Here is a 144179-nt window from a genome sequence, read left to right as displayed (position 1 = left end):
CCAGGGTGATCTCCTACTGTATCATAGGTCTATAGACCAGGGTGATCTCCTACTGTATCATAGGTCTATAGACCAGGGTGATCTCCTACTGTATCATAGGTCTATAGACCAGGGTGATCTCCTACTGTATCATAGGTCTATAGACCAGGGTGATCTCCTACTGTATCATAGGTCTATAGACCAGGGTGATCTCCTACTGTATCATAGGTCTATAGACCAGGGTCTCCTACTGTATCATAGACCAGGGTGATCTCCTACTGTATCATAGGTCTATAGACCAGGGTGATCTCCTACTGTATCATAGGTCTATAGACCAGGGTGATCTACTGTATCATAGGTCTATAGACCAGGGTGATCTCCTACTGTATCATAGGTCTATAGACAAGGGTGATCTCCTACTATCATAGGTCTATAGACCAGGGTGATCTCCTACTGTATCATAGGTCTATAGACCAGGGTGATCTCCTACTGTATCATAGGTCTATAGACCATGTTGATCTCCTACTGTATCATAGGTCTATAGACCAGGGTGATCTCCTACTGTATCATAGGTCTATAGACCAGGGTGATCTCCTACTGTATCATAGGTCTATAGACCAGGGTGATCTCCTACTGTATCATAGGTCTATAGACCAGGGTGATCTCCTACTGTATCATAGGTCTATAGACCAGGGTGATCTCCTACTGTATCATAGGTCTATAGACCAGGGTGATCTCCTACTGTATCATAGGTCTATAGACCAGGGTGATCTCCTACTGTATCATAGGTCTATAGACCAGGGTGATCTCCTACTGTATCATAGGTCTATAGACCAGGGTGATCTCCTACTGTATCATAGGTCTATAGACCAGGGTGATCTCCTACTGTATCATAGGTCTATAGACCAGGGTGATCTCCTACTGTATCATAGGTCTATAGACCATGTTGATCTCCTACTGTATCATAGGTCTATAGACCAGGGTGATCTCCTACTGTATCATAGGTCTATAGACCAGGGTGATCTCCTACTGTATCATAGGTCTATAGACCATGTTGATCTCCTACTGTATCATAGGTCTATAGACCATATCTCCTACTGTATCATAGGTCTATAGACCAGGGTGATCTCCTACTGTATCATAGGTCTATAGACCAGGGTGATCTCCTACTGTATCATAGGTCTATAGACCAGGGTGATCTCCTACTGTATCATAGGTCTATAGACCAGGGTGATCTCCTACTGTATCATAGGTCTATAGACCAGGGTGATCTCCTACTGTATCATAGGTCTATAGACCAGGGTGATCTCCTCATAGGTCTATAGACCAGGGTGATCTCCTACTGTATCATAGGTCTATAGACCAGGGTGATCTCCTACTGTATCATAGGTCTATAGACCAGGGTGATCTCCTACTGTATCATAGGTCTATAGACCAGGGTGATCTCCTACTGTATCATAGGTCTATAGACCATGTGATCTCCCTACTGTATCATAGGTCTATAGACCAGGGTGATCTCCTACTGTATCATAGGTCTATAGACCAGGGTGATCTCCTACTGTATCATAGGTCTATAGACCAGGGTGATCTCCTACTGTATCATAGGTCTATAGACCAGGGTGATCTCCTACTGTATCATAGGTCTATAGACCAGGTGATCTACTGTATCATAGGTCTATAGACCAGGGTGATCTCCTACTGTATCATAGGTCTATAGACCAGGGTGATCTCCTACTGTATCATAGGTCTATAGACCAGGGTGATCTCCTACTGTATCATAGGTCTATAGACCAGGGTGATCTCCTACTGTATCATAGGTCTATAGACCAGGGTGATCTCCTACTGTATCATAGGTCTATAGACCAGGGTGATCTCCTACTGTATCATAGGTCTATAGACCAGGGTGATCTCCTACTGTATCATAGGTCTATAGACCAGGGTGATCTCCTACTGTATCATAGGTCTATAGACCAGGGTGATCTCCTACTGTATCATAGGTCTATAGACCAGGTGATCTACTGTATCATAGGTCTATAGACCAGGGTGATCTCCTACTGTATCATAGGTCTATAGACCAGGGTGATCTCCTACTGTATCATAGGTCTATAGACCAGGGTGATCTCCTACTGTATCATAGGTCTATAGACCAGGGTGATCTCCTACTGTATCATAGGTCTATAGACCAGGGTGATCTCCTACTGTATCATCTCCAGGGTGATCTGTATCATAGGTCTATAGACCAGGGTGATCTCCTACTGTATCATAGGTCTATAGACCAGGGTGATCTCCTACTGTATCATAGGTCTATAGACCAGGGTGATCTCCTACTGTATCATAGGTCTATAGACCAGGGTGATCTCCTACTGTATCATAGGTCTATAGACCAGGGTGATCTCCTACTGTATCATAGGTCTATAGACCAGGTGATGATCATAGGTCTACTGTATCATAGGTCTATAGACCAGGGTGATCTCCTACTGTATCATAGGTCTATAGACCAGGGTGATCTCCTACTGTATCATAGGTCTATAGACCAGGGTGATCTCCTGTATCATAGGTCTATAGACCAGGGTGATCTCCTACTGTATCATAGGTCTCCAGACCAGGGTGATCTCCTACTGTATCATAGGTCTATAGACCAGGGTGATCTCCTACTGTATCATAGGTCTATAGACCAGGTGATCTCCTGTATCATAGGTCTATAGACCAGGGTGATCTCCTACTGTATCATAGGTCTATAGACCAGGGTGATCTCCTACTGTATCATAGGTCTATAGACCAGGGTGATCTCCTACTGTATCATAGGTCTATAGACCAGGGTGATCTCCTACTGTATCATAGGTCTATAGACCAGGGTGATCTCCTACTGTATCATAGGTCTATAGACCAGGGTGATCTCCTACTGTATCATAGGTCTATAGACCAGGGTGATCTCCTACTGTATCATAGGTCTATAGACCAGGGTGATCTCCTACTGTATCATAGGTCTATAGACCAGGGTGATCTCCTACTGTATCATAGGTCTATAGACCAGGGTGATCTCCTACTGTATCATAGGTCTATAGACCAGGGTGATCTCCTACTGTATCATAGGTCTATAGACCAGGGTGATCTCCTACTGTATCATAGGTCTATAGACCAGGGTGATCTCCTACTGTATCATAGGTCTATAGACCAGGGTGATCTCCTACTGTATCATAGGTCTATAGACCAGGTGATCTCCTATCTGTATCATAGGTCTATAGACCAGGGTGATCTCCTACTGTATCATAGGTCTATAGACCAGGGTGATCTCCTACTGTATCATAGGTCTATAGACCAGGGTGATCTCCTACTGTATCATAGGTCTATAGACCAGGGATCTCCTACTGTATCATAGGTCTATAGACCAGGGTGATCTCCTACTGTATCATAGGTCTATAGACCAGGGTGATCTCCTACTGTATCATAGGTCTATAGACCAGGGTGATCTCCTACTGTATCATAGGTCTATAGACCAGGGTGATCTCCTACTGTATCATAGGTCTATAGACCAGGGTGATCTCTACTGTATCATAGGTCTATAGACCAGGGTGATCTCCTACTGTATCATAGGTCTATAGACCAGGGTGATCTCCTACTGTATCATAGGTCTATAGACCAGGGTGATCTCCTACTGTATCATAGGTCTATAGACCAGGGTGATCTCCTACTGTATCATAGGTCTATAGACCAGGGTGATCTCCTACTGTATCATAGGTCTATAGACCAGGGTGATCTCCTACTGTATCATAGGTCTATAGACCAGGGTGATCTCCTACTGTATCATAGGTCTATAGACCATGTTGATCTCCTACTGTATCATAGGTCTATAGACCAGGGTGATCTCCTACTGTATCATAGGTCTATAGACCAGGGTGATCTCCTACTGTATCATAGGTCTATAGACCAGGGTGATCTCCTACTGTATCATAGGTCTATAGACCAGGGTGATCTCCTACTGTATCATAGGTCTATAGACCAGGGTGATCTCCTACTGTATCATAGGTCTATAGACCAGGGTGATCTCCTACTGTATCATAGGTCTATAGACCAGGGTGATCTCCTACTGTATCATAGGTCTATAGACCAGGGTGATCTCCTACTGTATCATAGGTCTATAGACCAGGGTGATCTCCTACTGTATCATAGGTCTATAGACCAGGGTGATCTCCTACTGTATCATAGGTCTATAGACCAGGGTGATCTCCTACTGTATCATAGGTCTATAGACCAGGGTGATCTCCTACTGTATCATAGGTCTATAGACCAGGGTGATCTCCTACTGTATCATAGGTCTATAGACCAGGGTGATCTCCTACTGTATCATAGGTCTATAGACCAGGGTGATCTCCTACTGTATCATAGGTCTATAGACCAGGGTGATCTCCTACTGTATCATAGGTCTATAGACCAGGGTGATCTCCTACTGTATCATAGGTCTATAGACCAGGGTGATCTCCTACTGTATCATAGGTCTATAGGTCTATCATAGGTCTAGACCAGGGTGATCTCCTACTGTATCATAGGTCTATAGACCAGGGTGATCTCCTACTGCATCATAGGTCTATAGACCAGGGTGATCTCCTACTGTATCACAGGTCTATAGAACAGGGTGATCTCCTACTGTATCATAGGTCTATAGACCAGGGTGATCTCCTACTGATTCACAGGTCTATAGACCAGGGTGATCGCCTACTGTATCATAGGCCTATAGACCAGAGTGATCTCCTACTGTATCATATGTCTATAGACCAGGGTGATCTCCTACTGTATCATAGGTCTATAGACCAGGGTGATCTCCTACTGTATCATAGGTCTATAGACCAGGGTGATCTCCTACTGTATCATAGGTCTATAGACCAGGGTGATCTCCTACTGTATCATAGGTCTATAGACCAGGGTGATCTCCTACTGTATCATAGGTCTATAGACCAGGGTGATCTCCTACTGTATCATAGGTCTATAGACTAAGGGTGATGTCCTACTGTATCATAGGTCTATAGTCCAGGGTGATCTCCTACTGTATCATAGGCCTATGGACAAGGGTGATCTCCTACTGTATCATAGGCCTATAGACCTGTGTTATCTCCTACTGTATCATAGGTCTATAGACCAGGGTGATCTCCTACTGTATCATAGGTCTATAGACCAGGGTGATCTCCTACTGTATCATAGGTCTATAGACCAGGGTGATCTCCTACTGTATCATAGGTCTATAGACCAGGGTGATCTCCTACTGTATCATAGGTCTATAGACCAGGGTGATCTCCTACTGTATCATAGGTCTATAGACCAGGGTGATCTCCTACTGTATCATAGGTCTATAGACCAGGGTGATCTCCTACTGTATCATAGGTCTATAGACCAGGGTGATCTCCTACTGTATCATAGGTCTATAGACCAGGGTGATCTCCTACTGTATCATAGGTCTATAGACCAGGGTGATCTCCTACTGTATCATAGGTCTATAGACCAGGGTGATCTCCTACTGTATCATAGGTCTATAGACCAGGGTGATCTCCTACTGTATCATAGGTCTATAGACCAGGGTGATCTCCTACTGTATCATAGGTCTATAGACCAGGGTGATCTCCTACTGTATCATAGGTCTATAGACCAGGGTGATCTCCTACTGTATCATAGGTCTATAGACCAGGGTGATCTCCTACTGTATCATAGGTCTATAGACCAGGGTGATCTCCTACTGTATCATAGGTCTATAGACCAGGTTGATCTCCTACTGTATCATAGGTCTATAGACCAGTTTGATCTCCTACTGTATCATAGGTCTATAGACCAGGGTGATCTCCTACTATCATAGGTCTATAGACCATGTTGATCTCCTACTGTATCATAGGTCTATAGACCATGTGATCTCCTACTGTATCATAGGTCTATAGACCAGGGTGATCTCCTACTGTATCATAGGTCTATAGACCAGGGTGATCTCTACTGTATCATAGGTCTATAGACCAGGGTGATCTCCTACTGTATCATAGGTCTATAGACCAGGGTGATCTCCTACTGTATCATAGGTCTATAGACCAGGGTGATCTCCTACTGTATCATAGGTCTATAGACCAGGGTGATCTCCTACTGTATCATAGGTCTATAGACCATATCTCTACTGTATCATAGGTCTATAGACCAGGGTGATCTCCTACTGTATCATAGGTCTATAGACCAGGGTGATCTCCTACTGTATCATAATTCTATAGACCAGGGTGATCTCCTACTGTATCATAGGTCTATAGACCAGGGTGATCTCCTACTGTATCATAGGTCTATAGACCAGGTTGATCTGTATCATAGGTCTATAGACCAGGGTGATCTCCTACTGTATCATAGGTCTATAGACCAGGGTGATCTCCTACTGTATCATAGGTCTATAGACCAGGGTGATCTCCTACTGTATCATAGGTCTATAGACCAGGGTGATCTCCTACTGTATCATAGGTCTATAGACCAGTGTGATCTCCTACTGTATCATAGGTCTATAGACCAGGGTGATCTCCTACTGTATCATAGGTCTATAGACCAGGGTGATCTCCTACTGTATCATAGGTCTATAGACCAGGGTGATCTCCTACTGTATCATAGGTCTATAGACCAGGGTGATCTCCTACTGTATCATAGGTCTATAGACCATGTTGATCTCCTACTGTATCATAGGTCTATAGACCAGGGTGATCTCCTACTGTATCATAGGTCTATAGACCAGGGTGATCTCCTACTGTATCATAGGTCTATAGACCAGGGTGATCTCCTACTGTATCATAGGTCTATAGACCAGGGTGATCTCCTACTGTATCATAGGTCTATAGACCAGGGTGATCTCCTACTGTATCATAGGTCTATAGACCAGGTGATCTCCTACTGTATCATAGGTCTATAGACCAGGGTGATCTCCTACTGTATCATAGGTCTATAGACCAGGGTGATCTCCTACTGTATCATAGGTCTATAGACCAGGGTGATCTCCTACTGTATCATAGGTCTATAGACCAGGGTGATCTCCTACTGTATCATAGGTCTATAGACCAGGGTGATCTCCTACTGTATCATAGGTCTATAGACCAGGGTGATCTCCTACTGTATCATAGGTCTATAGACCAGGGTGATCTCCTACTGTATCATAGGTCTATAGACCAGGGTGATCTCCTACTGTATCATAGGTCTATAGACCAGGGTGATCTCCTACTGTATCATAGGTCTATAGACCAGGGTGATCTCCTACTGTATCATAGGTCTATAGACCAGGGTGATCTCCTACTGTATCATAGGTCTATAGACCATGTTGATCTCCTACTGTATCATAGGTCTATAGACCAGGGTGATCTCCTACTGCATCATAGGTCTATAGACCAGGGTGATCTCCTACTGTATCATAGGTCTATAGACCAGGGTGATCTCCTACTGTATCATAGGTCTATAGACCAGGGTGATCTCCTACTGTATCATAGGTCTATAGACCAGGTGATCTCCTACTGTATCATAGGTCTATAGACCAGGGTGATCTCCTACTGTATCATAGGTCTATAGACCAGGGTGATCTCCTACTGTATCATAGGTCTATAGACCAGGGTGATCTCCTACTGTATCATAGGTCTATAGACCAGGGTGATCTCCTACTGTATCATAGGTCTATAGACCAGGGTGATCTCCTACTGTATCATAGGTCTATAGACCAGGGTGATCTCCTACTGTATCATAGGTCTATAGACCAGGGTGATCTCCTACTGTATCATAGGTCTATAGACCAGGGTGATCTCCTACTGTATCATAGGTCTATAGACCAGGGTGATCTCCTACTGTATCATAGGTCTATAGACCAGGGTGATCTCCTACTGTATCATAGGTCTATAGACCAGGGTGATCTCCTACTGTATCATAGGTCTATAGACCAGGGTGATCTCCTACTGTATCATAGGTCTATAGACCAGGGTGATCTCCTACTGTATCATAGGTCTATAGACCAGGGTGATCTCCTACTGTATCATAGGTCTATAGACCAGGGTGATCTCCTACTGTATCATAGGTCTATAGACCAGGGTGATCTCCTACTGTATCATAGGTCTATAGACCAGGGTGATCTCCTACTGTATCATAGGTCTATAGACCAGGGTGATCTCCTACTGTATCATAGGTCTATAGACCAGGGTGATCTCCTACTGTATCATAGGTCTATAGACCAGGGTGATCTCCTACTGTATCATAGGTCTATAGACCAGGGTGATCTCCTACTGTATCATAGGTCTATAGACCAGGGTGATCTCCTACTGTATCATAGGTCTATAGACCAGGGTGATCTCCTACTGTATCATAGGTCTATAGACCAGGGTGATCTACTGTATCATAGGTCTATAGACCAGGGTGATCTCCTACTGTATCATAGGTCTATAGACCAGGGTGATCTCCTACTGTATCATAGGTCTATAGACCAGGGTGATCTCCTACTGTATCATAGGTCTATAGACCAGGGTGATCTACTGTATCATAGGTCTATAGACCAGGGTGATCTCCTACTGTATCATAGGTCTATAGACCAGGGTGATCTCCTACTGTATCATAGGTCTATAGACCAGGGTGATCTCCTACTGTATCATAGGTCTATAGACCAGGGTGATCTCCTACTGTATCATAGGTCTATAGACCAGGGTGATCTCCTACTGTATCATAGGTCTATAGACCAGGGTGATCTCCTACTGTATCATAGGTCTATAGACCAGGGTGATCTCCTACTGTATCATAGGTCTATAGACCAGGGTGATCTCCTACTGTATCATAGGTCTATAGACCAGGGTGATCTCCTACTGTATCATAGGTCTATAGACCAGGTTGATCTACTGTATCATAGGTCTATAGACCAGGGTGATCTCCTACTGTATCATAGGTCTATAGACAAGGGTGATCTCCTACTGTATCATAGGTCTATAGACCAGGGTGATCTCCTACTGTATCATAGGTCTATAGACCAGGGTGATCTCCTACTGTATCATAGGTCTATAGACCAGGTGATCTCCTACTGTATCATAGGTCTATAGACCAGGGTGATCTCCTACTGCATCATAGGTCTATAGACCAGGGTGATCTCCTACTGTATCATAGGTCTATAGACCAGGGTGATCTCCTACTGTATCATAGGTCTATAGACCAGGGTGATCTCCTACTGTATCATAGGTCTATAGACCAGGGTGATCTCCTACTGTATCATAGGTCTATAGACCAGGGTGATCTCCTACTGTATCATAGGTCTATAGACCAGGGTGATCTCCTACTGTATCATAGGTCTATAGACCAGGGTGATCTCCTACTGTATCATAGGTCTATAGACCAGGGTGATCTCCTACTGTATCATAGGTCTATAGACCAGGGTGATCTCCTACTGTATCATAGGTCTATAGACCAGGGTGATCTCCTACTGTATCATAGGTCTATAGACCAGGGTGATCTCCTACTGTATCATAGGTCTATAGACCAGGGTGATCTCCTACTGTATCATAGGTCTATAGACCAGGGTGATCTCCTACTGTATCATAGGTCTATAGACCAGGGTGATCTCCTACTGTATCATAGGTCTATAGACCAGGGTGATCTCCTACTGTATCATAGGTCTATAGACCAGGGTGATCTCCTACTGTATCATAGGTCTATAGACCAGGGTGATCTCCTACTGTATCATAGGTCTATAGACCAGGGTGATCTCCTACTGTATCATAGGTCTATAGACCAGGGTGATCTCCTACTGTATCATAGGTCTATAGACCAGGGTGATCTCCTACTGTATCATAGGTCTATAGACCAGGGTGATCTCCTACTGTATCATAGGTCTATAGACCAGGGTGATCTCCTACTGTATCATAGGTCTATAGACCAGGGTGATCTCCTACTGTATCATAGGTCTATAGACCAGGGTGATCTCCTACTGTATCATAGGTCTATAGACCAGGGTGATCTCCTACTGTATCATAGGTCTATAGACCAGGGTGATCTCCTACTGTATCATAGGTCTATAGACCAGGGTGATATGTATCATAGGTCTATAGACCAGGGTGATCTCCTACTGTATCATAGGTCTATAGACCAGGGTGATCTCCTACTGTATCATAGGTCTATAGACCAGGGTGATCTCCTACTGTATCATAGGTCTATAGACCAGGGTGATCTCCTACTGTATCATAGGTCTATAGACCAGGGTGATCTCCTACTGTATCATAGGTCTATAGACCAGGGTGATCTCCTACTGTATCATAGGTCTATAGACCAGGGTGATCTCCTACTGTATCATAGGTCTATAGACCAGGGTGATCTCCTACTGTATCATAGGTCTATAGACCAGGGTGATCTCCTACTGTATCATAGGTCTATAGACCAGGGTGATCTCCTACTGTATCATAGGTCTATAGACCAGGGTGATCTCCTACTGTATCATAGGTCTATAGACCAGGGTGATCTCCTACTGTATCATAGGTCTATAGACCAGGGTGATCTCCTACTGTATCATAGGTCTATAGACCAGGGTGATCTCCTACTGTATCATAGGTCTATAGACCAGGGTGATCTCCTACTGTATCATAGGTCTATAGACCAGGGTGATCTCCTACTGTATCATAGGTCTATAGACCAGGGTGATCTCCTACTGTATCATAGGTCTATAGACCAGGGTGATCTCCTACTGTATCATAGGTCTATAGACCAGGGTGATCTCCTACTGTATCATAGGTCTATAGACCAGGGTGATCTCCTACTGTATCATAGGTCTATAGACCAGGGTGATCTCCTACTGTATCATAGGTCTATAGACCAGGGTGATCTCCTACTGTATCATAGGTCTATAGACCAGGGTGATCTCCTACTGTATATCTAGGTCTATAGACCAGGGTGATCTCCTACTGTATCATAGGTCTATAGACCAGGGTGATCTCCTACTGTATCATAGGTCTATAGACCAGGGTGATCTCCTACTGTATCATAGGTCTATAGACCAGGGTGATCTCCTACTGTATCATAGGTCTATAGACCAGGGTGATCTCTACTGTATCATAGGTCTATAGACCAGGGTGATCTCCTACTGTATCATAGGTCTATAGACCAGGGTGATCTCCTACTGTATCATAGGTCTATAGACCAGGGTGATCTCCTACTGTATCATAGGTCTATAGACCAGGGTGATCTCCTACTGTATCATAGGTCTATAGACCAGGGTGATCTCCTACTGTATCATAGGTCTATAGACCAGGGTGATCTCCTACTGTATCATAGGTCTATAGACCAGGGTGATCTCCTACTGTATCATAGGTCTATAGACCAGGGTGATCTCCTACTGTATCATAGGTCTATAGACCAGGGTGATCTCCTACTGTATCATAGGTCTATAGACCAGGGTGATCTCCTACTGTATCATAGGTCTATAGACCAGGGTGATCTCCTACTGTATCATAGGTCTATAGACCAGGTGATCTCCTACTGTATCATAGGTCTATAGACCAGGGTGATCTCCTACTGTATCATAGGTCTATAGACCAGGGTGATCTCCTACTGTATCATAGGTCTATAGACCAGGGTGATCTCCTACTGTATCATAGGTCTATAGACCAGGGTGATCTCCTACTGTATCATAGGTCTATAGACCAGGGTGATCTCCTACTGTATCATAGGTCTATAGACCAGGGTGATCTCCTACTGTATCATAGGTCTATAGACCAGGGTGATCTCCTACTGTATCATAGGTCTATAGACCAGGGTGATCTCCTACTGTATCATAGGTCTATAGACCAGGGTGATCTCCTACTGTATCATAGGTCTATAGACCAGGGTGATCTCCTACTGTATCATAGGTCTATAGACCAGGGTGATCTCCTACTGTATCATAGGTCTATAGACCAGGGTGATCTCCTACTGTATCATAGGTCTATAGACCAGGGTGATCTCCTACTGTATCATAGGTCTATAGACCAGGGTGATCTCCTACTGTATCATAGGTCTATAGACCAGGGTGATCTCCTACTGTATCATAGGTCTATAGACCAGGGTGATCTCCTACTGTATCATAGGTCTATAGACCAGGTGATCTCCTACTGTATCATAGGTCTATAGACCAGGGTGATCTCCTACTGTATCATAGGTCTATAGACCAGGGTGATCTCCTACTGTATCATAGGTCTATAGACCAGGGTGATCTCCTACTGTATCATAGGTCTATAGACCAGGGTGATCTCCTACTGTATCATAGGTCTATAGACCAGGGTGATCTCCTACTGTATCATAGGTCTATAGACCAGGGTGATCTCCTACTGTATCATAGGTCTATAGACCAGGGTGATCTCCTACTGTATCATAGGTCTATAGACCAGGGTGATCTCCTACTGTATCATAGGTCTATAGACCAGGGTGATCTCCTACTGTATCATAGGTCTATAGACCAGGGTGATCTCCTACTGTATCATAGGTCTATAGACCAGGGTGATCTCCTACTGTATCATAGGTCTATAGACCAGGGTGATCTCCTACTGTATCATAGGTCTATAGACCAGGGTGATCTCCTACTGTATCATAGGTCTATAGACCAGGGTGATCTCCTACTGTATCATAGGTCTATAGACCAGGGTGATCTCCTACTGTATCATAGGTCTATAGACCAGGGTGATCTCCTACTGTATCATAGGTCTATAGACCAGGGTGATCTCCTACTGTATCATAGGTCTATAGACCAGGGTGATCTCCTACTGTATCATAGGTCTATAGACCAGGGTGATCTCCTACTGTATCATAGGTCTATAGACCAGGGTGATCTCCTACTGTATCATAGGTCTATAGACCAGGGTGATCTCCTACTGTATCATAGGTCTATAGACCATGTGATCTCCTACTGTATCATAGGTCTATAGACCAGGGTGATCTCCTACTGTATCATAGGTCTATAGACCAGGGTGATCTCCTACTGTATCATAGGTCTATAGACCAGGGTGATCTCCTACTGTATCATAGGTCTATAGACCAGGGTGATCTCCTACTGTATCATAGGTCTATAGACCAGGGTGATCTCCTACTGTATCATAGGTCTATAGACCAGGGTGATCTCCTACTGTATCATAGGTCTATAGACCAGGGTGATCTCCTACTGTATCATAGGTCTATAGACCAGGGTGATCTCCTACTGTATCATAGGTCTATAGACCAGGGTGATCTCCTACTGTATCATAGGTCTATAGACCAGGGTGATCTCCTACTGTATCATAGGTCTATAGACCAGGGTGATCTCCTACTGTATCATAGGTCTATAGACCAGGGTGATCTCCTACTGTATCATAGGTCTATAGACCAGGGTGATCTCCTACTGTATCATAGGTCTATAGACCAGGGTGATCTCCTACTGTATCATAGGTCTATAGACCAGGGTGATCTCCTACTGTATCATAGGTCTATAGACCAGGGTGATCTCCTACTGTATCATAGGTCTATAGACCAGGGTGATCTCCTACTGTATCATAGGTCTATAGACCAGGGTGATCTCCTACTGTATCATAGGTCTATAGACCAGGGTGATCTCCTACTGTATCATAGGTCTATAGACCAGGGTGATCTCCTACTGTATCATAGGTCTATAGACCAGGGTGATCTCCTACTGTATCATAGGTCTATAGACCAGGGTGATCTCCTACTGTATCATAGGTCTATAGACCAGGGTGATCTCCTACTGTATCATAGGTCTATAGACCAGGGTGATCTCCTACTGTATCATAGGTCTATGTATCATAGGTCTATAGACCAGGGTGATCTCCTACTGTATCATAGGTCTATAGACCAGGTTGATCTCCTACTGTATCATAGGTCTATAGACCAGGGTGATCTCCTACTGTATCATAGGTCTATAGACCAGGGTGATCTCCTACTGTATCATAGGTCTATAGACCAGGGTGATCTCCTACTGTATCATAGGTCTATAGACCAGGGTGATCTCCTACTGTATCATAGGTCTATAGACCAGGGTGATCTCCTACTGTATCATAGGTCTATAGACCAGGGTGATCTCCTACTGTATCATAGGTCTATAGACCAGGGTGATCTCCTACTGTATCATAGGTCTATAGACCAGGGTGATCTCTACTGTATCATAGGTCTATAGACCAGGGTGATCTCCTACTGTATCATAGGTCTATAGACCAGGGTGATCTCCTACTGTATCATAGGTCTATAGACCAGGGTGATCTCCTACTGTATCATAGGTCTATAGACCAGGGTGATCTCCTACTGTATCATAGGTCTATAGACCAGGGTGATCTCCTACTGTATCATAGGTCTATAGACCAGGGTGATCTCCTACTGTATCATAGGTCTATAGACCATGTTGATCTCCTACTGTATCATAGGTCTATAGACCAGGGTGATCTCCTACTGTATCATAGGTCTATAGACCAGGGTGATCTCCTACTGTATCATAGGTCTATAGACCAGGGTGATCTCCTACTGTATCATAGGTCTATAGACCAGGGTGATCTCCTACTGTATCATAGGTCTATAGACCAGGGTGATCTCCTACTGTATCATAGGTCTATAGACCAGGGTGATCTCCTACTGTATCATAGGTCTATAGACCAGGGTGATCTCCTACTGTATCATAGGTCTATAGACCAGGGTGATCTCCTACTGTATCATAGGTCTATAGACCAGGGTGATCTCCTACTGTATCATAGGTCTATAGACCAGGGTGATCTCCTACTGTATCATAGGTCTATAGACCAGGGTGATCTCCTACTGTATCATAGGTCTATAGACCAGGGTGATCTCCTACTGTATCATAGGTCTATAGACCAGGGTGATCTCCTACTGTATCATAGGTCTATAGACCAGGGTGATCTACTGTATCATAGGTCTATAGACCAGGGTGATCTCCTACTGTATCATAGGTCTATAGACCAGGGTGATCTCCTACTGTATCATAGGTCTATAGACCAGGGTGATCTCCTACTGTATCATAGGCCTATAGACCAGGGTGATCTCCTAATGTATCATAGGTCTATAGACCAGGTTGATCTCCTACTGTATCATAGGTCTATAGACCAGGGTGATCTCCTACTGTATCATAGGTCTATAGACCAGGGTGATCTCCTACTGTATCATAGGTCTATAGACTAAGGGTGATGTCCTACTGTATCATAGGTCTATAGTCCAGGGTGATCTCCTACTGTATCATAGGCCTATGGACAAGGTAATCTCCTACTGTATCATAGGTCTATGGACCAGGGTTATCTTCTAGTGGAGCATAGGTCTATAGACCAGGGTGATCTCCTACTATATCATAGGTGTATAGACCAGGGTGATCTGCTAGTGTAGCATATGTCTATAGCCCAGGGTGATCTCCTACTGTATCATAGGTCTATAGACCATGTTGATCTCCTACTGTATCATAGGTCTATAGACCAGGGTGATCTCCTACTGTATCATAGGTCTATAGACCAGGGTGATCTCCTACTGTATCATAGGTCTATAGACCAGGGTGATCTCCTACTGTATCATAGGTCTATAGACCAGGGTGATCTCCTACTGTATCATAGGTCTATAGACCAGGGTGATCTCCTACTGTATCATAGGTCTATAGACCAGGGTGATCTCCTACTGTATCATAGGTCTATAGACCAGGGTGATCTCCTACTGTATCATAGGTCTATAGACCAGGGTGATCTCCTACTGGTCATAGACCAGGGTGATCTCCTACTGTATCATAGGTCTATAGACAGGGTGATCTCCTACTGTATCATAGGTCTATAGACCAGGGTGATCTCCTACTGTATCATAGGTCTATAGACCAGGGTGATCTCCTACTGTATCATAGGTCTATAGACCAGGTGATCTCCTACTGTATCATAGGTCTATAGACCAGGGTGATCTCCTACTGTATCATAGGTCTATAGAACAGGGTGATCTCCTACTGTATCATAGGTCTATAGACCAGGGTGATCTCCTACTGTATCATAGGTCTATAGACCAGCGTGATCTATACTGTATCATAGGTCTATAGACCAGGGTGATCTCCTACTGTATCATAGGTCTATAGACCAGGGTGATCTCCTACTGTATCATAGGTCTATAGACCAGGGTGATCTCCTACTGTATCATAGGTCTATAGACCAGGGTGATCTCCTACTGTATCATAGGTCTATAGACCAGGGTGATCTCCTACTGTATCATAGGTCTATAGACCAGGGTGATCTCCTACTGTATCATAGGTCTATAGACCAGGGTGATCTCCTACTGTATCATAGGTCTATAGACCAGGGTGATCTCCTACTGTATCATAGGTCTATAGACCAGGGTGATCTCCTACTGTATCATAGGTCTATAGACCAGGTGATCTCTACTGTATCATAGGTCTATAGACCAGGGTGATCTCCTACTGTATCATAGGTCTATAGACCAGGGTGATCTCCTACTGTATCATAGGTCTATAGACCAGGGTGATCTCCTATGTATCATAGGTCTATAGACCAGGGTGATCTCCTACTGTATCATAGGTCTATAGACCAGGGTGATCTCCTACTGTATCATAGGTCTATAGACCAGGGTGATCTCCTACTGTATCATAGGTCTATAGACCAGGGTGATCTCCTACTGTATCATAGGTCTATAGACCAGGGTGATCTCCTACTGTATCATAGGTCTATAGACCAGGGTGATCTCCTACTGTATCATAGGTCTATAGACCAGGGTGATCTCCTACTGTATCATAGGTCTATAGACCAGGGTGATCTCCTACTGTATCATAGGTCTATAGACCAGGGTGATCTCCTACTGTATCATAGGTCTATAGACCAGGGTGATCTCCTACTGTATCATAGGTCTATAGACCAGGGTGATCTCCTACTGTATCATAGGTCTATAGACCAGGGTGATCTCCTACTGTATCATAGGTCTATAGACCAGGGTGATCTCCTACTGTATCATAGGTCTATAGACCAGGGTGATCTCCTACTGTATCATAGGTCTATAGACCAGGGTGATCTCCTACTGTATCATAGGTCTATAGACCAGGGTGATCTCCTACTGTATCATAGGTCTATAGACCAGGTGATCTCCTACTGTATCATAGGTCTATAGACCAGGGTGATCTCCTACTGTATCATAGGTCTATAGACCAGGGTGATCTCCTACTGTATCATAGGTCTATAGACCAGGGTGATCTCCTACTGTATCATAGGTCTATAGACCAGGGTGATCTCCTACTGTATCATAGGTCTATAGACCAGGGTGATCTCCTACTGTATCATAGGTCTATAGACCAGGGTGATCTCCTACTGTATCATAGGTCTATAGACCAGGGTGATCTCCTACTGTATCATAGGTCTATAGACCAGGGTGATCTCCTACTGTATCATAGGTCTATAGACCAGGGTGATCTCCTACTGTATCATAGGTCTATAGACCAGGGTGATCTCCTACTGTATCATAGGTCTATAGACCAGGGTGATCTCCTACTGTATCATAGGTCTATAGACCAGGGTGATCTCCTACTGTATCATAGGTCTATAGACCAGGGTGATCTCCTACTGTATCATAGGTCTATAGACCAGGGTGATCTCCTACTGTATCATAGGTCTATAGACCAGGGTGATCTCCTACTGTATCATAGGTCTATAGACCAGGGTGATCTACTGTATCATAGGTCTATAGACCAGGGTGATCTCCTACTGTATCATAGGTCTATAGACCAGGGTGATCTCCTACTGTATCATAGGTCTATAGACCAGGGTGATCTCCTACTGTATCATAGGTCTATAGACCAGGGTGATCTCCTACTATCATAGGTCTATAGACCATGTTGATCTCCTACTGTATCATAGGTCTATAGACCAGGGTGATCTCCTACTGTATCATAGGTCTATAGACCAGGGTGATCTCCTACTGTATCATAGGTCTATAGACCAGGGTGATCTCCTACTGTATCATAGGTCTATAGACCAGGGTGATCTCCTACTGTATCATAGGTCTATAGACCAGGGTGATCTCCTACTGTATCATAGGTCTATAGACCAGGGTGATCTCCTACTGTATCATAGGTCTATAGACCAGGGTGATCTCCTACTGTCATATATAGACCAGGGTGATCTCCTACTGTATCATAGGTCTATAGACCAGGGTGATCTCCTACTGTATCATAGGTCTATAGACCAGGGTGATCTCCTACTGTATCATAGGTCTATAGACCAGTATCTCCTACTGTATCATAGGTCTATAGACCAGGGTGATCTCCTACTGTATCATAGGTCTATAGACCAGGGTGATCTCCTACTGTATCATAGGTCTATAGACCAGGGTGATCTCCTACTGTATCATAGGTCTATAGACCAGGGTGATCTCCTACTGTATCATAGGTCTATAGACCAGGGTGATCTCCTACTGTATCATAGGTCTATAGACCAGGGTGATCTCCTACTGTATCATAGGTCTATAGACCAGGGTGATCTCCTACTGTATCATAGGTCTATAGACCAGGGTGATCTCCTACTGTATCATAGGTCTATAGACCAGGGTGATCTCCTACTGTATCATAGGTCTATAGACCAGGGTGATCTCCTACTGTATCATAGGTCTATAGACCAGGGTGATCTCCTACTGTATCATAGGTCTATAGACCAGGGTGATCTCCTACTGTATCATAGGTCTATAGACCAGGGTGATCTCCTACTGTATCATAGGTCTATAGACCAGGGTGATCTCCTACTGTATCATAGGTCTATAGACCAGGGTGATCTCCTACTGTATCATAGGTCTATAGACCAGGGTGATCTCCTACTGTATCATAGGTCTATAGACCAGGGTGATCTCCTACTGTATCATAGGTCTATAGACCAGGGTGATCTCCTACTGTATCATAGGTCTATAGACCAGGGTGATCTCCTACTGTATCATAGGTCTATAGACCAGGGTGATCTCCTACTGTATCATAGGTCTATAGACCAGGGTGATCTCCTACTGTATCATAGGTCTATAGACCAGGGTGATCTCCTACTGTATCATAGGTCTATAGACCAGGGTGATCTCCTACTGTATCATAGGTCTATAGACCAGGGTGATCTCCTACTGTATCATAGGTCTATAGACCAGGGTGATCTCCTACTGTATCATAGGTCTATAGACCAGGGTGATCTCCTACTGTATCATAGGTCTATAGACCAGGGTGATCTCCTACTGTATCATAGGTCTATAGACCAGGGTGATCTCCTACTGTATCATAGGTCTATAGACCAGGGTGATCTCCTACTGTATCATAGGTCTATAGACCAGGGTGATCTCCTACTGTATCATAGGTCTATAGACCAGGGTGATCTCCTACTGTATCATAGGTCTATAGACCAGGGTGATCTCCTACTGTATCATAGGTCTATAGACCAGGGTGATCTCCTACTGTATCATAGGTCTATAGACCAGGGTGATCTCCTACTGTATCATAGGTCTATAGACCAGGGTGATCTCCTACTGTATCATAGGTCTATAGACCAGGGTGATCTCCTACTGTATCATAGGTCTATAGACCAGGGTGATCTCCTACTGTATCATAGGTCTATAGACCAGGGTGATCTCCTACTGTATCATAGGTCTATAGACCAGGGTGATCTCCTACTGTATCATAGGTCTATAGACCAGGGTGATCTCCTACTGTATCATAGGTCTATAGACCAGGGTGATCTCCTACTGTATCATAGGTCTATAGACCAGGGTGATCTACTGTATCATAGGTCTATAGACCAGGGTGATCTCCTACTGTATCATAGGTCTATAGACCAGGGTGATCTCCTACTGTATCATAGGTCTATAGACCAGGGTGATCTCCTACTGTATCATAGGTCTATAGACCAGGGTGATCTCCTACTGTATCATAGGTCTATAGACCATGTTGATCTCCTACTGTATCATAGGTCTATAGACCAGGGTGATCTCCTACTGTATCATAGGTCTATAGACCAGGGTGATCTCCTACTGTATCATAGGTCTATAGACCAGGGTGATCTCCTACTGTATCATAGGTCTATAGACCAGGGTGATCTCCTACTGTATCATAGGTCTATAGACCAGGGTGATCTCCTACTGTATCATAGGTCTATAGACCAGGGTGATCTCCTACTGTATCATAGGTCTATAGACCAGGGTGATCTCCTACTGTATCATAGGTCTATAGACCAGGGTGATCTCCTACTGTATCATAGGTCTATAGACCAGGGTGATCTCCTACTGTATCATAGGTCTATAGACCAGGGTGATCTACTGTATCATAGGTCTATAGACCAGGGTGATCTCCTACTGTATCATAGGTCTATAGACCAGGGTGATCTCCTACTGTATCATAGGTCTATAGACCATGTTGATCTCCTACTGTATCATAGGTCTATAGACCAGGGTGATCTCCTACTGTATCATAGGTCTATAGACCAGGGTGATCTCCTACTGTATCATAGGTCTATAGACCAGGGTGATCTCCTACTGTATCATAGGTCTATAGACCAGGGTGATCTCCTACTGTATCATAGGTCTATAGACCAGGGTGATCTCCTACTGTATCATAGGTCTATAGACCAGGGTGATCTCCTACTGTATCATAGGTCTATAGACCAGGGTGATCTCCTACTGTATCATAGGTCTATAGACCAGGGTGATCTCCTACTGTATCATAGGTCTATAGACCAGGGTGATCTCCTACTGTATCATAGGTCTATAGACCAGGGTGATCTCCTACTGTATCATAGGTCTATAGACCAGGGTGATCTTCTACTGTATCATAGGTCTATAGACCAGGGTGATCTCCTACTGTATCATAGGTCTATAGACCAGGGTGATCTCCTACTGTGTCATAAGTCTATAGACCAGGGTGATCTCCTACTGTATCATAGGTCTATAGACCAGGGTGATCTACTGTATCATAGGTCTATAGACCAGGGTGATCTCCTACTGTATCATAGGTCTATAGACCAGGGTGATCTCCTACTGTATCATAGGTCTATAGACCAGGGTGATCTCCTACTGTATCATAGGTCTATAGACCAGGGTGATCTCCTACTGTATCATAGGTCTATAGACCAGGGTGATCTCCTACTGTATCATAGGTCTATAGACCAGGGTGATCTCCTACTGTATCATAGGTCTATAGACCAGGGTGATCTCCTACTGTATCATAGGTCTATAGACCATGGTGATCTCCTACTGTATCATAGGTCTATAGACCAGGGTGATCTCCTACTGTATCATAGGTCTATAGACCAGGGTGATCTCCTACTGTATCATAGGTCTATAGACCAGGGTGATCTCCTACTGTATCATAGGTCTATAGACCAGGGTGATCTCCTACTGTATCATAGGTCTATAGACCAGGTGATCTCCTACTGTATCATAGGTCTATAGACCAGGGTGATCTCCTACTGTATCATAGGTCTATAGACCAGGGTGATCTCCTACTGTATCATAGGTCTATAGACCAGGGTGATCTCTGTATCATAGGTCTATAGACCATCATACTGTATCATAGGTCTATAGACCAGGGTGATCTCCTACTGTATCATAGGTCTATAGACCAGGGTGATCTCCTACTGTATCATAGGTCTATAGACCAGGGTGATCTCCTACTGTATCATAGGTCTATAGACCAGGGTGATCTCCTACTGTATCATAGGTCTATAGACCAGGGTGATCTCCTACTGTATCATAGGTCTATAGACCAGGGTGATCTCCTACTGTATCATAGGTCTATAGACCAGGGTGATCTCCTACTGTATCATAGGTCTATAGACCAGGGTGATCTCCTACTGTATCATAGGTCTATAGACCAGGGTGATCTCCTACTGTATCATAGGTCTATAGACCAGGGTGATCTACTGTATCATAGGTCTATAGACCAGGGTGATCTCCTACTGTATCATAGGTCTATAGACCAGGGTGATCTCCTACTGTATCATAGGTCTATAGACCAGGGTGATCTCCTACTGTATCATAGGTCTATAGACCAGGGTGATCTCCTACTGTATCATAGGTCTATAGACCAGGGTGATCTCCTACTGTATCATAGGTCTATAGACCAGGTGATCTCCTACTGTATCATAGGTCTATAGACCAGGGTGATCTCCTACTGTATCATAGGTCTATAGACCAGGGTGATCTCCTACTGTATCATAGGTCTATAGACCAGGGTGATCTCCTACTGTATCATAGGTCTATAGACCAGGGTGATCTCCTACTGTATCATAGGTCTATAGACCAGGGTGATCTCCTACTGTATCATAGGTCTATAGACCAGGGTGATCTCCTACTGTATCATAGGTCTATAGACCAGGGTGATCTCCTACTGTATCTAGGTCTATAGACCAGGGTGATCTCCTACTGTATCATAGGTCTATAGACCAGGGTGATCTCCTACTGTATCATAGGTCTATAGACCAGGGTGATCTCCTACTGTATCATAGGTCTATAGACCAGGGTGATCTCCTACTGTATCATAGGTCTATAGACCAGGGTGATCTCCTACTGTATCATAGGTCTATAGACCAGGGTGATCTCCTACTGTATCATAGGTCTATAGACCAGGGTGATCTCCTACTGTATCATAGGTCTATAGACCAGGGTGATCTCCTACTGTATCATAGGTCTATAGACCAGGGTGATCTCCTACTGTATCATAGGTCTATAGACCAGGGTGATCTCCTACTGTATCATAGGTCTATAGACCAGGGTGATCTCCTACTGTATCATAGGTCTATAGACCAGGGTGATCTCCTACTGTATCATAGGTCTATAGACCAGGGTGATCTCCTACTGTATCATAGGTCTATAGACCAGGTGATCTCCTACTGTATCATAGGTCTATAGACCAGGGTGATCTCCTACTGTATCATAGGTCTATAGACCAGGGTGATCTCCTACTGTATCATAGGTATATAGGTGATCTATAGACCATAGGTCTATAGACCAGGGTGATCTCCTACTGTATCATAGGTCTATAGACCAGGGTGATCTCCTACTGTATCATAGGTCTATAGACCAGGGTGATCTCCTACTGTATCATAGGTCTATAGACCAGGTGATCTCCTACTGTATCATAGGTCTATAGACCATGGTGATCTCCTACTGTATCATAGGTCTATAGACCAGGGTGATCTCCTACTGTATCATAGGTCTATAGACCAGGGTGATCTCCTACTGTATCATAGGTCTATAGACCAGGGTGATCCTACTGTATCATAGGTCTATAGACCAGGGTGATCTCCTACTGTATCATAGGTCTATAGACCAGGGTGATCTCCTACTGTATCATAGGTCTATAGACCAGGGTGATCTCCTACTGTATCATAGGTCTATAGACCAGGGTGATCTCCTACTGTATCATAGGTCTATAGACCAGGTGATCTCCTACTGTATCATAGGTCTATAGACCAGGTGATCTCCTACTGTATCATAGGTCTATAGACCAGGGTGATCTCCTACTGTATCATAGGTCTATAGACCAGGGTGATCTCCTACTGTATCATAGGTCTATAGACCAGGGTGATCTCCTACTGTATCATAGGTCTATAGACCAGGGTGATCTCCTACTGTATCATAGGTCTATAGACCAGGGTGATCTCCTACTGTATCATAGGTCTATAGACCAGGGTGATCTCCTACTGTATCATAGGTCTATAGACCAGGGTGATCTCCTACTGTATCATAGGTCTATAGACCAGGGTGATCTCCTACTGTATCATAGGTCTATAGACCAGGGTGATCTCCTACTGTATCATAGGTCTATAGACCAGGGTGATCTCCTACTGTATCATAGGTCTATAGACCAGGGTGATCTCCTACTGTATCATAGGTCTATAGACCAGGGTGATCTCCTACTGTATCATAGGTCTATAGACCAGGGTGATCTCCTACTGTATCATAGGTCTATAGACCAGGGTGATCTCCTACTGTATCATAGGTCTATAGACCAGGGTGATCTCCTACTGTATCATAGGTCTATAGACCAGGTGATCTCCTACTGTATCATAGGTCTATAGACCAGGGTGATCTCCTACTGTATCATAGGTCTATAGACCAGGGTGATCTCCTACTGTATCATAGGTCTATAGACCAGGGTGATCTCCTACTGTATCATAGGTCTATAGACCAGGGTGATCTCCTACTGTATCATAGGTCTATAGACCAGGGTGATCTCCTACTGTATCATAGGTCTATAGACCAGGGTGATCTCCTACTGTATCATAGGTCTATAGACCAGGGTGATCTCCTACTGTATCATAGGTCTATAGACCAGGGTGATCTCTACTGTATCATAGGTCTATAGACCAGGGTGATCTCCTACTGTATCATAGGTCTATAGACCAGGGTGATCTCCTACTGTATCATAGGTCTATAGACCAGGGTGATCTCCTACTGTATCATAGGTCTATAGACCAGGGTGATCTCCTACTGTATCATAGGTCTATAGACCAGGGTGATCTCCTACTGTATCATAGGTCTATAGACCAGGGTGATCTCCTACTGTATCATAGGTCTATAGACCAGGGTGATCTCCTACTGTATCATAGGTCTATAGACCAGGGTGATCTCCTACTGTATCATAGGTCTATAGACCAGGGTGATCTCCTACTGTATCATAGGTCTATAGACCAGGGTGATCTCCTACTGTATCATAGGTCTATAGACCAGGGTGATCTCCTACTGTATCATAGGTCTATAGACCAGGGTGATCTCCTACTGTATCATAGGTCTATAGACCAGGGTGATCTCCTACTGTATCATAGGTCTATAGACCAGGGTGATCTCCTACTGTATCATAGGTCTATAGACCAGGGTGATCTCCTACTGTATCATAGGTCTATAGACCAGGGTGATCTCCTACTGTATCATAGGTCTATAGACCAGGGTGATCTCCTACTGTATCATAGGTCTATAGACCAGGGTGATCTCCTACTGTATCATAGGTCTATAGACCAGGGTGATCTCCTACTGTATCATAGGTCTATAGACCAGGGTGATCTCCTACTGTATCATAGGTCTATAGACCAGGGTGATCTCCTACTGTATCATAGGTCTATAGACCAGGGTGATCTCCTACTGTATCATAGGTCTATAGACCAGGGTGATCTCCTACTGTATCATAGGTCTATAGACCAGGGTGATCTCCTACTGTATCATAGGTCTATAGACCAGGGTGATCTCCTACTGTATCATAGGTCTATAGACCAGGGTGATCTCCTACTGTATCATAGGTCTATAGACCAGGGTGATCTCCTACTGTATCATAGGTCTATAGACCAGGGTGATCTCCTACTGTATCATAGGTCTATAGACCAGGGTGATCTCCTACTGTATCATAGGTCTATAGACCAGGGTGATCTCCTACTGTATCATAGGTCTATAGACCAGGGTGATCTCCTACTGTATCATAGGTCTATAGACCAGGGTGATCTCCTACTGTATCATAGGTCTATAGACCAGGGTGATCTCCTACTGTATCATAGGTCTATAGACCAGGGTGATCTCCTACTGTATCATAGGTCTATAGACCAGGGTGATCTCCTACTGTATCATAGGTCTATAGACCAGGGTGATCTCCTACTGTATCATAGGTCTATAGACCAGGGTGATCTCCTACTGTATCATAGGTCTATAGACCAGGGTGATCTCCTACTGTATCATAGGTCTATAGACCAGGGTGATCTCCTACTGTATCATAGGTCTATAGACCAGGGTGATCTCCTACTGTATCATAGGTCTATAGACCAGGGTGATCTCCTACTGTATCATAGGTCTATAGACCAGGGTGATCTCCTACTGTATCATAGGTCTATAGACCAGGGTGATCTCCTACTGTATCATAGGTCTATAGACCAGGGTGATCTCCTACTGTATCATAGGTCTATAGACCAGGGTGATCTCCTACTGTATCATAGGTCTATAGACCAGGGTGATCTCCTACTGTATCATAGGTCTATAGACCAGGGTGATCTCCTACTGTATCATAGGTCTATAGACCAGGGTGATCTCCTACTGTATCATAGGTCTATAGACCAGGGTGATCTCCTACTGTATCATAGGTCTATAGACCAGGGTGATCTCCTACTGTATCATAGGTCTATAGACCAGGGTGATCTCCTACTGTATCATAGGTCTATAGACCAGGGTGATCTCCTACTGTATCATAGGTCTATAGACCAGGGTGATCTCCTACTGTATCATAGGTCTATAGACCAGGGTGATCTCCTACTGTATCATAGGTCTATAGACCAGGGTGATCACTGTATCATAGGTCTATAGACCAGAGTGATCTCCTACTGTATCATAGGTCTATAGACCAGGGTGATCTCCTACTATATCATAGGTGTATAGACCAGGGTGATCTCCTACTGTATCATAGGTCTATAGACCAGGGTGATCTCCTACTGTATCATAGGTCTATAGACCAGGTTGATCTCCTACTGTATCATAGGTCTATAGACCAGGGTGATCTCCTACTGTATCATAGGTCTATAGACCAGGGTGATCTCCTACTGTATCATAGGTCTATAGACCAGGGTGATCTCCTACTGTATCATAGGTCTATAGACCAGGGTGATCTCCTACTGTATCATAGGTCTATAGACCAGGGTGATCTCCTACTGTATCATAGGTCTATAGACCAGGGTGATCTCCTAATGTATCATAGGTCTATAGACCAGGGTGATCTCCTACTGTATCATGGGTCTATAGACCAGGGTGATCTCCTAATGTATCATAGGTCTATAGACTAAGGGTGATGTCCTACTGTATCATAGGTCTATAGTCCAGGGTGATCTCCTACTGTATCATAGGCCTATGGACAAGGGTGATCTCCTACTGTATCATAGGCCTATAGACCTGTGTGATCTCCTACTGTATCATAGGTCTATAGACCAGGGTGATCTCCTACTGTATCATAGGTCTATAGACCAGGGTGATCTCCTACTGTATCATAGGTCTATAGACCAGGGTGATCTCCTACTGTATCATAGGTCTATAGACCAGGGTGATCTCCTACTGTATCATAGGTCTATAGACCAGGGTGATCTCCTACTGTATCATAGGTCTATAGACCAGGGTGATCTCCTACTGTATCATAGGTCTATAGACCAGGGTGATCTCCTACTGTATCATAGGTCTATAGACAAGGGTGATCTCCTACTGTATCATAGGTCTATAGACCAGGGTGATCTCCTACTGTATCATAGGTCTATAGACCAGGGTGATCTCCTACAGTATCATAGGTCTATAGACCATGTTGATCTCCTACTGTATCATAGGTCTATAGACCAGGCTGATCTCCTACTGTATCATAGGTCTATAGACCAGGGTGATCTACTGTATCATAGGTCTATAGACCAGGGTGATCTACTGTATCATAGGTCTATAGACCAGGGTGATCTCCTACTGTATCATAGGTCTATAGACAAGGGTGATCTCCTACTTTATCATAGGTCTATAGACCAGGGTGATCTCCTACTGTATCATAGGTCTATAGACCAGGGTGATCTCCTACTGTATCATAGGTCTATAGACCAGGGTGATCTCCTACTGTATCATAGGTCTATAGACCAGGGTGATCTCCTACTGTATCATAGGTCTATAGACCAGGGTGATCTCCTACTGTATCATAGGTCTATAGACCAGGGTGATCTCCTACTGTATCATAGGTCTATAGACCAGGGTGATCTCCTACTGTATCATAGGTCTATAGACCAGGGTGATCTCCTACTGTATCATAGGTCTATAGACCAGGGTGATCTCCTACTGTATCATAGGTCTATAGACCAGGGTGATCTCCTACTGTATCATAGGTCTATAGACCAGGGTGATCTCTACTGTATCATAGGTCTATAGACCAGGGTGATCTCCTACTGTATCATAGGTCTATAGACCAGGGTGATCTCCTACTGTATCATAGGTCTATAGACCAGGGTGATCTCCTACTGTATCATAGGTCTATAGACCAGGGTGATCTCCTACTGTATCATAGGTCTATAGACCAGGGTGATCTCCTACTGTATCATAGGTCTATAGACCAGGGTGATCTCCTACTGTATCATAGGTCTATAGACCAGGGTGATCTCCTACTGTATCATAGGTCTATAGACCAGGGTGATCTCCTACTGTATCATAGGTCTATAGACCAGGGTGATCTCCTACTGTATCATAGGTCTATAGACCAGGGTGATCTCCTACTGTATCATAGGTCTATAGACCAGGGTGATCTCCTACTGTATCATAGGTCTATAGACCAGGTTGATCTCCTACTGTATCATAGGTCTATAGACCAGGGTGATCTCCTACTGTATCATAGGTCTATAGACCAGGGTGATCTCCTACTGTATCATAGGTCTATAGACCAGGGTGATCTCCTACTGTATCATAGGTCTATAGACCAGGGTGATCTCCTACTGTATCATAGGTCTATAGACCAGGGTGATCTCTACTGTATCATAGGTCTATAGACCAGGGTGATCTCCTACTGTATCATAGGTCTATAGACCAGGGTGATCTCCTACTGTATCATAGGTCTATAGACCAGGGTGATCTCCTACTGTATCATAGGTCTATAGACCAGGGTGATCTCCTACTGTATCATAGGTCTATAGACCAGGGTGATCTCCTACTGTATCATAGGTCTATAGACCAGGGTGATCTCCTACTGTATCATAGGTCTATAGACCAGGGTGATCTCCTACTGTATCATAGGTCTATAGACCAGGGTGATCTCCTACTGTATCATAGGTCTATAGACCAGGGTGATCTCCTACTGTATCATAGGTCTATAGACCAGGGTGATCTCCTACTGTATCATAGGTCTATAGACCAGGGTGATCTCCTACTGTATCATAGGTCTATAGACCAGGGTGATCTACTGTATCATAGGTCTATAGACCAGGGTGATCTCCTACTGTATCATAGGTCTATAGACCAGGGTGATCTCCTACTGTATCATAGGTCTATAGACCAGGGTGATCTCCTACTGTATCATAGGTCTATAGACCAGGGTGATCTCCTACTGTATCATAGGTCTATGGACAATGTGATCTCCTACTGTATCATAGGTCTATAGACCATGGTGATCTCCTACTGTATCATAGGTCTATAGACCAGGGTGATCTCCTACTGTATCATAGGTCTATAGACCAGGGTGATCTCCTACTGTATCATAGGTCTATAGACCAGGGTGATCTCCTACTGTATCATAGGTCTATAGACCAGGGTGATCTCCTACTGTATCATAGGTCTATAGACCAGGGTGATCTCCTACTGTATCATAGGTCTATAGACCAGGGTGATCTCCTACTGTATCATAGGTCTATAGACCAGGGTGATCTCCTACTGTATCATAGGTCTATAGACCAGGGTGATCTCCTACTGTATCATAGGTCTATAGACCAGGGTGATCTCCTACTGTATCATAGGTCTATAGACCAGGGTGATCTCCTACTGTATCATAGGTCTATAGACCAGGGTGATCTCCTACTGTATCATAGGTCTATAGACCAGGGTGATCTCCTACTGTATCATAGGTCTATAGACCAGGGTGATCTCCTACTGTATCATAGGTCTATAGACCAGGGTGATCTCCTACTGTATCATAGGTCTATAGACCAGGGTGATCTCCTACTGTATCATAGGTCTATAGACCAGGGTGATCTCCTACTGTATCATAGGTCTATAGACCAGGGTGATCTCCTACTGTATCATAGGTCTATAGACCAGGGTGATCTCCTACTGTATCATAGGTCTATAGACCAGGGTGATCTCCTACTGTATCATAGGTCTATAGACCAGGTTGATCTCCTACTGTATCATAGGTCTATAGACCAGGGTGATCTCCTACTGTATCATAGGTCTATAGACCAGGGTGATCTCCTACTGTATCATAGGTCTATAGACCAGGGTGATCTCCTACTGTATCATAGGTCTATAGACCAGGGTGATCTCCTACTGTATCATAGGTCTATAGACCAGGGTGATCTCCTACTGTATCATAGGTCTATAGACCAGGGTGATCTCCTACTGTATCATAGGTCTATAGACCAGGGTGATCTCCTACTGTATCATAGGTCTATAGACCAGGGTGATCTCCTACTGTATCATAGGTCTATAGACCAGGGTGATCTCCTACTGTATCATAGGTCTATAGACCAGGGTGATCTCCTACTGTATCATAGGTCTATAGACCAGGGTGATCTCCTACTGTATCATAGGTCTATAGACCAGGGTGATCTCCTACTGTATCATAGGTCTATAGACCAGGGTGATCTCCTACTGTATCATAGGTCTATAGACCAGGGTGATCTCCTACTGTATCATAGGTCTATAGACCAGGGTGATCTCCTACTGTATCATAGGTCTATAGACCAGGGTGATCTCCTACTGTATCATAGGTCTATAGACCAGGGTGATCTCCTACTGTATCATAGGTCTATAGACCAGGGTGATCCTACTGTATCATAGGTCTATAGACCAGGGTGATCTCCTACTGTATCATAGGTCTATAGACCAGGGTGATCTCCTACTGTATCATAGGTCTATAGACCAGGGTGATCTCCTACTGTATCATAGGTCTATAGACCAGGGTGATCTCCTACTGTATCATAGGTCTATAGACCAGGGTGATCTCCTACTGTATCATAGGTCTATAGACCAGGGTGATCTCCTACTGTATCATAGGTCTATAGACCAGGGTGATCTCCTACTGTATCATAGGTCTATAGACCAGGGTGATCTCCTACTGTATCATAGGTCTATAGACCAGGGTGATCTCCTACTGTATCATAGGTCTATAGACCAGGGTGATCTCCTACTGTATCATAGGTCTATAGACCAGGGTGATCTCCTACTGTATCATAGGTCTATAGACCAGGGTGATCTCCTACTGTATCATAGGTCTATAGACAAGGGTGATCTCCTACTGTATCATAGGTCTATAGACCAGGGTGATCTCCTACTGTATCATAGGTCTATAGACCAGGGTGATCTCCTACTGTATCATAGGTCTATAGACCAGGGTGATCTCCTACTGTATCATAGGTCTATAGACCAGGGTGATCTCCTACTGTATCATAGGTCTATAGACCAGGGTGATCTCCTACTGTATCATAGGTCTATAGACCAGGGTGATCTCCTACTGTATCATAGGTCTATAGACCAGGGTGATCTCCTACTGTATCATAGGTCTATAGACCAGGTGATCTCTACTGTATCATAGGTCTATAGACCAGGGTGATCTCCTACTGTATCATAGGTCTATAGACCAGGGTGATCTCCTACTGTATCATAGGTCTATAGACCAGGGTGATCTCCTACTGTATCATAGGTATAGACCAGGGTGATCTCCTACTGTATCATAGGTCTATAGACCAGGGTGATCTCCTACTGTATCATAGGTCTATAGACCAGGGTGATCTCCTACTGTATCATAGGTCTATAGACCAGGGTGATCTCCTACTGTATCATAGGTCTATAGACCAGGGTGATCTCCTACTGTATCATAGGTCTATAGACCAGGGTGATCTCCTACTGTATCATAGGTCTATAGACCAGGGTGATCTCCTACTGTATCATAGGTCTATAGACCAGGGTGATCTCCTACTGTATCATAGGTCTATAGACCAGGGTGATCTACTGTATCATAGGTCTATAGACCAGGGTGATCTCCTACTGTATCATAGGTCTATAGACCAGGGTGATCTCCTACTGTATCATAGGTCTATAGACCAGGGTGATCTCCTACTGTATCATAGGTCTATAGACCAGGGTGATCTCCTACTGTATCATAGGTCTATAGACCATGTTGATCTCCTACTGTATCATAGGTCTATAGACCATGTTGATCTCCTACTGTATCATAGGTCTATAGACCAGGGTGATCTCCTACTGCATCATAGGTCTATAGACCAGGGTGATCTCCTACTGTATCATAGGTCTATAGACCAGGGTGATCTCCTACTGTATCATAGGTCTATAGACCAGGGTGATCTCCTACTGTATCATAGGTCTATAGACCAGGGTGATCTCCTACTGTATCATAGGTCTATAGACCAGGGTGATCTCCTACTGTATCATAGGTCTATAGACCAGGGTGATCTCCTACTGTATCATAGGTCTATAGACCAGGGTGATCTCCTACTGTATCATAGGTCTATAGACCAGGGTGATCTCCTACTGTATCATAGGTCTATAGACCAGGGTGATCTCTACTGTATCATAGGTCTATAGACCAGGGTGATCTCCTACTGTATCATAGGTCTATAGACCAGGGTGATCTCCTACTGTATCATAGGTCTATAGACCAGGGTGATCTCCTACTGTATCATAGGTCTATAGACCAGGGTGATCTCCTACTGTATCATAGGTCTATAGACCATGTTGATCTCCTACTGTATCATAGGTCTATAGACCAGGGTGATCTCCTACTGTATCATAGGTCTATAGACCAGGGTGATCTCCTACTGTATCATAGGTCTATAGACCAGGGTGATCTCCTACTGTATCATAGGTCTATAGACCAGGGTGATCTCCTACTGTATCATAGGTCTATAGACCAGGGTGATCTCCTACTGTATCATAGGTCTATAGACCAGGGTGATCTCCTACTGTATCATAGGTCTATAGACCAGGGTGATCTCCTACTGTATCATAGGTCTATAGACCAGGGTGATCTACTATATCATAGGTCTATAGACTAGGGTGATCTCCTACTGTATCATAGGTCTATAGACCAGGGTGATCTCCTACTGCATCATAGGTCTATAGACCAGGGTTATCTCCTACTGTATCATAGGTCTATAGACCAGGGTGATCTCCTACTGTATCATAGGTCTATAGACCAGGGTGATCTCCTACTGTATCATAGGTCTATAGACCAGGGTGATCTCCTACTGTATCATAGGTCTATAGACCAGGGTGATCTCCTACTGTATCATAGGTCTATAGACCAGGTTGATCTCCTACTGTATCATAGGTCTATAGACCAGGGTGATCTCCTACTGTATCATAGGTCTATAGACCAGGGTGATCTCCTACTGTATCATAGGTCTATAGACCAGGGTGATCTCCTACTGTATCATAGGTCTATAGACCAGGGTGATCTCCTACTGTATCATAGGTCTATAGACCAGGGTGATCTCCTACTGTATCATAGGTCTATAGACCAGGGTGATCTCCTACTGTATCATAGGTCTATAGACCAGGGTGATCTCCTACTGCATCATAGGTCTATAGACCAGGGTGATCTCCTACTGTATCATAGGTCTATAGACCAGGGTGATCTCCTACTGTATCATAGGTCTATAGACCAGGGTGATCTCCTACTGTATCATAGGTCTATAGACCAGGGTGATCTCCTACTGTATCATAGGTCTATAGACCAGGGTGATCTCCTACTGTATCATAGGTCTATAGACCAGGGTGATCTCCTACTGTATCATAGGTCTATAGACCAGGGTGATCTCCTACTGTATCATAGGTCTATAGACCAGGGTGATCTCCTACTGTATCATAGGTCTATAGACCAGGGTGATCTCCTACTGTATCATAGGTCTATAGACCAGGGTGATCTCCTACTGTATCATAGGTCTATAGACCAGGGTGATCTCCTACTGTATCATAGGTCTATAGACCAGGGTGATCTCCTACTGGGTCTATAGACCAGGGTGATCTCCTACTGTATCATAGGTCTATAGACCAGGGTGATCTCCTACTGTATCATAGGTCTATAGACCAGGGTGATCTCCTACTGTATCATAGGTCTATAGACCAGGGTGATCTCCTACTGTATCATAGGTCTATAGACCAGGGTGATCTCCTACTATATCATAGGTCTATAGACCAGGGTGATCTCCTAGTGTATCATAGGTCTATAGACTAAGGGTGATGTCCTACTGTATCATAGGTCTATAGACCAGGGTGATCTCCTACTGTATCATAGGCCTATGGACAAGGGTGATCTCCTACTGTATCATAGGTCTATAGACCAGGGTGATCTCCTACTGTATCATAGGTCTATAGACCAGGGTGATCTCCTACTGTATCATAGGTCTATAGACCAGGGTGATCTCCTACTGTATCATAGGTCTATAGACCAGGGTGATCTCCTACTGTATCATAGGTCTATAGACCAGGGTGATCTCCTACTGTATCATAGGTCTATAGACCAGGGTGATCTCCTACTGTATCATAGGTCTATAGACCAGGGTGATCTCCTACTGTATCATAGGTCTATAGACCAGGTTGATCTCCTACTGTATCATAGGTCTATAGACCAGGGTGATCTCCTACTGTATCATAGGTCTATAGACCATGTTGATCTCCTACTGTATCATAGGTCTATAGACCAGGGTGATCTCCTACTGTATCATAGGTCTATAGACCAGGGTGATCTCCTACTGTATCATAGGTCTATAGACCAGGGTGATCTCCTACTGTATCATAGGTCTATAGACCAGGGTGATCTCCTACTGTATCATAGGTCTATAGACCAGGGTGATCTCCTACTGTATCATAGGTCTATAGACCAGGGTGATCTCCTACTGTATCATAGGTCTATAGACCAGGGTGATCTCCTACTTTATCATAGGTCTATAGACCAGGGTGATCTCCTACTGTATCATAGGTCTATAGACCAGGGTGATCTCCTACTGTATCATAGGTCTATAGACCATGTTGATCTCCTACTGTATCATAGGTCTATAGACCATGTTGATCTCCTACTGTATCATAGGTCTATAGACCAGGGTGATCTCCTACTGTATCATAGGTCTATAGACCAGGGTGATCTCCTACTGTATCATAGGTCTATAGACCAGGGTGATCTCCTACTGTATCATAGGTCTATAGACCAGGGTGATCTCCTACTGTATCATAGGTCTATAGACCAGGGTGATCTCCTACTGTATCATAGGTCTATAGACCAGGGTGATCTCCTACTGTATCATAGGTCTATAGACCAGGGTGATCTCCTACTGTATCATAGGTCTATAGACCAGGGTGATCTCCTACTGTATCATAGGTCTATAGACCAGGGTGATCTCCTACTGTATCATAGGTCTATAGACCAGGGTGATCTACTGTATCATAGGTCTATAGACCAGGGTGATCTCCTACTGTATCATAGGTCTATAGACAGGGTGATCTCCAACTTTATCATAGGTCTATAGACCAGGGTGATCTCCTACTGTATCATAGGTCTATAGACCAGGGTGATCTCCTACTGTATCATAGGTCTATAGACCATGTTGATCTCCTACTGTATCATAGGTCTATAGACCAGGGTGATCTCCTACTGCATCATAGGTCTATAGACCAGGGTGATCTCCTACTGTATCATAGGTCTATAGACCAGGGTGATCTCCTACTGTATCATAGGTCTATAGACCAGGGTGATCTCCTACTGTATCATAGGTCTATAGACCAGGCTGATCTCCTACTGTATCATAGGTCTATAGACCAGGGTGATCTCCTACTGTATCATAGGTCTATAGACCAGGGTGATCTCCTACTGTATCATAGGTCTATAGACCAGGGTGATCTACTATATCATAGGTCTATAGACCAGGGTGATCTCCTACTGTATCATAGGTCTATAGACCAGGGTGATCTCCTACTGTATCATAGGTCTATAGACCAGGGTGATCTCCTACTGTATCATAGGTCTATAGACCAAGGTGATCTCCTACTGTATCATAGGTCTATAGACCAGGGTGATCTCCTACTGTATCATAGGTCTATAGACCAGGGTGATCTCCTACTGTATCATAGGTCTATAGACCAGGTGATCTCCTACTGTATCATAGGTCTATAGACCAGGGTGATCTCCTACTGTATCATAGGTCTATAGACCAGGGTGATCTCCTACTGTATCATAGGTCTATAGACCAGGGTGATCTCCTACTGTATCATAGGTCTATAGACCAGGGTGATCTCCTACTGTATCATAGGTCTATAGACCAGGGTGATCTCCTACTGTATCATAGGTCTATAGACCAGGTTGATCTCCTACTGTATCATAGGTCTATAGACCATGTTGATCTCCTACTGTATCATAGGTCTATAGACCAGGGTGATCTCCTACTGTATCATAGGTCTATAGACCAGGGTGATCTCCTACTGTATCATAGGTCTATAGACCAGGGTGATCTCCTACTGTATCATAGGTCTATAGACCAGGGTGATCTCTACTGTATCATAGGTCTATAGACCAGGGTGATCTCCTACTGTATCATAGGTCTATAGACCAGGGTGATCTCCTACTGTATCATAGGTCTATAGACCAGGGTGATCTCCTACTGTATCATAGGTCTATAGACCAGGGTGATCTCCTACTGTATCATAATTCTATAGACCAGGGTGATCTCCTACTGTATCATAGGTCTATAGACCAGGGTGATCTCCTACTGTATCATAGGTCTATAGACCAGGGTGATCTACTGTATCATAGGTCTATAGACCAGGGTGATCTCCTACTGTATCATAGGTCTATAGACAAGGGTGATCTCCTACTTTATCATAGGTCTATAGACCAGGGTGATCTCCTACTGTATCATAGGTCTATAGACCAGGGTGATCTCCTACTGTATCATAGGTCTATAGACCATGTTGATCTCCTACTTTATCATAGGTCTATAGACCAGGGTGATCTCCTACTGCATCATAGGTCTATAGACCAGGGTGATCTCCTACTGTATCATAGGTCTATAGACCAGGGTGATCTCCTACTGTATCATAGGTCTATAGACCAGGGTGATCTCCTACTGTATCATAGGTCTATAGACCAAGGTGATCTCCTACTGTATCATAGGTCTATAGACCAGGGTGATCTCCTACTGTATCATAGGTCTATAGACCAGGGTGATCTCCTACTGTATCATAGGTCTATAGACCAGGGTGATCTACTATATCATAGGTCTATAGACTAGGGTGATCTCCTACTGTATCATAGGTCTATAGACAAGGGTGATCTCCTACTGTATCATAGGTCTATAGACCAGGGTGATCTCCTACTGTATCATAGGTCTATAGACCAGGGTGATCTCCTACTGTATCATAGGTCTATAGACCAGGGTGATCTCCTTCTGTATCATAGGTCTATAGACCAGGGTGATCTCCTACTGTATCATAGGTCTATAGACCAGGGTGATCTCCTACTGTATCATAGGTCTATAGACCAGGGTGATCTACTGTATCATAGGTCTATAGACCAGGGTGATCTCCTAGTGTATCATAGGTCTATAGACTAAGGGTGATGTCCTACTGTATCATAGGTCTATAGACCAGGGTGATCTCCTACTGTATCATAGGCCTATGGACAAGGGTGATCTCCTACTGTATCATAGGTCTATAGACCAGGGTGATCTCCTACTGTATCATAGGTCTATAGACCAGGGTGATCTCCTACTGCATCATAGGTCTATAGACCAGGGTGATCTCCTACTGTATCATAGGTCTATAGACCAGGGTGATCTCCTACTGTATCATAGGTCTATAGACCAGGGTGATCTCCTACTGTATCATAGGTCTATAGACCAGGGTGATGTCCTACTGTATAATAGGTCTATAGACCAAGGTGATCTCCTACTGTATCATAGGTCTATAGACCAGGGTGATCTCCTACTGTATCATAGGTCTATAGACCAGGGTGATCTCCTACTGTATCATAGGTCTATAGACCAGGGTGATCTCCTACTGTATCATAGGTCTATAGACCAGGGTGATCTCCTACTGTATCATAGGTCTATAGACCAGGGTGATCTCCTACTGTATCATAGGTCTATAGACCAGGGTGATCTACTGTATCATAGGTCTATAGACCATGGTGATCTCCTACTGTATCATAGGTCTATAGACAAGGGTGATCTCCAACTTTATCATTGGTCTATAGACCAGGGTGATCTCCTACTGTATCATAGGTCTATAGACCAGGGTGATCTACTGTATCATAGGTCTATAGACCAGGGTGATCTCCTACTGTATCAGAGGTCTATAGACAAGGGTGATCTCCAACTTTATCATAGGTCTATAGACCAGGGTGATCTCCTACTGTATCATAGGTCTATAGACCAGGGTGATCTCCTACTGTATCATAGGTCTATAGACCATGTTGATCTCCTACTTTATCATAGGTCTATAGACCAGGGTGATCTCCTACTGTATCATAGGTCTATAGACCAGGGTTATCTCCTACTGTATCATAGGTCTATAGACCAGGGTGATCTCCTACTGTATCATAGGTCTATAGACCAGGGTGATCTCCTACTGTATCATAGGTCTATAGACCAGGGTGATCTCCTACTGTATCATAGGTCTATAGACCAGGGTGATCTCCTACTGTATCATAGGTCTATAGACCAGGGTGATCTCCTACTGTATCATAGGTCTATAGACCAGGGTGATCTCCTACAGTATCATAGGTCTATAGACCATGTTGATCTCCTACTGTATCATAGGTCTATAGACCAGGGTGATCTCCTACTGTATCATAGGTCTATAGACCATGTTGATCTCCTACTGTATCATAGGTCTATAGACCAGGGTGATCTCCTACTGTATCATAGGTCTATAGTCCAGGGTGATCTTCTACTGTATCATAGGTCTATAGACCAGGGTGATCTCCTACTGTATCATAGGTCTATAGACCAGGGTGATCTCCTACTGTATCATAGGTCTATAGACCAGGGTGATCTCCTACTGTATCATAGGTCTATAGTCCAGGGTGATCTTCTACTGTATCATAGGTCTATAGACCAGGGTGATCTTCTACTGTATCATAGGTCTATAGACCAGGGTGATCTCCTACTGTATCATAGGTCTATAGACCAGGGTGATCTCCTACTGTATCATAGGTCTATAGACCAGTGTGATCTACTACTGTATAATAGGTCTATAGACCAGGGTGATCTCCTACTGTATCATAGGTCTATAGATCAGGGTGATCTCCTACTGTATCATAGGTCTATAGACCAGGGTGATCTCCTACTGTATCATAGGTCTATAGACAAGGGTGATCTCCAACTTTATCATTGGTCTATAGACCAGGGTGATCTCCTACTGTATCATATGTCTATAGACCAGGGTGATCTACTGTATCATAGGTCTATAGACCAGGGTGATCTCCTACTGTATCATAGGTCTATAGACAAGGGTGATCTCCAACTTTATCATAGGTCTATAGACCAGGGTGATCTCCTGCTGTATCATAGGTCTATAGACCAGGGTGATCTCCTACTGTATCATAGGTCTATAGACCATGTTGATCTCCTACTTTATCATAGGTCTATAGACCAGGGTGATCTCCTACTGCATCATAGGTCTATAGACCAGGGTTATCTCCTACTGTATCATAGGTCTATAGACCAGGGTGATCTCCTACTGTATCATAGGTCTATAGACCAGGGTGATCTCCTACTGTATCATAGGTCTATAGACCAAGGTGATCTCCTACTGTATCATAGGTCTATAGACCAGGGTGATCTCCTTCTGTATCATAGGTCTATAGACCAGGGTGATCTCCTACTGTATCATAGGTCTATAGACCAGGGTGATCTCCTACTGTATCATAGGTCTATAGACCAGGGTGATCTCCTACTGTATCATAGGTCTATAGACCATGTTGATCTCCTACTGTATCATAGGTCTATAGACCAGGGTGATCTCCTACTGTATCATAGGTATATAGACCATGTTGATCTCCTACTGTATCATAGGTCTATAGACCAGGGTGATCTCCTACTGTATCATAGGTCTATAGTCCAGGGTGATCTTCTACTGTATCATAGGTCTATAGACCAGGGTGATCTGCTACTGTATCATAGGTCTATAGACCAGGGTGATCTCCTACTGTATCATAGGTCTATAGACCAGGGTGATCTCCTACTGTATCATAGGTCTATAGTCCAGGGTGATCTTCTACTGTATCATAGGTCTATAGACCAGGGTGATCTCCTACTGTATCATAATTCTATAGACCAGGGTGATCTCCTACTGTATCATAGGTCTATAGACCAGGGTGATCTCCTACTGTATCATAGGTCTATAGACCAGGGTGATCTACTGTATCATAGGTCTATAGACCAGGGTGATCTCCTACTGTATCATAGGTCTATAGACAAGGGTGATCTCCTACTTTATCATAGGTCTATAGACCAGGGTGATCTCCTACTGTATCATAGGTCTATAGACCAGGGTGATCTCCTACTGTATCATAGGTCTATAGACCATGTTGATCTCCTACTGTATCATAGGTCTATAGACCAGGGTGAACTCCTACTGCATCATAGGTCTATAGACCAGGGTTATCTCCTACTGTATCATAGGTCTATAGACCAGGGTGATCTCCTACTGTATCATAGGTCTATAGACCAGGGTGATCTACTGTATCATAGGTCTATAGACCAGGGTGATCTCCTACTGTATCATAGGTCTATAGACAAGGGTGATCTCCAACGTTATCATAGGTCTATAGACCAGGGTGATCTCCTACTGTATCATAGGTCTATAGACCAGGGTGATCTCCTACTGTATCATAGGTCTATAGACCAGGGTGATCTCCTACTTTATCATAGGTCTATAGAGCAGGGAGATCTCCTACTGCATCATAGGTCTATAGACCAGGGTTATCTCCTACTGTATCATAGGTCTATAGACCAGGGTGATCTCCTACTGTATCATAGGTCTATAGACCAGGGTGATCTCCTACTGTATCATAGGTATATAGACCATGTTGATCTCCTACTGTATCATAGGTCTATAGACCAGGGTGATCTCCTACTGTATCATAGGTCTATAGTCCAGGGTGATCTTCTACTGTATCATAGGTCTATAGACCAGGGTGATCTGCTACTGTATCATAGGTCTATAGACCAGGGTGATCTCCTACTGTATCATAGGTCTATAGACCAGGGTGATCTCCTACTGTATCATATGTCTATAGACGAGGGTGATCTACTACTGTATCATAGGTCTATATACCAGGGTGATCTCCTACTGTATCATAGGTCTATAGACCAGGGTGATCTCCTACTGTATCATAGGTCTATAGACCAGGGTGATCTCCTACTGTATCATATGTCTATAGACGAGGGTGATCTACTACTGTATCATAGGTCTATATACCAGGGTGATCTCCTACTGTATCATAGGTCTATAGACCAGGGTGATCTTCTACTGTATCATAGGTCTATAGACCAGGGTGATCTCCTACTGTATCATAGGTCTATAGACGAGGGTGATCTACTATTGTATCATAGGTCTATAGACCAGGGTGATCTCCTACTGTATCATAGGTCTATAGACCAGGGTGATCTCCTACTGTATCATAGGTCTATAGACCAGGGTGATCTCCTACTGTATCATAGGTCTATAGACCAGGGTGATCTACTGTATCATAGGTCTATAGACTAGGGTGATCTCCTATTGTATCATAGGTCTATAGACCAGGGTGATCTCCTACTGTATCATAGGTCTATAGACCAGGGTGATCTCCTACTGTATCATAGGTCTATAGACCAGGGTGATCTCCTACTGTATCATATGTCTATAGACCAGGGTGATCTACTACTGTATCATAGGTCTATATACCAGGGTGATCTCCTACTGTATCATAGGTCTATAGACCAGGGTGATCTTCTACTGTATCATAGGTCTATAGACCAGGGTGATCTCCTACTGTATCATAGGTCTATAGACCAGGGTGATCTACTACTGTATCATAGGTCTATAGACCAGGGTGATCTCCTACTGTATCATAGGTCTATAGACCAGGGTGATCTCCTACTGTATCATAGGTCTATAGACCAGGGTGATCTCCTACTGTATCATAGGTCTATAGACCAGGGTGATCTACTGTATCATAGGTCTATAGACTAGGGTGATCTCCTATTGTATCATAGGTCTATAGACCAGGGTGATCTCCTACTGTATCATAGGTCTATAGACCAGGGTGATCTCCTACTGTATCATAGGTCTGTAGTCCATGGTGATCTTCTACTGTATCATAGGTCTATAGACCAGGGTGATCTCCTACTGTATCATAGATCTATATACCAGGGTGATCTCCTACTGTATCATAGGTCTATAGACATTTACATTACATTTACATTTAAGTCATTTAGCAGACGCTCTTATCCAGAGCGACTTACAAATTGGTGAATTCACCTTCTGACATCCAGTGGAACAGCAACTTTACAATAGTGCATCTAAATCATTTAAGGGGGGGGGTGAGAAGGATTACTTATCCTATCCTAGGTATTCCTTGAAGAGGTGGGGTTTCAGGTGTCTCCGGAAGGTGGTGATTGACTCCGCTGTCCTGGCGTCGTGAGGGAGTTTGTTCCACCATTGGGGGGCCAGAGCAGCGAACAGTTTTGACTGGGCTGAGCGGGAACTGTACTTCCTCAGTGGTAGGGAGGCGAGCAGGCCAGAGGTGGATGAACGCAGTGCCCTTGTTTGGGTGTAGGGCCTGATCAGAGCCTGGAGGTACTGCTGTGCCGTTCCCCTCACAGCTCCGTAGGCAAGCACCATGGTCTTGTAGCGGATGCGAGCTTCAACTGGAAGCCAGTGGAGAGAGCGGAGGAGCGGGGTGACGTGAGAGAACTTGGGAAGGTTGAACACCAGACGGGCTGCGGCGTTCTGGATGAGTTGTAGGGGTTTAATGGCACAGGCAGGGAGCCCAGCCAACAGCGAGTTGCAGTAATCCAGACGGGAGATGACAAGTGCCTGGATTAGGACCTGCGCCGCTTCCTGTGTGAGGCAGGGTCGTACTCTGCGGATGTTGTAGAGCATGAACCTACAGGAACGGGCCACCGCCATGATGTTGGTTGAGAACGACAGGGTGTTGTCCAGGATCACGCCAAGGTTCTTAGCGCTCTGGGAGGAGGACACAATGGAGTTGTCAACTGTGATGGCGAGATCATGGAACGGGCAGTCCTTCCCCGGGAGGAAGAGCAGCTCCGTCTTGCCGAGGTTCAGCTTGAGGTGGTGATCCGTCATCCACACTGATATGTCTGCCAGACATGCAGAGATGCGATTCGCCACCTGGTCATCAGAAGGGGGAAAGGAGAAGATTAATTGTGTGTCGTCTGCATAGCAATGATAGGAGAGACCATGTGAGGTTATGACAGAGCCAAGTGACTTGGTGTATAGCGAGAATAGGAGAGGGCCTAGAACAGAGCCCTGGGGGACACCAGTGGTGAGAGCGCGTGGCGAGGAGACAGATTCTCACCACGCCACCTGGTAGGAGCGACCTGTCAGGTAGGACGCAATCCAAGCGTGGGCCGCACCGGAGATGCCCAACTCGGAGAGGGTGGAGAGGAGGATCTGATGGTTCACAGTATCGAAGGCAGCCGATAGGTCTAGAAGGATGAGAGCAGAGGAGAGAGAGTTAGCTTTAGCAGTGCGGAGCGCCTCCGTGATACAGAGAAGAGCAGTCTCAGTTGAATGACTAGTCTTGAAACCTGACTGATTTGGATCAAGAAGGTCATTCTGAGAGAGATAGCGGGAGAGCTGGCCAAGGACTGCACGTTCAAGAGTTTTGGAGAGAAAAGAAAGAAGGGATACTGGTCTGTAGTTGTTGACATCAGAGGGATCGAGGGTAGGTTTTTTCAGAAGGGGTGCAACTCTCGCTCTCTTGAAGACGGAAGGGACGTAGCCAGCGGTCAGGAATGAGTTGATGAGCGAGGTGAGGTAAGGGAGAAGGTCTCCGGAAATGGTCTGGAGAAGAGAGGAGGGGATAGGGTCAAGCGGGCAGGTTGTTAGGCGGCCGGCCGTCACAAGAAGCGAGATTTCATCTGGAGAGAGAGGGGAGAAAGAGGTCAGAGCACAGGGTAGGGCAGTGTGAGCAGAACCAGCGGTGTCGTTTGACTTAGCAAACGAGGATCGGATGTCGTCGACCTTCTTTTCAAAATGGTTGACGAAGTCATCTGCAGAGAGGGAGGAGGGGGGAGGGGGAGGAGGATTCAGGAGGGAGGAGAAGGTGGCAAAGAGCTTCCTAGGGTTAGAGGCAGATGCTTGGAACTTAGAGTGGTAGAAAGTGGCTTTAGCAGCAGAGACAGAGGAGGAAAATGTAGAGAGGAGGGAGTGAAAGGATGCCAGGTCCGCAGAGAGGCGAGTTTTCCTCCATTTCCGCTCGGCTGCCCGGAGCTCTGTTCTGTGAGCTCGCAATGAGTCGTCGAGCCAAGGAGCGGGAGGGGAGGACCGAGCCGGCCTGGAGGATAGGGGACATAGAGAGTCAAAGGATGCAGAAAGGGAAGAGAGGAGGGTTGAGGAGGCAGAATCAGGAGATAGGTTGGAGAAGGTATGAGCAGAGGGAAGAGATGATAGGATGGAAGAGGAGAGAGTAGCGGGGGAGAGAGAGCGAAGGTTGGGACGGCGCGATACCATCCGATTAGGGGCAGTGTGGGAAGTGTTGGATGAGAGCGAGAGGGAAAAGGATACAAGGTAGTGGTCGGAGACTTGGAGGGGAGTTGCAATGAGGTTAGTGGAAGAACAGCATCTAGTAAAGATGAGGTCGAGCATATTGCCTGCCTTGTGAGTAGGGGGGGAAGGTGAGAGGGTGAGGTCAAAAGAGGAGAGGAGTGGAAAGAAGGAGGCAGAGAGGAATGAGTCAAAGGTAGACGTGGGGAGGTTAAAGTCGCCCAGGACTGTGAGAGGTGAGCCGTCCTCAGGAAAGGAGCTTATCAAGGCATCAAGCTCATTGATGAACTCTCCAAGGGAACCTGGAGGGCGATAAATGATAAGGATGTTAAGCTTGAAAGGGCTGGTAACTGTGACAGCATGGAATTCAAAGGAGGCGATAGACAGATGTGTAAGGGGAGAAAGAGAGAATGACCACTTGGGAGAGAGAACACGTGGGCGGACGAAGAGAGAGCAGTAGGAGTAGCAGTGTTATCTGTGGTGATCCATGTTTCCGTCAGTGCCAAGAAGTCGAGGGACTGGAGGGAGGCATAGGCTGAGATGAACTCTGCCTTGTTGGCCGCAGATCGGCAGTTCCAGAGGCTACCGGAGACCTGGAACTCCACGTGGGTCGTGCGCGCTGGGACCACCAGATTAGGGTGGCCGCGGCCACGCGGTGTGGAGCGTTTGTATGGTCTGTGCAGAGAGGAGAGAACAGGGATAGATAGACACATAGTTGACAGGCTACAGAAGAGGCTACGCTAATGCAAAGGAGATTGGAATGACAAGTGGACTACACGTCTCGAATGTTCAGAAAGTTAAGCTTACGTAGCAAGAATCTTATTGACTAAAATGATTGAAATGATACAGTACTGCTGGAGTAGGCTAGCTGGCAGTGGCTGCGTTGTTGACTATGTAGGCTAGCTGGCAGTGGCTGCGATGTAGACACTACACTAATCAAGTCGTTCCGTCGAGTGTAATAGTTTCTACAGTGCTGCTATTCGGGGGCTAGCTGGCTAGCTAGCAGTGTTGATTGCGTTACGTTACGTTAAAAGAACGACAATAGCTGGCTAGCTAACCTAGAAAATCGCTCTAGACTACACAATTGTCTTAGATACAAAGACGGCTATGTAGCTAGTTAGCTACGATCAAACAAATCAAACCGTTGTACTGTAATGAAGTGAAATGAAAATGTGATACTACCTGTGGAGCGAAGCGGAAGTTAGTTGAAGTTCAATTCGGTAGAGGTTGGCTAGCTGTTGGCTAGCTAGCTAGCAGCATCTCCTACGTTAAGGACGACAAATAGCTGGCTAGCTAACCTCGGTAAATTAAGATAATCACTCTAAGTCTACACACTCTAAACTACACAATTATCTTGGAAATGAAGACAGCAAAGACAACTATGTAGCTAGCTAACACTTCACTAATCGAGTCGTTCAGTTGAGTGTAATAGTTACTACAGTGCTGGTGGACAGTGGACGTTAGCTAGCTGCTTAGCTAGCTGCTGGGCAGATAGCAGTGAAGACTACGTTAGGACGACGAAATACGATAATTACGCAATTATCTTTGATACAAAGACGGCTATGTAGCTAGCTAAGAAGAAATTGCTAAGATTAGACAAATCAAACCGTTGTACTATAATGAAATGTAAGGGAATTTACCCCCGTAGTGGACAAAAATGAATGGCAAATTATTGGCATAGGACAAACCATGTACACATTGGCCAATACCACCCAAATCGGCGTTGATTCATGCAAAGTTTACTTCAAATGCCATATGGCTATTGCCAGTTGTAACACTTCAAAAATCCAACAGGTGGCGTGTGCGCTCCACCATGGTTTTTCATATTGATATTGGACTCCAAGTCAACATCCAAAAGCCAAATTTTGAAAAAATGGATTTTTTGTCAAAAACTTATCACCCCTTAAAAAAGTGCTTTCTGGACCGTTTTTCGAAATTCTTTCGCTTTTTTTGTCAATTACAAATGTGTAAGAACTGTATGAATATACTTTTATCCAATTTTATTATCATTATTTTTTTATTTTTTTTACTTGCGCATTATTGCATATGTTTTGTCCATCTGCAATATGATTTCATAGGAAGTCAGAAGTCAAAAGTAAAAAATTATTAAATTTCATAAAAAACTTCACACACCCCTAAAAAAGTGCTTTCTGGACCGTTTTTCGAAAAAATTTCGAATTTTGTGTCAGTTACACACGTATAAGAACTGTATCAACATACTTTAGTCATATTTTATCATGTTTTTTTTTTTGCTTGCGCATAAGGCATATGTTTTGTGGGGGCCAAATGTCATAAGAAATTTGACATGCTCAAAAATTCTTCAGAAATGCAAAATTGACTGGCCTGATGAACTCGGGATGGCCGGGCAGTGATTGTTGTTCCTTTCAATCACTCGTGGTGTTGATTTCATCATGTCCATTTGTTTATGTTTTCTCACTTGTGCAAAGTCACTGTGCATTTGCCATATGGTTAACTGGGCATTCACCATCACCAATTTGTCATGCTATAAAAATCATGCAGGAATGCCAAATTGACTGGCCCGATGAAGTCGGGATGGCTTGGCAGTGATTCTGGTACCTCTCCATCGCTCGTTAGGGTTGATTCCAGAATGTCCATTTGGTGATTTTTCTCACTCTTTCAAAGTCACTGTGCATTTGCCATATGGTTAACTGGGCATTCACCATCACCAATTTGTCATGCTATAAAAATCATGCAGGAATGCCAAATTGACTGGCCCGATGAACTCGGGATGGCTGGGCAGTGATTCTGGTACCTCTCTATCGCTCGTTTGGGTTGATTTCAGAATGTCGCTTTTGGTGATGGTACCTCACTGTTAAAACATATTGCAAATGTTTTCTCACTTTTGCAAAGTCACTGAAAATTTGTGCAGGAATGCCAAATTGACTGGCCCGATGAACTCGGGATGGCTTGGCAGTGATTCTGGTACCTCTCCATCGCTCGTTAGGGTTGATTCCAGAATGTCACTTTTGGTGATGGTACCTCACTGTTAAAAGTTTTCTCACTTTTGCAAAGTCACTGTGCATTTGCCATATGGTTAACTGGGCAGTCACCATTACCAATTTGTCATGCTATAAAAATCATGCAGGAATGCCAAATTGACTGAACCGATGAACTCGGGATGGCTGGGCAGTGATTCTGGTACCTCTCCATCGCTCGTTTGGGTTGATTTCAGAATGTCACTTTTGGTGATGGTACCTCACTGTTAAAACATATTGCAAATGTTGTCTCACTTTTGCAAAGTCACTGTGCATTTGCCATATGGTTAACTGGGCAGTCACCATCACCAATTTGTCATGCTATAAAAATCATGCAGGAATGCCAAATTGACTGGCCCGATGAACTCAGGATGGCTGGGCAGTGATACTGGTACCTCTCCATCGCTCGTTAGGGTTGATTTCAGAATGTCGCTTTTGGTGATGGTACCTCACCGCTTAAACATATTGCAAATGGACAAGAGTCACCTGCAAGTCACTGTCCATCAGTCAATTTGATATCATTCAAAGCTAACTATTGGAGGCACTGTCAGTCTCTACGCACCCCAATAATACGTCCCTCCATCCAAGTTGTGTATCTGTGTGATTTAGTTTTCCTTTGAATTTTTATGGGAAGAATGACTGATTTACAGTTCATGGGGGTTGCCTAATCATATATATGAAGTTTTGGAAAGATCTGATTTTTTTAACCCCTCCAAACAGCCCATGAGACACCAATTATGGCACTTCCGGTTGGCACAGGAAGCTGTAACTCAACATACATCCTCATTGGGGTATTCCATTAGAGAATCCTGAGTTTTAAGTCTTTACGATGAAAACTGACTGATTTACACAGGGTTGAATGCACTATGTCCATCAAATTGCAGGCAGTGTATGGGTATACACTTTTAGGGCGATTTGAACCACTTCCGGTTGGTCCAGGAAGCTTAGAATCGACACAGGTAGACCTTATAGTGGCCTGATGGACTGGTACCAAAGACAGGGTCATACAGCATTCATAACCCATATAGACTCCAGGTTGTATTTAGTGGAGCAGCCAATGTATTCCTATGGGGAGAGAAGTCAATGAACACTGTTTTTATGTAAACACCTTCTTTTGACTGTGAAGGGTTAATGTCACACGGTCAAGGATAGGCTTGGACAGATCAAGAGGACCTTAGGAACATTCCTGTGGTTGAATTGTCTTTCTAAACCTAACGGTTCCGCCGCTGTCACCCAAAATCAAATGACGTACTGGTGCAGGCTTCATATTGGGCCTATTTTTCTCATGGTCGCCGCGCTCAGACCGAGCGAGCTACGGTCAAGCGGGGCACCTCGTTGGACTCGGCACAGTCTGGACACTATGGTCATGCCATTGTTTGTGTTGATTTCAGAATGTCCATTTGGTCATGTTTTCTCACTTTTGCAAAGTCACTGTGCATTTGCCATATGGTTAACTGGGCATTCACCATCACCAATTTGTCATGCTATAAAAATCATGCAGGAATGCCAAATTGACTGGCCCGATGAACTCGGGATGGCTTGGCAGTGATTCTGGTACCTCTCCATCGCTCGTTAGGGTTGATTCCAGAATGTCCATTTGGTGATTTTTCTCACTCTTTCAAAGTCACTGTGCATTTGCCATATGGTTAACTGGGCATTCACCATCACCAATTTGTCATGCTATAAAAATCATGCAGGAATGCCAAATTGACTGGCCCGATGAACTCGGGATGGCTGGGCAGTGATTCTGGTACCTCTCTATCGCTCGTTTGGGTTGATTTCAGAATGTCGCTTTTGGTGATGGTACCTCACTGTTAAAACATATTGCAAATGTTTTCTCACTTTTGCAAAGTCACTGAAAATTTGCGCAGGAATGCCAAATTGACTGGCCCGATGAACTCGGGATGGCTTGGCAGTGATTCTGGTACCTCTCCATCGCTCGTTAGGGTTGATTCCAGAATGTCCATTGGGTGATGTTTCTCACTCTTTCAAAGTCACTGTGCATTTGCCATATGGTTAACTGGGCAGTCACCATCACCAATTTGTCATGCTATAAAAATCATGCAGGAATGCCAAATTGACTGAACCGATGAACTCGGGATGGCTGGGCAGTGATTCTGGTACCTCTCCATCGCTCGTTTGGGTTGATTTCAGAATGTCACTTTTGGTGATGGTACCTCACTGTTAAAACATATTGCAAATGTTGTCTCACTTTTGCAAAGTCACTGTGCATTTGCCATATTGTTAACTGGGCAGTCACCATCACCAATTTGTCATGCTATAAAAATCATGCAGGAATGCCAAATTGACTGGCCCGATGAACTCAGGATGGCTGGGCAGTGATACTGGTACCTCTCCATCGCTCGTTAGGGTTGATTTCAGAATGTCGCTTTTGGTGATGGTACCTCACCGCTTAAACATATTGCAAATGGACAAGAGTCACCTGCAAGTCACTGTCCATCAGTCAATTTGATATCATTCAAAGCTAACTATTGGAGGCACTGTCAGTCTCTACGCACCCCAATAATACGTCCCTCCATCCAAGTTGTGTATCTGTGTGATTTAGTTTTCCTTTGAATTTTTATGGGAAGAATGACTGATTTACAGTTCATGGGGGTTGCCTAATCATATATATGAAGTTTTGGAAAGATCTGATTTTTTTAACCCCTCCAAACAGCCCATGAGACACCAATTATGGCACTTCCGGTTGGCACAGGAAGCTGTAACTCAACATACATCCTCATTGGGGTATTCCATTAGAGAATCCTGAGTTTTAAGTCTTTACCATGAAAACTGACTGATTTACACAGGGTTGAATGCACTATGTCTATCAAACTGCAGGCAGGTTATGGGTATACACTTTTAGGGCGATTTGAACCACTTTCGGTTGGTCCAGGAAGCTTAGAATCGACACAGGTAGACCTTATAGTGGCCTGATGGACTGGTACCAAAGACAGGGTCATACAGCATTCATAACCCATATAGACTCCAGGTTGTATTTAGTGGAGCAGCCAATGTATTCCTATGGGGAGAGAAGTCAATGAACACTGTTTTTATGTAAACACCTTCTTTTGACTGTGAAGGGTTAATGTCACACGGTCAAGGATAGGCTTGGACAGATCAAGAGGACCTTAGGAACATTCCTGTGGTTGAATTGTCTTTCTAAACCTAACGGTTCCGCCGCTGTCACCCAAAATCAAATGACGTACTGGTGCAGGCTTCATATTGGGCCTATTTTTCTCATGGTCGCCGCGCTCAGACCGAGCGAGCTACGGTCAAGCGGGGCACCTCGTTGGACTCGGCACAGTCTGGACACTATGGTCATGCCATTGTTTGTGTTGATTTCAGAATGTCCATTTGGTCATGTTTTCTCACTTTTGCAAAGTCACTGTGCATTTGCCATATGGTTAACTGGGCAGTCACCATCACCAATTTGTCATGCCATAAAAATCATGCAGGAATGCCAAATTGACTGGCCCGATGACCTCGGGATGGCTGGGCAGTGATTCTGGTACCTCTCCATCGCTCGTTTGAGTTGATGTCAGAATGTCGCTTTTGGTGATGGTACCTCACCGCTTAAACATATTGCTAATGGACAAGAGTCACCTGCAAGTCACCGTCCATCAGTCAAATTGATATCATTCTGACACCAAACTGATACAAACTGACACCAAACCCACTTTTCCCAACTTGTTTAGGAGCCAAGTATAACATACTTCAGAGCTGGCCCAAAATTCACAACGCCTTCGGTACAAAACATAAAAAAAACATAAAACACATAGTTACTTTCTAGCTGCGGGGCCAGTTCGGACATTATGTGTAGTCCTATGTGAGGCGACCCCGAATCCCGAGTTTCGGCCCGATAGGTCATTTGGTGTCCGAGTAAAAGCCTAATTGGTGCTGAAAATCCACTTTTTTCAATGCCTTGCTACGGGGTCCTTGAATGAGCTATCGAACAGAGACGTTGGGGTCCGTGTCTATGGGCCGAGCCGGTTTCAATGCACCTAGTCTTGTGTCTCTGAGACTTTTCTAAATGTCGCCATTTTCGTAATGGTCAAAATGAATTGAAGTCATTGCAAATGTTCGACGCTGTTTCTCGGTCCGAGAACATTCTAGAGCGCCGTAACTCACCACGCACTATCTACCTGAGGTCTAGAACAGGATTCTAAAGTTTCGAACTCTAGGTCTGACGGTTCTTTTTTAGCTCAAACAAAGCTAACTATTGGAGGCACTGTCAGTCTCTACACACCCCAATACGTCCCTCCATCCAAGTTGTGAATCTGAGTGATTTAGTTTTCCTTTGAATTTTTATGGGAAAAATGACTGATTTACAGTTCATGGGGGTTGCCTAATCATATATATGAAGTTTTGGAAAGATCAGATTTTTTTAACCCCTCCAAACAGCCCATGAGACACCAATTATGGCACTTCCGGTTGGCACAGGAAGCTATAACTCAACATACATCCTCATTGGGGTATTCTATTACTGAATCCTGAGTTTTAAGTCTTTACGTTAAGAATTGACTGATTTACACAGGGTTCAATGCACTATGTCCATCAAATTGCAGGCAGTGTATGGATATACACTTTTAGGGTGATTTTAAGCACTTCCGGTTGGCCCAGGAAGCCTAGAATCGACACAGGTAGACCTTATAGTGGTCTGATGGACTGGTACCGAAGACAGGTTCATACAACATTCATAACCCATATAGACTCCAGGTTGTATTTAGTGGAGCAGCCAATGTATTCCTATGGGGAGAGAAGTCAATGAACACTGTTTTTATGGAATGGTGTTGTATAAACGTAAAATGACGCAGTTTTACCTTCAAGTCAGCCTGCCTCTGTAAAATATATATTCCCTATTCAGATTGAGTTCTGCTTTAAATTCTATCGACAAAGTAAAACCAACCAAACTTCTCAAATTTCTATACTCTAACATTTAAACGTACCATGTTCTGTGCTATAAGATATCGTATGTCAGTCGATTCATAAAAACATATATCATCCTGGTGGCACAAAACTGTATTGTATCTCCCCGTTATTCCCGAAAATTAATCAGGTTTAGGTGACTTTCTCTTCTATGATACATTTATTTAAATATGACTCCCATCTCAATACATTATTCCAGCAGATCATTTTGGGGAAAATAGCGTATAACATCAAAATTGTCTCGCCATTATTTTGAATGAATTCTTCTTTCAATTCAACCAAAACAACATATTAAACGTTCAGTTCATATCTTATACAAACACTAGCGACCATATTTTTTCAGGCAAAACATACAAATAGATGAATTACAATCTAAAATCAATTTTAGTCTATTGGTTTCAAAGCTGAGATACGAACCTTGGTGTCCTGCTATTTAAACGATTGAGTTTCCCCGCTAATAATTACATTATTATAATTGTCTGTAGTCGCGAACTCCGGCACCGAGAATTCCCAGAAAATAGTCGTAATTTAAACCCTTCCTGACTAATTTAGTAGTATCAGCTTCTATTCAGAGTCTTTTGTCCGAGTCACATTTTGGACGCCTCCCTTCCTTTTCCTTTGATCTCAGCTCCCTTCCTCGTCTCGGCTAACCATATCCTAGCTGTATTTAGCCCCTCTGCCCGTTGTTTATCTGTCTTTTCTCCACTAACCCTATTTATTTGTTTAATCATTGATTAATAACCCCTCTGGCTTCAAAAGCCTGTGGGAATAGCAAAGCTCCCATTATTGATGAATTCCCAAAAAATTTGAACATCAATCAAAGAACTCAAATCCCCCCAGAATCGAGAATATAGGCTACTGACCTTGCCGCCGACTGGGAAAAGCATTGTTCATTGGATCTAGTCACCGTCCCTGTCCGTCTGGGGTGTACACCGGCCTGGTCTTTTCACCCTCAATTCAGAGGCCAGAAATAACGGGACCCGGCCCGCTCGTGCACAATTTTTTGGCGTACGACCTTCAGATGGCAGAGACGAGAATTTTAGATCAAGCTCGAAGGACCAATTGTTGCAGGAATTAAATTCCTCTGATTTATTACCCAATTAAAATTAAACACTCTGTCAATCCATAAGAATTTGCATGACTCCTATTTGTATAAAATGGACAGAGCCCAGTCTTAAAGTCAATCAGCAGTGTTTATTCACGAGAGCCCATTACCCATTTTACCACAGGTTATAAACTGAAAATGATGTCATTAGTTTGCGTACTACCCAGTCTCATCTCTGCTCCAGTACAATGGCTATATGGTTCTCAAGACTTAGATAATTTATGATCCGAGCCAAGGTCTGCCTGTGTAGATAAGCATTCTAGCCAGTCTGGCTATAAGTTCAATCATTTCTACCAAGGAACAGACAGTCATTGTTCTAATTCTTGATTATATTTACACACATTATATTCAGTACTAGGATTAAAATGAAAATTCATACATATACAGTAACATAATAGTATTCTGATTAGTCAGTCCTGATTGAAATGTATACATAATTATTCATTATTGATCAAAAAATTCCCTTAACAACCTACCACCCACCTGGGGACTGAGGGTTATGAGAGAACCCCACATCACTAGCTTCTCTTTATACAACCTGCCATCTACCCACCTGGGGACTGAGGGTTATGAGAGAACCCCCACATCACTAGCTTGCATGTTCTGCAGCCTTGTAAAGATAAGGAGGGGATGACTGGGAGGCAGGTTGGCATTTATTGTCATGAATCTTGCCCTGGAGGTAGTTCAGCAAAGAGGCCAATTTTGACTTTGCAGCTGGCATATCTAGAGGAAATCTCGCAGTTCTACTTCCAGGTCAAGATTCATGACAAACATCAACCTGCGACTGGCAGAAGCAATGAAGAATCGATAACGCGTAAGCCATATATAATTGTACAATTTGTTGTTCAACATAAAAGACAACAAATGATCACATTGGTATTTTAACAGTGTTATTGTAAGAGTTTACATGTTTAAACAGAGGATCCATCTAAAACAGTATAAAACAAGATAATAAACAGAGGATCCATCTAAAACAGTATAAAACAAGATGATAAACAGAGGATCCATCTAAAACAGGATAAAACAAGATGATAAACAGAGTATCCATCTAAAACAGTATAAAAATAAGTGCAGTATGTTCTGAGAATGTTACTTTAACATCAACTCATAACGTCACACTATAACTTCATGGGAGTCTTGTGGAAAGACTGCATGATGTTTTGGGGGGATTGAGTGACGTCTTCATCAACATTTGCAGAATATTCCTGTAATATTTTCACCTCTTGTCAGACGCCAACAGTCTAGTCAGCTGCAGACATTCATAAGGAGTTCTAGTAGTTTATTTGCCATTTGCAGGTATAAAAAGCAATACATACATTGTAATTCCTTGTTGGATCTCTCTCACATATAGGACAGTACATACCAGAGGAGGCTGGTGAAGGGAGGATGGCTCATAATAATGTCTGGAACAGAGTGAATGAAATGGAACACATGGAAACCAAGTGTTTGATACCATTCCACTTATTCCCGTCCAGCCATTACAAGCCTGTCCTCCTCAATTAAGGTCCCACCAACCTCCTGTGGTACAAACACAAACAGTAAAATTATCATAAAAATGCAAAGTGGTAAAAGATCAGAAAAGGAACCAAAAGGTTCAGTCATGTTCTAATAGTCTGATGAAAACAGTTTAGGTTGATGATATAACAGGCAGATAGAACTGGGCTAGAAGCTGTTCTAGAACCTGTGGTCCAGAAACTGATTTAACAGGCAGATAGAACTGGGATAGAAGCTGTTCTAGAACCTGTGGTCTAGAAACTGATTTAGCAGGCAGATAGAACTAGGATAGAAGCTGTTCTAGAACCTGTGGTCTAGAAACTGATTTAACAGGCAGATAGAACTGGGATAGAAGCTGTTCTAGAACCTGTGGTCTAGAAACTGATTTAACAAGCAGATAGAACTGGGATAGAAGATGTTCTAGAACCTGTGGTCCAGAAACTGATTTAACAGGCAGATAGAACTGGGATAGAAACTGTTCTAGAACCTGTGATCCAGAAACTGATTTAACAGGCAGATAGAACTGGGATAGAAACTGTGGTCCAGAAACTGAATTAACAGGCAGATAGAACTGGGATAGATGCTGTTCTAGAATCTGTGGTCCAGAAAATGATTTAACAGGCAGATAGAACTGGGATAGAAGCTGTTCTAGAACCTGAGATCCAGAAACTGATTTAACAGGCAGATAGAACTGGGATAGATGCTGTTCTAGAACCTGTGGTCCAGAAACTGATTTAACAGGCAGATAGAACTGGGATAGAAACTGTTCTAGAACCTGGGATCCAGAAACTGCCTAGCAACCACTGGTCCTAGACTGGTGCCCTGAACGGCATATGTTTTTTGAAAACGCCTATATGTGTGTGTGTGTGTGTGTGTGTGTGTGTCCAGTCTGAGTGTGTGTACAGTGTATGTGTGTCCACTATGTGTGTGTGTGAGTGTCAGTGTGTGTCAGTGTGTGTGTGTGTGTGTGTGTGTGTGTGTGTGTGTGTGTGTGTGTGTGTGTGTGTGTGTGTGTGTGTGTGTGTGTGTGTGTGTGTGTGTGTGTGTATGTGTGCACTAGAGCGTGTGTATCCCCAATATGTGTGTGTGTCCAATGTGTGTATCCAGTGTGTGTTTGTGTGTGCATGTGTCCAATGTGTGTGTGTGTGTGTGTTTGTGTCCAAAGTGTGTCTGTGTGTGTGTGTGTGTGTGTGTGTGTGTGTGTGTGTGTGTGTGTGTGTGTGTGTGTGTGTGTGTGTGTGTGTCTGTGTTTGTGTGTGCATGTGTCCAATGTGTGTGTGTGTGTGTGTTTGTGTCCAAAGTGTGTCTGTGTGTGTGTGTGTGTGTGTGTGTGTGTGTGTGTGTGTCTGTGTGTGTGTGTGTGTGTGTGTGTGTGTGTGTGTGTGTCTGTGTCCAGTGTGTGTGTGTGTCCAGTGTGTGTGTCCGTCCAGTGTGTGTGTGTCTGTGTGTGAGTGTGTCAGTGTGTGTGTGTGCATCACTGGCACAGGGACACTGAGGAGTCCCAAATCCCAAAGGAATCATCATAAACCCTAAACCCTGGATAGAGTGGCTCAGTGAATGTGGAGGTGAATGTGATCAGGTGGGTCAGTGTGTCAGAGGAGGCTCTGTAGAAGGACAGAGTGCCGGCTGGCCAGTCCAGATACACTCCTACTCTCTGGGAGCTGGAGGAGGGAACGTCTATAGTAGTGAGATTATTATTGTGCCAGACTCTGTAACTGTTGTCAGAGCAGAACAGACACCAGGACTTGTCATTCCATCCAAGCCAACAGTCCTTAACCCCTCCTCTCCTGCTGATTCCTTTATATGTCACTCCTATTCTCGCCCCTCTTCCACTCCACTCTACCTCCCAGTAACAGCGCCCAGTCAGACCCTCTCTACACAGCACCTGTCCACAGCCATCAAATCTCTCTGGGTGATCAGGATACGGCTGCTCCTCTGTCCTCCATGTCACCTTTCTGTTCTCCTCAGACAGAGAGAGGTGTCTGTCTACTGTGTTTTGGTCCAGTGTGAGATCACAGACATCTGATGGATGAAACCAGACACAATATTAGAAATCATCATCATTCACATTAGAATGTTAACTCACTTTTCACTAATTTATTTAATGTAGATGTTTCTAGGTATCAAAAGGAGAAGTTAAGGTAACTTGAGACTTGTTGAATGATCATATGTTATACTTTATGGTGATATAAAACACACTTATTCCCATTAATTACACACACACACACACACACACACACACACACACACACACACACACACACACACACACACACACACCAAAAACACAAACACACATTTCTAATGTAACACGAACACGCCACACACACACAGACACAAACATTGTCAAAGCAACTCTTTGTAAACGTTGGTGTCCCTGATTTCTGCTTCTGTAGAACTACAGCTGATATTTAATATGACCAAGTAAGTAATGATGGTGTTCTTTGACTTTGACTTAACTTGAATTAAGACTTATTCTTAGTCATATTCTTCACAGCAGTCAAAACTCACATTTTCTAAGCCCAGGTTTCATTCTGTTCTCTCCACCATGTTCCACACTGTAGCGGTAAGCAGAAGAACAGACAGTCATTGAGGGATACACATGAACACACACACACACACACACGCACGCACGCACGCACGCACGGTCAAGCGTGACACGCGGCACACACGGTCAGTGTCCAGTGTGTGTGTGTGTGTCCAGTGTGTGTGTGTATATGTCCAGTGTGTGTGTGTCCAGTGTGTGTGTGTGTATATGTCCAGTGTGTGTGTGTGTGTGTCCAGTGTGTGTGTGTGTGTCCAGTGTGTGTTTCACATTGGACACACATACATAGGAACAGTCAGCATATAACAAATGCATAACATACATAACAAACAGTCAGCATATAACTTTGTCCAAGTGGTGTTAAGAATGTTTGTCTTAACTAGCCTGATAAGTCAAACATGTCTGATATGAACATTGACATAAACCCTCTACATACTTGAGTTTCTCCAGTCTGCAGTGTGGATCCTCCAGTCCAGCAGAGAGCAGTCTGACTCCTGAGTCTCCTGGGTGATTGTAGCTCAGGTCCAGCTCTCTCAGGTGTGAGGGGTTTGACCTCAGAGCTGAGACCAGAGAAGCACAGCCTTCCTCTGTGACTAGACAGCCTGACAGCCTGCAAAGAGTCAAATCATATTAAAATCACACTGCTTTCTTTGGTGGTGAAAACTGTGGCAGTATATTTTTTCTAAATGTTCAGTTACATCAGTGTCCTGACAGCTGTCATATCTATTCATAAATGAATGTATCATTATTATAAATGATCAAAGTATTGCTTGTAGAGAGAGAAATGTATAGTACAATTATTTGAGTAGACTGACCAGAACAGTTTAAAAAGCAGTATCAGTCAAAAGACAGACAGTGAGGTATCAGATTTAGATTGTATTGAGTATACAGTCCACAACATATCTATTTTGACAGTGAAGCTAACATTTTAAATGTGTCTTTGTACTCCAACATTTTGGATTTGAGATCAAATGTTTCATATGAGGTGACAGTATATAATGTCACATTTTATTTTAGGGTATTTTAATACATATCTGTTTCACCATTTAGAAAAATAAAAGCACATTATGTATCTAGTCCCCCATTTGATGAAGTCATAAGTATTCTGACCAATTAACTCATAGTGTATTAAAGTAGTCAACAGTTTAGTATTTGGTCCCATATTCATTGAACGTAATGACGACATCAAGTCTGTGACGCCATGACTGAGAAAGATCATGAATAATAATGAGTGAGAAAGTTACAGAGGCTACAACAAAACATACTAACCTCACCATCACCGATAACAGAGGCTACAACAAAACAGACTAACCTCTCACCATTACCAATAACAGAGGCTACAACAAAACATACTAACCTCTCACCATTACCAATAACAGAGGCTACAACAAAACAGACTAACCTCTCACCATTACCAATAACAGAGGCTACAACAAAACATAATAACCTCTCACCATTACCAATAACAGAGGCTACAACAAAACATGCAAACCTCTCACCATTAACCTCAAATAAAAGGTGACATTCTGCACTGTCGCCTAATATGAAACATTATATCTCAAATCCAAAATGCTGGAGCACCAAATTTAAAACTGTAAGCTTCACTGTCCAAACACATATGGTGTGGACTATGTGTGTCTGGTAAACACGTGGATCTGGTGAACAGTTATCACTTGTTGACCAAATACAGAAATACTGACCTCAGAGTCTCCAGTTTACAGTGGGGATTCCCCAGTCCAGCAGAGAGCAGCTTCACTCCTGAATCCTTCAGGTCATTGTTACTCAGATCCAGCTCTCTCAGGTGTGAGGGGTTTGACTCCAGAGCTGAGACCAGAGAAGCACAGCCTTCCTCTGTGACTCCACAGCCTGACAGCCTGACAAAGAGATCATCATGACTTCACAAACACACTGTTCATTTAACACCAGTAGTGTAGAAGGACAATGGGAGATGCATTTGGTTTATTCTCTCAAACAGCATATATATTCATGTTCCATCTCCTAGAATTGTACGATCATAATGTTGTACTAATGTGAAAATCAATTAACTGACATAAAATGTTAATCAATAATACATATTTATCTCTAAACTAAATATTTCTTCCTGATGATTAGTTCTTATATGCCATTTTATTTACTCACAGAACAGCTCTGGAGGCTTTGACCACTGGCAGCAGCCTCAGAAGACCTTCCTCTGATCTGGAGTATTTCTTCAGGTCAAGCACATCCAGCTCCTTTTCTGAAGTCAGCAACACAAAGACCAGAGCTGACCACTGTGCAGGTGACAGTTTGGCTTCTGAGAGACTTCCTGATCTCAGGTAGCTTTGGATCTCCTCCACTAGAGAATGGTCATTCAGTTCATTCAGACAGTGGAACAGATTGATGCTCCTCTCTGGAGAGAGATTCTCCCTGATCTTCTCCTTGATGTAGTTGACTGTTTCTTCATGGCTCTGTGAGCTGCTTCTTGTCCTTGTCAGTAGACCTCGTAAGTGCTTCTGATTGGACTCCAGTGAGAGACCCAGAAGGAAGCGGAGGAAAAGGTCCAGGTTGCCTGTCTCACTTTGTAAGGCTTTATCCACAGCACTCTTGTAGACAGTAAATTTAGGCTTCTGTCTTTTCCTCACAGAAGGTTTCCAGGACGTTGTTTTCATTTTGTCCATTAGATTCTCATTGTTGTTGATGAATGAGAGAAACACATATACAGCAGCCAGAAACTCATGAATGCTCAGATGCACGAAGCAGTACACCTTGTCCTGGTACAGCCCACATTCCTCTTTAAAGAGCTGTGTGCACAATCCTGAGTACACTGAGGCTTCATTGACATCAATGCCAGCCTCTTTCAGGTCTTCTTCATAGAAAATCAGATTGCCATTCACAAGCTGTTGAAAAGCCAGTTTTCCAAGTGACAGAAGGCTCTCTTTATTCCAGTGTGGACCTGTCTCTTCTTTCCCAAGATACTTTTCATTCTTCTGTTTGGTATGAAACACCACAAGGTGTGTGTACATCTCAGTCAGAGTCTTGGGTATCTCTTCTCTCTTATGTTTAAGTATGTCTTCAAGGACTGTTGCAGAAATCCAACAGAAGACTGGAATGTGGCACATGATGTGGAGGCTCCTTGATGTCTTTATGTGTGAGATGATTCTGTTGGCCAGGTCCTCATCACTGAATCTCTTCCTGAAGTACTCCTCCTTCTGTGGGTCACTGAACCCTCGTACCTCTGTCACCTGGTCAACACACCCTGAAGGGATCTTATTGGCTGCTGCAGGTCGGGTAGTTATCCAGAGGAGAGCAGAGGGAAGCAGATTTCCCTTGATGAGATTTGTCAGCAGAACATCCACTGAGGTTGACTCTGTGACGTCACAACAGATCTTGTTCTTCTGGAAGTCTAGGGGCAGTCGGCACTCATCCAGACCATCAAAGATGAACAGAACTTTGTACTTGTTGTAGTTGGAGATTCTTGAATCTTTAGTTTCAATTGAGAAGTGATTGAGAAGTTCAATGAAAGTGTGTTTGTCCTCTTTCATCAAATTCAGCTCCCGAAAAGGGAATGAAAATACAAATTGGACATCATGATTTGCTTTTCCTTCAGCCCAGTCCAGAATGAACTTCTGCACAGAGACTGTTTTTCCAATGCCAGCGACTCCCTTTGTCAGCACAGTTCTGATAGGTTTGTCTTGTCCAGTTAAGGGTTTGAAGATGTCGTTACATTTGATTGCAGTCTCTGGTCTTGCTTGTTTCCTGGTTGTTGTCTCAATCTGTCTCAGCTCGTGTTCATTATTGACCTCTCCTGTTCCACCCTCTGTGATGTAGAGCTCTGTGTAGATGTTATTGAGAAGTGTTGGGTTTCCTTGTTTAGCGATCCCCTCAAATACACATTGAAACTTCTTCTTTAGATTAGATTTGAGTTCACGTTGGCAAATGACAGCAAGCTCATCTGAATGAAGAAATAACACAGAGGATTTTAATATAACGTCTGTTTTAATAACTATCAATGTTTTCATAATCCATTCCAGACTGGTGTTATTATTATTGTTATTATTATATTATTATTGATATTATTGATGGTATTATTAACATTCTCTCTCTCTCTAAATGAATCAGTACAACACAACCCTGCTGCTACTTGATGAGGACACTCGGTGTTGTGTTAAGGCTGTTACAATATCATTGAGTTCACAGCTACTTTAACTGTACTTTAGCTACAGCTTTTAAATGTTATAAAACATCATTCAACATGAGGTAGACAGATCTTACTTTTCTCCAGTGTGTCAGCAAGCTCCTTCTGGTTCATTTTCCTCAGGATGTGCAGTGTGATCTTCAGAGCCCCCTCTCTGGCACTGCTCTCCTGCTTCTCATCTTCAGCATCCACCACTTCCTTATCCTGCTTCTGACTCTCAAAGCCTTCTGGGAGTTCTGGACAAAGATTCCTCTTGAACAGCTTCAGCTCGTTCTTCACAAATGTCATAATTTTCTCTTCAAGCAACTGAAATAAATCAAGTAAATATGTTAAGCAAGAGACTAAATGCTTTCTCATTAACACATTAATGAATGATTGACAGATCAACTTTACTTGAAGTAAACAAAAACAAATGTACATAACAGGACCACATACACTGAATATGGAGGCCAGGTCTGTTTCATGACTTTGGGAAGACTGACCACTGAGAATCTCTGACTCTGATCTCTCCTGTTGGTTTCTGTGGACAAAACATGAGATTACATCTCCTCATCCAGGGAGTACACACACACACACACACACACACACACACACACACACACACACACACACACACACACACACACACACACACACACACACACACACACACACACACACACACACACACACACACACACACACACACACACACACACACACACACACACACACAGGTAGGGAATGTTGTGTTTGTTTAATATTGTTTTAGGACTATGAAAATGGACAAATTACTAGAGACAGTGTTGTTTAACTCACTGACCAGGACCCATGAGTTCTTCTTACCTTTGTTCAGTAGAAAAGTCTCCCTCTCTAAAGTATATAAGAGCATCCATAGACCGGTCACTCTTCATGGACACACAGCTGGGTACAGAGGAGGCTGGTCTCTCCTGCTTGATTGGTCTTCAACACAACATCGACAAACATTACATCTCTCATCTCCTCTGAGCTCAGATGGGGAAACATAAGAAGAGTTTTATACCAAAACGCCATATATCACTTTGCAGAAATGTTTGCAAATTAGCTTTGGTATATCAGACACTACAGTTGATGTGCAATGAGAAAGTCATTCTGCTTTGAAAGATGATAAACTTGTAACGTCACTTTTGAGCAAATATCCTTTGAATATTTTGGTACCTGCTGCAGAGCTCTTCTTTGTCTACAGGGCTTTACTTTGGCGGATAATGTCTCCCATCTAAATAAATTGTTTTTTATAAAAAAAAATATATATATATACAGTGCTTGCGAAAGTATTCGGCCCCCTTGAACTTTGCGACCTTTTGCCACATTTCAAGCTTCAAACATAAAGATATAAAACTGTATGTTTTTGTGAAGAATCAACAACAAGCGGGACACAGTCATGAAGTGGAACGACATTTATTGGATATTTCAAACTTTTTTAACAAATCAAAAACTGAAAAATTGGGCGTGCAAAATTATTCAGCCCCCTTAAGTTAATACTTTGTAGCGCCACCTTTTGCTTTGATTACAGCTGTAAGTCGCTTGGGGTATGTCTCTATCAGTTTTGCACATCGAGAGACTGAAATTTTTCCCATTCCTCCTTGCAAAACAGCTCGAACTCAGTGAGTTTGGATGGAGAGCATTTGTGAACAGCAGTTTTCAGTTCTTTCCACAGATTCTCGATTGGATTCAGGTCTGGACTTTGACTTGGTCATTCTAACACCTGGATATGTTTATTTTTGAACCATTCCATTGTAGATTTTGCTTTATGTTTTGGATCATTGTCTTGTTGGAAGACAAATCTCCGTCCCAGTCTCAGGTCTTTTGCAAACTCCATCAGGTTATCTTCCAGAATGGTCCTGTATTTGGCTCCATCCATCTTCCCATCAATTTTAACAATCTTCCCTGTCCCTGCTGAAGAAAAGCAGGCCTAAACCATGATGCTGCCACCACCATGCTTGACAGTGGGTATGGTGTGTTCAGGGTGATGAGCTTTGTTGCTTTTACGCCAAACATAACGTTTTGCATTGTTGCCAAAAAGTTCAATTTTGGTTTCATCTGACCAGAGAACCTTCTTCCACATGTTTGGTGTCTCCCAGGTGGCTTGTGGCAAACTTTAAACGACACTTTTTATGGATATCTTTAAGAAATGGCTTTCTTCTTGCCACTCTTCCATAAAGGCCAGATTTGTGCAATATGCGACTGATTGTTGTCCTATGGACAGAGTCTCCCACCTCAGCTGTAGATCTCTGCAGTTCATCCAGAGTGATCATGGGCCTCTTGGCTGCATCTCTGATCAATCTTCTCCTTGTATGAGCTGAAAGTTTAGAGGGACGGCCAGGTCTTGGTAGATTTGCAGTGGTCTGATACTCCTTCCATTTCAATATTATCGCTTGCACAGTGCTCCTTGGGATGTTTAAAGCTTGGGAAATCTTTTTGTATCCAAATCCGGCTTTAAACTTCTTCACAACAGTATCTCGGACCTGCCTGGTGTGTTCCTTGTTCTTCATAATGCTCTCTGCATTTTTAACGGACCTCTGAGACTATCACAGTGCAGGTGCATTTATACGGAGACTTGATTACACACAGGTGGATTATATTTATCGTCATTAGTCATTTAGGTCAACATTGGATCATTCAGAGATCCTCACTGAACTTCTGGAGAGAGTTTGCTGCACTGAAAGTAAAGGGGCTGAATAATTTTGCACGCCCAATTTTTCAGTTTTTGATTTGCTAAAAAAGTTTGAAATATCCAATAAATGTCGTTGTACTTCATGATTGTGTCCCACTTGTTGTGGATTCTTCACAAAAAAATACAGTTTTATATATTTATGTTTGAAGCCTGAAATGTGGCAAAAGGTCGCAAAGTTCAAGGGGGCCGAATACTTTCGCAAGGCACTGTATATACTGTATACTCAGACACTACCTGACCTCCTATAAAGGGTTCTATATATATTCTATATATACTGTATACTCAGACAGGCTAACCTCATATAAAGGGTTCTATATATATTCTATATATATACTGTATACTCAGACACTTCCTAACCTCCTATAAAGGGTTCTATATATATTCTATATATACTGTATACTTAGACACTTCCCCACTCCTATAAAGGGTTCTATAAATATTCAATATATACTGTATACTCAGACACTTCCTAACCTCCTTTAAAGGGTTGAGTTTATTTTTATTTTTACAGGGACAACGTTTCAGTAAAAGTGCCGGTTTTAGCCAGCCGGCTAATTTTCAACCGCAGTCCCTGGGCAGGTTATTGAAAACAATTACAATATAGACAATAGCAACATAGAACAAGCAAGACATAGCAACATAGGACAAGCAAGACGTAGCATACAGACAGAGCAACATAGAGCAAAAAGCAGCAAGACAAAATTCATAAAAGCAACAAAGTGTTTCCACACCTCACAAGCTGCAGACAACAGATAACATGGAAAGCGGCAACACACAGCTAGGGACCATGTTCACAAATCTGATTGACCTTTAGCCATGTCTTCAAGCATTTTGTGAAAGTGTGATATGTGGTGCAGTTATGTGTGTCTGATGGCAGTGTATTCCAGACATGGGAAGCTCTCACAGAGAATGCAGATTTACTAAAGGTCCTTTTCCTTAGGGGAACTATACAGTCACCTCTCATGGCAGACCTTGTGGATCTGCTGCCATATGTCTTGGTTTTCTGTTTAACAAAAATATTGAGTGGAGGGGGAGCCAGGCCATTAAGGATCTTGAATACAAGACATGCGTCGGTGTATTGCACAAGATTTTCCCAACTCAAGAGCTCATGCTTTCTAAGGATGTGACAATGATGATGGCTATTGGGCTTCCTATCAAGCACTTTGAGAGCCTGTTTGTAGACAGACTGAATAGGTTTTAATGTTGTACAGCAAGCTTGGGCCCAACTAGTCAAGCAGTATGTTAAGTGGGGGAGTATCATAGAGTTGAAGTACAGTTTTGCTACCTCTGTAGTCAAACAATTTCGTATAAATTAGCTAGGTTGAATTTAGTTATTTGAATTACCTTTTTCACATGCTTTTTAAAAGAGAGGTTGGAATCAAGTATGATGCCAAGGTACTTAAAATTGGATACCACCTGGAGCTTCTCCCTTGACACATAGACATCTGGCTCAGTAGCATCTGTTGCCCTCTTTGTGAAGAACATGCAAACAGTCTTTTTCACATTGAGATGCAAACATGAGTCACTGAGCCACTTTGTAACCTGGACCATTACAGTAGTGAGTTCTTGTGCAGCTTGTTGTTTGCTCTTTGCATGCACATATATCACTGTATCATCTGCATACATTTGAACTTCAGACCCAGTACAGACAGAAGGCAGATCATTAATGTACAGGCTGAACAGGAGGGGCCCCAGTATTGACCCTTGGGGCACGCCCACATCATAGCTACGATAGGGCGACAGCTCATTGCTCACTCTGACACACTGAGTTCTGCCTTCAAGGTATGATTTCATCCATCTCAAGGCATCAGGGGAAAAGTTGAACTTTGACAATTTTGTGATGAGAATCTCATGGTTAACAGTATCAAAAGCCTTCCTTAGGTCCAGAAACACAGCCCCAACAGCACCCCTTTGTCCATCTTGGACTTCACATTTTCCAGAAGAAAGCAGTTGGCCGTTTCTGTGGAGTGTTTCGCTCTGAAGCCAAACTGCATGGAGTGTAATGTGAAGGGGCTGTTGTTGAGGTGGGCAATCAGTTGTTCTGCTACACACTTTACAACAACCTTTGACACCACAGGTAGTATACTAATGGGCCTGTAGTTACTCACGTCAGCAGGGTCGCCTGATTTAAAGATGTCCGTTATTATGGCCGTTTTGTTTAGTTTCGATTAGGGGCAGTTCGGTAGCGCAATTAACAATCCCTCCTGCCTGCACTGGATGCGGGGAACTAATTAAAATAGCTTGCGTACCAGAAGCAGAGTCAGGGTTCTATATATACTGTATTCTCAGACACTTCCTAACCTCCAATAAAGGGTTCTATATATATTCTATATATACTGTATACTCAGACAGGCTAACCTCCTATAAAGGGTTCTATATATATTCTATATATACTGTATACTCAGACAGGCTAACCTCCAATAAAGGGTTCTATATATATTCTATATATACTGTATACTCAGACACGCTAACCTCCTATAAAGGGTTCTATATATATTCTATATATACTGTATACTCAGACAGGCTAACCTCCTATAAAGGGTTCTATATATATTCTATATATACTGTATACTCAGACACGCTAACCTCCTATAAAGGGTTCTATATATATTCTATATATACTGTATACTCATACACTTCCTAACCTCCTATAAAGGGTTCTATGATGAACTTCAGTGGTTCTGTATATTGTAGGAAGATAGAACCCTTTTTGGTTTCAACAGGAGTGAAGAGTGTGTTGATATAACAGATATATTGTCAGTATTCAGCTTGTAACAACGATCAGAATAAAAACTAGAAAGTTATGCCTGCCAACACATTAGATAATAATTAAGAGGCTAAATTATTGTGTCATGCTAAAATTTTATAGAGGTGTGTGTGTGTGTGTGTGTGTGTGTGTGTGTGTGTGTGTGTGTGTGTGTGTGTGTGTGTGTGTGTGTGTGTGTGTGTGTGTGTGTGTGTGTGTGTGTGTGTGTGTGTGTGTGTGTGTGTGTGCTGGTGAGACAACCACATATCACAGTCTAATATACAGGATACAAACATTCCATTACAGCTAAATCGCGTTTTGAAAAACAAAAATTCATACACAAAAATCTATGAATTAAAATCTTAGAACAACAATATTTTACAGACAAGGTTCCCCTGAGCAATACTGTCTGATAAATAACAAATGTGAAACAATGGTGGAAACACGTTTTAGAAACAAACAACATTGTAATCTCACCTCTTAGCTTTGGTGTCATGTTCCCCAGAGAGTCTCGTTTTAGAGGCAGGGCCCCCCTCCTCTCTCTCCCCAGAGAGACTCATTTTAGAGAACTGTCCCCTAAACAGAGATCCAACATGGTTGTTGTGGTTAACACAGTAACAACTAAACAGAGATCCAACATGGTTGTTGTGGTTAACACAGTGACAACTAAACAGAGATCCAGCATGGTTGTTGTGGTTAACACAGTGACAACTAAACAGAGATCCAGTATGTTGGTTATGGTTAACACAGTGACAACTAAACAGAGATCCAACATGTTGGTTGTGGTTAACACAGTGACCCCTAAACAGAGATCCAACATGTTGGTTGTGGTTAACACAGTGACAACTAAACAGAGATCCAGTATGTTGGTTATGGTTAACACAGTGACAACTAAACAGAGATACAACATGCTGGTTGTGGTTAACACAGTGACAACTAAACAGAGATCCAGTATGTTGGTTATGGTTAACACAGTGACAACTAAACAGAGATCCAACATGTTGGTTGTGGTTAACACAGTGACCCCTAAACAGAGATCCAACATGTTGGTTGTGGTTAACACGGTGACAAATAAACAGAGATCCAACATGTTGGTTGTGGTTAACACAGTGACAACTAAACAGAGATCCAACATGTTGGTTGTGGTTAACACAGTGACAACTAAACAGAGATCCAACACACTGACAACTAATTATTGAAGGTCAATTGTTCTATTTTATTAATTATCTCTTGGACATGTAGTTGTGATTGATATTGTTCACCTTTTCTCCATGTCGTGGAACTAATAACAATAATATAATAATAACAATATACTGTTAATACAAATATTAATAATAACAATATAACATATATAATAATGTAATATTAATAATAATAATGTCTCTTTCTCTTTTCTCTTTCCCATTCTAGTGTGTTGCTTTGTTCAACAGGTATGATATTATGATGCTGTTACTGAATTCAGTTCATAATATCGATGTTAAGAAAAGTCTGTTCAGTGGTTTCATACCAAATTACACAGGAAGCAGGAGCTCACTGGAATTTAGAAAACATCACATGTTCTGATATTCTGAAAGACGACTTACAATTTATACATAAAAAATATACAAATTGTAAAATAACCGCGATATAGGAATATATGAACAACATGTTTTTGAATGTGACTTGACAACACCCAGTTAGCGCCATTTTGTATGATTGAACTGTCACGTAGCTGTCCCAGGTGAAATGGACTGTTACATCTGAGTGTTTCCCTGTCATTCACTATACTAAAATAACACCAGACATTGAATGTCTCTACACACTTTCAATAATCCCTGGGAAGATTCTTACCTTGTAGCCTGAATTCACAACCAGAACATGTCAAGTCATTGAGATATTTTCCGTTGTGCTGAGAGATCACCTTCCTGATGACAAGTGTCTCTGTATCTATGTTCTATGTTCAGTTGATCTTTGAATGCAATAATATCTGGTCAAAGTCTAGTGACACAACACCATAGTATATCATAACCATAACAGCAGTTTAACCTTTGGCCAGTAAAGGCCATGGCATATTATAACATGTAGAATCATTATGATGATCCAGGTTCAACATATCTCTAACTTTGAAGTATACAATGGGGTCCCACATTATTGACCCTCAAACCAACTCTTAGTTTCCTGATTCAGATCTGTCTAAATCAACTCTTAGTTTCCTGATTCAGATCTGTCTAAATCAACTCTTAGTTTCCTGATTCAGATCTGTTTAAACCAACTCTTAGTTTCCTGATTCAGATCTGTTTAAACCAACTCTTAGTTTCCTGATTCAGATCTGTTTAAACCAACTCTTCGTTTCCTGATTCAGATCTGTTCTAACCAACTCTTAGTGTCCTGATTCAGATCTGTTCAAACCAACACCAACTCTTAGTTTCCTGATTCAGATCAGTTTTAACTAACTCTTAATTTCCTGATTCAGATCTGTTCAAATCAACTCTTAGTATCCTGATTCAGATCTGTTTAAACCAACTCTTAGAGTCCTGATTCAGATCTGTTCAACTCCTCTGACTGTCATTGTCATGCCCTGTATATCTAAAGGAGTTGTCTAAAGCACACACAGCTCTGGGACCAGACTAATGTATCCGTGGGTTGCCAGTTAGACTGTTTGTCTCTGGTCTGTGGTCAGCAGCGGTGGCTGGTGACATGGAGTTATGGAGGACATTTTTATAGCCGAAATACCTCCGTTTGTACTTCACGTTTGGTTGAGAAATCCACCGGAAACTGCGGGCACGACAACGCCGAAAAATATTCCAAATTAGATCCATAATATCGACAGAAACATGACAAACGTTTTTTTATAATCAATCCTCAAGGTGCTTTTCAAATGTCTTTTTTTATTTTACCTTTATTTAACCAGGCAAGTCAGTTAAGAACAAATTCTTATTTTCAATGACAGCCTAGGAACAGTGGGTTAACTGCCTGTTCAGGGGCAGAACGACAGATTTGTACCTTGTCATCTCGGGTGTTTTGAACTTGCAACCTTCCGGTTACTAGTCCAATGCTCTAACCACTAGGCTACCCTGTCGTCTATTTGGTAATATATCAACCGGGACAGGTGGCTTCTTAGTAGGAAAGAGAGAAACAATGGCCGCATTTGTCCTTTACGCACAAATCACTCTGAGAGCCTCAAATCAAATATATGTATATATATAGCCCTTCGTACATCAGCTGATATCTCAAAGTGCTGTACAGAAACCCAACCTAAAACCCCAAAAAGGAAGCAATGCAGGTGTAGAAGCAAGGTGGCTATGGAAAAACTCCCCGGAAAGGCAAAAACCTAGCAAGAAACCAAGAGAGGAACCAGGCTATGTGGGGTGGCCAGTCCTCTTCTGGCTGTGCCGGGTGGAGATTATAACAGAACATGGCCAAGATGTTCAAATGTTCATAAATGACCAGCATGGTCCAATAATAATAATCACAGGCAGAACAGTTGAAACTGGAGCAGCAGCACGGCCAGGTGGACTGGGGACAGCAAGGAGTCATCATGTCAGGTAGTCCTGAGGCATGGTCCTAGGGCTCGGGTCCTACGAGAGAGAGAAAGAAAGAGAGAAAAAGAGAATTAGAGAGAGCATACTTAAATTCACACAGGACACCGGATAGGACAGGAGAAGTACTCCAGATATAACAAACTGACCCTAGCCCCCCGACACAAACTACTGCAGCATAAAAACTGGAGGCTGAGACAGGAGGGGTCAGGAGACACTGTGGCCCCATCCGAGGACACCCCCGGACAGGGCCAAACAGGAAGGATATAACCCCACCCACTTTTCCAAAGCACAGCCCTCACACCACTTGAGGGATATCAACAACCACCAACTTACCATCCTGAAACAAGGCCGAGTATAGCCCACAAAGATCTCCGCCGCGGCACAACCCAAGGGGGGGCGCCAACCCAGACAGGAAGATCACATCAGTGACTCAACCCACTCAAGTGACGCACCCCTCCTACGGACGGTATGAAAGAGCCCTAGTAAGCCAGTGACTCAGCCCCTGTAATAGGGTTAGAGGCAGAGAATCCCAGTGGAAAGAGGGGAACCGGCCAGGCAGAGACAGCAAGGGTGGTTCGTTGCTCCAGAGCCTTTCCGTTCACCTTCACACTCCTGGGCCAGACTACACTCAAGCATATGACCAACTGAAGAGATGAGTCTTCAGTAAAGACTTAAAGGTTGAGACCGAGTTTGCTTTTCTCACATGGGTAGGCAGAGTATTCCATAAAAATGGAGCTCTATAGGAGAAAGCCTGCCTCCAGCTGTTTGCTTTGAAATTCTAGGGACAATTAGGAGGCCTGCGTCTTGTAACTGTAGCGTACGTGTAGGTATGTATGGCAGGACCAAATCAGAGAGATAGGTAGGAGCAAGCCCATGTAATGCTTTGTAGGTTAGCAGTAAAACCTTGAAATCAGCCCTTGCCTTGACAGGAAGCCAGTGTAGGGAGGCTAGCAGTGGAGTAATATGATCAATTTTTTTTGTTCTAGTCAGGATTCTAGCAGCCGTATTTAGCACTAACTGAAGTTTATTTAGTGCTTTATCCGGGTAGCTGTAAAGTAGAGCATTGCAGTAGTCGAACCTAGAAGTGACAAAAGCATGGATACATTTTTCTGCATAATTTTGGGACAGAAAGTTTCTGATTTTTGCAATGTTACGTAGATTTAAAAAAGCTGTCCTTGAAACAGTCTTGATATGTTCTTCAAAAGAGAGATCAGGGTCCAGAGTAACACCGAGGTCCTTCACAGTTTTATTTGAGACAACTGTGCAACCATTAAGATTATTTGTCAGATTCAACAGGAGATCTCTTTGTTTCTTGGGACCTAGAACAAGCATCTCTGTTTTGTCCGAGTTTAAAAGTAGAAAGTTTGCAGCCATCCACTTCCTTATGTCTGAAACACATGCTTCTAGCGAGGGCAATTTTGGGGCTTCACCATGTTTCATTGAAATGTACAGCGTGTGTCATCCGCATAGCAGTGAAAGTTAACATTATATTTTCGAATGACATCCCCAAGAGGTAAAATATATAGTGAAAACAATAGTGGTCCTAAAACGGAACCTTGAGGAACACCGAAGTTTACAGTTGATTTGTCAGAGGACAAATCATTCACAGAGACAAATTGATATCTTTCCAACAGATAAGATCTAAACCAGGCCAGAACTTGTCCGTGTAGAACAATTTGGGTTCCCAATCTCTCCAAAAGAATGTGGTGATCAATGGTATCAAAAAGCAGCACTAAGGTGTAGGAGCACGAGGACAGCTGACCACTGACGCAATGTTGTCGTTCAGGCTCATTTTTCAAAATAAAAGCCTGAAACTGTGTATTGTGACACTAGACACATTAGGGAAGCCATAGAAAAAGGAATCTAGTTTATATCCCATTCACTGCTCAATAGGGACGCATAGGAACGCAGAGCTTTCTAAATAAGAGTCCCTTCCTGATTGGATTTTTCTCAGGCTTTTGCCTGCAATATCAGTTCTGTTATACTCACAGACAATATTCTTACAGTTTTGGAAACTTTAGAGTGTTTTCCATCCTAAGCTGTTATATGCATATTCTAACATCTTGTCCTGACAAACTAGCCTGTTTTACTTTGGGAACGTTATTTTTCCAAAAATGAAAATAGTGCCCCCTAGTTTCAAGAGGTTAAGATATTGTGGCACTAAAACAAATGGAATTCTCACCAAACCTAAAGGAAATAGGAGACACCAATCCACACACAGCATTTAAAAAATATCAACAAAGAGTTAAACACTATTTGTTGTGTGTGGGTATTTGCACACCCTAATGTAAAAACAAACAAAAACCTTCCAGGCCCTTTCAACCTGGTAGTTCAGGGCCTCTATCTCACTCACTCACCCTACGTGCCCCAAAGGTCAATAAGTTAAAAAGCAAACTTTAGAACTTTCTCTTCTCTTTCGGCTTCAGATTTATGATATGTCCAAGACTTAAAAGTAACATGTAAATCGCCAAATTTACAACATACATCAGTCAACCCTTTAGAATAAAAACACATTTCGGTGGGCAAAACTCTATCGCAATTACCTATCCACTAATTAAAATTCATTAGATTTACTGTCTCTTCTTGGATCGAGTTATATCACCATTACCTATCCTCTTATTATTAGAATGCATTAGATTTAATGTCTCTTCTTGGATTGAGTTATATCACCATTACCTATCCTCTTATTATTATAATGCATTAGGTTACTGTCTCTTCTTGGATCGAGTTATATCACCATTACCTATCCTCTTACTATTAGAATGCATTAGATTTAATGTCTCTTCTTGGATTGAGTTATATCACCATTACCTATCCTCTTATTATTAGAGTGCATTAGATTTACTGTCTCTTCTTGGATTGAGTTATATCACCATTACCTATCCTCTTATTATTAGAATGCATTAGATTTACTGTCTCTTCTTGGATTGAGTTATATCACCATTACCTATCCTCTTATTATTAGAATGCATTAGATTTACTGTCTCTTCTTGGATTGAGTTATATCACCATTACCTATCCTCTTATTATTAGAATGCATTAGATTTACTGTCTCTTCTTGGATTGAGTTATATCACCATTACCTATCCTCTTATTATTAGAATGCATTAGATTTACTGTCTATCTCTTGGATTGAGTTATATCACCATTACCTATCCTCTTATTATTATAATGCATTATTTACTCTCTTCTTGGATTGAGTTATATCACCATTACCTATCCTCTTATTATTAGAATGCATTAGATTTACTGTCTCTTCTTGGATTGAGTTATATCACCATTACCTATCCTCTTATTATTAGAATGCATTAGATTTACTCTCTTCTTGGATTGAGTTATATCACCATTACCTATCCTCTTATTATTATAATGCATTAGATTTACTGTCTCTTCTTGGATTGAGTTATATCACCATTACCTATCCTCTTATTATTATAATGCATTAGGTTACTGTCTCTTCTTGGATTGAGTTATATCACCATTACCTATCCTCTTATTATTAGAGTGCATTAGATTTACTGTCTCTTCTTGGATTGAGTTATATCACCATTCCCTATGCTCTTATTATTAGAATGCATTAGATTTACTGTCTCTTCTTGGATTGAGTTATATCACCATTACCTATCCTCTTATTATTAGAATGCATTAGATTTACTGTCTCTTCTTGGATTGAGTTATATCACCATTACCTATCCTCTTATTATTAGAATGCATTAGATTTACTGTCTCTTCTTGGATTGAGTTATATCACCATTACCTATCCTCTTATTATTAGAATGCATTAGATTTACTCTCTTCTTGGATTGAGTTATATCACCATTAACAATCCTCTTATTATTAGAATGCATTAGATTTACTCTCTTCTTGGATTGAGTTATATCACCATTACCTATCCTCTTATTATTAGAATGCATTAGATTTACTGTCTCTTCTTGGATTGAGTTATATCACCATTACCTATCCTCTAATTATTAGAATGCATTACATTTACATTTACATTTAAGTCATTTAGCAGACGCTCTTATCCAGAGCAACTTACAAATTGGTGAATTCACCTTCTGACATCCAGCGGAACAGCCACTTTACAATAGTGCATCTAAGTCATTAAGGGGGGGTGGTGAGAAGGATTACTTATCCTATCCTAGGTATTCCTTGAAGAGGTGGGGTTTCAGGTGTCTCCGGAAGGTGGTGATTGACTCCGCTGTCCTGGCGTCGTGAGGGAGTTTGTTCCACCATTGGGGGGCCAGAGCAGCGAACAGTTTTGACTGGGCTGAGCGGGAACTGTACTTCCTCAATGGTAGGGAGGCGAGCAGGCCAGAGGTGGATGAACGCAGTGCCCTTGCTTGGGTGTAGGGCCTGATCAGAGCCTGGAGGTACTGCGGTGCCGTTCCCCTCACAGCTCCGTAGGCAAGCACCATGGTCTTGTAGCGGATGCGAGCTTCAACTGGAAGCCAGTGGAGAGAGCGGAGGAGCGGGGTGACGTGAGAGAACTTGGGAAGGTTGAACACCAGACGGGCTGCGGCGTTCTGGATGAGTTGTAGGGGTTTAATGGCACAGGCAGGGAGCCCAGCCAACAGCGAGTTGCAGTAATCCAGACGGGAGATGACAAGTGCCTGGATTAGGACCTGCGCCGCTTCCTGTGTGAGGCAGGGTCGTACTCTGCGGATGTTGTAGAGCATGAACCTACAGGAACGGGCCACCGCCATGATGTTGGTTGAGAACGACAGGGTGTTGTCCAGGATCACGCCAAGGTTCTTAGCGCTCTGGGAGGAGGACACAATGGAGTTGTCAACCGTGATGGCGAGATCATGGAACGGGCAGTCCTTCCCCGGGAGAAAGAGCAGCTCCGTCTTGCCGAGGTTCAGCTTGAGGTGGTGATCCGTCATCCACACTGATATGTCTGCCAGACATGCAGAGATGCGATTCGCCACCTGGTCATCAGAAGGGGGAAAGGAGAAGATTAATTGTGTGTCGTCAGCATAGCAATGATAGGAGAGACCATGTGAGGTTATGACAGAGCCAAGTGACTTGGTGTATAGCGAGAATAGGAGAGGGCCTAGAACAGAGCCCTGGGGGACACCAGTGGTGAGAGCGCGTGGCGAGGAGACAGATTCTCGCCACGCCACCTGGTAGGAGCGACCTGTCAGGTAGGACGCAATCCAAGCGTGGGCCGCGCCGGAGATGCCCAACTCGGAGAGGGTGGAGAGGAGGATCTGATGGTTCACAGTATCGAAGGCAGCCGATAGGTCTAGAAGGATGAGAGCAGAGGAGAGAGAGTTAGCTTTAGCAGTGCGGAGCGCCTCCGTGATGCAGAGAAGAGCAGTCTCAGTTGAATGACTAGTCTTGAAACCTGACTGATTTGGATCGAGAAGGTCATTCTGAGAGAGATAGAGGGAGAGCTGGCCAAGGACGGCACGTTCAAGAGTTTTGGAGAGAAAAGAAAGAAGGGATACTGGTCTGTAGTTGTTGACATCGGAGGGATCGAGTGTAGGTTTCTTCAGAAGGGGTGCAACTCTCGCTCTCTTGAAGACGGAAGGGACGTAGCCAGCGGTCAGGGATGAGTTGATGAGCGAGGTGAGGTAAGGGAGAAGGTCCCCGGAAATGGTCTGGAGGAGAGAGGAGGGGATAGGGTCGAGCGGGCAGGTTGTTGGGCGGCCGGCCGTCACAAGAAGCGAGATTTCATCAAGTGCGTCTTGGATTGAGTTATATCACCATTACCTATCCTCTTATTATTAGAATGCATTAGATTTACTGTCTCTTCTTGGATTGAGTTATATCACCATTACCTATCCTCTTATTATTAGAATGCATTAGATGTACTGTCTCTTCTTGGATTGAGTTATATCACCATTACCTATCCTCTTATTATTAGAATGCATTAGATTTACTGTCTCTTCTTGGATTGAGTTATATCACCATTACCTATCCTCTTATTATTAGAATGCATTAGATTTACTCTCTTCTTGGATTGAGTTATATCACCATTACCTATCCTCTTATTATTAGAATGCATTAGATTTACTGTCTCTTCTTGGATTGAGTTATATCACCATTACCTATCCTCTAATTATTAGAATGCATTAGATTTACTGTCTCTTCTTGGATTGAGTTATATCACCATTACCTATCCTCTTATTATTAGAATGCATTAGATTTACTGTCTCTTCTTGGATTGAGTTATATCACCATTACCTATCCTCTTATTATTATAATGCATTAGATTTACTCTCTTCTTGGATTGAGTTATATCACCATTACCTATCCTCTTATTATTAGAATGCATTAGATTTACTGTCTCTTCTTGGATTGAGTTATATCACAATTACCTATCCTCTAATTATTAGAATGCATTAGATTTACTGTCTCTTCTTGGATTGAGTTATATCACCATTACCTATCCTCTTATTATTAGAATGCATTAGATTTACTGTCTCTTCTTGGATTGAGTTATATCACCATTACCTATCCTCTAATTATTAGAATGCATTAGATTTACTGTCTCTTCTTGGATTGAGTTATATCACCATTACCTATCCTCTTATTATTAGAATGCATTAGATTTACTGTCTCTTCTTGGATTGAGTTATATCACCATTACCTATCCTCTTATTATTATAATGCATTAGATTTACTCTCTTCTTGGATTGAGTTATATCACCATTACCTATCCTCTTATTATTAGAATGCATTAGATTTACTGTCTCTTCTTGGATTGAGTTATATCACCATTACCTATCCTCTTATTATTAGAATGCATTAGATTTACTCTCTTCTTGGATTGAGTTATATCACCATTACCTATCCTCTTATTATTAGAATGCATTAGATTTACTGTCTCTTCTTGGATTGAGTTATAACACCATTACCTATCCTCTAATTATTAGAATGCATTAGATTTACTGTCTCTTCTTGGATTGAGTTATATCACCATTACCTATCCTCTTATTATTAGAATGCATTAGATTTACTGTCTCTTCTTGGATTGAGTTATATCACCATTACCTATCCTCTTATTATTATAATGCATTAGATTTACTGTCTCTTCTTGGATTGAGTTATATCACCATTACCTATCCTCTTATTATTAGAATGCATTAGATTTACTGTCTCTTCTTGGATTGAGTTATATCACAATTACCTATCCTCTAATTATTAGAATGCATTAGATTTACTGTCTCTTCTTGGATTGAGTTATATCACCATTACCTATCCTCTTATTATTAGAATGCATTAGATTTACTGTCTCTTCTTGGATTGAGTTATATCACCATTACCTATCCTCTAATTATTAGAATGCATTAGATTTACTGTCTCTTCTTGGATTGAGTTATATCACCATTACCTATCCTCTTATTATTAGAATGCATTAGATTTACTGTCTCTTCTTGGATTGAGTTATATCACCATTACCTATCCTCTTATTATTAGAATGCATTAGATTTACTGTCTCTTCTTGGATTGAGTTATATCACCATTACCTATCCTCTTATTATTAGAATGCATTAGATTTACTGTCTCTTCTTGGATTGAGTTATATCACCATTACCTATCCTCTAATTATTAGAATGCATTAGATTTACTGTCTCTTCTTGGATTGAGTTATATCACCATTACCTATCCTCTTATTATTAGAATGCATTAGATTTACTGTCTCTTCTTGGATTGAGTTATATCACCATTACCTATCCTCTTATTATTAGAGTGCATTAGATTTACTCTCTCTTCTTGGATTGAGTTATATCACCATTACCTATCCTCTTATTATTAGAGTGCATTAGATTTACTGTCTCTTCTTGGATTGAGTTATATCACCATTACCTATCCTCTTATTATTAGAGTGCATTAGATTTACTGTCTCTTCTTGGATTGAGTTATATCACCATTACCTATCCTCTTATTATTAGAATGCATTAGATTTACTCTCTTCTTGGATTGAGTTATATCACCATTACCTATCCTCTTATTATTAGAATGCATTAGATTTACTCTCTTCTTGGATTGAGTTATATCACCATTACCTATCCTCTTATTATTAGAATGCATTAGATTTACTGTCTCTTCTTGGATTGAGTTATATCACAATTACCTATCCTCTAATTATTAGAATGCATTAGATTTACTGTCTCTTCTTGGATTTAGTTATATCACCATTACCTATCCTCTTATTATTAGAATGCATTAGATTTACTGTCTCTTCTTGGATTGAGTTATATCACCATTACCTATCCTCTAATTATTAGAATGCATTAGATTTACTGTCTCTTCTTGGATTGAGTTATATCACCATTACCTATCCTCTTATTATTAGAATGCATTAGATTTACTGTCTCTTCTTGGATTGAGTTATATCACCATTACCTATCCTCTTATTATTATAATGCATTAGATTTACTCTCTTCTTGGATTGAGTTATATCACCATTACCTATCCTCTTATTATTAGAATGCATTAGATTTACTGTCTCTTCTTGGATTGAGTTATATCACCATTACCTATCCTCTAATTATTAGAATGCATTAGATTTACTGTCTCTTCTTGGATTGAGTTATATCACCATTACCTATCCTCTTATTATTAGAATGCATTAGATTTACTGTCTCTTCTTGGATTGAGTAATATCACCATTACCTATCCTCTTATTATTAGAGTGCATTAGATTTACTGTCTCTTCTTGGATTGAGTTATATCACCATTACCTATCCTCTTATTATTAGAGTGCATTAGATTTACTGTCTCTTCTTGGATTGAGTTATATCACCATTACCTATCCTCTTATTATTAGAATGCATTGGGTTACTGTCTCTTCTTGGATTGAGTTATATCACCATTACCTATCCTCTTATTATTAGAGTGCATTAGATTTACTGTCTCTTCTTGGATTGAGTTATATCACCATTACCTATCCTCTTATTATTAGAATGCATTAGATTTACTGTCTCTTCTTGGATTGAGTTATATCACCATTACCTATCCTCTTATTATTAGAATGCATTAGGTTACTGTCTCTTCTTGGATTGAGTTATATCACCATTACCTATCCTCTTATTATTAGAATGCATTAGATTTACTGTCTCTTCTTGGATTGAGTTATATCACCATTACCTATCCTCTTATTATTAGAATGCATTAGATTTACTGTCTCTTCTTGGATTGAGTTATATCACCATTACCTATCCTCTTATTATTAGAATGCATTAGATTTACTGTCTCTTCTTGGATTGAGTTATATCACCATTACCTATCCTCTTATTATTAGAATGCATTAGATTTACTGTCTCTTCTTGGATTGAGTTATATCACCATTACCTATCCTCTTATTATTATAATGCATTAGATTTACTCTCTTCTTGGATTGAGTTATATCACCATTACCTATCCTCTTATTATTAGAATGCATTAGATTTACTGTCTCTTCTTGGATTGAGTTATATCACCATTACCTATCCTCTAATTATTAGAATGCATTAGATTTACTGTCTCTTCTTGGATTGAGTTATATCACCATTACCTATCCTCTTATTATTAGAATGCATTAGATTTACTGTCTCTTCTTGGATTGAGTTATATCACCATTACCTATCCTCTTATTATTATAATGCATTAGATTTACTCTCTTCTTGGATTGAGTTATATCACCATTACCTATCCTCTTATTATTAGAATGCATTAGATTTACTGTCTCTTCTTGGATTGAGTTATATCACCATTACCTATCCTCTTATTATTAGAATGCATTAGATTTACTCTCTTCTTGGATTGAGTTATATCACCATTACCTATCCTCTTATTATTAGAATGCATTAGATTTACTGTCTCTTCTTGGATTGAGTTATATCACCATTACCTATCCTCTAATTATTAGAATGCATTAGATTTACTGTCTCTTCTTGGATTGAGTTATATCACCATTACCTATCCTCTTATTATTAGAATGCATTAGATTTACTGTCTCTTCTTGGATTGAGTTATATCACCATTACCTATCCTCTTATTATTATAATGCATTAGATTTACTGTCTCTTCTTGGATTGAGTTATATCACCATTACCTATCCTCTTATTATTAGAATGCATTAGATTTACTGTCTCTTCTTGGATTGAGTTATATCACAATTACCTATCCTCTAATTATTAGAATGCATTAGATTTACTGTCTCTTCTTGGATTGAGTTATATCACCATTACCTATCCTCTTATTATTAGAATGCATTAGATTTACTGTCTCTTCTTGGATTGAGTTATATCACCATTACCTATCCTCTAATTATTAGAATGCATTAGATTTACTGTCTCTTCTTGGATTGAGTTATATCACCATTACCTATCCTCTTATTATTAGAATGCATTAGATTTACTGTCTCTTCTTGGATTGAGTTATATCACCATTACCTATCCTCTTATTATTATAATGCATTAGATTTACTCTCTTCTTGGATTGAGTTATATCACCATTACCTATCCTCTTATTATTAGAATGCATTAGATTTACTGTCTCTTCTTGGATTGAGTTATATCACCATTACCTATCCTCTAATTATTAGAATGCATTAGATTTACTGTCTCTTCTTGGATTGAGTTATATCACCATTACCTATCCTCTTATTATTAGAATGCATTAGATTTACTGTCTCTTCTTGGATTGAGTTATATCACCATTACCTATCCTCTTATTATTAGAGTGCATTAGATTTACTGTCTCTTCTTGGATTGAGTTATATCACCATTACCTATCCTCTTATTATTAGAGTGCATTAGATTTACTGTCTCTTCTTGGATTGAGTTATATCACCATTACCTATCCTCTTATTATTAGAGTGCATTAGATTTACTGTCTCTTCTTGGATTGAGTTATATCACCATTACCTATCCTCTTATTATTAGAATGCATTAGATTTACTCTCTTCTTGGATTGAGTTATATCACCATTACCTATCCTCTTATTATTAGAATGCATTAGATTTACTGTCTCTTCTTGGATTGAGATATATCACCATTACCTATCCTCTAATTATTAGAATGCATTAGATTTACTGTCTCTTCTTGGATTGAGTTATATCACCATTACCTATCCTCTTATTATTAGAATGCATTAGATTTACTCTCTTCTTGGATTGAGTTATATCACCATTACCTATCCTCTTATTATTAGAATGCATTAGATTTACTGTCTCTTCTTGGATTGAGTTATATCACAATTACCTATCCTCTAATTATTAGAATGCATTAGATTTACTGTCTCTTCTTGGATTGAGTTATATCACCATTACCTATCCTCTTATTATTAGAATGCATTAGATTTACTGTCTCTTCTTGGATTGAGTTATATCACCATTACCTATCCTCTAATTATTAGAATGCATTAGATTTACTGTCTCTTCTTGGATTGAGTTATATCACCATTACCTATCCTCTTATTATTAGAATGCATTAGATTTACTGTCTCTTCTTGGATTGAGTTATATCACCATTACCTATCCTCTTATTATTATAATGCATTAGATTTACTCTCTTCTTGGATTGAGTTATATCACCATTACCTATCCTCTTATTATTAGAATGCATTAGATTTACTGTCTCTTCTTGGATTGAGTTATATCACCATTACCTATCCTCTAATTATTAGAATGCATTAGATTTACTGTCTCTTCTTGGATTGAGTTATATCACCATTACCTATCCTCTTATTATTAGAATGCATTAGATTTACTGTCTCTTCTTGGATTGAGTTATATCACCATTACCTATCCTCTTATTATTAGAGTGCATTAGATTTACTGTCTCTTCTTGGATTGAGTTATATCACCATTACCTATCCTCTTATTATTAGAGTGCATTAGATTTACTGTCTCTTCTTGGATTGAGTTATATCACCATTACCTATCCTCTTATTATTAGAATGCATTGGGTTACTGTCTCTTCTTGGATTGAGTTATATCACCATTACCTATCCTCTTATTATTAGAGTGCATTAGATTTACTGTCTCTTCTTGGATTGAGTTATATCACCATTACCTATCCTCTTATTATTAGAATGCATTAGATTTACTGTCTCTTCTTGGATTGAGTTATATCACCATTACCTATCCTCTTATTATTAGAATGCATTAGGTTACTGTCTCTTCTTGGATTGAGTTATATCACCATTACCTATCCTCTTATTATTAGAATGCATTAGATTTACTGTCTCTTCTTGGATTGGGTTATATCACCATTACCTATCCTCTTATTATTAGAATGCATTAGATTTACTGTCTCTTCTTGGATTGAGTTATATCACCATTACCTATCCTCTTATTATTAGAATGCATTAGATTTACTGTCTCTTCTTGGATTGAGTTATATCACCATTACCTATCCTCTTATTATTAGAATGCATTAGATTTACTGTCTCTTCTTGGATTGAGTTATATCACCATTACCTATCCTCTTATTATTATAATGCATTAGATTTACTCTCTTCTTGGATTGAGTTATATCACCATTACCTATCCTCTTATTATTAGAATGCATTAGATTTACTGTCTCTTCTTGGATTGAGTTATATCACCATTACCTATCCTCTAATTATTAGAATGCATTAGATTTACTGTCTCTTCTTGGATTGAGTTATATCACCATTACCTATCCTCTTATTATTAGAATGCATTAGATTTACTGTCTCTTCTTGGATTGAGTTATATCACCATTACCTATCCTCTTATTATTATAATGCATTAGATTTACTCTCTTCTTGGATTGAGTTATATCACCATTACCTATCCTCTTATTATTAGAATGCATTAGATTTACTGTCTCTTCTTGGATTGAGTTATATCACCATTACCTATCCTCTAATTATTAGAATGCATTAGATTTACTGTCTCTTCTTGGATTGAGTTATATCACCATTACCTATCCTCTTATTATTAGAATGCATTAGATTTACTGTCTCTTCTTGGATTGAGTTATATCACCATTACCTATCCTCTTATTATTAGAGTGCATTAGATTTACTGTCTCTTCTTGGATTGAGTTATATCACCATTACCTATCCTCTTATTATTAGAGTGCATTAGATTTACTGTCTCTTCTTGGATTGAGTTATATCACCATTACCTATCCTCTTATTATTAGAATGCATTGGGTTACTGTCTCTTCTTGGATTGAGTTATATCACCATTACCTATCCTCTTATTATTAGAGTGCATTAGATTTACTGTCTCTTCTTGGATTGAGTTATATCACCATTACCTATCCTCTTATTATTAGAATGCATTAGATTTACTGTCTCTTCTTGGATTGAGTTATATCACCATTACCTATCCTCTTATTATTAGAATGCATTAGGTTACTGTCTCTTCTTGGATTGAGTTATATCACCATTACCTATCCTCTTATTATTAGAATGCATTAGATTTACTGTCTCTTCTTGGATTGGGTTATATCACCATTACCTATCCTCTTATTATTAGAATGCATTAGATTTACTGTCTCTTCTTGGATTGAGTTATATCACCATTACCTATCCTCTTATTATTAGAATGCATTAGATTTACTGTCTCTTCTTGGATTGAGTTATATCACCATTACCTATCCTCTTATTATTAGAATGCATTAGATTTACTGTCTCTTCTTGGATTGAGTTATATCACCATTACCTATCCTCTTATTATTATAATGCATTAGATTTACTCTCTTCTTGGATTGAGTTATATCACCATTACCTATCCTCTTATTATTAGAATGCATTAGATTTACTGTCTCTTCTTGGATTGAGTTATATCACCATTACCTATCCTCTAATTATTAGAATGCATTAGATTTACTGTCTCTTCTTGGATTGAGTTATATCACCATTACCTATCCTCTTATTATTAGAATGCATTAGATTTACTGTCTCTTCTTGGATTGAGTTATATCACCATTACCTATCCTCTTATTATTATAATGCATTAGATTTACTCTCTTCTTGGATTGAGTTATATCACCATTACCTATCCTCTTATTATTAGAATGCATTAGATTTACTGTCTCTTCTTGGATTGAGTTATATCACCATTACCTATCCTCTTATTATTAGAATGCATTCGATTTACTGTCTCTTCTTGGATTGAGTTATATCACCATTACCTATCCTCTTATTATTAGAATGCATTAGATTTACTGTCTCTTCTTGGATTGAGTTACATCACCATTACCTATCCTCTTATTATTAGAGTGCATTAGATTTACTGTCTCTTCTTGGATTGAGTTATATCACCATTACCTATCCTCTTATTATTAGAGTGCATTAGATTTACTGTCTCTTCTTGGATTGAGTTATATCACCATTACCTATCCTCTTATTATTAGAATGCATTAGGTTACTGTCTCTTCTTGGATTGAGTTATATCACCATTACCTATCCTCTTATTATTAGAATGCATTAGATTCACTGTCTCTTCTTGGATTGAGTTATATCACCATTACCTATCCTCTTATTATTAGAATGCATTAGATGTACTGTCTCTTCTTGGATTGAGTTATATCACCATTACCTATCCTCTTATTATTAGAATGCATTAGATTTACTGTCTCTTCTTGGATTGAGTTATATCACCATTACCTATCCTCTTATTATTAGAATGCATTAGATTTACTCTCTTCTTGGATTGAGTTATATCACCATTACCTATCCTCTTATTATTAGAATGCATTAGATTTACTCTCTTCTTGGATTGAGTTATATCACCATTACCTATCCTCTTATTATTAGAATGCATTAGATTTACTGTCTCTTCTTGGATTGAGTTATATCACAATTACCTATCCTCTAATTATTAGAATGCATTAGATTTACTGTCTCTTCTTGGATTGAGTTATATCACCATTACCTATCCACTTATTATTAGAATGCATTAGATTTACTGTCTCTTCTTGGATTGAGTTATATCACCATTACCTATCCTCTAATTATTAGAATGCATTAGATTTACTGTCTCTTCTTGGATTGAGTTATATCACCATTACCTATCCTCTTATTATTAGAATGCATTAGATTTACTGTCTCTTCTTGGATTGAGTTATATCACCATTACCTATCCTCTTATTATTATAATGCATTAGATTTACTCTCTTCTTGGATTGAGTTATATCACCATTACCTATCCTCTTATTATTAGAATGCATTAGATTTACTGTCTCTTCTTGGATTGAGTTATATCACCATTACCTATCCTCTTATTATTAGAATGCATTAGATTTACTCTCTTCTTGGATTGAGTTATATCACCATTACCTATCCTCTTATTATTAGAATGCATTAGATTTACTGTCTCTTCTTGGATTGAGTTATATCACCATTACCTATCCTCTAATTATTAGAATGCATTAGATTTACTGTCTCTTCTTGGATTGAGTTATATCACCATTACCTATCCTCTTATTATTAGAATGCATTAGATTTACTGTCTCTTCTTGGATTGAGTTATATCACCATTACCTATCCTCTTATTATTATAATGCATTAGATTTACTGTCTCTTCTTGGATTGAGTTATATCACCATTACCTATCCTCTTATTATTAGAATGCATTAGATTTACTGTCTCTTCTTGGATTGAGTTATATCACAATTACCTATCCTCTAATTATTAGAATGCATTAGATTTACTGTCTCTTCTTGGATTGAGTTATATCACCATTACCTATCCTCTTATTATTAGAATGCATTAGATTTACTGTCTCTTCTTGGATTGAGTTATATCACCATTACCTATCCTCTAATTATTAGAATGCATTAGATTTACTGTCTCTTCTTGGATTGAGTTATATCACCATTACCTATCCTCTTATTATTAGAATGCATTAGATTTACTGTCTCTTCTTGGATTGAGTTATATCACCATTACCTATCCTCTTATTATTATAATGCATTAGATTTACTCTCTTCTTGGATTGAGTTATATCACCATTACCTATCCTCTTATTATTAGAATGCATTAGATTTACTGTCTCTTCTTGGATTGAGTTATATCACCATTACCTATCCTCTAATTATTAGAATGCATTAGATTTACTGTCTCTTCTTGGATTGAGTTATATCACCATTACCTATCCTCTTATTATTAGAATGCATTAGATTTACTGTCTCTTCTTGGATTGAGTTATATCACCATTACCTATCCTCTTATTATTAGAGTGCATTAGATTTACTGTCTCTTCTTGGATTGAGTTATATCACCATTACCTATCCTCTTATTATTAGAGTGCATTAGATTTACTGTCTCTTCTTGGATTGAGTTATATCACCATTACCTATCCTCTTATTATTAGAGTGCATTAGATTTACTGTCTCTTCTTGGATTGAGTTATATCACCATTACCTATCCTCTTATTATTAGAATGCATTAGATTTACTCTCTTCTTGGATTGAGTTATATCACCATTACCTATCCTCTTATTATTAGAATGCATTAGATTTACTGTCTCTTCTTGGATTGAGTTATATCACCATTACCTATCCTCTAATTATTAGAATGCATTAGATTTACTGTCTCTTCTTGGATTGAGTTATATCACCATTACCTATCCTCTTATTATTAGAATGCATTAGATTTACTCTCTTCTTGGATTGAGTTATATCACCATTACCTATCCTCTTATTATTAGAATGCATTAGATTTACTGTCTCTTCTTGGATTGAGTTATATCACAATTACCTATCCTCTAATTATTAGAATGCATTAGATTTACTGTCTCTTCTTGGATTGAGTTATATCACCATTACCTATCCTCTTATTATTAGAATGCATTAGATTTACTGTCTCTTCTTGGATTGAGTTATATCACCATTACCTATCCTCTAATTATTAGAATGCATTAGATTTACTGTCTCTTCTTGGATTGAGTTATATCACCATTACCTATCCTCTTATTATTAGAATGCATTAGATTTACTGTCTCTTCTTGGATTGAGTTATATCACCATTACCTATCCTCTTATTATTATAATGCATTAGATTTACTCTCTTCTTGGATTGAGTTATATCACCATTACCTATCCTCTTATTATTAGAATGCATTAGATTTACTGTCTCTTCTTGGATTGAGTTATATCACCATTACCTATCCTCTAATTATTAGAATGCATTAGATTTACTGTCTCTTCTTGGATTGAGTTATATCACCATTACCTATCCTCTTATTATTAGAATGCATTAGATTTACTGTCTCTTCTTGGATTGAGTTATATCACCATTACCTATCCTCTTATTATTAGAGTGCATTAGATTTACTGTCTCTTCTTGGATTGAGTTATATCACCATTACCTATCCTCTTATTATTAGAGTGCATTAGATTTACTGTCTCTTCTTGGATTGAGTTATATCACCATTACCTATCCTCTTATTATTAGAATGCATTGGGTTACTGACTCTTCTTGGATTGAGTTATATCACCATTACCTATCCTCTTATTATTAGAATGCGTTAGATTTACTGTCTCTTCTTGGATTGAGTTATATCACCATTACCTATCCTATTATTATTAGAATGCATTAGATTTACTGTCTCTTCTTGGATTGAGTTATATCACCATTACCTATCCTCTTATTATTATAATGCATTAGATTTACTCTCTTCTTGGATTGAGTTATATCACCATTACCTATCCTCTTATTATTAGAATGCATTAGATTTACTGTCTCTTCTTGGATTGAGTTATATCACCATTACCTATCCTCTAATTATTAGAATGCATTAGATTTACTGTCTCTTCTTGGATTGAGTTATATCACCATTACCTATCCTCTTATTATTAGAATGCATTAGATTTACTGTCTCTTCTTGGATTGAGTTATATCACCATTACCTATCCTCTTATTATTAGAGTGCATTAGATTTACTGTCTCTTCTTGGATTGAGTTATATCACCATTACCTATCCTCTTATTATTAGAATGCATTAGATTTACTGTCTCTTCTTGGATTGAGTTATATCACCATTACCTATCCTCTTATTATTAGAGTGCATTAGATTTACTGTCTCTTCTTGGATTGAGTTATATCACCATTACCTATCCTCTTATTATTAGAATGCATTAGATTTACTCTCTTCTTGGATTGAGTTATATCACCATTACCTATCCTCTTATTATTAGAATGCATTAGATTTACTGTCTCTTCTTGGATTGAGTTATATCACCATTACCTATCCTCTAATTATTAGAATGCATTAGATTTACTGTCTCTTCTTGGATTGAGTTATATCACCATTACCTATCCTCTTATTATTAGAATGCATTAGATTTACTCTCTTCTTGGATTGAGTTATATCACCATTACCTATCCTCTTATTATTAGAATGCATTAGATTTACTGTCTCTTCTTGGATTGAGTTATATCACAATTACCTATCCTCTAATTATTAGAATGCATTAGATTTACTGTCTCTTCTTGGATTGAGTTATATCACCATTACCTATCCTCTTATTATTAGAATGCATTAGATTTACTGTCTCTTCTTGGATTGAGTTATATCACCATTACCTATCCTCTAATTATTAGAATGCATTAGATTTACTGTCTCTTCTTGGATTGAGTTATATCACCATTACCTATCCTCTTATTATTAGAATGCATTAGATTTACTGTCTCTTCTTGGATTGAGTTATATCACCATTACCTATCCTCTTATTATTATAATGCATTAGATTTACTCTCTTCTTGGATTGAGTTATATCACCATTACCTATCCTCTTATTATTAGAATGCATTAGATTTACTGTCTCTTCTTGGATTGAGTTATATCACCATTACCTATCCTCTAATTATTAGAATGCATTAGATTTACTGTCTCTTCTTGGATTGAGTTATATCACCATTACCTATCCTCTTATTATTAGAATGCATTAGATTTACTGTCTCTTCTTGGATTGAGTTATATCACCATTACCTATCCTCTTATTATTAGAATGCATTAGATTTACTGTCTCTTCTTGGATTGAGTTATATCACCATTACCTATCCTCTAATTATTAGAATGCATTAGATTTACTGTCTCTTCTTGGATTGAGTTATATCACCATTACCTATCCTCTTATTATTAGAATGCATTAGATTTACTGTCTCTTCTTGGATTGAGTTATATCACCATTACCTATCCTCTTATTATTATAATGCATTAGATTTACTCTCTTCTTGGATTGAGTTATATCACCATTACCTATCCTCTTATTATTAGAATGCATTAGATTTACTCTCTTCTTGGATTGAGTTATATCACCATTACCTATCCTCTTATTATTAGAATGCATTAGGTTACTGTCTCTTCTTGGATTGAGTTATATCACCATTACCTATCCTCTTATTATTAGAATGCATTAGATTTACTGTCTCTTCTTGGATTGAGTTATATCACCATTACCTATCCTCTTATTATTAGAATGCATTAGATTTACTGTCTCTTCTTGGATTGAGTTATATCACCATTACCTATCCTCTTATTATTATAATGCATTAGATTTACTATCTCTTCTTAGATTGAGTTATATCACCATTACCTATCCTCTTATTATTATAATGCATTAGATTTACTGTCTCTTCTTGGATTGAGTTATATCACCATTACCTATCCTCTTATTATTATAATGCATTAGGTTACTGTCTCTTCTTGGATTGAGTTATATCACCATTACCTATCCTCTTATTATTAGAATGCATTAGATTTACTCTCTTCTTGGATTGAGTTATATCACCATTACCTATCCTCTTATTATTAGAATGCATTAGATTTACTGTCTCTTCTTGGATTGAGTTATATCACCATTACCTATCCTCTTATTATTAGAATGCATTAGATTTACTGTCTCTTCTTGGATTGAGTTATATCACCATTACCTATCCTCTTATTATTATAATGCATTAGATTTACTCTCTTCTTGGATTGAGTTATATCACCATTACCTATCCTCTTATTATTAGAATGCATTAGATTTACTGTCTCTTCTTGGATTGAGTTATATCACCATTACCTATCCTCTATTATTAGAATGCATTAGATTTACTGTCTCTTCTTGGATTGAGTTATATCACCATTACCTATCCTCTTATTATTAGAATGCATTAGATTTACTGTCTCTTCTTGGATTGAGTTATATCACCATAACCTATCCTCTTATTATTAGAATGCATTAGATTTACTGTCTCTTCTTGGATTGAGTTATATCACCATTACCTATCCTCTAATTATTAGAATGCATTAGATTTACTGTCTTTTCTTGGATTGAGTTATATCACCATTACCTATCCTCTTATTATTAGAATGCATTAGATTTACTGTCTCTTCTTGGATTGAGTTATATCACCATTACCTATCCTCTTATTATTAGAATGCATTAGATTTACTGTCTCTTCTTGGATTGAGTTATATCACCATTACCTATCCTCTTATTATTATAATGCATTAGATTTACTCTCTTCTTGGATTGAGTTATATCACCATTACCTATCCTCTTATTATTAGAATGCATTAGATTTACTGTCTCTTCTTGGATTGAGTTATATCACCATTACCTATCCTCTAATTATTAGAATGCATTAGATTTACTGTCTCTTCTTGGATTGAGTTATATCACCATTACCTATCCTCTTATTATTAGAATGCATTAGATTTACTGTCTCTTCTTGGATTGAGTTATATCACCATTACCTATCCTCTTATTATTAGAATGCATTAGATTTACTGTCTCTTCTTGGATTGAGTTATATCACCATTACCTATCCTCTTATTATTAGAGTGCATTAGATTTACTGTCTCTTCTTGGATTGAGTTATATCACCATTACCTATCCTCTTATTATTAGAGTGCATTAGATTTACTGTCTCTTCTTGGATTGAGTTATATCACCATTACCTATCCTCTTATTATTAGAATGCATTAGATTTACTCTCTTCTTGGATTGAGTTATATCACCATTACCTATCCTCTTATTATTAGAATGCATTAGATTTACTGTCTCTTCTTGGATTGAGTTATATCACCATTACCTATCCTCTAATTATTAGAATGCATTAGATTTACTGTCTCTTCTTGGATTGAGTTATATCACCATTACCTATCCTCTTATTATTAGAATGCATTAGATTTACTGTCTCTTCTTGGATTTAGTTATATCACCATTACCTATCCTCTTATTATTATAATGCATTAGATTTACTCTCTTCTTGGATTGAGTTATATCACCATTACCTATCCTCTTATTATTAGAATGCATTAGATTTACTGTCTCTTCTTGGATTGAGTTATATCACAATTACCTATCCTCTAATTATTAGAATGCATTAGATTTACTGTCTCTTCTTGGATTGAGTTATATCACCATTACCTATCCTCTTATTATTAGAATGCATTAGATTTACTGTCTCTTCTTGGATTGAGTTATATCACCATTACCTATCCTCTAATTATTAGAATGCATTAGATTTACTGTCTCTTCTTGGATTGAGTTATATCACCATTACCTATCCTCTTATTATTAGAATGCATTAGATTTACTGTCTCTTCTTGGATTGAGTTATATCACCATTACCTATCCTCTTATTATTATAATGCATTAGATTTACTCTCTTCTTGGATTGAGTTATATCACCATTACCTATCCTCTTATTATTAGAATGCATTAGATTTACTGTCTCTTCTTGGATTGAGTTATATCACCATTACCTATCCTCTAATTATTAGAATGCATTAGATTTACTGTCTCTTCTTGGATTGAGTTATATCACCATTACATATCCTCTTATTATTAGAATGCATTAGATTTACTGTCTCTTCTTGGATTGAGTTATATCACCATTACCTATCCTCTTATTATTATAATGCATTAGATTTACTCTCTTCTTGGATTGAGTTATATCACCATTACCTATCCTCTTATTATTATAATGCATTAGATTTACTCTCTTCATGGATTGAGTTATATCACCATTACCTATCCTCTTATTATTAGAATGCATTAGATTTACTGTCTCTTCTTGGATTGAGTTATATCACCATTACCTATCCTCTTATTATTATAATGCATTAGATTTACTGTCTCTTCTTAGATTGAGTTATATCACCATTACCTATCCTCTTATTATTATAATGCATTAGATTTACTGTCTCTTCTTGGATTGAGTTATATCACCATTACCTATCCTCTTATTATTATAATGCATTAGGTTACTGTCTCTTCTTGGATTGAGTTATATCACCATTACCTATCCTCTTATTATTAGAATGCATTAGATTTACTCTCTTCTTGGATTGAGTTATATCACCATTACCTATCCTCTTATTATTAGAATGCATTAGATTTACTGTCTCTTCTTGGATTGAGTTATATCACCATTACCTATCCTCTTATTATTAGAATGCATTAGATTTACTGTCTCTTCTTGGATTGAGTTATATCACCATTACCTATCCTCTTATTATTATAATGCATTAGATTTACTCTCTTCTTGGATTGAGTTATATCACCATTACCTATCCTCTTATTATTAGAATGCATTAGATTTACTGTCTCTTCTTGGATTGAGTTATATCACCATTACCTATCCTCTAATTATTAGAATGCATTAGATTTACTGTCTCTTCTTGGATTGAGTTATATCACCATTACCTATCCTCTTATTATTAGAATGCATTAGATTTACTGTCTCTTCTTGGATTGAGTTATATCACCATTACCTATCCTCTTATTATTAGAATGCATTAGATTTACTGTCTCTTCTTGGATTGAGTTATATCACCATTACCTATCCTCTAATTATTAGAATGCATTAGATTTACTGTCTCTTCTTGGATTGAGTTATATCACCATTACCTATCCTCTTATTATTAGAATGCATTAGATTTACTGTCTCTTCTTGGATTGAGTTATATCACCATTACCTATCCTCTTATTATTAGAATGCATTAGATTTACTGTCTCTTCTTGGATTGAGTTATATCACCATTACCTATCCTCTTATTATTATAATGCATTAGATTTACTCTCTTCTTGGATTGAGTTATATCACCATTACCTATCCTCTTATTATTAGAATGCATTAGATTTACTGTCTCTTCTTGGATTGAGTTATATCACCATTACCTATCCTCTAATTATTAGAATGCATTAGATTTACTGTCTCTTCTTGGATTGAGTTATATCACCATTACCTATCCTCTTATTATTAGAATGCATTAGATTTACTGTCTCTTCTTGGATTGAGTTATATCACCATTACCTATCCTCTTATTATTAGAGTGCATTAGATTTACTGTCTCTTCTTGGATTGAGTTATATCACCATTACCTATCCTCTTATTATTAGAGTGCATTAGATTTACTGTCTCTTCTTGGATTGAGTTATATCACCATTACCTATCCTCTTATTATTAGAGTGCATTAGATTTACTGTCTCTTCTTGGATTGAGTTATATCACCATTACCTATCCTCTTATTATTAGAATGCATTAGATTTACTCTCTTCTTGGATTGAGTTATATCACCATTACCTATCCTCTTATTATTAGAATGCATTAGATTTACTGTCTCTTCTTGGATTGAGTTATATCACCATTACCTATCCTCTAATTATTAGAATGCATTAGATTTACTGTCTCTTCTTGGATTGAGTTATATCACCATTACCTATCCTCTTATTATTAGAATGCATTAGATTTACTGTCTCTTCTTGGATTTAGTTATATCACCATTACCTATCCTCTTATTATTATAATGCATTAGATTTACTCTCTTCTTGGATTGAGTTATATCACCATTACCTATCCTCTTATTATTAGAATGCATTAGATTTACTGTCTCTTCTTGGATTGAGTTATATCACAATTACCTATCCTCTAATTATTAGAATGCATTAGATTTACTGTCTCTTCTTGGATTGAGTTATATCACCATTACCTATCCTCTTATTATTAGAATGCATTAGATTTACTGTCTCTTCTTGGATTGAGTTATATCACCATTACCTATCCTCTAATTATTAGAATGCATTAGATTTACTGTCTCTTCTTGGATTGAGTTATATCACCATTACCTATCCTCTTATTATTAGAATGCATTAGATTTACTGTCTCTTCTTGGATTGAGTTATATCACCATTACCTATCCTCTTATTATTATAATGCATTAGATTTACTCTCTTCTTGGATTGAGTTATATCACCATTACCTATCCTCTTATTATTAGAATGCATTAGATTTACTGTCTCTTCTTGGATTGAGTTATATCACCATTACCTATCCTCTAATTATTAGAATGCATTAGATTTACTGTCTCTTCTTGGATTGAGTTATATCACCATTACATATCCTCTTATTATTAGAATGCATTAGATTTACTGTCTCTTCTTGGATTGAGTTATATCACCATTACCTATCCTCTTATTATTATAATGCATTAGATTTACTCTCTTCTTGGATTGAGTTATATCACCATTACCTATCCTCTTATTATTATAATGCATTAGATTTACTCTCTTCTTGGATTGAGTTATATCACCATTAACAATCCTCTTATTATTAGAATGCATTAGATTTACTGTCTCTTCTTGGATTGAGTTATATCACCATTACCTATCCTCTTATTATTAGAATGCATTAGATTTACTGTCTCTTCTTGGATTGAGTTACATCACCATTACCTATCCTCTTATTATTAGAATGCATTAGATTTACTGTCTCTTCTTGGATTGAGTTATATCACCATTGCCTATCCTCTTATTATTAGAATGCGTTAGATTTACTGTCTCTTCTTGGATTGAGTTATATCACCATTACCTATCCTCTTATTATTAGAATGCATTAGATTTACTGTCTCTTCTTGGATTGAGTTATATCACCATTACCTATCCTCTAATTATTAGAATGCATTAGATTTACTGTCTCTTCTTGGATTGAGTTATATCACCATTACCTATCCTCTTATTATTAGAATGCATTAGATTTACTCTCTTCTTGGATTGAGTTATATCACCATTACCTATCCTCTTATTATTAGAATGCATTAGATTTACTGTCTCTTCTTGGATTGAGTTATATCACAATTACCTATCCTCTAATTATTAGAATGCATTAGATTTACTGTCTCTTCTTGGATTGAGTTATATCACCATTACCTATCCTCTTATTATTAGAATGCATTAGATTTACTGTCTCTTCTTGGATTGAGTTATATCACCATTACCTATCCTCTAATTATTAGAATGCATTAGATTTACTGTCTCTTCTTGGATTGAGTTATATCACCATTACCTATCCTCTTATTATTAGAATGCATTAGATTTACTGTCTCTTCTTGGATTGAGTTATATCACCATTACCTATCCTCTTATTATTAGAATGCATTAGATTTACTCTCTTCTTGGATTGAGTTATATCACCATTACCTATCCTCTTATTATTAGAATGCATTAGATTTACTGTCTCTTCTTGGATTGAGTTATATCACCATTACCTATCCTCTAATTATTAGAATGCATTAGATTTACTGTCTCTTCTTGGATTGAGTTATATCACCATTACCTATCCTCTTATTATTAGAATGCATTAGATTTACTGTCTCTTCTTGGATTGAGTTATATCACCATTACCTATCCTCTTATTATTAGAATGCATTAGATTTACTGTCTCTTCTTGGATTGAGTTATATCACCATTACCTATCCTCTAATTATTAGAATGCATTAGATTTACTGTCTCTTCTTGGATTGAGTTATATCACCATTACCTATCCTCTTATTATTAGAATGCATTAGATTTACTGTCTCTTCTTGGATTGAGTTATATCACCATTACCTATCCTCTTATTATTATAATGCATTAGATTTACTCTCTTCTTGGATTGAGTTATATCACCATTACCTATCCTCTTATTATTAGAATGCATTAGATTTACTCTCTTCTTGGATTGAGTTATATCACCATTACCTATCCTCTTATTATTAGAATGCATTAGGTTACTGTCTCTTCTTGGATTGAGTTATATCACCATTACCTATCCTCTTATTATTAGAATGCATTAGATTTACTGTCTCTTCTTGGATTGAGTTATATCACCATTACCTATCCTCTTATTATTAGAATGCATTAGATTTACTGTCTCTTCTTGGATTGAGTTATATCACCATTACCTATCCTCTTATTATTATAATGCATTAGATTTACTATCTCTTCTTAGATTGAGTTATATCACCATTACCTATCCTCTTATTATTATAATGCATTAGATTTACTATCTCTTCTTAGATTGAGTTATATCACCATTACCTATCCTCTTATTATTATAATGCATTAGATTTACTGTCTCTTCTTGGATTGAGTTATATCACCATTACCTATCCTCTTATTATTATAATGCATTAGGTTACTGTCTCTTCTTGGATTGAGTTATATCACCATTACCTATCCTCTTATTATTAGAATGCATTAGATTTACTCTCTTCTTGGATTGAGTTATATCACCATTACCTATCCTCTTATTATTAGAATGCATTAGATTTACTGTCTCTTCTTGGATTGAGTTATATCACCATTACCTATCCTCTTATTATTAGAATGCATTAGATTTACTGTCTCTTCTTGGATTGAGTTATATCACCATTACCTATCCTCTTATTATTATAATGCATTAGATTTACTCTCTTCTTGGATTGAGTTATATCACCATTACCTATCCTCTTATTATTAGAATGCATTAGATTTACTGTCTCTTCTTGGATTGAGTTATATCACCATTACCTATCCTCTAATTATTAGAATGCATTAGATTTACTGTCTCTTCTTGGATTGAGTTATATCACCATTACCTATCCTCTTATTATTAGAATGCATTAGATTTACTGTCTCTTCTTGGATTGAGTTATATCACCATTACCTATCCTCTTATTATTAGAATGCATTAGATTTACTGTCTCTTCTTGGATTGAGTTATATCACCATTACCTATCCTCTAATTATTAGAATGCATTAGATTTACTGTCTCTTCTTGGATTGAGTTATATCACCATTACCTATCCTCTTTTTATTAGAATGCATTAGATTTACTGTCTCTTCTTGGATTGAGTTATATCACCATTACCTATCCTCTTATTATTAGAATGCATTAGATTTACTGTCTCTTCTTGGATTGAGTTATATCACCATTACCTATCCTCTTATTATTATAATGCATTAGATTTACTCTCTTCTTGGATTGAGTTATATCACCATTACCTATCCTCTTATTATTAGAATGCATTAGATTTACTGTCTCTTCTTGGATTGAGTTATATCACCATTACCTATCCTCTAATTATTAGAATGCATTAGATTTACTGTCTCTTCTTGGATTGAGTTATATCACCATTACCTATCCTCTTATTATTAGAATGCATTAGATTTACTGTCTCTTCTTGGATTGAGTTATATCACCATTACCTATCCTCTTATTATTAGAGTGCATTAGATTTACTGTCTCTTCTTGGATTGAGTTATATCACCATTACCTATCCTCTTATGATTAGAGTGCATTAGATTTACTGTCTCTTCTTGGATTGAGTTATATCACCATTACCTATCCTCTTATTATTAGAGTGCATTAGATTTACTGTCTCTTCTTGGATTGAGTTATATCACCATTACCTATCCTCTTATTATTAGAATGCATTAGATTTACTCTCTTCTTGGATTGAGTTATATCACCATTACCTATCCTCTTATTATTAGAATGCATTAGATTTACTGTCTCTTCTTGGATTGAGTTATATCACCATTACCTATCCTCTAATTATTAGAATGCATTAGATTTACTGTCTCTTCTTGGATTGAGTTATATCACCATTACCTATCCTCTTATTATTAGAATGCATTAGATTTACTGTCTCTTCTTGGATTTAGTTATATCACCATTACCTATCCTCTTATTATTATAATGCATTAGATTTACTCTCTTCTTGGATTGAGTTATATCACCATTACCTATCCTCTTATTATTAGAATGCATTAGATTTACTGTCTCTTCTTGGATTGAGTTATATCACAATTAACTATCCTCTAATTATTAGAATGCATTAGATTTACTGTCTCTTCTTGGATTGAGTTATATCACCATTACCTATCCTCTTATTATTAGAATGCATTAGATTTACTGTCTCTTCTTGGATTGAGTTATATCACCATTACCTATCCTCTAATTATTAGAATGCATTAGATTTACTGTCTTTTCTTGGATTGAGTTATATCACCATTACCTATCCTCTTATTATTAGAATGCATTAGATTTACTGTCTCTTCTTGGATTGAGTTATATCACCATTACCTATCCTCTTATTATTATAATGCATTAGATTTACTCTCTTCTTGGATTGAGTTATATCACCATTACCTATCCTCTTATTATTAGAATGCATTAGATTTACTGTCTCTTCTTGGATTGAGTTATATCACCATTACCTATCCTCTAATTATTAGAATGCATTAGATTTACTGTCTCTTCTTGGATTGAGTTATATCACCATTACATATCCTCTTATTATTAGAATGCATTAGATTTACTGTCTCTTCTTGGATTGAGTTATATCACCATTACCTATCCTCTTATTATTATAATGCATTAGATTTACTCTCTTCTTGGATTGAGTTATATCACCATTACCTATCCTCTTATTATTATAATGCATTAGATTTACTCTCTTCTTGGATTGAGTTATATCACCATTACCTATCCTCTTATTATTATAATGCATTAGATTTACTCTCTTCTTGGATTGAGTTATATCACCATTAACAATCCTCTTATTATTATAATGCATTAGATTTACTGTCTCTTCTTGGATTGAGTTATATCACCATTACCTATCCTCTTATTATTAGAATGCATTAGATTTAGTGTCTCTTCTTGGATTGAGTTATATCACCATTACATATCCTCTTATTATTAGAATGCATTAGATTTACTGTCTCTTCTTGGATTGAGTTATATCACCATTACATATCCTCTTATTATTAGAATGCATTAGATTTACTGTCTCTTCTTGGATTGAGTTATATCACCATTACCTATCCTCTTATTATTAGAATGCATTAGATTTACTGTCTCTTCTTGGATTGAGTTACATCACCATTACCTATCCTCTTATTATTAGAATGCATTAGATTTACTGTCTCTTCTTGGATTGAGTTATATCACCATTGCCTATCCTCTTATTATTAGAATGCGTTAGATTTACTGTCTCTTCTTGGATTGAGTTATATCACCATTACCTATCCTATTATTATTAGAATGCATTAGATTTACTGTCTCTTCTTGGATTGAGTTATATCACCATTACCTATCCTCTTATTATTATAATGCATTAGATTTACTCTCTTCTTGGATTGAGTTATATCACCATTACCTATCCTCTTATTATTAGAATGCATTAGATTTACTGTCTCTTCTTGGATTGAGTTATATCACCATTACCTATCCTCTTATTATTAGAATGCATTAGATTTACTGTCTCTTCTTGGATTGAGTTATATCACCATTACCTATCCTCTAATTATTAGAATGCATTAGATTTACTGTCTCTTCTTGGATTGAGTTATATCACCATTACCTATCCTCTTATTATTAGAATGCATTAGATTTACTGTCTCTTCTTGGATTGAGTTATATCACCATTACCTATCCTCTTATTATTATAATGCATTAGGTTACTGTCTCTTCTTGGATTGAGTTATATCACCATTACCTATCCTCTTATTATTAGAATGCATTAGATTTACTGTCTCTTCTTGGATTGAGTTATATCACCATTACCTATCCTCTTATTATTAGAATGCATTAGATTCACTGTCTCTTCTTGGATTGAGTTATATCACCATTACCTATCCTCTTATTATTAGAATGCATTAGATTTACTGTCTCTTCTTGGATTGAGTTATATCACCATTACCTATCCTCTTATTATTAGAATGCATTAGATTTACTGTCTCTTCTTGGATTGAGTTATATCACCATTACCTATCCTCTTATTATTAGAATGCATTAGATTTACTGTCTCTTCTTGGATTGAGTTATATCACCATTACCTATCCTCTTATTATTATAATGCATTAGATTTACTGTCTCTTCTTGGATTGAGTTATATCACCATTACCTATCCTCTTATTATTAGAATGCATTAGATTTACTGTCTCTTCTTGGATTGAGTTATATCACCATTACCTATCCTCTTATTATTAGAATGCATTAGATTTACTGTCTCTTCTTGGATTGAGTTATTTTAATATGACTCCATTCTCAACCTGTTATTTCACCATTTAGACAACAGACTACGTAACACATCGAAATCGCCACGCTATTATTTTGAAATAATTAGTCTTTCAATTTAAACTGAATAATCTATTAAAAAGTTCAGTTTATATCTTAAACAAACACTAACGACCGTATCTTTCCAGGCAAAACATACCAATAGTTTAATTACAATCATAAACTCAGATTTGAGTCTATTGGTGCTGAGGCTGGGAAACGGCCCATGTGGCAGGCGAGAAGTATACCACTGAACCACCAAAACAGTTGAAGTGACAAAGACGCCCCGAAAGTAACCCTTTTTATAGTTGTCTGTAGTCGTAAACTCAGGCACGTAGTACCGAGACAACACCCAGAAAAGAGCCCTCATTTAAAGGTCCAAGCGTTACTCCGGCAATGATTCTCATTACTCTCGTTGTCTCTGTCTTATCGCAATTGAAACAATTTGATCCTGTCCATTTTTCCCTTCTCTCTTAGGTCCCTTTCCCTTAGAGCCTCCTTTATGCTGGTCGACAATCACCCCGATAGTTACTATTCGCTGCTCTGCTCCTTTATGTTCTTTCTATTCCTCCTCTGAGTCTGGCTGGCGGCACCTTTTTCTCTCTGTTCTTTCTATTCCTCCTCTGAGTCTGGCTGGCGGCACCTTTTTCTCTCTGTTCTTTCTATTCCACCTCTGTCTGGCTGTTGGCACCTTTTTCTCTCTGTTCATTTCTATTCCTCCTCTGAGTCTGGCTGTCGGCACCTTTTTCTCTCTGTTCTTTCTATTCCTCCTCTGAGTCTGGCTGGCAGCACCTTTTTCTCTCTGTTCTTTCCTCTAACGACCGTATCTTTTTACAGTCTGTGATTATGGCCTCCTTTACTGCAGTGTTTACCCGGCACCTCACAATCTCTAGCAAAATGACCTGGCATGCCACAGTTGTAACATGTATACCTCCCTTTCTCTACCTCTATCCACTTTCTCAATAAGAGAAACCTGTCCTCTCTGTGTCTCTTCTCTTTCGGGCTACAGAGAACCACATCCTGGCTGTGTCTAATCCTTCTACCTGCTGTTTTCCCTCATTATCCCTGAAATTCTTATGCATTTGTCTGATCATGGCATCTAACTGATCTGTGTCTAAATGTGCAGTGAACCCGTACCTCTTTCTCCATTTGGGGCCATAATATACATGTTCCTATTATCCTTGGATTCCATATAAAGTACCTCTCATCCCCGGTTAATTCCAGAACCTCCTGTGAGGATTTACTACCCACATTATTCAATGACTTTCCTTGTTATTATGCTTATTCTCACAATCTATGTGTGTGGTCTTATTCTCATTCATTTTTAATAGTCCCAGACTATTTCCCATATTCCTCTAATAGTCCCAGACTATTTCCCATATTCCTCTAATAGTCCCAGACTATTTCCCATAGCCCTCTAATAGTCCCAGACTATTTCCCATATATTTTAATAGTCCCAGACTATTTCCCATATTCCTCTAATAGTCCCAGACTATTTCCCATATATTTTAATAGTCCCAGACTATTTCCCATATCCCTCTAATAGTCCCAGACTATTTCCCATATCCCTCTAATTGTCCCAGACTATTTCCCATATATTTTAATAGTCCCAGACTATTTCCCATATTCCTCTAATAGTCCCAGACTATTTCCCATAGCCCTCTAATAGTCCCAGACTATTTCCCATATTCCTCTAATAGTCCCAGACTATTTCCCATAGCCCTCTAATAGTCCCAGACTATTTCCCATATATTTTAATAGTCCCAGACTATTTCCCATATTCCTCTAATAGTCCCAGACTATTTCCCATATATTTTAATAGTCCCAGACTATTTCCCATATCCCTCTAATAGTCCTAGACTATTTCCCATATCCCTCTAATTGTCCCAGACTATTTCCCATATATTTTAATAGTCCCAGACTATTTCCCAAATTCCTCTAATAGTCCCAGACTACTTCCCATATATTTTAATAGTCCCAGACTATTTCCCAAATTCCTCTAATAGTCCCAGACTACTTCCCATATATTTTAATAGTCCCAGACTATTTCCCATATTCCTCTAACAGTCTCAGACTATTTCCCATATCCCTCTAATTGTCCCAGACTATTTCCCATATATTTTTAATAGTCCCAGACTACTTCCCATATCCCTCTAATTGTCCCAGACTATTTCCCATATTCCTCTAATAGTCCCAGATTACTTCCCATATATTTTAATAGTCCCAGACTACTTCCCATATTCCTCTAATAGTCCCAGACTATTTCGATACGGGGTAGTTTCTTTTGGTAATGGCTTCAACTACTTTGAGTCATTGTGGACCCAACTTCGTTCAATTCTCAGCCCCCCATTTTATATTTCTCTAGATACTTTGGTACTTTTGAACTAAGTCTATATAAACGTCTGAAAAAGGTATTCTGAATATGAATCCTCCTGGACTTTAGTGATTATCACCCAGACAGGATTTATACCAATGTATACGTCTAATGCAAGTTTAGATCCTTCCCCGAAAATCCATGAATAAAGACTACTGACCTTATTCTTGTAGCTGAGACTTCAATGTAGATTGGATCTCATCACTGCCTCTGTCGTGTACCAGTTCACCACTGGCCTGAAGTAGACCCTCAATCTTAGAGGTCAGGTCTTTGTCTTACGGATCCGTGATCCGCCCGTGCATGGTTATCAGCAGTTCCCTGGGACGACAAGCAGGTATTGAGATCCGGCTCGAAAGGACCAAGCTGTCATGAGAATTGTCAATCTCAATGATGATAACAATCACTATAGCTTTGACCAATTCCCCCAGGTTGTAAAGCTAGGGTTAATAAGAATTAGGCAAAGACTCAGATTCTGCAAAAGGTTTGTTGTAGTTTATTCATTAGAGCTCTAAATATCATATAATGCGAATAGCCTTTTATATAACTCCTACAAGCACCTACAAGTCTACAAGCACATCTGTTCCTCCCTGGGTGGAGGAACTTTATCTCCTGTCCTTGGTCTCATAGTACCATAACATGTCTGTTGTCAGGTCCTCTTTATCACACACAAACACAATGTTCCCACTGTCTCACAATATTATAGTATTATTAAACACATTGTCTGAGCTTCTGTAACTATTAGGGTGAAATACTTTAGTCATTACTCTTAATGTCATTCAGATTCTCTTATTATTACTTTAAACATATACATTCACTTATCACTGACAGGCCAGATACAGTAGGTTATAAAAACACCCTGTTATTTCACTATTTAACCAGAACTGACAAACAGGTCAGACTAACAGTAGGTTATAAACACACCCTGTTATTTCACTATTTAACCAGAACTGACAAACAGGTCAGACTAACAGTAGGTTATAAACACACCCTGTTATTTCACTATTTAACCAGAACTGACTAACAGGTCAGACTAACATACCTTAACTCTTGAAACTCCCCATCCCGGATCCGGGATTGTGACTAAGCCTCAGGCTCATTAGCATAACGCAACGTTAACGATTTCTGAAAATCGCAAATAAAATTAAAATAATGTGTTTGCTCTCAAGCTTAGCCTTTTCTTAACAACACTGTCATCTCAGATTTTCAAAATATGCTTTTGAACCATAGAAATTTACTAATTTGTGTAAGAGTATGCAAAGCTAGCATAGCATTTTGTGTAGCATGTAGCACGCAACATTTTCACAAAAGCCAGATAACCAAATAAATAAAATCATTTACCTTTGAAGAGCTTCTGATGTTTTCAATGAGGAGACTCCCAGCCACATACCAGATGCGCAGTGTTTCCTGAAAGCGTCTGTGTGTAGGAGAAATCGTTCCGTTTTCTACATTGCGCCTGGCTACCGAAACGAACCGAAAATGCAGTCACCTACAACGTGAAACTTTTTCCGGATTAACTACATAATATCGACCGAAACATGGCAAACGTTGTTTGGAATCAATCCTCAAGGTGTTTTTTCACATATCTCTTCATTGACATGCAGTTCGTGGAAGCTTGCTTCTCTCTCTGTGCCCCATGGAAAAATACTGGCAGGTGACTTTTGCGCACCAATTTCGGCGCAGGACACCGGGCGGACACGTGGTAAATGTGGTCTCTTATGGTCAATCTTCCAATGATCTGCCTACAAATACGTCACAATGCTGCAGACACCTTGGGGAAACGACAGAAAGGGCAGACTCATTCCTCTTGCGTTCACAGCCATATAAGGAGATCATGAAAAACAGAGCCTCAAAAATCCTTGTCATTTCCTGGATGCCAAGTCATCTTGGTTTTGCCTGAAGCTCACGTTAAAGGGCACGCACAGAGAAGATATTTGTATTTCTGGACACGTCAGAGTGTTTTCTTTCGAACAGTAGCAATTATATGCATAGTCGAGCATCTTTTTGTGACAAAATATCTTGTTTAAAACGGGAACGTTTTTCTTCAAAAAATGAAATAGCGCCACCATAGGTGTAAGAGGTTAAGGGAACATTTTGACATTTGATGTATGGTTAGTGAGAAAGACCATATTGCAAATGTACGGCCCCTTACTAGACGTCCGAAAAAGTTTATAAAATTTGCAGACGGCATCGGGGCCGAGCGGCAGGGCAGGACCTACCGTGAAGTCATCAAACAAACTTTATCGGACATTCGGTTTTTTATAAAATAATCAAATTTTGGTCATTTTTCCACTGTCCCGGAAAATCCCACAAGAGGGAATAAGCAATCATATTGCAAATGTACAAAACATCACGAATCACGACGGGGCCTTATCTCCAAAACGGAAAATATTTTGAAGCCGAAACTTGGTGAGCGTAGGTTTGGCATAATGGGCAGTTGGCCCCGAACACGATGGCGTCTAGGCCTCAACGGTTTTTGAGTTATGGCCATTTTTCTGTGATTAAAGGTTCAAAATGAAAATAGAGAAATAATTTTTCCGCTTCAGGTCAAAGTCAAGGAGCCTCCGGTGTCAATAAAAAAAGAACCAGCCATTTATCTATCGTCATTTAAGAGAAATCATACAATGACAAATTGGTGTTGTTCACAAATAGGTGTTTAAAAAAAAACAGTTACAGATCCAGTTGCAGGTCGTTCATACAAATCTTTTTAATGTGTGATGCGGAGCTCTGCGAGATTTCTGTGATTTTCTATGATTTTCTGAAATAACACACACTCACTAAACCCTCCGTAAATAACTCAGTTCTTAACGTAAAGACTTAAAACTCAGGATTCTGTAAAGGCATACCCCAATCAGGATATGAGTTTATTTATAGGTTCCTGTGCCAACCGGAAGTGCCTTAAATGGTGTCATAGTGGCTGTTTCCAAGGGTTAAAAAGGTCAGATCTTTTCAAAACTTAATGTGTGATTAGGCAACCCCCATGAACTGTAAGTCAGTCATTTCTCCCAACAGATGTCAAAGAAAAGCTCTCTCTCTCACACACACGGCAAGGATGGAGTGACAAAGTGCGGTGCTTAAAGACACACAGAGCCTGCAATGGCATTTCCATATTCTCTAGGCCGTGCCGAGTTCAACGAGATGCCCCGCTTGACCGTAGCTCGCTCTGATGGACACTGACTTGCTAGTTGACTTGTGTGCAATATGTTTAAACGGAGAGGGACCATCACCAAAATGGCATTCTGAAATCAACACAAAAAATGGCAACACCATAATCTCCAGACTGCCGAGTTCAACGAGACGCCCCGCTTGACCATAGCTCGCTCTGAGTGCAGCGACCTTCAAAAAAAGAAGGGCCAAAAAGAAGCCTAGCCCTAAATGTCATTTGCTTTTGGGTGACAGTGAGAGAACCGTTAGGGTGAGAAGCACAATTCGACCTCAGGTAGGTTCAGGAGGTCCTCCTGATCCGTGCAAGCCAAATTGACCGTGTGCCATTAACCCTTAACAGTTAAAAGAAGGTGTTTACATCAAACAGTTTGCATTGACTTCTCTCCCCATAGGAATACACTGCCTGCACTCCTAAATTCAACCTGAAGCCTGTATGGGTTATGAATGCCGTATGAACCTGTCATCGATGACAGTCCATCAGACCACTATGAGGTCTACCTGTGTTGATTCTAAGCATCCTTAACTAACCGGAAGTGGTTAAATTCACCCTAAGTGTTTTGAAACACATAACCTGTCATTATGAAAATCACTGCATTCAACCCTGTGTAGATCAGTCAATTCTTAACTTAAAGACTTAAAACTCAGGATTCTGTACGAGGCTACCGCAGTCAAGACATGTGTTTACTTATAGCTTCCTGTGCCAACCGGAAGTGCCTTTAAAGACACTAATGACAAATTGGTGATGGTGACTGCCCAGTTAACCATATGGCAAAAGCACAGTGACTTTGAAAGAGTGAGAAAACATTACCAAATGGACATTCTGAAATCAACACAAAAAATGGCATCACCATAGTGTCCAGACTGTGCCGAGTCCAACGAGGCGCCCCGCTTGACCGTAGCTCGCTCGGTCTGAGCGCAGCGACCATGACAAAAATAGGCCCACAATTAAGCCTGCACCACAATGTCATTTGATTTTGGGTGACAGCGGCGGAACCGTTAGGTTTAGAAAGACAATTCAACCACAGGAATGTTCCTAAGGTCCTCCTGATCTGTGCAAGCCTAACCTTGACCGTGTGACATTAACCCTTCACAGTTAAAAGAAGGTGTTTACATCAAAACAGTGTGCATTGACTTCTCTCCCCATAGGAATACATTGCCTGCTCCACTAAATACAACCTGGAGTCTATATGGGTTATGAATGCTGTATGAACCTGTCTTCGGTACCAGTCCATCAGGCCACTATAATGTCTACCTGTGTCGATTCTAGGCTTCCTGGACCAACCGGAAGTGGTTACAATCGCCCTAAAAGTGTTTACCCATAACCTGCCTGCAGTTTGATAGACATAGTACATTCAACCCTGTGTAAATCAGTCAGTTTTCATGGTAAAGACTTAAAACTCAGGATTCTGTAATGGAATACCCCAATGAGGATGTATGTTGAGTTACAGCTTCCTGTGACAACCGGAAGTGCCATAATTGGTGTCTCAGGGGCTGTTTCGAGGGGTTAAAAAAATCTGATCTTTCTAAAACTTCATATATATGATTAGGCAACCCCCATGAACTGTAAATCAGTCATTTTTCCCCATAAAAATTAAAAGGGAAACTAAATCACACAGATACACAACTTGGATGGAGGGACGTATTGGGGTGTGTAGAGACTGACAGTGCCTCCAATAGTTAGCTTTGTTCGAGCTAAAAAAGAACCGTCAGACCTAGAGTTCCGAAACTTTAGAAACCTGTTCTAGACCTCAGGTCGATAGTGCGTGGTGAGTTACGGCGCTCTAGAAGGTTCTCGGTCCGAGAAACAGCCTCGAACATTTGCAATGACTTCAATTCATTTTGACCATTACGAAAATGGCGACATTTAGAAAAGTCTCAGAGACACAAGACTAGGTGCATTGAAACCGGCTCGGCCCATAGACACGGACCCCAACGTTTCTGTCCGATAGCTCATTCAAGGACCCCATAGCAAGGCATGGAAAAAAGTGGATTTTCAGCACCAATTAGGGTTTTACTCGGACACCAAATGACCTAACGAGCCGAAACTCGGGATTCGGGGTCGCCTCACATAGGACTACACATAATGTCCGAACTGGCCCCGCAGCTAGAAAGTAACTATGTGTTTTATGGTTTTTTTATGGTTTGTACCGAAGGCGTTGTGAATTTTGGGCCAGCTCTGAAGTATGTGATACTTGGCTCCTAAACGAGTTGGGAAAAGTGGGTTTGGTGTCAGTTTGTATCAGTTTGGTGTCAGAATGATATCAAATTGACTGATGGACGGTGAATTGCAGGTGACTCTTGTCCATTTGCAATATGTTTAAGCGGTGAGGTACCATCACCAAAAGCGACATTCTGAAATCAACCCAAACGAGCGATGGAGAGGTACCAGAATCACTGCCCAGCCATCCCGAGTTCATCGGGCCAGTCAATTTGGCATTCCTGCACGAATTTTCAGTGACTTTGCAAAAGTGAGAAAACATGTGCAATATGTTTTAACAGTGAGGTACCATCACCAAAAGTGACATTCTGAAATCAACCCAAACGAGCGATGGAGAGGTACCAGAATCACTGCCCATCCATCCCGAGTTCATCGGGCCAGTCAATTTGGCATTCCTGCACGATTTTTATAGCATGACAAATTGGTGATGGTGAATGCCCAGTTAACCATATTGCAAATGCACAGTGACTTTGCAAAAGTGAGAAAACATAAACAAATGGACATGATGAAATCAACACCACGAGTGATTGAAAGGAACAACAATCACTGCCCGGCCATCCCGAGTTCATTAGGCCAGTCAATTTTGCATTTCTGCAGGATTTTTGAGCATGTCAAATTTCTTATGACATTTGGCCCCCGCAAAACATATATGCCTTATGCACAAGTAAAAAAAAAAAAAAAAAAATTATGATAATAAAATATGACTAAAGTATGTTGATACAGTTCTTATACGTGTGTAATTGACACAAAATTCGAAAAAAATTCGAAAAACGGTCCAGACAGCACTTTTTTAGGGGTGTGTGAAGCTTTTTATGAAATTTTGCAATTATTGACTTTTGACTTCTGACTTCCTATGAAATCATATTGCAAATGGAGAAAACACATGCAATAATGCGCAAGTAAAAAAAATAAAAAAATTGTGATAATAAAATTGGACAAAAGTATATTCATACAGTTCTTACACATGTGTAATTGACAGAAAAAGCGAAATAATTTTGAAAAACGGTCCAGAAAGCACTTTTTTAAGGGGTGATAAGTTTTTGACAAAAAAATCCATTTTTTCAAAATTTGGCATTTGGATGTTGACTTGGAGTCCATTTTCAATATGAAAAACCACGGTGGAGCGCACACGCCACCTGTTGGATTTTTGAAGTGTTACAACTGGCAATAGCCATATGGCATTTGAAGTACATTTTGCATGAATCAACGCCGATTTGGGGGGTATTGACCAATGTGTACATGGTTTGTACTATGCCAATAGTTTGCCATTCATTTTTGGTCCAATACAGGGGGGAATTCCCTTACATCTACAAGTGAAAAATAAGGAATCATAGCTTTCACCTAGATTCACAATTTGTCATGGAAAGAAAGATGTCCTTAATGTTTTATACATTCATGGTCCCCACTGAGGGTTATGAGAGAACCCCCACATCACTAGCTTCTCTTTATTCAACCTGCCATCTACCCACCTGGGGACTGAGGGTTATGAGAGAACCCCGCATCACCAGCTTCTCTTTATTCAACCTGCCATCTACCTACCTGGGGACTGAGGGTTATGAGAGAACCCCCACACCACTAGTTTGTCTTTATTCAACCTGCCATCTACCCACCTGGGGACTGAGGGTTATGAGGGAACCCCCACAACACTAGCTTCTCTTTTTCAACCTGTCATCTACCCACCTGGGGACTGAGGGTTATGAGGGAACCCCCACAACACTAGCTTCTCTTTTTCAACCTGCCATCTACCCACCTGGGGACTGTGGTTTATGAGAGAACCCCCACAACACTAGCTTCTCTTTTTCAACCTTCCATCTACCCACCTGGGGACTGAGGGTTATGAGAGAACCCCCACATCACTAACTTGTATGTTCTACAGCCTTGTAAAGATAAGGACGGGATGACTGGGAGGCAGGTTGGCATTTATTGTCATGAATCTTGCCCTGGAGGCAGTTCAGCAAAGTGGTCACTAGCTGACACAGGCACAAAGTAATACAATCTGATTTTAATCCTACAGACAATTTTTACTTTGCAGCTGGGGCTAGGGGGAACAAGGAGTTCACCCCCTCCCATTCAGCTGAAAAATATTCTTTAGAAATATTTAACTTTCACACATTAACAAGTCCAATACAGCAACTGAAAGATAAACATCTTGTTAATCTACCCATCGGGTCCGATTTTTAAAATGTTTTACAGCGAAAACACAACATATATTTACGTTAGATGACCACCAAATTCAAAAACACACACAGCGATTTTTCAGTCACAAAAGCATAAATATAGATAAAATGAATCACTAACCTTTGATTATCTCCATCAGATGACACTCATAGGACATCATGTTATACATGTATTGTGTGTTTTGTTCGATAATGTGCATTCCTAGGCCATCATTGAAAATAAGAATTTGTTCTTAACTGACTTGCCTAGTAAAATAAAGGTAAAATAAATTAAATAAAACATATATATATAAAATCTCAGTTTACTTTGGCGCGTTACGTGCAGTAATGTTTTGATTCCAAAACATCCGGTGATTTTGCAGAAATACTCACAATAAACATTGATAAAAGATGCAAGTGTTATTCACAGAATTAAAGATAATCGTATCCTCTTTGCAACCACTGTGTCAGATTTAAAACAAACTGTATGGAAAAATAATAATCTGAGAACGGTGCTCAGAACCCAAAGAAATAGCCGCCATTATGGCGTCAACAAAAGCTACAAAAACACTATAAATATTCACTTACCTTTGAATATCTTCATCAGAAGGCAGTCCCAGGAATCCCAGTTCGACAATAAATTACTGATTTGTGCCATAAAGTTCCAAAAAGCCCATAATTTAGCCACTTGTTGTTAGCTTGTTCACCCAGCATTCAATCTTCAAAAAGCACGAGTAATTCCTCCAGACAAAAACTCAAAAAGTTCCGATACAGGTCATAGAAACAAGTCAAATGATGTTTGCAATCCATATTTAGGATGTTTTAAACATTAATCAGCAATAAGGTTCCAACCGGAGAATTTCATTGTCTGAAGAAAAGCATAGTAACGGGAGGACACACTCTCGTGACCGCGCGTAACTAGACCGAGGCTTTCTGCCAGACCACCAACTCAAAGAGCTATTATGAGCCCCACCTTTATAGTAGAATCATACAACCAGAATCTAAAGACGGTGACATCTTGTGGAAGCCCTAGGAATTGCATGCTCATCCATATCTAAGGTGGACATCCAATGGCACTGTTGTCTAAATTGAGTTCTCACTTCCTGTTTGGATTTCTTCTCAGGTTGTCGTCTGCCATATGAGTTATGTTATACTCACAGACATAATTCAAACAGTTTTAGAAACTTCAGAGTGTTTTCTATCCACCAGTAATAATATTATGCATATATTCTCATCTGGGACTGAGTTGGAGGCAGTTCACTCTGGGCACGCCTTTCATCCAAAAGTGAAAATGCTGCCCCCTAGCATCAACAGGTTCTTAATATCTGGAAGAAATCACGCAGTTCTGCCTCCAGGTCAAGATTCATGACAAACATCAACCTGCGACTGTTTGTTTTCACAATTAACATGCCTTTTCTTGTTTCAATTATGTTTTATTATGAAAAATACAATATCTTTTTGTATACTTGTACAACTAAATGAACTAAAATCACATTTTATTTGTCACATACACATGGTTAGCAGATGTTAATGCGAGTTTAGTGAAATGCTTGTGCTTCTAGTTCCGACAATGCAGTAATAACCAACGAGTAATCTAACCTAACAATTTCACAACAATTACCTTATATACACAAGTGTAAAGGGATAAAGAATATGTACATAAACATACATGAATGAGTGATGGTACAGAGCGGCATAAGCAAGATGCAGTAGATGGTATCGAGTACAGTATATACATATGAGATGAGTAATGTAGGGTATGTAAACATTATATTAATTGGCATTGTAAAGTGGCTAGTGATGCATTTTTTTCCATAATTTTCCATCAATTCCCATTATTAAAGTGGCTGGAGTTGAGTCAGTGTGTTGGCAGCAGCCACTCAATGTTAGTGGTGGCTGATAAACAGTCTGATGGCCTTGAGATAGAAGCTGTTTTTCAGTCTCTCGGTCCCAGCTTTGATGCACCTGTACTGACCTCTCCTTCTGGATGATAGCGGGGTGAACAGGCAGTGTCTCGGTGGTGATGATGCACCTGTACTGACCTCTCCTTCTGGATGATAGCGGGGTGAACAGGCAGTGGATCGGGTGGTGATGATGCACCTGTACTGACCTCTCCTTCTGGATGATAGTGGGGTGAACAGGCAGTGGATCAGGTGGTGATGATGCACCTGTACTGACCTCTCCTTCTGGATGATAGTGGGGTGAACAGGCAGTGGATCAGGTGGATGTTGTCCTTGATGATCTTTATGGCCTTCCTGCGACATCAGCAGTGTATGTGGAGCGTATGTCCATATATAATTGTACTATTTGTAATTCAACATAAAAGACGTACAAGAAATGATCACATTGGTATTTTAACGGTGTTATTGTTTAAATTGTTTACGTTTAAGAGGTAAATTGTTTAATTGTTTAAATTTAAGAGTTTAAATGTTTAAACATGGGATCCATCTAAAACAGTATAAAACAAGATGATAAACAGAGGATCCATCTAAAACAGTATAAAACAAGTGCAGTATGTTCTGAGAATGTTACTTTAACGTCACCTCATAACGTCACACTATAACTTCATGGGAGTCTTGTGGAAAGACTGCATGTTGTTTTGGGTGGATTGAGTGACGTCTTCATCAACATTTGCAGAATATTCCTGTAATATTTTCACCTCTTGTCAGACGCCAACAGTCTAGTCGGCTGCAGACATTCAGAAGGAGTTCTAGTAGTTTATTTGCCATTTGCAGGTATTTAAAGTAATACATACATTGTAATTCCTTGTTGGATCTCTCACACATATAGGACAGTACATACCAGAGGAGGCTGGTGAGGGGAGGACGGCTCATAATAATGTCTGGAACAGAGTGAAAGAAATGGAACACATGGAAACCACGTGTTTGATACCATTCCACTTATTCCCCTCCAGCCATTACACGCCTGTCCTCCCCAATTAAGGTCCCACCAACCTCCTGTGATACAAACACAAACAGTAAAATGTATCATAACAATGCAAAGTGGTAAAAGATCAGAAAAGGAACCAAAAAGTTCAGTCAATTTCTAATAGTCTGATGAAAACAGTTTAGGTTGATGATTTAACAGGCAGATAGAACTGGGATAGAAGCTGTTCTAGAACCTGTGGTCCAGAAACTGATTTAACAGGCAGATAGAACTGGGATAGAAGCTGTTCTAGAACCTGTGGTCCAGAAACTGATTTAACAGGCAGATAGAACTGGGATAGAAGCTGTTCTAGAACCTGTGGTCCAGAAACTGATTTAACAGGCAGGTAGAACTGGGATAGAAGCTGTTCTAGAACCTGTGGTCCAGAAACTGATTTAACAGGCAGATAGAACTAGGATATAAGCTGTTCTAGAACCTGTGATCCAGAAACTGATTTAACAGGCAGATAGAACTGGGATAGAAGCTGTTCTAGAACCTGTGGTCCTGAAACTGATTTAACAGGCAGATAGAACTGGGATAGAAGCTGTTCTAGAACCTGTGATCCAGAAACTGATTTAACAGGCAGATAGAACTGGGATAGAAGCTGTTCTAGAACCTGCGGTCCAGAAACTGATTTAACAGGCAGATAGAACTGGGATAGAAGCTGTTCTAGAACCTGTGGTCCAGAAACTGATTTAACAGGCAGATAGAACTGGGATAGAAGCTGTTCTAGAACCTGAGATCCAGAAACTGCCTAGCAACAACTGGTCACTGGACTGGTGACCTGTGTGGCTATTTTTTCATTTGAGTTTTTCAGGTTTTGAAATGATATCTGTGTTTGTGGAACCACTTGGTGTGTGTGTCCAGTGTGTGTCCAGTGTGTGTCCAGTGTGTGTGTGTTAGTGTTTTTGAGTCCAGTGTGTGTGTGTGTGTGTCCGCTGTGTGTTTGTGTGTGTGTGTGTGTGTGTCCAATGTGTGTGTGTGTGTCCAATATGTGTTTGTTTGTGTGTGTCCAATGTGTGTGTCCAGTGTATGTATGTGTAGGTTTGTGTGTGTCCAATGTGTGTGTCCAGTGTGTGCGCATGTATGTCCACTGTGTGTGTGTGTTTGTCCAGTGTGTGTGTGTGTGTTTGTTTTTGTCCAGTGTGTGTGTGTGTGTGTGTGTGTGTGTCCAATGTGTGTGTCCAGTGTGTGCGCATGTATGTCCACTGTGTGTGTGTGTGTGTGTGTGTGTGTTTGTCCAGTGTGTGTGTGTGTGTTTGTTTTTGTCCAGTGTGTGTGTGTGTGTGTGTGTGTGTTTGCGTGTGTGTGTCCAATGTGTGTGTGTGTGTTCAGTGTGTGTGTGTGTGTGTGTCCAGTGTGTGTAAGTCTATTGTGTGTGTGTCCAGTGTTTGTGTGTTTCAGTGTGTGTGTGTGTCAGGTTATTATTTACAGGGACACTGAGGAGTTGTAATCAACCCAAAACCCTGGAAAGAGGGGCTCAGTGAATGTGGAGGTGATTGTGTACAGGTGGGTCAGTGTGTCAGAGGAGGCTCTATAGAAGGACAGAGTGCCGGTTGGCCAGTCCAGATACACTCCTACTCTGTGGGGTCTGGAGGAGGGGACATCTATGGAAGAGGGATTATTATTGTGATAGGCAGTGTAACTGTTGTCTGAGCAGGACAGACTCCAGGACTTGTCATTCCATCCAAGATAACAGTCCTTAACCCCTCCTCTTCCTTTCCTGCTGATTCCTTTATATGTCACTCCTATACCAGCCTCTCTCCCACTCCACTCTACCTCCCAGTAACAGCGCCCAGTCAGACCCTCTCTACACAGCACCTGTCTACAGCCCTCAAATCTCTCTGGGTGATCAGGATACGGCTGCTCCTCTGTCCTACATGTCACCTTTCTGTTCTCCTCAGACAGAGAGAGGAGTCTGTCTACTGTGTTTGGGTCCAGTGTGAGATCACAGACATCTGATGGATGAAACCAGACACAATATTAGAAGTCATTATCATTCACTTTTCACTAATTCATTTAATGTAGCTGTTTCTAGGTATCAAAAGGAGAAGTTAAGGTAACTTGAGACTTGTTGAATGATCATATGTTATACTTTATGGTAATATAAAGCACACTTGTTCCCATTAATTACACACACACACACACACACACACACACACACACACACACACACACACACACACACACACACACACACACGCATTGTCAAAGCAACTCTTTGTAAACTTTGGTGTCCCTGATTTCTGCTACTGTAGAATTACAGCTGATATTTAATATGACCAAGTAAGTAATGATGGTGGTCTTTGACTTTGACTTAACTTGAATTAAGACTATTCACAGCTGTCAACACTCACATTTTCTAGGCCCAAGTTTCATTCTGTTCTCTCCACCATGTTCCACACTGTAGCGGTAAGCAGAAGAACAGACAGTCATTGAGGGATACACCTGAATTCACACACACACACACACACACACACACACACACACACACACACACACACACACACACACACACACACACACACACACACACACACACACACAGTAACATATAACTTTGTCCAAGTGGTGGTCAGAATGTTTGTCATAACTTCTTTGATATAGGGGGCACTCTTTTAATTTTTGGATAAAAAAACGTTCCCGTTTTAAACAAGATATTTTGTCACGAAAAACACTCTGACGTTTCCAAATCTGCAAAGATATTATCTGTGAGTGCCCCAGAACTAATGCTACAGGCGAAACCAAGATGAAATTTCAAACAGGAAATGCCCCAGATTTTGAATGCGCTGTGTTCCAGTGTCTCCTTATATGCCTGTGAATGCGCCAGGAATGAGCTTACACTTTCTGTCATTTCCCCAAGGTGTGTGCAGCATTGTGATGTATTTGTAGGCATATCATTGGAAGATTGACCATAAGAGACTACATTTACCAGGTGCTCGCTTGGTGTCCTCCGTTGCAATTATTGCGTAATCTCCAGCTGCATGTATTTTTCCTTTTGTTTCAGAGGAGAAACCCAACTGGCACGAATGACTTATCATCGAATAGATGACTTATCATCGAATAGATGACTTATCATCGAATAGATGACTTATCATCGAATAGATAAGTGAAAAACACCTTGAGGATTGATTCTAAACAACGTTTGCCATGTTTCTGTCGATATTATGGAGTTAATTTGGAAAAAAGTTTGGCGTTGTAATGACTGAATTTTCTGGGTTTTTTCTTAGCCAAACGTGATGAACAAAACGGAACGATTTCTCCTACACAAATAATCTTTTTGGAAAAACTGAACATTTGCTATCTAACTGAGAGTCTCCTCATTGAAAACATCCGAAGTTCTTCAAAGGTAAATTATTTTATTTGAATGCTTTTCTTGTTTTTGTGAAAATGTTGCCTGCTGAATGCTGAATGCATGCTATGCTATGCTAGCTATCAATACTCTTACACAAATGCTTGTGTAGCTGTGGTTGAAAAGCACATTTTGAAAATCTGAGATGACAGTGTTGTTAACAAAAGGCTAAGCTTGTGAGCCAATATATTTATTTCATTTCATTTGCGATTTTCATGAATAGTTAACGGTGCGTTATGCTAATGAGCTTGAGGCTATGATTACGCTCCCGGATACGGGATTGCTCGACGCTTGAGGTTAACTAGCCTGATGAGTCAAAAATGTCTGATATGAACATTGACATAAAACCTCTACATACTTGAGTTTCTCCAGTCTGCAGTGTGGATCCTCCAGTCCAGCAGAGAGCAGTCTGACTCCTGAGTCTCCTGGGTGATTGTAGCTCAGATCCAGCTCTCTCAGGTGTGAGGGGTTTGTCTCCAGAGCTGAGACCAGAGAAGCACAGCCTTCCTCTGTGACTAGACAGCCTGACAGCCTGCAAAGAGTCAAATCATATTAAAATCACACTGCTATTCTTTGGTGGTGAAAATAGTGACAGATATTTTTCTACATATTCTGTACTTCCGGCGCCGACAGAGATGGCCGCCTCGCTTCGCGTTCCTAGGAAGCTATGCAGTTTTTTGTTTTTTTTACGTGTTATTTCTTACATTAGTACCCAAGGTCATCTTAGGTTTCATTACATACAGCCGAGAAGAACTACTGTATATAAGATCAGCGTCAACTCACCATCAGTATGACCAAGAATATGTTTTTCGCGATGCGGATCCTGTGTTCTGCCTTACAAACAGGACAACGGAATGGATCGCATGCAGCGACCCAAAAAAACGACTCTGAAAAAGAGGGAAACTTAGCGGTCTTCTGGTCAGACTACGGAGACGGGCACATCGTGCCCCACTTCCTAGCATTCTTCTTGCCAATGTCCAGTCTCTTGACAACAAGGTTGATGAAATCCGAGCAAGGGTAGCATTCCAGAGGGACATCAGAGATTGTAACGTTCTGTGCTTCACGGAAACATGGCTCACTGGAGAGACGCTATCCGAAGCGGTGCAGCCAACGGGTTTCTCCACGCATCGCGCCGACAGAAACAAACACATTTCTGGTAAGAAGAGGGGTGGGGGTGTATGCCTTATGGCTAACGAGGCATGGTGCGATGAAAGAAACATACAGGAACTCAAATCCTTCTGTTCACCTGATTTAGAATTCCTCACAATCAAATGTAGACCGCATTATCTACCAAGACAATTCTCTTCGATTATAATCACAGCCGTATATATCCCCCCCCAAGCAGACACATCGATGGCTCTGAACGAACTTTATTTAACTCTTTGCAAACTGGAAACCATTTATCCGGAGGCTGCATTCATCGTTGTTGGGGATTTTAACAAGGCTAATCTGAAAACAAGACTCCCTAAATTTTATCAGCATATCGATTGCGCAACCAGGGGCGGAAAAACCTTGGATCACTGTTACTCTAACTTCCGCGACGCATATAAGGCCCTGCCCCGCCCCCTTTCGGAAAAGCTGACCACGACTCCATTTTGCTGATACCTGCCTACAGACAAAAGCTAAAAAAAGAAGCTCCCACGCTGAGGTCTGTCCAACGCTGGTCCGACCAAGCTGACTCCACACTCCAAGACTGCTTCCATCACGTGGACTGGGACATGTTTCGTATTGCGTCAAATAACAACATTGACGAATACGCTGATTCGGTGTGCGAGTTCATTAGAACGTGCATTGAAGATGCCGTTCCCATAGCAATGATTAAAACATTCCCTAACCAGAAACTTTGGATTGATGGCAGCATTCGCGTGAAACTGAAAGCGCGAACCACTGCTTTCAATCAGGGCAAGGTGTCTGGTAACATGACTGAATACAAACAATGCAGCTATTCCCTCCGTAAGGCTATCAAACAAGCTAAGCGTCAGTACAGAGACAAAGTAGAATCCCAATTCAACGTCTCAGACACAAGAGGCATGTGGCAGGGTCTACAGTCAATCACGGACTACAGGAAGAAATCCAGCCCAGTCACGGACCAGGATGTCTTGCTCCCAGGCAGACTAAATAACTTTTTTGCCCGCTTTGAGGACAATACAGTGCCACTGACACTGCCTGCAACGGAAAAATGCGGACTCTCCTTCACTGCAGCCGAGGTGAGTAAAACATTTAAACGTGTTACCCCTCGCAGGGCTGCAGGCCCAGACGGCATCCCCAGCCGCGCCCTCAGAGCATGCGCAGACCAGCTAGCTGGTGTGTTCACGGACATATTCAATCAATCACTATACCAGTCTGCTGTTCCCACATGCTTCAAGAGGGCCACCATCGTTCCTGTTCCCAAGAAAGCTAAGGTAACTGAGCTAAACGACTACCGCCCTGTAGCACTCACTTCCGTCATCATGAAGTGCTTTGAGAGACTAGTCAAGGACCATATCACCTCCACCCTACCTGACACCCTAGACCCACTCCAATTTGCTTACCGCCCAAATAGGTCCACAGACGATGCAATCTCAACCACACTGCACACTGCCCTAACCCATCTGGACAAGAGGAATACCTATGTGAGAATGCTGTTCATCGACTACAGCTCGGCATTCAACACCATAGTACCCTCCAAGCTCGTCATCAAGCTCGAGACCCTGGGTCTCGACCCCGCCCTGTGCAACTGGGTACTGGACTTCCTGACGGGCCGCCCCAGGTGGTGAGGGTAGGTAACAACATCTCCTTCCCGCTGATCCTCAACACTGGGGCCCCACAAGGGTGCGTTCTGAGCCCTCTCCTGTACTCCCTGTTCACCCACGACTGCGTGGCCACGCACGCCTCCAACTCAATCATCAAGTTTGCGGACGACACAACAGTGGTAGGCTTGATTACCAACAACGACGAGACGGCCTACAGGGAGGAGGTGAGGGCCCTCGGAGTGTGGTGTCAGGAAAATAACCTCACACTCAACGTCAACAAAACTAAGGAGATGATTGTGGACTTCAGGAAACAGCAGAGGGAACACCCCCCTATCCACATCGATGGAACAGTAGTGGAGAGAGTAGCAAGTTTTAAGTTCCTCGGCATACACATCACAGACAAACTGAATTGGTCCACTCACACAGACAGCATCGTGAAGAAGGCGCAGCAGCGCCTCTTCAACCTCAGGAGGCTGAAGAAATTCGGCTTGTCACCAAAAGCACTCACAAACTTCTACAGATGCACAATCGAGAGCATCCTGGCGGGCTGTATCACCGCCTGGTACGGCAACTGCTCCGCCCTCAACCGTAAGGCTCTCCAGAGGGTAGTGAGGTCTGCACAACGCATCATCGGGGGCAAACTACCTGCCCTCCAGGACACCTACACCACCCGATGTTACAGGAAGGCCATAAAGATCATCAAGGACATCAACCACCCGAGCCACTGCCTGTTCACCCCGCTATCATCCAGAAGGCGAGGTCAGTACAGGTGCATCAAAGCTGGGACCGAGAGACTGAAAAACAGCTTCTATCTCAAGGCCATCAGACTGTTAAACAGCCACCACTAACATTGAGTGGCTGCTGCCAACACACTGACACTGACTCAACTCCAGCCACTTTAATAATGGGAATTGATGGGAAATGATGTAAATATATCACTAGCCACTTTAAACAATGCTACCTTATATACTGTTACTTACCCTACATTATTCATCTCATATGCATACGTATATACTGTACTCTATATCATCGAATGCATCCTTATGTAATACATGTATCACTAGCCACTTTAACTATGCCACTTTGTTTACATACTCATCTCATATGTATATACTGTACTCGATACCATCTACTGTATCTTGCCTATGCTGCTCTGTACCATCACTCATTCATATATCCTTATGTACATATTCTTTATCCCCTTACACTGTGTATAAGACAGTAGTTTAGGAATTGTTAGTTCGATTACTTGTTGGTTATTACTGCATTGTCGGAACTAGAAGCACAAGCATTTCGCTACACTCGCATTAACATCTGCTAATCATGTGTATGTGACAAATAAAATTTGATTTGATTTTGATTTGATTTGATTTGATATTCAGATACATCAGTGTCCTGAAACCTGCCACATCTATTCATTTATGAATGTATCATTATTATAAATGACACATTTTTCAAGTATTGCTTGTCGATAGAAAGATGCATATTAACAAATATTTGAGTGGACTGACCAGACCAGTTTAAAAAGAAGTATCAGTCAAAAGACAGACAGTGAGGTATCAGATTTAGATTGTATTGAGTATACAGTCCACACCATATCTATTTAGACAGTGAGGTATCAGATTTAGATTGTATTGAGTATACAGTCCACACCATATCTATTTAGACAGTGAGGTATCAGATTTAGATTGTATTGAGTATACAGTCCACACCATATCTATTTTGACAGTGAAGCTAACATTTTAAATGTGGCTCTATACTCCAACATTTTGTGTTTCAGATCAAATGTTTTGTATGAGGTGACAGTATATAACCTTTTTTTTGGGGTATTTTCATACATATCTGTTTCACTGTTTAGAAAAATAAAAGCACTTTATGTATCTAGTCCCCCTATTTGAAGAAGTCATAAGTATTCTGAACTATTAACTCAGAGTGTATTAAAGTCATTGAAAATGTAGTGTTTGGTCCCCTAATCATTGAACGTAATGCCTACATCAAGCTTGTGACTCAAACTCGTTGATTGCATTTGCAGTTTGTTTTTGTTGTTTTTATAGGTAATATTTTTCCCAGTATTAAAATGGTGGTGATGTCTGGAGAAATGTTCTTTCTAAGTAGAAACATGTTTCTAAAACACTACTAAATTAATCCTGTTGATGCCTTGATTAATACAAATCATTTACGAATCAATGTGTCTGTCAGTGTCTCCTGACCCCTCCTGTCTCAGCCTCCAGTATTTATGCTGCAGTAGTTTATGTGTCGGGGGGCTGGGGTCAGTTTGTTATATCTGGAGTACTTCTCCTGTCCTATTCGGTGTCCTGTGTGAATTTAAGTATACTCTCTCTAATTCTCTCTTTCTCTCTTTCTTTCTCTCTCCCGGAGGACCTGAGCCCTATGACCATGCCTCAGGACTACCTGACATGATGACTCCTTGCTGTCCCCAGTCCACCTGGCAGTGCTGCTGCTCCAGTTTCAACTGTTCTGCCTTATTATTATTGGACCATGCTGGTCATTTATGAACATTTGAACATCTTGGCCATGTTCTGTTATAATCTCCACCCGACATAGCCAGAAGAGGACTGGCCACCCCACATAGCCTGGTTCCTCTCCAGGTTTCTTCCTAGGTTTTTGCCTTTCTAGAGAGTTCTTCCTAGCCACCGTGCTTCTACACCTGCATTGTTTGTTGTTTGGAGTTTTAGGCTGGGTTTCTGTACAGCACTTTGAGATATCAGCTTATGTACGAAGGGCTATATAAATACATTTGATTTGATTTGATTAATAATAATGAGTGAGAATATTACAGAGGCTACAACAAAACATACTAATCTCTCACCATTAACCTCAAATAAAAGGTGACATTCTGTACTGTCACCTAATATGAAACATTCTATCTCAAATCGAAAATACTGGACCATAGCACCACATTTAAAACTGTAAGCTTCACTGTCCTAACACATATGGTGTGGACTATGTGTGCCTGGTAAACACATGTGGATCTGGTGAACAGTTATCACTTGTTGACCAACTACAGGAATACTGACCTCAGAGTCTCCAGTTTACAGAGGGGATTCCCCAGTCCAGCAGAGAGCAGCTCCACTCCTGAATCCTTCAGGTCATTGTTACTCAGATCTAGCTCTCTCAGGTGTGAGGGGTTTGACCTCAGAGCTGAGACCAGAGAAGCACAGCCTTCCTCTGTGACTAGACAGCCTGACAGCCTGCAAAGAGTCAAATCATATTAATATCACACTGATATTATTTGGTGGTGAAAATAGTGGCAGTATATTTTTTCCAACATATTCACATATATCAGTGTCCTGAAACCTGCCATATCTATTCATAAATGAATGTATCGTTATTAGAAATGATAAATTATCAAAGTATTGCCTGCAGATAGAAACATGCAAGTACAAATATTTGAGTAGACTGACCAGACCAGTTTAAAAAGCAGTATCAGTCAAAAGACAGACAGTGAGGTATCAGATGTAGATTGTATTGAGTATACAGTCCTCACCATATCTATTTAGACAGTGAGGTATCAGATTTAGATTGTATTGAGTATACAGTCCACACCATATCTATTTAGACAGTGAGGTATCAGATTTAGATTGTATTGAGTATACAGTCCACGCCATATCTATTTTGACAGTGAGGTATCAGATTTAGATTGTATTGAGTATACAGTCCACGCCATATCTATTTTGACAGTGAGGTATCAGATTTAGATTGTATTTAGTATACAGTCCACACCATATCTATTTTGACAGTGAGGTATCAGATTTAGATTGTATTGAGTATACAGTCCACAACATAACATTTTGGATTTCATTTTGGATTTCAGATCACATGTTTCATATGAGGTGACAGTATATAATGTCACCTTTTATTTGAGGATATTTTAATACATATCTGTTTCACCATTTAGAAAAATAAATCACTTTATGTATCCAGCCCCCTCTTTGAAGAAGTCATAAGTATTCTGACCAAGTCACCTAAGGTCTATTAAAGTAGTCAAAAGAATAGTATTTGGTCTGATATTCCTTTAATGCAATGAGGACATCAAGCCTGTGACTCAAACTCATTGATTGCATTTGCAGTTTGTTTTGCCCAATATTAAAATGGTGGATGATGACTGGAGTAAATGTTTTTTCTTAGTGAGCGGACAACATGTTTCTAAACACCACTAAATGAATCCTGATGATGCCATTATGAAGAAAAATAATAAATGAATCATTAATAATAATGAGTGAGACAGTTACAGAGGCTACAACAAAACATGCTAACCTCTCACATTATCAACAACAGAGACTACAACAAAACATACTAACCTCTCACCATTACCAATAACAGAGGCTTCAACAAAACATGCTAACCTCTCAACATTACCAATAACAGGAGAGGTTAGAATTATTTGCTGACCTTTGTGCCTCTATAACTTTGTAATTCGACATTATTCAAGATTCATTCCTGATTATTCATCATCATAGTAGCATCCACATGAATGTAGAAGTGTTCAGAAACATCTTCTATTCTTACTGACAATACAAGTGAAGTGACTCCAAAATTACAGGACATTATTCACCATTCAGTTTCTATTAAGAAAAACATCCAAAACACAACCAAGACAAACTGCAAATTAATTCAACAAGTTAGTAGATGTACAAGCTTGATGTAATCACTGCAGGCATGGAATATGGGACCAAATACTAAAACAAATTGAGTAAATTATTTTGTCCAAATAATTTTGACTTTTTCAAATGGGACAACTACATACATAGGGTGCTTTCATTTCTAAACGGTAAAATATATAAGTATGAAAACCTTTTTTTCCCACCTTTATTTAACCAGGTAGGCCAGTTGAGAACACCTTTATTTAACCAGGTAGGCCAGTTGAGAACACCTTTATTTAACCAGGTAGGCCAGTTGAGAACACCTTTATTTAACCAGGTAGGCCAGTTGAGAACACCTTTATTTAACCAGGTAGGCCAGTTGAGAACACCTTTATTTAACCAGGTAGGCCAGTTGAGAACACCTTTATTTAACCAGGTAGGCCAGTTGAGAACACGTTTATTTAACCAGGTAGGCCAGTTGAGAACACCTTTATTTAACCAGGTAGGCCAGTTGAGAACACCTTTATTTAACCAGGTAGGCCAGTTGAGAACACCTTTATTTAACCAGGTAGGCCAGTTGAGAACACCTTTATTTAACAAGGCAGGCCAGTTGAGAACAAGTTCTCATTTACAACTGCAACCTGGCCAAGACAAAGCAAAGCAGTGTGACACAAACAACAACACAGAGTTACACATGGAATAAAAGTAATTTCAATTTAGCACTGGATTGATAGTTGTGCAGATGAGGATGTGCAAGTAGAAATACTGGTGTGCAAAAGCAGAAAAACAAAAACAAATCTGGGGATGAGGTAGGTAGTTGGTTGGATGGGCTATTTACAGATGGGCTGTGTACAAGTGCAGCGATCTGAAAGCTGATGCTTAAAGTTAATGAGGGACATAATAAGTCTCGAACTTCAGTGATTTTAGCAATTCATTCCAGTCATTGGCAGCAGATAACTGGACGGAAAGGCAGCCAAAGGAGGTGTTGGCTTTGGGGATGACCAGTGAAATATACAGTGCCTTGCGAAAGTATTCGGCCCCCTTGAACTTTGCGACCTTTTGCCACATTTCAGGCTTCAAACATAAAGATATAAAACTGTATTTTTTTGTGAAGAATCAACAACAAGTGGGACACAATCATGAAGTGGAACGACATTTATTGGATATTTCAAACTTTTTTAACAAATAAAAAACTGAAAAATTGGGCGTGCAAAATTATACAGCCCCCTTAAGTTAATACTTTGTAGCGCCACCTTTTGCTGCGATTACAGCTGTAAGTCGCTTGGGGTATGTCTCTATCAGTTTTGCACATCGAGAGACTGAAATTTTTTCCCATTCCTCCTTGCAAAACAGCTCAAGATCAGTGAGGTTGGATGGAGAGCATTTGTGAACAGCAGTACTTTCGCAAGGCACTGTACCTGCTGGAGCGCCTGCTACTGGTAGGTGCTGCTATGGTGACCAGTGAGCTGAGATAAGGCGTGGCTTTACCTAGCAAAGACTTATAGATGACCTGGAGCCAGTGGGTTTGGCAACGAATATGTAGCGAGTACAAGCCAAAGAGAGCATACAGGTCGCAGTGGTGGGTAGTATAAGGGGCCTTGGTGACAAAACGGATGGCACTGTGAAAGAATGCATCCAATTTGCTGAGTAGAGTGTTGGAGGTAAATGACATCGCCCAAGTCAAGGATCGGTAGGATAATCAGTGTTACGAGGGTATGTTCAGCAGCATGAGTGAAGGAGGCTTTGTTGCAAAATAGGAAGCTGATTCTAGACTTAATTTTGGATCAAAATGTTTAATATTGTGTCTGGAAGGAGAGTTTACAGTCTAGCCAGACACCTAGGTATTTATAGTTGTCCACATATTCTAAGTCAGAGCTGTCCAGAGTAGTGATGCTCGTTGGGCGGGCGGGTGCGGGTGATCGGTGATCGGTTGAAGAGCATGCATTTCATTTAACTAGCATTTAAGAGGAGATGGAGGCCACAGAAGGAGTGTTGTATGGCATTGAAGCTTGTTTGGGGGTTTGTTAACACAGTGTTCAAATAAGGGCCAGATGTACACAGAATGGTGTCGTCTGCGTAGAGGTGGATCAAATAATCACCCGCAGCAAGAGAGACATCATTGATATACAGTATACAGAGAAAATAATCGTCCCGAGAATTGAACCCTGTGGCACCCCCATAGAGACTGCCAGAGGTCTGGACAACCGGCCCTCCGATTTGACACACTGAACTCTGTCTGAGAAGTAGTTGGTGAACCAGGCGAGGCAGTCATTTGAGAAACCAAGGCTGTTGAGTCTGCCAATAAGAAAATGGTGATTGACAGAGTCGAAAGTCTTGGCCAGGTTGAAGAAGACAGCTGCACAGTACTGTCTTTTATCGATGGAAGTTATGATATCATTTGTGACCTTGAGCATGGCTGAGGTGCAGCCGTGACCAGCTCGGAAACCTGATTGCATAACGGAGAAAGTATGGTGGGATTCGAAATGGTCGGTGATCTGTTTGTTCAATTGGCTTTCAAAGACTTTAGAAGGGCAGGGCAGGATGGACATAGGTCTGCAACAGTTTGGGTCTAGAGTGTCTCCCCATTTGAAGAGGGGGGTGACCACGGCCTCTTTCCAATCTCTAGGAATCTCAGACGATACGAAAGAGGTCGAACAGACTAGTAATAGGGGTTGCAACAATGCTCGCAAATACTTTTACGAAGAGAGGGTCCAGATTGTCTAGACCAGTTGATTTGTAGGATCCAGATTTTGCAGCTCTATCAGACCATCAGCTCTCTGGATTTGGGTGATGGAGATGCGGGGGTGGGGGGTGGCCTTGGGCCAGTTGCTTTGGGGGATGCAGAGCTTTTGGCTGGGTTTGGGGTCGCCAGGTGGAAAGTATGGCCAGCCGTAGAGAAATGCTTCTTGAAATTCTCAATTATCGTGGAATTATTGGTGGTGACAGTGTTTCCTAGCCTCAGTGCAGTGGGCAGCTGGGAGGGTGCTCTCATTCTCCATGGACTTTACAGTGTCCCAAAACTTTTTGGAATTAGTACTGCAGGGATGAAAATTTTTGTTTGAAAGAGCTAGCTTTGCTTTGCTAACTGACTGGGTATGTTGGTTCTTGACTTCCCTGAAAAGTTGCATATCGCGGGGACTATAAGATGCTAGTGCAGTACGCCACAGGATATGTTTGTGCTGGAAAAGGGCAGTCAAGTCTGGAGTGAAACAAGGGCTACATCTCTTCTTAGTTCTACATTTTTTGAAAGGTGAATGCTTATTTAAGATTTTTATTTAAAAATATATATATTTAACCTTTATTTAACTCGGCAAGTCAGTTAAGAACTAATTCTTATTTACCATGATGGCCTACACCGGCCAAACTCTGGCAACACTGGGCCAACTGTGCGCCGCCCTCAGATGCCGCCCTATGCCATGATTGGGAGAATCTCTCAATCACGGCTGGTTGTGGTACAGTGTCATCTGTATCACAACCAGGCATTCTCTACTGACGGGATGAGGTCAATATCGTTCCAGGATACCCGGGTCAGGTCGATTAGAAAGGCCTGCTTGCTGAAGTGTTTTAGGGAGCATTCGGTACTGTCTCCTAATATGAAACAAATCCAAAATGTTGGTGGCGAGACCTACAAGCCACAGTGTCTCGAACCCACTGTGAAATTTGGTGGATGATCGGTGATGATCTGGGGGTGCTTCAGCAAGTCTTCAATCAGGCAGATTTATCTTTGTGAAGGACGCATGAATCAAGCCACGTACAAGGTTCTCAGAAAACATAAATTTGAAAGACTGGTGGAGGGCATTCCAAGATGCTTAAAAGCTGTGTTTGAAAATCAGGCTTATTCCACCAAATATTGATGACTGAACTCTTCCTAAGTTAAAACATTAGTATTGTGTTATTTAAAAATATTTAACTTATTGTCATTAAATGTTCTGAATGACAATATTATTGGAGGGGATTTGTGAGACATGTTGTCAGAAGAAGATAGAATAAAACAAAAATGTTAATTTCACCCAAACACCTATAAATAGTAAAACCAGAGAAGCTGATAACTTTGCAGTGCTCTCTTAATTTTCTTAAGGGCTGTATGTGAATGAAAATCTTTAAATAAAAGGTGACATTCTGTACCGTCACCGAATATGAAACATTCTATACCAAATCCAAAATGTTGGAGGATAGCACCACATTTAAAACTGTAAACCTCACTGTCCAATCACATTTGGTGTGGACTATGTGTGTCTGGTAAACACATGTGGATCTGGTGAACAGTTATCACTTGTTGACCAACTACAGGAATACTGACCTCAGAGTCTCCAGTTTACAGTGGGGATTCCCCAGTCCAGCAGAGAGCAGCTTCACTCCTGAATCCTTCAGGTCATTGTTACTCAGGTCCAGCTCTCTCAGGTGTGAGGGGTTTGACTCCAGAGCTGAGACCAGAGAAGCACAGCCTTTCTCTGTGACTCCACAGCCTGACAGCCTGACAAAGAGATCATCATGAATTCACAAACACACTGTTAATTTAACACCAGTAGTGTAGAAGGACAATGGCAGATGCATTTGGTTAATTATCGAAAACAACATATAGATTCATTTTCCGTCTCCAAGAATTGTATGTTATGTTGATAATGTTATAATAATGTGAAAATCAATGCATTCAGTTTGTTTTTCAATATGTATTTTTTTCAAAAATTAATATTGCTTCTTGATGATGAGTTCTTATATGTAATTTTATTTACTCACAGAACAGCTCTGGATGCTTTGACCACTGGCAGCAGCCTCAGAAGACCTTCCTCTGATCTGGAGTATTTCTTCAGGTCAAACACATCCAGCTCCTTTTCTGAAGTCAGCAACACAAAGACCAGAGCTGACCACTGTGCAGGTGACAGGTTGGGTTTTGAGAGACTTCCTGATCTCAGGTATCTTTGGATCTCCTCCACAAGAGAATGGTCATTCAGTTCATTCAGACAGTGGAACAGATTGATGCACCTCTCTGGAGAGGGATTCTCCCTGATCTTCTCTTTGATGTACTTGACTGTTTCTTCATGGGTCTGTGAGCTGCTTCTTGTCTTTGTCAGTAGACCTCGTAAGTGCTTCTGATTGGACTCCAGTGAGAGGCCCAGAAGGAAGCGGAGGAAAAGGTCCAGGTTTCCCGTCTCACATCGTAAGGCTTTATCCACAGCACTCTTGTAGAAAGTAACTTCAGGTTCGTCTTTTGTTTGAAATTTGTCCATTAGATTCTCATTGTTGTTGATGAATGAGAGGAACACATATACAGCAGCCAGAAACTCCTGAATACTCAGATGAACAAAGCAGTACACCTTGTCCTGGTACAGCCCACATTCCTCTTTAAAGAGCTGTGTGCACAATCCTGAGTACACTGAGGCTTCATTGACATCAATGCCTGACTCTTTCAGGTCTTCTTCATAGAAAATCAGATTGCCCTTCACAAGCTGTTGAAAAGCCAGTTTTCCCAGTGACAGAATGCTCTCTTTATTCCAGTGTGGACCTGTCTCTTCTTTCCCAAGATACTTTTCATTCTTCTGTTTGGTATGAAACACAACAAGGTTTGTGTACATCTCAGTCAGTGTCTTGGGCATCTCTTCTCTCTTATGTTTCAGCATGTGTTCAAGGACTGTTGCAGAAATCCAACAGAAGACTGGAATGTGGCACATGATGTGGAGGCTCCTTGATGTCTTTATGTGTGAGATGATTCTGTTGGCCAGGTCTTCATCACTGAATCTCTTCCTGAAGTACTCCTCCTTCTGTGGGTCATTGAACCCTCGTACCTCTGTCAATTGGTCAACACACCCTGAAGGGATCTTATTGGCTGCTGCAGGTCGGGTAGTTATCCAGAGGAGAGCAGAGGGAAGCAGATTTCCCTTGATGAGATTTGTCAGCAGAACATCCACTGAAGTTGACTCTGTGACGTCACAACAGATCTTGTTCTTCTGGAAGTCTAGGGGCAGTCGGCACTCATCCAGACCGTCAAAGATGAACAGAACTTTGTACTTGTCGTAGTTGGAGATTCCTGATTGTTTGGTTTCCATTGAGAAGTGATTGAGAAGTTCAATGAAAGTGTAGTTGTCCTCTTTCATCAAATTCAGCTCCCGGAAAGGCAATGAAAATACAAATTGGACATCCTGATTTGCTTTTCCTTCAGCCCAGTCCAGAATGAACTTCTGCACAGAGACTGTTTTTCCAATGCCAGCGACTCCCTTTGTCAGCACAGTTCTGATACGTTTGTCTTGTCCAGTTAAGGGTTTGAAGATGTTGTTACATTTGATTGCAGTCTCTGGCCTTGCTTGTTTCCTGGTTGTTGTCTCAATCTGTCTCAGCTCATGTTCATTATTGACCTCTCCTGTTCCACCCTCTGTGATGTAGAGCTCTGTGTAGATCTTATTGAGAAGTGTTGGGTTTCCTTGTTTAGCGATCCCCTCAAATACACATTGAACCTTCTTCTTTAGATTAGATTTGAGTTCACGTTGGCAAATCACAGCATGATCATCTGAATCTAGAAATAACACAGAGGATATCAATATTACTAGTTACTAGTTAATATTATGAATCTGTTTTAATGCCTACAGTATTGTAGGACTGTTGTAACGTTTTAAATGATAATCATTTATTATCTTAACTGACTGTATACATGTGTAAATGTTTTTATAATGCATTACAGACTGGTGTGACTGATTATATTATTATTGGTATTATTGATGGTATTATTAATTTTCTCTCTCTCTCTCTAAATTAATCACCACAACACATCCCTGCTGCTACTTGATGAGGTCACTAGGTCTTAAGGCTGCTACAATAACATTGAGTTACACAGCTACTTTAGCTGTACTTTAGATTCAGCTTTAAAATATAATAAAACAGCATTCAACATGAGGCAGACAGCTCTTACATTTCTCCAGTGCGTCAGCAAGCTGCTTCTGGTTCATTTTCCTCAGGATGTGCAGTGTGATCTTCAGAGCCCCCTCTCTGGCACTGCTCTCCTGCTTCTCATCTTCAGGGTCCACCACTTCCTTATCCTGCTTCTGACTCTCAAAGCCTTCTGGGAGTTCTGGACTAAGAATCCTCTTGAACATCTTCAGCTCGTTCTTCACAAATCTAATAATATTCTCTTCAAGCAACTGAAATAAATAAAGTAAATGAGTTAAGCATGATAATAAATGCTTTCTCATTAACACATGAATGATTGATTGACAGATCAACTTTACTTGAGGTAAACAGATACAAATGTACATAACAGGACCACATACACTGAATATGGAGTCCAGGCCTGTTTGATGACTCTGTGAAGACTGACCACTGAGAATCTCTGACTCTGATCTCTCCTGTTGGTTTCTGTAGACAAAATATGAGATTACATCTCCTCATCCAGGAGTGCACAAACACAGACACACACAGACACACACACGCACGCACGCACGCACGCACGCACGCACGCACGCACACACACACACACACACACACACACACACACACACACACACACACACACACACACACACACACACACACACACACACACACACACACACACACACACACACACACAGAGAATGTTGTGTTTGTTTAATATTGTTTTAGGACTATGGAAATGGACAATATGATTAGCCTATGGATTATGAAAACAACAACAACAAATGGGAAAATGGGAGAGGAGAAATGACTAGAGACAGTGTTGTTTAACTCACTGACCAGGACCCATGAGTTCTTCTTACCTTTGTTCAGTAGAAAAGTCTCCCTCTCTAAAGTTTAGAGGAGGTCCCATAGACTTGTCACTCTTCATGGACACACAGCTGGGAACAGGGGAGGCTGGTCTCTCCTGCTTGATTGGGCTTCAACACAACAGAGACAAACATTACATCTCTCATCTACTCTGAGCTCAGATGGGGAAACATAAGAATTGTTTAATTCCTAAACACTATATATCACTTTTCAGTAATGTTAGTAAATTAGCTTTTATTGTTTAAAGCATTTCTTAAAGAGATTGGTGTGTTTTTTCACTATCTAATCATGGTATGGGATTGTGCAATGACAGATATGTATTTGTTTAAAATCACTTGATGTTTTCATTTCAGAAAGACAAATCATCATGTTTTTTTTCCGGAAAATGCTACATATTTGCCTCACTCTCAAATGTTACCGACCGGAATAATGAGGCTATAAGGAGTACCAGTACTGAGTCAATGTGCAGGGTACCGAGTAGTTGAGGTAATAATGAGACTATAAGGAGAACCAGTACTGAGTCAATGTGCAGGGTACCAGGTAGTTGAGGTAATATTGATACTATAAGGAGTACCAGTACTGAGTCAATGTGCAGGGTACCAGGTAGTTGAGGTAATAATGAGACGATAAGGAGTACCAGTACTGAGTCAATGTGCAGGGTACCAGGTAGTTGAGGTAATATTGAGACTATAAGGAGTACCAGTACTGAGTCAATGTGCAGGGTACCAGGTAGTTGAGGTAATAATGAGACGATAAGGAGTACCAATACTGAGTCAATGTGCAGGGTACCAGGTAGTTGAGGTAATAATGAGACTATAAGGAGAACCAGTATTGAGTCAATGTGCAGGGTACCAGGTAGTTGAGGTAATAAGGAGACGATAAGGAGTACCAATACTGAGTCAATGTGCAGGGTACCAGGTAGTTGAGGTAATAATGAGACTATAAGGAGAACCAGTATTGAGTCAATGTGCAGGGTACCAGGTAGTTGAGGTAATAATGAGACGATAAGGAGAACCAGTACTGAGTCAATGTGCAGGGGTACCAGGTAGTTGAGGTAATAATGAGACTATAAGGAGTACCAGTACTGAGTCAATGTGCAGGGTACCAGGTAGTTGAGGTAATAATGAGACGATAAGGAGAACCAGTACTGAGTCAATGTGCAGGGGTACCAGGTAGTTGAGGTAATAATGAGACTATAAGGAGTACCAGTACTGAGTCAATGTGCAGGGTACCAGGTAGTTGAGGTAATAATGAGACGATAAGGAGAACCAGTACTGAGTCAATGTGCAGGGGTACCAGGTAGTTGAGGTAATAATGAGACTATAAGGAGTACCAGTACTGAGTCAATGTGCAGGGTACCAGGTAGTTGAGGTAATAATGACACTATAAGGAGTACCAGTACTGAGTCAATGTGCAGGGTACCAGGTAGTTGAGGTAATAATGAGACTATAAGGAGTACCAGTACTGAGTCAATGTGCAGTGTACCAGGTAGTTGAGGTAATAATGAGACTATAAGGAGTACCAGTACTGAGTCAATGTGCAGGGTACCAGGTAGTTGAGGTAATAATGAGACTATAAGGAGAACCAGTACTGAGTCAATGTGCAGGTTACCAGGTAGTTGAGGTAATATGTACATGTAGGTACACACACACACACACACACACACACCCACACACACACACACACACACACACACGCATACACACACACACACACACACACACATACAGAGGGAATGTTGTGTTTGTTTAATATTGTTTAAGGACTATGAAATGGACGAAAGGATTAGCCTATGGGTTATGAAAACAACAACAATAAATGTGAAAATGGGAGAGGAGAAATGACTAGAGACACTGTTGTTTAACTCACTGACCAGGACCCATGAGTTCTTCTTACCTTTGTTCAGTAGAAAAGTCTCCCGCTCTAAAGTATATAGGTTGCATCATAGACCAGTCACTCTTCATGGACACACAGCTGGGAACAGGGGAGGCTGGTCTCTCCTGCTGGATTGGTCTTCATCACAACAGAGACAAACATTACATATCTCATCTATTCTAAGCTCAGAAGGGGAAATATAAGAAGAGTTTCATTCTAAAAAGCTACATATCCATTTCCATAAATGTTGGTAAATAAGCTGTCATTGTTTACAGGAATCGGTGTGTATTTAATCTAATCATGGCATTGTGTTGTTCAGTGACAGTACTACTGTTAGATTTTGCAATTCTAAGCAATTCTAAGTAATTACTACTTTTGTAAGGAATTACACATTATTCAGTACTACTGCAGTTGCTATATAATTCCAATAGATGGCAGCATAAGACCACTAATGACCACTAATAAAATAACAATAATGAGACTATAAGGAGAACCAGTACTGAGTCAATGTGCAGAGAACCAGGTAGTTGAGGTAATAATGAGACTATAAGGAGTACCAGTACTGAGTCAATGTGCAGGTTACCAGGAAGTTGAGGTAATAATGAGACTATAAGGAGTACCAGTACTGAGTCAATGTGCAGGGTACCAGGAAGTTGAGGTAATAATGAGACTATAAGGAGTACCAGTACTGAGTCAATGTGCAGGGTACCAGGTAGTTGAGGTAATAATGAGACTATAAGGAGTACCAGTACTGAGTCAATGTGCAGGGTACCAGATAGTTGAGGTAATAATGAGACTATAAGGAGTACCAGTACTGAGTCAATGTGCAGGGTACCAGGTAGTTGAGGTAATAATGAGACTATATGGAGAACAAGTACTGAGTCTAGTTTCGTTTCCTCCCTGGATACACCACCACTCCCCTCACAGGAAAACTCCTGTGTGCTTCTTCCTGTCCCTTTCCACACTGCTAACACAAGAGGAAGCACTGAAACAGTATTTAACAGATTACTGTGAAGTAATATAATGATGATTCATGTTTATTATTACCTGGTTTTATGCTCATGTTTTGAAATTATACTTCATTAACATAACGATTATCAATAAGCCCGATTATCAATAAGCCTACTAATTCAGTTACCTCTGGTTGAGAAAAACTAAAATAGGTTTTTAAAGTGTTCTAGGATACCCTACCCTAGAATTAGGGTTCAAATAGGTTATACCTAGGGTTAGGGGTTAAGTTAAAAATAGGTTAATCAGGTAGGGGTTAAGGGTTAAGGGTTAAGGTTAAAATAGGTTATACCTAGGTTTAGGGGTTAAGTTAAAAATAGGTTAATCTGTTAGGGGTTAAGGGTTAAGGGTTAAGGTTAAAATAGGTTATACATAGGTTTAGGGGTTAAGGGCTAAGGTTAAAATAGGTTATACCTAGGGTTAGGGGTTAAAATAGGTTATATCTAGGGTTAGGGGTTAGGGGTTAAGGTTAAAATAGGTTATACCTAGGGTTAGGGGTTAAAATAGGTTATATCTAGGGTTAGGGGTTAGGGACACGGACAGTTCTGTACGGGGACACGGACAGTGCTGTACGTGGACAGTTCTGTACGGGGACGCGGACAGTTCCAGAACGAGGACATGAGCAGTGCAACACAATCAACTAAACCCAGTCTTGACAGTGGGTTACATTAGTAATATTGATTTTTTATTATTGTGTAAAACAAACATTCAAAGTCGTATAAGTGCTGAGAATAAAGACATTTTACACTTATACGTGGGTGGGTAACTATGCATGAAGTCTCTAGTCCCACCTAGTCGGCAGATATTTATGACACCACGTGAGCTGTCCTAAGTAGGTAAGAGTTAACAGCAGGTGTCCTGAGTAGTTAAGAGTTAACAGCAGCTGTCCTAAGTAGGTAAGAGTTAACAGCAGGTGTCTTGATAATACTATAGAATAATGCAGTGAATCAGTGGTTCCTGAGCCACATGTAATTGCTTTGAGTAGTTAGAAATAATGTTTTGATATTTGATATGATCAATCCATTAATAATATAGACCTACATTAAAATAATGTTTTGATATTTGATATGATCAATCCATTAATAATATAGACCTACATTAGAATAATGTTCTGATATTTGATATGATCAATCCATTAATAATATGTCTTGTGCTTTTGGCAATGATTTATGTGTAATAATTATGTATAACAAGTGATACCATGTGTGTCTCTAAAGCATTTTGTCTTCATTTTGGCAGATTAACTCATGTTTATTCCCCAAGATTAACTCAGGTGTTCACCCAGTGGCTAAGGAGTTGGACCTGTGGCCAAAAGGTGGCTGGTTTGAATCCCTGGCCGGGTGCTGGAAAATGTGCTATTTGCTAACCGCTATGGTTGCAAGATGTAATGTATTGACTGGCTGGAAGTTGCACTCTGTCTTTTCTATTCCGAGGTTGTTTACTCGCAATATCAGATATTAACATGATTTTTTGTAATGCATTTATACTAAGGTTGAGGTTTTGACTAGTGATTATTTACCTGGGATTCAATACCTGCTATAGTCACTTGTTTTTCTCACCCAATAGCAACACAGCCCTAATAGGAGATAAATAGCTAACTAAAATGATGAGTGACCATTTTAGAAAATCATGGGACATATAGTCTGTGGTTACTGCTATTTTATGTCAATCATATTGCTGCTTGTAGCCTATAACTAATGCTTTGTGGTCATATGCTCCCATCTATTGGACATTTTGCAATTAAATGTTATTAATTCAAATACATTGGTGGGGCAGCTGAGAAATAAAGTATATTTTTCTGGTTAATTCCTTAGATCTCTAACCTGCCCAATCTATCCCACGCCAATTGCTGAAACTTTCACATAGAGGTTACTTGGTCACACAGTTCAAACCACATTTGAAAAATTAAACAGATGTGGCTTGTTGATCAAGTGTTCTGCCTTGCAATAATAAATATAATAAAATAACAAAACAAAAACAGCAAAATGCTGAGACAGGTTTTGATTAACAAAATAATCAAAATGCTATTTAGTACCATAATGGTATTTACTAACATAATATTATTACTAAAACAGTTTCTAAATAATTAGGGTTAAGGTTAATGCTAAAATAGGTAATACGTAGGGTTAGATGCTGATGTAAAAAGGGCTTTATAAATACATTTGATTGATTGTTAGGTTCAGGGTTTATAAGGAAAAAACAGTATGGGTTTATAGCTCTCTTGCTCCTCCCTGTGGCCTTCTGTGGGTACTACATAACTCATTCACGACACCTGCTGGGCTCATAATCTGAGGTAGCAACTGCGTCAGATCTACAAATCAATGAGCTACACCTGTCCATTTGTTTTCTAACTCAGTGAAACTGCGCAGCTTTCACTCAATCCGATGACTACGAACGAACATTTCGATGCATATCAATTTACCCTTGCAGCCATTTAGAAACAACAAGTCACAAAAAAAGTGTTGTTTCTTAATTAAAAAAATGACTTCTGGCTGTTTAAATCGGCCACATCTTGAAAAAGAGGACAGACATTCGTTTTCGTTAGGTGTTGCTGTAACCCTGTTGATAATAAGTAACCTGACGTCAGCGTTCAAGCTTAATGCCGGCAGGTGTCATTGATACAATAGTGAAGCTGCCATTGTGACGCAGAACAATGAGTTGGGAATAGAACGTTCAGAAGGTGAGTTGATTCCACGGAGCTCAATAGAACTAATAGGAGCTGGCAGGAAGAAGAATGACCTAAAATAAGGCCTGTTTTTTAGCGATTACTCTATAACATAACGTAATGTTATGAAACTGGGCACCATGGCGGATGCAATGAACTAGTTATCAGAAAAAAAAATGTTGTTGTAAATGTCATGTTTCCAGCCTAGTTGAGGCGCACTGAAAATAATATTCAAAAGTTTGGTCCTTGGACACATAAGGGTTAAACACTAAAGTTATACTGTCCATTTTGTGAAGAGAGGAGGGGTTAAGAACGGAGCAGAAGAGACATGTTTGTTGTTTGCTGTAACTAATGGTCAACGTTGTATTGTAATGTATGCAGTGGTGGGCCGTCAGGGCCAGCAAGGCCTTCTCTGCTGGCCTAAACATCATCAGAATATATATATTTTTTAAATATATTTTCCCACAAATATGTATTAAATTATTCCCCAGAGTAAGAGTTATACTCTTCATTTCATAGCTTTCCTCTTGGTTGCACTGCTTCCAGCCCCACGTTGAGATTTGGAGGGCTGGTCTTTATGTTAGATCTTTTATCCAATCCTATTCAGCCATCATGTGTTGCCAGGGGTCTAAAATCTGCCCCCAGGCCTTCAGAATCAACAGTGCGGGCGCTTGTAGCTTAAAGTGAATGGAAATTAAAATTTAGTGTCAATCAATCAGCTTTAGAGTTGGCTATTGTACGCCTGCTGGCTGGCTCCAGTGTTACACAGGCACGTATTTTGATTGGATTACCAATATTGAGAGGCAGGTCCTATATGGGCAGGTCTCAGAACTAGGAAACTGAAATTGATAAATTCATTGATTTGCGTACTACTAAGCTGTTTTTTCAACCCACAATGGCGGAAGGAGAAGATATCGATTTGGTCGAGGATATAATTATAACGCCATCCTCAAGACAAACTTTTTAATTTTGCACGCCCAATTTTTCAGTTTTTGATTTGTTAAAAAAGTTTGAAATATCCAATAAATGTCATTCCACTTCATGATTGTGTCCCACTTGTTGTTGATTCTTCACAAAAAAATACAGTTTTATATCTTTATGTTTGAAGCCTGAAATGTGGCAAAAGGTCACAAAGTTCAAGGGGGCCGAATACTTTCGCAAGGTACTGTAGCATTTTGCAAAACAAAAATTCATACACAAAAATCTATGAATTCAATTCTAATAACAACAATATTTTACAGCCACATGAAGGTTCCCATAAACAATAATTTCTGATGAAAAATAACAATTGTCAAAAAATTGTGGAAATAATTATTTAGAAATTAACTCTTTATATGTTCCTATACAACATCGTCATCTCACCTCTTATCTTTGGAGTCATGTTCCTCACAGAGACTCATTTTAGAGGCAGGGCCCCCTCCTCTTTTTCACCAGAGAGACTCATTTTCAAGCACTGACCCCTGAACAGAGATCCAACATGTTGGTTGTGGTTAACAAAGTGACACCTAATTATTGAAGGTCAATTGTTCTATTTAATTACTGATCTCTTATAAATAAAACATTTACTAACAGACACAAACAGTCAGGTGATTTATTGCATCACATGAACATGTAGTCGTGATGATATTTTTCACCTTTTATCCATATAGTGTAACTAATAATATTAATAATAATAATAAAATAATAATAATATAATATAATAATAACAATATAATATATAGTAATATTAATAATAATGTCTCACTTTCTCTTCTAATAATTTCTCTCATTCTAGTGTGTTGCTTTGTTCAACAGGTATGATATTATGATGCTGTTACTGAATTCAGTTCATAATATCGATGTTAAGAAAAGTCTGTTCAGTGGTTTCATACCAAATTACACAGGAAGCAGGAGCTCATTGGAATTTAGAAAACAACACATGTTCTGATATTCTGAAAGACGACTTACAATTTATACATAAAAAATATACAAACTGTAAAATAACCACGATATACGAATATATGAACAACATGTTTTTGAGTGTGACTTGACAACACCCAGTTAGCGCCATTTTGTATGATTGCACTGTCACGTAGCTGTCCCAGGTGAAATGGACTGTTACATCTGAGTGTTTCCCTGTCATTCACTATACTAAAATAACACCAGACATTGAATGTCTCTACACACTTTACAATAATTCCTGGGAAGATTCTTACCTTGTAGCCTGAATTCACAACCAGAACATGTCAAGTCATTGAGATATTTTCCGTTGTGCTGAGAGATCACCTTCCTGATGACAAGTGTCTCTGTATCTATGTTCTAGGTTCAGTTGATCTTTGGATGCAATAATATCTGGTCAAAGTCTAGTGACACAACACCATAGTATTTCATAACCATAACAGCAGTTTAACCTTTGGCCAGTAAAGGCCATGGCATATTATAACATGTAGAGTCATTATGATGATCCAGGTTCATATTATAACATGTAGAATCATTATGATGATCCAGGTTCATACTATAACATGTAGAATCATTATGATGATCCAGGTTCATACTATAACATGTAGAATCATTATGATGATCCAGGTTCATATTATAACATGTAGAATCATTATGATGATCCAGGTTCATATTATAACATGTAGAATCATTATGATGATCCAGGTTCATACTATAACATGTAGAATCATTATGATGATCCAGGTTCATACTATAACATGTAGAATCATTATGATGATCCAGGTTCATACTATAACATGTAGAGTCATTATGATGATCCAGGTTCATACTATAACATGTAGAATCATTATGATGATCCAGGTTCATACTATAACATGTAGAATCATTATGATGATCCAGGTTCATATTATAACATGTAGAATCTTTATGATGATCCAGGTTCATACTATAACATGTAGAATCATTATGATGATCCAGGTTCATACTATAACATGTAGAATCATTATGATGATCCAGGTTCATACTATAACATGTAGAATCATTATGATGATCCAGGTTCATACTATAACATGTAGAATCATTATGATGATCCAGGTTCATACTATAACATGTAGAATCATTATGATGATCCAGGTTCATATTATAACGTAGAATCATTAAGATGATCCAGGTTCATACTATAACATGTAGAATCATTATGATGATCCAGGTTCATATTATAACGTAGAATCATTAAGATGATCCAGGTTCATACTATAACATGTAGAATCATTAAGATGATCCAGGTTCATACTATAACATGTAGAATCATTATGATGATCCAGGTTCATATTATAACATGTTGAATCATTATGATGATCCAGGTTCATATTATAACATGTAGAATCATTATGATGATCCAGGTTCATACTATAACATGTAGAATCATTAAGATGATCCAGGTTCATACTATAACATGTAGAGTCATTATGATGATCCAGGTTCATACTATAACATGGAGAATCATTATGATGATCCAGGTTCATACTATAACATGTAGAGTCATTATGATGATCCAGGTTCATACTATAACATGTAGAATCATTATGATGATCCAGGTTCATACTATAACATGTGGAATCATTATGATGATTGTCGCGCCCTGGTCGTAATATATTGTGTTTGTCTTCATTTATTTGGTCAGGCCAGGGTGTGACATTGGTTTATTGTGGTGTGTTTTGTCTTGGGGTTTTGTGGGTGTTGGGTGTGTGGCTTAGTGGGGTTATCTAGCAAAGTCTATGGCTGTCTGGAGTGGTTCTCAATCAGAGGCAGATGTTTATCGTTGTCTCTGATTGGGAACCATATTTAGGCAGCTATATTCTTTGAGTATTTCACGGGTGATTGTTCCTGTCTCTGTGTTTGTTGTCACTACATAGGCTGTATAGGTTTTCACGTTCTGTTTGTTGTTTTTTGTATTGTTTGTTTTCTTCGTAATTAAACATGTCTCAAAAATAACACGTTGCATTTTGGTCCGATTCTCCTTCACCAGACGAAAGCCGTTACAATGATCCAGGTTCATACTATAAATGTAGAATCTTTATGATGATCCAGGTTCATACTATAACATGTAGAATCATTATGATGATCCAGGTTCATACTATAAATGTAGAATCATTATTATTTTACCAGCCTCAGCCCCAGCATCAACCCCAGCCTCAGCACCAGCATCAACCCCCAACCCCAGCCTCAGCCCCAGCATCAACCCCCAACCCCAGCCTCAGCCCCAGCATCAACCCCCAACCCCAGCCTCAGCCCCAGCATCAACCCCAACCCCAGCCTCAGCCCCAGCATCAACCCCCAACCCCAGCCTCAGCCCCAGCATCAACCCCAACCCCAGCCTCAGCCCCAGCATCAACCCCAACCCCAGCCTCAGCCCCAGCATCAACCCCAGCCTCAGTCCCAGCATCAACCCCAGCCTCAGCCCCAGCATCAACCCCAGCCTCAGTCCCAGCATCAACCCCCAACCCCAGACTCAGCCCCAGCATCAACCCCCAACCCCAGACTCAGTCCCAGCATCAACCCCAAACCCAGCCTCAGCCCCAGCATCAACCCCCAACCCCCGCCTCAGCCCCAGCATCACCCCCAACCCCAGCCTCAGCCCCAGCATCAACCCCAACCCCAGCCTCAGCCCCAGCATCAACCCCCAACCCCAGCCTCAGCCCCAGCATCAACCCCAGCCTCAGTCCCAGCATCAACCCCAACCCCAGCCTCAGTCCCAGCATCAACCCCAACCCCAGCCACAGCCCCAGCATCAACCCCAACCCCAGCCTCAGCCCCAGCATCAACCCCAGCCTCAGCACCAGCATCAACCCCAACCCCAGCCTCAGCCCCAGCATCAACCCCAGCCTCAGTCCCAGCATCAACCCCAGCCTCAGCCCCAGCATCAACCCCCAACCCCAGCCTCAGCATCAACACGCAACCCCAGCAACTCTTCAGAAACCATCGTACCATAAAGACAGACCAAAAGGCAAGGTGGCGGATTGGAATTTTTAAGGGAAATAAACCAATACTAGTCTTGGGAGACTCAAATGTTAATAGAATCCCTCCATTTCATAACCCAAACATACAAGTGGACAGTTACCCTGGAGCAACATTTTACCATTTCACAAAGGTTCTGGAGAAAACAGAGGTTCATTTAGACACCAGCATAGTGGTTCTCTCGGTGGGCATAAACAATATGGATAATGACCCATACACAACATCAATCAAACAGATTGCATCAATGCACAAGGAAGCAATCGTCACTTTCCCAAATGCAATTATTTACATCCCCATTATTAACCACTCACACCTTCTTTCACCAGATCGAATATAAAACCTCAGTCATTAACGGTTACATCACCACACATGGCCCATTTCTCTTGGTGCTACCCCGTGATGAATTCCACACAACAGACCTGATACACCGGACAACAACCACAGCAGACCACATTTTAAGAATTGGTGTGAGCTGCTAAATTTCAGAATTTGGACCCACCTAGCCACACCACACCCTTCTTTTTCCCCCAACCCCCTGTACTCTCTCCCCCCTTTCCTCCCCCAGTTGCTTTCTTAGATTACCCAGCAGAGGGGGTAGTTGGCCTCCTCTCATCAAACATCATGAATTTATCCAAGTCTTTTCAACTCACAACAGCACAGACCCAACTTTTGGAGAGGGGGTTGTCTTTCTTTCCCCACCCTGGTAAATTTGACTGGGAGGAACTTCATAGGGACACACATAAATATCATAGACGACTTAAACTTCTAGACTACTTTGACTATCAGACAAATGACAACCATTTACCATTCACCCTTCCTTCCATCTGGGAACCCAAACTGTCCCAGATAGATAGGAGGGTAAAGAACCTAATCAGAACCGACCAAGACACCCTTCACAACTATCACACCCAGACAGATAGAGAGGACAACATCACCCGCATCGAAAGACAAGCCATAAAAGAACTTATAAACAACATAATATAGAAACCGGCAGATAAGGGATCTAAAACAGTGATCCTAGACAAACATCAATACACATACGAGGCAAATAGACAGTTAACCAACACCAAGTATTATGAACAAATAGGAAACAGCCTACAACCACAGACCCAGACTAAATTACGTAGAATCATACAAACACTTTATGATAAACGGCACATCACGAAAAAACAAGGAGACTTTCTATTTGGACCAGACACTCCACCACCTAGACTGTTTTACCTGCTTTGCAACAATCATAAAGAACCAGAAACCTGGACTATTCCCTATGAAGTTCCTCCTGGCAGGCCAATCGTATCAGACTGTAATAGCGAATCATACAACATAGCCCAATATATTGATCATTATATCAACCCTCTCTTCACTAGACACCCCAGCTACCTCAGAGACACTTATCACTTTCTTGAGAAGATCAAACCCATAGTTGTTCCCTCCCAAACATATATATTCACTATAGACATTGATAGCTTACACACTAACATAAATACAGCAACAGGAGTACAGACGGTCAGAAATATTT

The 144179-nt window shown here is 40.5% G+C and overlaps 1 protein-coding gene across 2 annotated transcripts; it reads right to left on the bottom strand.

The window, feature by feature from the left end:
* Window positions 1-53520: 53520 nt before the first annotated feature.
* Window positions 53521-140001, bottom strand: LOC135538111 (NACHT, LRR and PYD domains-containing protein 12-like). 2 transcript variants are annotated; one of them, XM_064964097.1, is made up of 13 exons: window positions 139900-140001; window positions 139067-139164; window positions 134053-134169; window positions 132150-132266; window positions 131685-131769; window positions 131327-131555; window positions 129163-130933; window positions 128726-128899; window positions 122860-123033; window positions 59191-59364; window positions 57927-58100; window positions 57457-57503; window positions 53521-56967 (listed from the first exon to the last, which is right to left on the bottom strand). In XM_064964097.1, exons 2-13 carry the CDS (start codon window positions 139102-139104, stop codon window positions 56420-56422), a joined length of 3648 nt encoding a protein of 1215 aa, XP_064820169.1. In that variant the 5' UTR covers window positions 139105-139164; window positions 139900-140001; the 3' UTR covers window positions 53521-56419. The 2 variants fall into 2 exon arrangements, with proteins under 2 accessions (XP_064820169.1, XP_064820170.1); XM_064964098.1 differs by lacking the exons at window positions 122860-123033; window positions 128726-128899; window positions 129163-130933; ... (4 more) ...; window positions 139067-139164; window positions 139900-140001 and adding exons at window positions 59630-61421; window positions 61742-61970; window positions 62100-62184; ... (1 more) ...; window positions 67580-67678; window positions 68933-69104.
* Window positions 140002-144179: the final 4178 nt, after the last annotated feature.

The sequence above is a fragment of the Oncorhynchus masou genome, unplaced genomic scaffold, assembly GCF_036934945.1.
Source record: "Oncorhynchus masou masou isolate Uvic2021 unplaced genomic scaffold, UVic_Omas_1.1 unplaced_scaffold_909, whole genome shotgun sequence".
Classification (NCBI taxonomy): Eukaryota; Metazoa; Chordata; class Actinopteri; order Salmoniformes; family Salmonidae; genus Oncorhynchus; species Oncorhynchus masou.
This window is presented reverse-complemented; position numbering and strand designations above follow the sequence as displayed.

What these genes read in the sequence shown, in the direction of transcription:
- LOC135538111 (XM_064964097.1), bottom strand. Translation starts at nt 139,104, where the DNA reads ATGAGTCTCTGTGAGGAACATGACTCCAAAGATAAGAG. An exon ending in TGTAAACTGGAGACTCTGAG is followed by an intron (nt 123,034 to 128,725) that starts GTCAGTATTCCT and finishes GACTCTTTGCAG; the next exon opens with GCTGTCAGGCTGTCTAGTCA. An exon ending in TGTAAACTGGAGACTCTGAG is followed by an intron (nt 58,101 to 59,190) that starts GTCAGTATTTCT and finishes GACTCTTTGCAG; the next exon opens with GCTGTCAGGCTGTCTAGTCA.